This window comes from Pinus tabuliformis, chromosome 2_1, assembly GCF_031772625.1.
Source record: "Pinus tabuliformis cultivar Carrire ecotype Pingquan chromosome 2_1, CPIR1, whole genome shotgun sequence".
NCBI lineage: Eukaryota > Viridiplantae > Streptophyta > Pinopsida > Pinales > Pinaceae > Pinus > Pinus tabuliformis.
This window is the reverse complement of record NC_142299.1, coordinates 184,554,496-184,698,674: the sequence shown is the minus strand read 5'-3', so window position 1 is coordinate 184,698,674 and position 144,179 is coordinate 184,554,496. Positions and strand designations below refer to the sequence as shown.

Here is a 144,179-nt window from a genome sequence, read left to right as displayed (position 1 = left end):
TTTTACAACCTAGTATGAGGGGGATGTGTAAATATGTCAAGTCTCCAATAAAATAATAATGAAAATAAATATATGGAAATACTTGCTCCAATTTTTTATTATTATTTATTTTAATTAAATATTTGTAAAATAAATTTTGAAAAGAAAAATCATATCTTATATATATATTGAAATCTTAAAAGACATAAATTTTTCCATGTCAAAGTTGTAATATTTGAAAATATTAATTTGATGTAGTTTTATTATGAATTTTTTTATCATAGAAGATGGAGAAGTGACTAGGGTTTGAAACAGGGGGTGACAGAAGTGAGCTGGTAACCATGGAGGTACAAGGAGGAGGGAGCTCCACTCCCTCCTACAGTAACGTGGTCTCAAACAAAGGTAGAGGGACGAGTTGGAACAAACAAAAAAATTCCATGGAGAAAGAGACAAAAACTAGAGATACATAAGAGTCGGAAGGCAATGAACCCGATGAGGAGAAAGGGACCCATGAGGACGTTCAAGAAGAAGTGAAAGCAGGAGACAGAGGTCAGAGGTCAGAGAGCAAAACTACAATGGGACCCTACAAGCCCAAGTATAATATTAAACCACGGGTGGTCCTAAATGATCTGGCTCTACAGGAGCATAGAGATCACATGGCAACCTATGCGGTCATATGCAAGTTCATGGGCATTTGGCCCACGGAGAAAGCACTATACACTTGGATAAGAAGCACCTGGAAACCGAAAGGAGAAATAAATATACATCTGGGATCCAAGGGTTTCTTCACCGTGGTTTTCAAGAACCTGGAGGATAAAGACAAAATATTTGAAGGAGGACCTTACTTCTTTGCTGCTGCAGGCCTCTACATGCGACCTTGGATGATGAACTTTGTACCGGAGTGAGAAACGTTCACATTGGTTCCGGTATGGATTAGATTATATTCCTTACCTTTAGATTACTGGCTGCCGGAATCCTTAAAAGCTATAGGTAATAAACTAGGACATTTTATAAAGATATCAGAGGCAACTCTATGAGGTAAATACACATCCTTCGCATGTATATGTGTAGAAATGGACTTATCGGGAGCACTCTCGGATGAGGTCATCCTGGAAGTTTATGATGAGGAATGGGTTCAGGCAGTCGACTATGAACACATCCCATTCATATGCCTCAAATTTCATGAACATGGGCATCTCTTCAGAAAATGCCCACTCAACAAAAGAGAGGACAAACTGAAAGGAAACATTGGTAAAGACCCTGAAGGTTACACCAAAGTGACTAGCAAGGGGAAAGGAGGAGGAAAAAAGCACCATAAGAAACCCAGTGAGAACAAGTTACCAAGTCACAATAGTTTTGAGATTCTAGAAGAGGAGGGGGAAAAAATGAAAAGAGTAAGGATCTGGGGAACATTCCAACAGAGAGGGAAAGAGAGGATAGCATGGACATCATACAGGAAGATAAAGAAAGGAAGGAGGACCCTCTAAACAATACAGGATCTGGAGGAGACTAGGACATGACCCCAAGCGAAGGATGAATGAAGTACCAAGACCTACAAGAGATCCTTGATAGGGAGAACTTGAAACTAGAGCAATTTCTAAAACAGGGAACTAACAAAGGGATTGACTCTCTGCCACAAGAGAAGTTTGATAGAGTGCAACAACTTTACCTCGGAAGATACCAAACAAAGGTTGTAAGAGTCAAACGGAACTATTATAGCCAGGAGAATAAGGGGGTCAAACAGATGGACATTACACCAGGAAACTCCACCAAAAACCAAGGCAAGAAAAGAGGAAGAAGGAGACAGAATGATCTCCTATCAGAATGTGGAAAACTCCAAATTAATTTAGGTAAGATGAAAGATCTTACCGATTACTCTTTTATAAACACTTCATTATGAAGCTCACAAGCTGGAACATTAGGGGGCTAGGAAGCAAAAGAAAGCAAAGAAATCTCAATAATAGAATAAAAGAAGAAAAACCAAACATGGTTTTCATACAGGAAACCAAATGTTCAGTAGAAAAGATCAGGGACCTTCACTGTAAATGGCTCAATAACTATGAGTACCTTGAGGTCAAAGCAAACAACACAGCGGGGGGAATTCTTACCCTGTGGAATCCTCAAAAATTTGAGATCACAGATGCAAAAGCATCCAGAAATCACCTTTCAATGGTAATACAACCTTTGGGGGACAAATATTGTTACTTGACCACAAATGTCTATGGTCCTTAGCTGCTAGATGACAAACTAAAACTCCTCACCTCACTAGAGGAACTAAGAGAAAGACATCCAATCATCCCCTGGATTTTGGGAGGGGACTTCAATATGATCAGATCACTCTCGGAAAAAAAAGGGGGAAGCAGAATGTTGGGACAAGACTCACTTACATTCCAGAACTTCTTAGACAACATGAGACTAGTGAGCATGGAAACAATCAATGGCATCTTCACTTGGAATAACAGGAGAGGGGGAACTGCCCAGGTTGCATCGAAATTAGACCGATTCATAATCTCAGAGGATCTCCTTCTCTCTGGTCACTCTATGACTACCTGGATTCTTCCTTTCGGTGGCTCGGATCACTGGCTTGTACAATTGGAAGCTTCTTTTATTGGAACCCCAAGAAACAGACCTTTTAGGTTCGAAAATGCATGGCTCACTCATCCAAACTTCACCAATAATATTAGAAATTGGTGGGTGGAAGACATGCCCACTCAGGGCACAAAAATGTTCATCTTGCATCAGAGACTCAAACATATCAAACAAAGGCTCAAAGAGTGGAACAAAAATGAGTTTGGCAACATTTTTGAAGCCAAAAGAGAAGTGGAAAGAAGATTACAAGAAACTAATCAAATTCTCATCAAGGAAGGATTCACAGAGGAAAGGAAGATACTGGCGGACTCTCTACAGCATGAATGGGACAATAGATGTTAGCAGGAGGAAATCTTCTAGAAACAGAAATCTAGAGTAAAGTGGATTAAATAAGGGGAGAGAAATACCAGATTCTTCCATAAATCTACTATGAAACATAGGGCTCATAATAGAATCACAAAACTCCTAGATCCACAAGGGAAGGAGTTAAATACTCACAAGGAAATGGAATCAGTGATGGTTCAACACTTCAAAAGCATAGCAGAGGAAACCTTGGTAGATAGATCTCAATCCATTAAGAACTTTAGTAAGAATATTCAAAATTGGTGACCAGGGAAGATAACTATAATCTTAATAGGCCAGTAACGGAGGAAGAGGTCAACGAAATGATCAGAGAGATGCACAATGGGAAAGCTCCAGGCCTGGATGGTTTCAATGTAGAATTCTTCAAAAAATGCTAGGAAATAGTTAAATATGACATTCTTGATGTGGTGGAGGACTCGAGAAAATCAAGAAAGGTTCTCAAAGTGATTAATGAATCTTTCATAGAATTAATCCCTAAACAGGAAAAAGCCACGACACTAGAAAGATTTAGACCCATAGCTCTATGCAATGTGGTGTACAAAATCATTTCCAAAGTTATTGCTAACAGACTCAAACCTCTACTTCCATCGCTAGTATCAGAGGAGCAGACTGGATATGTGGAAGGCAGACAAATTCTCAATAACATCATCCAAGCGCATGAAGTGGTTCATTCCCTCAAGACCAATAAGCAAGCAGGTATGATAATATAGTTGGACATAGCAAAGGCCTATGATAAACTAAGCTGGCAATATATAAAGGAAATCCTTAAAGCTTATGGCTTTGACTTCAACTGGATAAAGTGGGTCATGGCACTAGCAACCATAGTAAGTTGCTCTATCCTTCTCAATGGCTCACCTTCTAGTACCTTTAGGCCTTCAAGAGGCCTTAGTCAAGGCGATCCTCTTTCTCCATTCCTCTTCATTCTCATGATGGAAGGATTAGGCAGAATGATCACTTCAGCCAAGAAGGAAGGAAGAATCAAGGGGCTAAAACTGACTTAGAATGGGGAAGCATTGACTCATCAACAATTTGTGGATGACACTATGCTGCAAGGCATACCCACTATCAAGGAAGCCAAAGCCTTCAAACAAATCCTGAATGATTTTGCAAATGTTGTTGGCACAGAGGTAAGCCTCTCAGAATCCAAAGTTTCCTTTTTCAATACGGACATTTCAATCTAAAGACATCTCTCCATAATTCTTGGTTTTCAATGAGAGAATCTTCCCTCTAAATATCTAGGTATGCCTCTCACTGACAAACTGCTGAGTAAGGAAGTATGGGAGTCAGTTACAAATATGCTGAAGGACAAAGTCAACAACTAGACTAATAGATCTCTGAATTTAGTGGGAAGACTAGTTCTTACAAAGGCTGTCCTACAAATCATTACAATTTACATGTTCTCCACCCTTCCAGTCCCTAAGGGAGTTTTATAGCAGATCAGGAACATTCAAAGGAACTTTCTTTGGGGCAGAGGGGAAGAGAAAAATAAATGGGCCCTGGTAGCGTGGGATAAGCTCTGCAAACCCAAAACCCATGGTGGTTTAGGTCTCCACGACCCGGACACCCTAAGCAAGGTCTTGGGGGCAAAACTTTGGTGGAGATGGCTAAAGGAATCCAACAATCCATGGACCAAGTTATGGAAAAAAAAGTACGCAACAAATTGGTAGGAAAAGGACCACATTTAGATGTCGGGGCACATCAGGGGTTCTCATATTTGGAACAAGGCTTGGGAGAACAGAACATTAGTTCAGAATCACAGTTTCTGGGAGATCAGAAATGGGAATCTGGCCTGGTTCTGGGAGGACAACTGGCAGCAGGAACAGAATCTATGCAGAGAAAGTCTAGACATCATCAAAAATGACACCCTTAATAAAGGCCTCAAAAGGGTAAGCGACTTTTGGGATCAGTCAAGAGAGGAAGGGAAATGGAGATTCCGAAAGGTACCAAATTACAGTGTAGAGACCCCTTTGAGAGCCCAAGCTAAAGTTCTTGAAGAGATCTTGGAAAAGAGACAGATTTTAACATCAACTTCGGATGATATTCTAAGACGGGGTAGAAATAATGAGGGCAATTTCAACCTCAAAGAAGCCAAAAGAATAATCACCAGATTCGACCATTAAAATCGTGACAAGACTTGGAAAAACCTTTGGATCAACCCTCACTGGATGAAAATCAAATGTTCATATGGCTAGTTCAACATAAAAAGATTCTGACCTAGGAAAATCTTAGAGGAAGAGGTTTTGTAGGACCTTCTAAATGCCAATTATGTGGTCTACAGGAGGAGACCATGGATCACCTTCTCAGCCTTTGTGAGTTCACCTCCTCCATCTAGAGTTGGGTAGCCTCTATCTTCAACCAAACAAACAAAAAGGAAAATGACATTACCGAAACTTTAAAGATTAGGCTCAACTCAAGGAATTGTGGCTCAGATTCTAAATCAGCTCAAAGAAACAATTAAGGTCTTTATGAAGAATCCTCCTAAGAAACCCCCTGTTCAAAGAGACATCCACATCCTTGAATAGTTGGGATTTCAGTCTTATGGTCCTCTAGTCTCCAATAAGAAAGCAAGGCACAGATCAGATAGCAAAGCCTTCTGGCAACCCCCACCCCCCCCCCCCCCTCATGGCTTCCTGAAACTCAACATAGATGGATATTCAAAAGGGAACCCAGGGGATGTTGGTTACGGAGGAGCCATAAGAGATGCAAAGCACAATATCCAAATCATTTTTCATAGTCATTTGGGGAGAGCTACCAACAATATTGCAAAACTCATGGCCATTGAGCAAGGCTTAGAAATCCTGACAGATTACAATTTACACAATACAATCATAGAGGCAGACTTGGAATTAATGATTAATTTGGTCAAAAGAATAAGCACTGGCTCAGCACCAGACAAAGTTTCAAGGCACTGGTGACTTTTGCAGGTGTTTCATCGAGTTCAATCTCACCTCAGAACACTTAGAACTCTGAGCTTTGTTCATGTGCGCAGAGAAGCCAACAGAGTGGCGGACAGGCTAGCCAATGAAGGAGTGATTTACACAAGAGAAAACAAGTGCCTCTTATGGGAGTCTGTTTAGACAAGTCAGCTTTGCTAGGACTGGAACACTCTGGCACATGAAGATAGGGAGCATTACCAAAACTCCAAGGGGAAACAGCGAGCAGAAATCTTAGATGATAGAAGTTCAGGGCTTAACTTACAGGAAGACTAAGTTTTGGATCTTGCAAAGGAACGGAAGGCAGAGGAATGGAAGACAGAGAAGAAAGAGCGCAAAACCAAAATGTGGCTCTAGAGCTTCACCTCAGGAAAGGGTGGTTTTGAGGCCATCACCAGAGTTATCGGAAGCCCGATTGTGCCAGAAGTGGTTTCACAGGAAAGCCTCCGATGCCACAAATGGTGTTACACGTGGCTCTAGGAAGGTAGAGAATACACCTTCATCATGCGGGTATCTCTTGCACATCTCTTCAACCTGATATCCTTTACAACCGTCAAATATGGTGGAAGCAGATCTAGGGCTAAGGAAGGTCGAGCTTGTTGGTGGTGGGACCGTGGAAGTTTTACTACAGTTTCCCGGGCTATCAGGCGTCCTCATAACCATAAGCAGATTTTCGAAAATACCTTCGATGCCACTGTTCATGCAACACGTGGCTCTAGACAAAATGTGAATACTGCATTCATCAGATGGGTATTTATCATGCAATTAGTCTGGCCGATATCCATCATTGTCGTTAGATCTGGTGGCAGTAGATCGAGGGCTGAGGTTGATCGGGCTAGTTGGTGGTGGAACCGTGATGGTTTTGCTATAGTTTCCTGGGTTATCAGGTGTTTGCTTAACCACGAGCAGATTTTTTGTAAAGCCTCCAATGCCATTGACCATGTGACACGTGGCTCTAGGCATAATGTGAATACTGCCTACATTGGGCAGGTAATCCTTGTGCATTTAGGCCGGTCGATATCCCTCATAGCCGTTGATCTCTACGGTCAGGGATCGACGACTCATATTTTTTGTGCATGTTTTATCTATATTTTCAAGGGAGCCACTCCTTAGCTTTGGTGATTGTAAGGTGTGGTGGGCCCGTAGATGTGTGAGTGAGCTTGTGGCATATGTCATCTTGTATATTATGTATCCTCTTTGTTGCTTTATTTGAATAGAAGGTCCGATTCTTGCTTGAGCAAAAAAAAAAAGAATTTTGTTATCATACCATGTAAAAAACATCATTAAACGTAATTAATATTAACGTTTAATATTAATATTATTATTATTATTATTATTATTAAATTTTATATAAATACTAATATATTATAATATTAATATTACTATTATTAGATCTAATAACTTTGGATTAATAATTTAAGGAAATGTTTGCAATTGAGCACTTGAGAGATCCAAAATTCAGATGGATCTAGGTTGTTGTATATATATCAAATCTCCCAAGGTTCAAATATTTCCTCAAATCTCTCACAGTTCAAACATTTCTTCAAATTTTGTACTTCAAAGAAAAATTTTCACCTTAAAAAAATTAATTTTCTAAATATTTAATAGATCTAAGATTAAGATGAACTTGTCTAATTCATAACCATTAAATCATTATTTGATTGTAGTTTGAGTAATATGATTTACAAAACACTTATAAAAAATGTTGAGTTAGAAAAGACATTAAAATTATATGAAAAATGAATATATATATATATATAAAGTCCACGTCCAAGAAATTACAAATTTATTTCATTTTGAGCAACATACCAATAAAATAAATATTTTAATTATAAGAAACTTTTACTTTTCAATAGTTTTATATAATATATACATAATTGGCACTAAAACATATTAATCAATATAGATATTTTACTAATTACATGTGTTCTATTATTTTGTTATTATTTATTATAGTTGACATTTAATTATATAAATCACACATCTTCCTCATATTGAGATATAGAATTTGCCTTCATGCAATAAAAATCTAAAAAAGTAAAAATTCTTTGATACATCTCTACATTTAATAGATTCATGGTTTATATATATATATATATATATATGGGGAAAGAATTACTCATCTAGTTCATTTTTAAGAAACTTTTATTTTTAGCAATTTTATATAATATATACATAGTTGTCATTGAACTAATACAACTTGAGTATGCTTGATGGTTAAAAACATGTGTTCTCACCAACCAAGTCAGAGATTAAAAGCTAGGGGGGTAGAGTATGTATACCTTCCTAGTAATCAAATCACTTGGGAAGTGAGTCTCTTGTCTCATACACCAATTTGGTGTATGGATTGGTCGTGACCTTAAAATTTAATTATATATATATATATATATGAAATTAATATTAAAATATATTTAACATATATATTTAACTAATTACAAGTTTTGGCACAATCCAAAGTAAAATTATGGGCGTTGGTGGTGGTGTATATATATATATATATATATATATATATATATATATATATATATATATATATATATATATATATAAGGATATAAGGTTGATATTAAAATATAGTTAACATAGTTATTTAACTAATTACACATCTTCACACAATGGAAAGTCAAATTATAGGTGTTGGTGGTATAGGTTGTCGCCCCTAGAGGTGCATTCTATAACCCAATATAAGGAGGATGTGTAAGGATGTCACATTTTCAATTTTTACTATTATTTATTTTAATTAAATATTTGTAAAATAAATATTTAAAAATAAAAATCATATCCTATAGATATATTAAAATCTTTAAAAACATAAATATTTCCACGTCAAAATTGTAGTATTTGAAATATTAATTTGTTGTAGTTTTGTTATAAATTTTGTTATCATGCCATTTAAAAACATCATTGAGTTTAATAATAATATTAAATGATTAATATTAATATTCATATTCATATTAAATTTAAATTTAATATATTATAATATTAATATTACTATTATTAGATTTAATAACTTTGGATTAAAAATTTAAGAAAATATTTGCCTCTTGGCGCATGAGAGATCCAAAGTTTTATATATATATATATATATATATATATATATCTATATATATATATATATATATATATATATATATATATATATATATATATATATATATATCTCAAAGTTAAAATATTTCTTCAAATAATCAGAAGGTACGTGGAGAAGGCTCATGGAGAGAGCTAGGGTTCTAAGGAAGAAACCCTCGATGGCGCCGACAACACAGAGGATTGCGTTCACGCTCCGCACAGGAATCTCTGCAGCGTGACAGAGCTGCAGGGGATCAGCGTAGGACGATGGGACCTCCTCAGGGGGGGGCGTCAGGGCCCTCCCCCTCACTGAATAGCCCAGAGCAAGCGGTCATCTTCGGATCAGTTGATCCGGATATTCTCAGTAAAGGGAAAAAGCAACAAGGTAATGACAACGATCCACAGGAAGAAAAAGAGACTCAGGGGAACAACTCGAAGGTTACCTCATCTACCTGCCGACCTGTAGCCAAAGAAAGGCCTCGAATAGAACTGCCAGGAGACAAAATCGATAGAAGGATAGAGTTCATGAAAGATCACGCCATCATTGGAAAATTCATAGGGTTTTGGCCAACTGAGAGAGCTTTAAACGGATGGATTGCGGCGAAGTGGAAACCCAAGGGAGATGTCACTCTCCAGCTTGGGCCGAAGGGCTTCTTTACCGCCATCTTTTTTTGCCTTGAAGACAAATACAGGATCCTAGGAGGGGGGCCGTATTTCTTCAACTCGGCAGGTCTTTACATAAGGGATTGGATGCCAAGATTCAACCCGGACAAGGAAGATCTCACTTGGGCACCAGTGTGGATCAGGCTGTACTCACTCCCCGATGAATACTGGGAGGAAGATTGTCTAAAACGCATAGGAAACGGAGTGGGAGAATACATCAGAGCGGCAGAAGAAACCAAATCCCGTAAGTATATCTCCTATGCAAGAATATGTGTCTTTATTCGTCTGAATGAAGCTTTACCTGAGTCAGTAACCCTAGCCCATCGCGACGAGGAATGGATCCAGCCTCTCGATTATGAGCACGTACCCTTCAGGTGCAGAAGATGTCATGCGTTGGGGCATCTTTTCAGGGATTGCCCTCTCAATGCCAAAGCCAATTCCTCTGATCCTTCTGATCCCCCATCTCATGATGGTTTCACCAAAGTCCCAACTCGGAAGCGCTCGCATAAAAAGCCTCAGAATGGGTCCAAACCCCAGCCTACCAAACCCCAAAACCCCGCATCCAAGAACAGCTTTGACATCCTAGGCGACTTCTCAGATGATCAGCCCCTAGACACTGAGAATATCCATGCACGCCCTTCCTCTTCCACCCATCCCCCTCCTTCCGGCCCCCCTCCCAAATCTCAGCCTCCCTTTATTATCCCGACCATCCTCAGTAGATCCCCGAAGGACGCAGAGGAGATTCCAAAGGAAATGGAGGTGGATGGAAAGACAGATCCCCTGCAGGACTCGGAGACTAATCAAGAGGAAAGCAGTCAAGTACACAAAATGGAGGAAGAGCCAGAAAGCATAGATCTACACGGTTTGGACATCATAGAGCTAGAACTGGCTTGCAAAAAAAAAGCATATGAATCCATCTCTGAGACCGATCTAGAAAAGTTGGAAGTGGTCATCTCCAGAGCCTACCACCAAAACCAACTAGGTATTCAACCTGGCAGTACGTGGGACAGCAGCATGGGTCCAAAGGATACCAAAAAAAGAGGGAGGGAGACAGATCTCCAGAGAACAATAGAGATTGGGAAAATCCTGGTGGATTCCGGGAGATATGCGAAGTTGACGAAGTACTACAGCCCTGCCCAAACTAGTTGAACCATGAAGCTTGTATCCTGGAATTTAAGAGGGCTTAATAGCCCTGGAAAACTCAGGATGTTAAAAAATATGATCAAGATGGAGAAACCGCAGATGTGTTTCCTCCAGGAAACCAAATGCAATAGCGCCACGCTGGGCCACATACTTTCAAAAGCCTGGCCAGGGTGCCGATCTGTTGCTGTAGACGCATCGGGAGCTTCAGGAGGGCTCGCCATAGCATGGAATACCCAAGCTGTAACTCTCGCAGATTTTCATGCTTCCCATCACCTCATACAGGCGACCTTTCATATTCTAGGTACCAACATACATGGTAACCTATCCAACGTCTATTTTCCGCAAGACACTGGAAGCAAAATCGCGCTCCTGGACACCATCGAAGCGCTAAGCACAAACAGGCTACATCCACTTTGGATCGTGGCAGGGGACTTCAACATGATAACCAAAATAGAGGATAAGATAGGAGGGAGAACCAGATTGGAACCAGAAGTAGATCGCTTCAAGGACTTTATCCAAAATGCCTCTCTCATAGATATGCCATTCTGTAACGGCACCTTCACCTGGAGTAATCGCAGAGGTGGCAAGCATCAGATTGCCTCCAAACTAGACCGCTTTCTAGTCTCGGACAATGCGGTGCATCTCGGAGGCGATCTTTCGGCGGCAATTTTGGCTCATACTGGTTCGGATCACTGGCCAATCGCTCTGCAGTGGCAAAGACCAGGGGATAGAACCAAAAGACCTTTCCGTTTTGAGGGATTTTGGCTCACACACCCAGCATTCAAGGACTTCGTCAGAACCATCTGGGCCTCTTTCATCCCACCAGAGGGATCGAAAATGTACCAGCTTCAACAGAAGCTGCGATTTCTAAAAAGTCACCTGAAAAGTTGGAATAGGGAGACCTTCGGGAATATATTCAAGGCGCAACAGGAGTTAAATCAGGAATTGGGGGATCTCCATCAGAAAATAATTAATGAAGGGCACACGGAGGCAACCCTGGATCAAGAACGGCATATACACAATCAGCTTGAAGAAAGGAGAAAGCAGGAGGAAATTTATTGGAGGCAAAAGTCAAGGGTCAGGTGGCTAAAAGAAGGGGAGCGCAACACCAAATTCTTCCATAGAACTACAGTGCAGAGAAGGATGCATAATAATATTCCATTCATCCAGAACCAAGAGGGGGCAAAAGTTGAGAAGCATGAGGAAATCGAAGAGATCCTCCTCAATCATTTTCAGCAGGTACATCAAGAGCAAGCAGTGGATCGGCAACAGGCGATTGGAAAGATAACCAACAATATACCCAAACTTGTCACAGAGGAACAAGACGAACTTCTCATGCGCCCCATTCTCATCCAAGAAGTAGATGAGGCAATGATGCAGCTCAAAGAAGGTAAATCCCCTGGACCAGATGGTTTCACAACCACGTTTTTTCATGCTTTCTGGGATTTGGTTAAAATGGAGGTCTGGTAGATTGTAGAGGAATCCAGGGCTTTGCGCTGGCTTCTCCCCTCCCTCAACTCCACTTTCATAACTCTCATCCCCAAAGAGAAGAACTCCATTACACCTGACAAATTCAGGCCCATATCTCTCTGTAATGTCATCTATAAAGTCATATCCAAAGTCATTGCTAATAGGTTGAAACCTCTATTACCCATGCTCATCTCTCCGGAGCAGTCGGGATATGTAGAAGGCAGACAGATAATGGATGGCATTCTCCTCACGCACGAAATCATTCACTCGCTCAAACAATCCAAGCAAGCCGGTATGTTACTCAAGTTGGATCTCTCCAAAGCTTTCGACAAGCTCAGCTGGTCTTATATACAACACATGTTGAAAGCTTTTGGTTTCTGTGCTACTTGGGTTCGATGGGTCATGAGCCTTATTAATTCCACTCATTTCTCCATCCTGGTTAATGGTATTCCCTCCCGCCCTTTCAAGCCCTCTCGAGGCATAAGACAGGGGGACCCCCTTTCCCCTTTCCTCTTTGTTCTTATGGTTGAAGGTCTTGGTAGACACATCAAGCGTGCCCTCCACTCTCAGCAGCTAAAAGGTATCTCTATCCACAACTCCCATGCCTCCTCTCATCAACAATTTGTTGATGACACCATGCTCTATGGATACCCCTCGGTTCAGGAAGCCTCCTGTTTAAAATCCCTGCTCAACGACTTCTCTGAAGCCTCTGGCACCCAGGTCAACTGCTCCAAGTCTCAAATTTTCTTCTTCCATACCCCTCTGCCGGTCAAATCTGCAGTTTCCCGCATCCTCGGCTTCCACTCAGCCTCTCTCCCCTCCACTTACCTTGGAGCTCCTCTCACTGCCTCTGCCATAAAGCAGCCTGCATGGCGCATTTTTATAGAAAAACTCGAATCTAAACTCAATCTGTGGACTCACCGTTCACTCAATCTAGCTAGTCGGGTGGTGCTCATTAAGTCCATCCTCCAAGCCATGCCTCTCTACCTTTTTTCTATCCTAGCTGCTCCAAAGTGGGTATTAAAAAGGTTGAGGAACCTGCAGCATGATTTTTTGTGGGGAAGCTCTGCCACTAACCGCAAATGGGCATTAGTGAAATGGGCCACTGTCTGCATGCCCAAGAACAAAGGAGGCATTGGACTCAGAGATCCTGAGTACAGCAACACCATCATGAACGCCAAGATCTGGTGGCAATGGGTGACTAATCCAGATAAGCTATGGGCCAAAATATGGACCGCCAAATACGCCAACAACAGGCCCCAAGTAGAGCTCATCAGATTTACACCTGTTGACAAGGGATCGCTAATCTAGAACGCCGCCAAGCAACATTGCCAGCTCATTCAACAGCACAGCTTTTGGGAAATAAGGAATGGTCATACTGCTAGATTCTGGAATGATGCTTGGAACCAACTGCCCAAACTCTCAAGTGTTCTTCCTCCAGCAATGGTTCCGAACAGGCAGGAGCAGCAGCAGGCAACAGTCCAGCAATTCTGGCTACAGGAGACGGAGAATGGGTTCAGAAAATGGCGACCGAGTAACCAGATAATCAGCAACATAAACATTCAGGAAGCAGCAGAACTTGAGAACGAGTTAAGAAAAAGGAGCATACGGAATGAGGATAGTGATGACATACTCAGATGGGGCTATCTACCTAAAGGATCCTATTCCACCTCCGAGGCCTACAATCTCATCGGTAACTTTCCCACTAGACCGGATCCTCTCTGGGGTAGAATTTGGGGCTTTAAAGCTTGGCCAAAAATCTCCCACTTCCTTTGGATGGTAGGACACAAAAAGATTCTCACCTGGGACAAGCTAAGGAGACACAACTTTCAAGGCCCTTCAATATGTCACAATTGCTTTCAAGAAGAGGAAACCTTGCAACATCTTCTGGACACCTGCTCACTAGCCAATCAGCTATGGGAAAAAGTCAGCTTGAGATGCCAAAAAAGGTGCAAAGGAGAGGGCGATATCATTGAATCCATCCGACAATGGTCGAAAAACCCCTATGACTGTGCGATCCTCAATCACCTATGGAATATCATCCCGGGCACAGTCTTATGGAACATTTGGAAGGAAAGGAACAGGCGCATATTTAAAAATCAGAGCTCTCCCATTGAGGAAATCTGGAGCAGACTGCATGGAAATCTCATAGAAACCATGCTTCTACGATCATGGACCAAAGAGGATCTCCCTACCACAGACAATGAGAAAAACATTCTCGACAATTGGAAGCTGCAACTGCCACAAGAGTATGCCATGCATCAGCCAGCGAAATGCAATACCAAGGAAAATAGATGCTGGACTGCCCCCCCCATCAACTCATACAAACTCAACTTTGATGGGGCTTCCAAAGGCAATCCTGGACCAGCAGGATTTGGAGGCATAATCCGAGATCATAAAGGCACTCCCCTGCAGATCTATTTCGGCAATATAGGGTGGGATACCAATAATTCCGCAGAGTTGGAGGGACTCTGGCAAGGGCTCTTAGTAGCCAGGAGACTCAATCTTCAACCCTTGATAGTGGAAGGCGATTCCCAGATCCTCATCAACATGGCCACGCGCATTCAGAATGGCTCTCAAGCCAGAAAAGTTGCTAACAGCTGGAGACTAGAAGCAAGGCTAAACAACATTGATCATGAGTTGCGCAATCATAGAGCCCTCTCCTTTCATCACACAAAAAGAGAAGGCAACAAGATTGCTGATCTCCTAGCTAATATTGGGGTATAAAACAACCAAACCCTCCTATCAGGTGATCTGGATATAATCCCAAGCAATCAGCCGACTCAGGACTGTGAAAGTCTCATCCAAAGAGACGCTGAAACCCCGGATGCGGGTGATGGTATGTCACACAGGGACGAGCCACATGCCCAGCATGTGCCGCCCCGTGCCAACGACCTAGAGTTATGAATCACCACTGCCGAGGTATATCATTCAGCTACCCGAGCGATGGGCATTCAATGCTGAGCAGAGTGAAGAGACGGGGAGGCAGGGAGCAGTTATGGAGGGCTCTGTTCGAGGGAATGTTGAGAGATATTACAGGGAAGTCGGATCATTGCAGATGCATCGGCTTGTTAAAGTCTGGGAGGTGCAGGCTCGGAAAATCTCTGGACGGGTGGGCGTTTTCCTCCCTCAAAACGCAGCCACTACAACCTGGTATTGTGAATTTGATGAATGGCTCAGAAAAGAATGGAACTCCAAGAGCAATAGGAGCGCATTTGAGGCGGAAATTGAGGTCTCTCGCTCGGGCAAAGTCTGCTCCGGGTTTACTACTTCTGTGCGTGGTCTTTGGGCAGTGGAGTTCCGCCCTGCATCATCTTGGGTACTGTTATCCTTTGGCGGTCACAGAGGGGACTTCGAACCCACGCGCTCATTCCTGGAACCAGCTGAAGAGGAAGTGGAATCTATGGCTCGATTGCGGGAGAGGCAACCGAGTAGAAGGGGACCAGGACGAGGTGCTTCTTCTCGCCCCCCTGCAGCAGATGTGCACCATCACTGCTGTTGCTGCTACTGTCACAGGAGAGCGAAGGCCACCCCAATTCAAGCCAACCAGTTCATGGAGGTCGGTAGCTCCAGTGGAGGGGAGCCTGTGCTTCCAGCATTTGGCTCAGTCATTTTCACCTTAGGCAGCTCGAAGGATAGTGCAGGCATCAGTGCACATATCTCAGTCCTCTTTACCAAGGTTCCTGAGGAGAATGAAGATGGAAAGCCACCAGTTTCGGCTGAGCTACCTCCAGAAGGCAATCGTGAGGAGAGTCCAGTGCTACAGCCATCAATTGAAGAAGGAACTTCAGGGAAAGAGCCCAAGCAAGCCCCTCCCCAACTTCCAGAGCAAGAACCTCGGGCCACTGCAAAGGATCCAATGGCAATGTGGGCAGGAGTCCCTGAAGGTCAAGGATGGTGCTACGTCATGGAGGAAGAGCCTGAGGATTGATCCCCAGAAGCGCGCTCCAGCCCTCTCTTCTCTCTCTCGGCTATGGTCTACCTCAAAGGTTTCTCTTGGCTACGTTACTGTGTCTGTTTATTTTCAGTTCTTAATTATGTCTTGTATTCTGCAGTCATGCGTCTGGGCGAGGATTCACGTGAAGTCTTTTGAATGAAGCCCCTGCGTGGGCCGTATCGCTACTGTCTAAGCTCAATTCTGTTTCATGTTTTGTTTCTTGTTCTGGTATAGCCGTGTCATCACTGTCTTTGTTTTGGTCTGTTTTTGGAAGTGTCTTGGTATATTCAGGAGGTGCTGCCCCTGCGAGGGAGCATTTTGGTGTCAAGCTAAGTCATCCAAGGTGCCACAGTTGGCCCTGGACAGCATGTCTCTCTGCATGTAAAGTTTACTTGTAAATATAATATAATAGAGTAGCTAGTTTTACCGAGAAAAAAAAAATTATTTCTTCAAATATTTCACTGTTCAAACATTTGAAGACATTTCTTCAAATTTTGTACTTCAAAAAAAAGTTTTCATCTTAAGAAATTTGATTCTCTAGATATTTAATAGATCTAAGATTAAGATGAATGTACCTAATTCATACAAACAAATACTTAATGAACCTTAAATAATTATTTGTTTGTAGTTTGAATAATATGATTTACAAAACAATTATAAAAAATTAAGCAAAGTCTTTCAGTAGAAATCACATAAGAGAAATTTTTGGCCGACGTGTTTTGAACCACCAAGTGTGGTTCATCATCAAGACTATATGAAGACGCAGACCATGGCAAAGGCTTAAATAGAGAGCAATGTAGAGACATAAATTCAAGTAACGACTAAATTTGAACAATAATATTTGAATTATGATATTAATTTATTAATATATTATAAGAAACTATTATTCAGTAAGGGCTATATTAAACGACTAATTTTTGAAAAAAATATTTAAATAATGATATTATTTAATTAAATTATTAAAAATATTAATAAGTAACGGCTATATTAAATGGCTAGTTTTTGAGAAATAATATTTAAATTAATTTATTAAAACCAAATATTACTAGTTTTCAAAAAATAATATTTAAATTGTGATATTAGTTTATTACTTTATTAAAAACAAATATTAATAAGTAACTTCTATATTAAACAACTAGTTTTTGACATATATATATATATCTATATATATATATATATATATATATATATATATATATATATATATATCTATATATATCAAAGTCAAACTTTAAAGGAGGAGAGTCAAAAATTATAAAAATGAGTCAAGACACTAATCGAGACAAGATCATTTGATAAATAATTAATATAAATAAAATAAACTAAATTAAAAATAATTGATGGAAAATTAAATAAAATAAAACAAAAATATACACAAGTCAAAAGAAATATATATATAAATAAATAAATAGAAATTGAAACATATATATATATATATATATATATATATATATATATATATATATCCAACGAAAAGTAATCAATAAATAATATGGGTCAACAATAAAATATGGGGCTTCGGCCCATTAAACAAATAACAAAAATATTAAAAGGAGTTAAGAACAAATAGGATGATAAAATACATAAAAAAAGGAATGATCAAGAAAATAAACTCTAATGAAGAATAGATCAACAACAAATATCATAAAAGGACACCAATATCTACATAGATAAACAAACAAACAAAAGAAATTGCAAAAACAAGCCTAAAACCTAGGAGGACAGGACAACGACCCAACTTTTACTAATATTCCAACCATCATCTCTATTCAAATTATTGGATCTTTTTTCAATTTCTAGGGCCTCCATCAATTTACAATGATGGAAATGACTAACCCTAGCAACGACTTGGGCTTCCTCAATGCAGATGTGATGCTTAGATTTATCTGCATGCTCCGCCAAAGCAGAGGAGCGGGTCCTACCATGCTTGATGTCAGCTGCATGCTCATGAATCCTATGATTAATCGAGTGATCAGTCTCACCATTGTAGGGAGTCCCACAAGAGCATGGGATAATGTAAACACCCTTCATATTTTGGGGGTCCACTATGTCTTTTACAGATCTAAGGGAGATTCGGATGGTATTTAAAGGCCTAAAGGTTGAAGCCACCTTATGCTTCCTTAGGATCATTGTAATCTTGTCAGTGGTCCCTTGGATAAAAGGAAGATGAACACCAAAAAATCAATCCTTGGTATTCTTAGCATTAGGACCTTTTTCAGCTTTGAGAAAAGAGTTAGTACATTGGTGTCTACTATACCCATTATTCAAGAAAACACTTACGAGATGTGCTTTCTCTTCATTGAGATGGCTCTCATCCAAAACTCTTAAAGCTCTAGTCGCTAAGGTGTTGAGAACACCAAGCTTTTGAGCTGGGAAATGATGAGAATTAGCATATTAATGTTGAGTTACCAAGAACATTAAAATTACATGAAATATGAAGAATTATATGTCTATATATATATATATATATATATATATATATATATATATATATATATATATATATTCCCTGAGAAAGAATTTTAAATCTATTTCATATTGAACAACACACCAATAAAACAAATATTTTAATTATAAGAAACTTTTATTTTTCAATAATTTCACATTATCTATGTATATATATATATATATATATATATATATATATATATATATATATTAATAAATATCAATATTTAACTAATTACATGTCTTCTTACAATCAAAAGTGAAATCATATATACACGTTTCCTTCATAATATCAATAATTAATAATACTTGTAATTAAAATTGATTATATATGTATATTTATTTTTGTTATTATTTATTATAGTTGACACTTAATTATATATTGAGTTGGAAGAAATTACACGTTTTCCTCTTATTGAGCTATATAATTTGTCTTGATGCTATATATATATATATCTATATCTATATATATATATATATATATATATATATAGGAAAGGAATTACACATCTAGTTCATCTTTGAGAAATTTTTATTTTTAACAACTATATATAATATATACATAGTTATTTTGAGCTAATATAACTTTATTGGATCTAATGTTTAAAAGCATGTTTTTCCTGCTAGGATGTCACATACCTAGGTAAATATGCCTAAGTAACAAAAGAAATAATGGAGAATTAAAAATATTTAAATTGATCAATAAAATCTTTACACTTCCTAATGGTGAAAACATTAAAAGCATTATTACGTAATTTGATTTCTTTTATAACATAACCATATTTTTTTTCCCTTTCGATTTTCCAACCATTGATATGACAGGTACTAATGGAGCTCATATTATTAATTTACAATTCATGATTATTACAGTCCTTTAGATCTCTGAGCATTTGACATTACATATTGGCGGTCATTCGAATGACTTAACGGTGGGCATTAAATACTATCTTAGATCCTAACTTTAAGGTATGGCTACTCTAGACTTGGCGGTAACACATTTCTGGAGTCTTCAAACTGTGGCACAGTTGGCCATCTTGGCCTCGACATGAGCTCCACATCTACGACAATATTGCAAGTGTTTCCATCAGATGATGGAGAAGGAAATCTCGTCATTCTATATTTCTCAGTTGCAATGTTTCCTTCGTATTTTCTTGCTTCCATCAAGGTTAATAGGATCCAAGCCAGAACTTTGAGTCTTTCGCACAGGTAGGGTTTTACAAAACCACTTTCCTCTTATTTTCATGTTTATTTGTTGTATCTGAATTCAAGGTTTGTGCCTATACAAGTTTTCCAATTCCCTGTCAGGCTCTCTTCTCCAGATAAGGCATTTTAAAAGACTATTAAATCCCAGGTATGGAGTTATGATTTTAATTTTTTAAGCTTGTGGCTTCCTCTATTAAGTCCCCGGTTCTAAATTTGCATATTTTCTCTTTCTTAGGTGACTTCTAGAGTGTTTCATTGCCCTCCCTTGCCTGGAATGGATGTTGGGGTTTGAAACTATTGTTTGGCTTTCCAAGCCTTGTGTATAACAACCATGCTTGGATGTCGGGTATAGTTCTTCGCCCACGCTGTGATTCACACCTAGGGTCTAGTATTAGAAGAGGGAATTTGTTATTTCATTTTGAATCTTGACTTGAAGCTAATAGCTCTGCCTCGCATTATTCTTAAGCTTGTTTCTTTTAATATTATATGTCTTTGTTGTAATAAACTATTCGCCGACATTGGGCTTGATCTATACCTTTAGAAGCTAATTATTTTGTTTATAAGCTTTTGGGTGGCCTCAAACTATTGACCTGGCCTGAATCATAGCTTTATTTGGGTGTTAGATCAAGATTCATTTGCGGCACAACCCAGAATAGTTAAGTTATATGAGAGAAATTCCCTGCCTTACTGTGGTGAAACCCTCGGTAAATAAATGGATTGTTGTTTCTTTACCACATGACTTCGGTTCTCTAGATTGTATCATTATTTTTGTACTCCTGTGTATTAACAATGTCGAGAGCTTAAAGGTTTAATTCATGTTTTATATTGGCTATTATTCAGATGTGTTTCAATTTTTGTATTTGCATAGATTTGCAATGGTTATCTCGTATATGTTTAATACTGTGATTAGAGTGGTTCTTGTATCTTCTCGGTGTTAGAGCTGTAATCTAGCTCCATCTAGAACGCATATTCATTCTTCTCTAATTCAGTTGCATTGAACATTTAAGTTGTAAGTTTTATAAGCTCTGTATATATTTTGATATATTTTTAGCAGTACTTAATCACATACTTTGGTTTTCTACTCTCTTTCCCTGAAGGGACTAATGCCTCAGTTTTTTTCCTTTACGAATATAAGTTAAATCTCCTATCAATTCCCTATTTAGAGGATTATATAATTGTTCTATAATTAATTCAATGAGTTTGTAAATATTTTCTTTATACAATATAGCAATAATAAATATTTCATTTACGAGAGCAAGTTGATCGTTCAATTCGGTATAATAAATCTTTCAACCATATAGTAGACCTACTATCTATAGAGCACAATGATATATTTATCTAAGTATTCACTAATTTCCTGTCCGTTTGATACCAAACCTTAGATTACTTGTTGTTTTCCTCCCAACTGTGAGACTAGCTATTCCAGCCTGAGTCTTCCCCCAAGCAGTTCCTCACATGCAGGATTTCTTCTTAAGACTAGTAGTCTTAACTTGCCATAACTATCTAGTCCTCACCAGACTTAGCTTCATGAGCCCATCTGACATTTCAGCATGGTATTCTCATTCCCAGTTCAATATTTTATTCTTTCTTGATTATAGGTACGCATACCCTCTTAATCTCTTCCTTGAGAATAAATCTCAAAGGAAGTAGTTAGGGATAGGTAACCGCCTATCGTAACTACCTGACATGTGAGAAATACATAATTGTCATTATTACGACATTTCACTTTCTGCATAGCTTAATGAAAATAAATAAATGTATAAACTTATAATAGTATTCGGTTTGTTTAAATGGAATAATTAAATATTTATAATTACTGGTGACATCACATATTCCCCCCCAACATTAAACATCATCCTGATGTTTCTCTACTGTAAATAGATTTTGAAATGTCTTTCTCATAACCTGTTAGTCTTCCTAGTGGTCTCCTATGGCCCAAAGTGTTGCCATTGCACTTTAACTTGGGTGATAACTCGTTCCCGAAGCATTACTTCTCTCTGATTGAGTATACCCAGGGGCTCGACAAAGAACTCACCTTCCGGTTCGACCTACACACAATAAAAAAAAAAAAAATAGTCAACCCTTTCATTTGGCAATTAGCCTTGCAATTTGATTATTATATACTATGTTCCTAAGGAATTCATCTACATGTATATCCTATCAATTGAGTATATGTTTAGGATCATATATGTATTTTTTTAACACAGAAACATGAAAAGCACTATGCACATGTATATGGCTAGGCAAAGCAAGCTGATAAGCCACTGGTCCAATTCGAGCCAAGATTTGGAAAGGACCGCAAAATTGGGGTGCTAATTTAGCACACCCTCCCCATTGCAGAGTAATCTTATTGGCTCGTACACGAACATAAACATGGTCTCTAACTTGAAATTCTCAAAAACTTCTCTTCTCATTAGAAAAATTCTTCTATCCGTCTAAGCGGTCTTTAAATTGGAGCGTAATTTTTTAACCATATCGTCCATTTCTTTTAACATGTCAGGGTCTAGCATTTAGGATCCTATATTGCTACTTCTTTAATCTGCTCTTTAAAAGTGGTATGCGCTTCACTGAAAGAGACTTCATAAATGCGGTTTACTTTCTGACTTAAGGCATCTGCGACTTGGTTCTCCTTCTCTTTCAAGTGCTTGATTTCAATGTGAAATTCACTCAGGAAGGCACCCCAATAGGCTTGCCTAGAATTCAGAGTGGGCTACTTAAAATAGTTGGTTAAACTATGATGATCAGTCATTAATAAGAATTTCTTACCCATCAAGTAATGTAGCCACATCTTTAATGCGTGAATTACTATCATTAACTTTAAATCATAGGCCGAATACTTTTGTTCATGCTCCTTAAGTTTCCAAGACTCATAGGAAATAACCCTACCCTCTTGCTTTAGTGCACCACCTACACCTTCCTTGCTGGCATTTGTGTAAACCACATAATCTTTATTCAGATCTGTAATGCTCAAAATGGGTGCAGTGGTAAGTAAATTTTTAAGCTAGTCAAAACTTCTTTGACAATCCGTGGTCTAATTAAAAGTTTTTCCTTTCTTTTGCAGAGAGGTAATGAAATATGCCACTCTGGAAAATCCTTCAACAGTTCGCCTATAGTATCCGTCCATACCCATAAATGATCTTACATTAGCCACATTCTTTGGTACTGGCCATTCCATTATAGTTTTTATTTTCTCCAGATCTACAAAAATTCCATCTCTGGTAATTACATGTCCTAGATACTAGATTTTCTCTTTAAAGAAATCACATTTGTTGTACTTGGCATACATCTGATGTTGCCTCAAGATTTGTAGGATAATACGTAGGTGCTCTTTATGTTCTTCTATATTCCGAGAGTAGATTAGTATATCATCAATAAAAATCAATACAAACTTATCCAAATATTGATGAAAAACATTATTCATGAGACACATGAAGGTCGTGGGAGAATTAGCTAGCTTGAAGGGTAATACAACGAACTCGTAATGCCCATAACGAGTTCTAAAGGTTGTTTTAGCTATATCTTCTTCCTTTATTCTAATCTAATGGTAACCTAAACGAAGGTCAATCTTTGAAAACACATTCGCTCCCTTCACTTGGTCAAACTATTCATCAATACAAGGCAGAGGGTATTTCTTCTTGAATGTCAATTTATTTAGCTGTTGATAATCCATGCACATTGGCAAGGTTTCATCCTTCTTCTTAACAAGAAGCATCAAAGCTCCCCAAGGTGGTACACTTGGGCAGATATATTTTTTATCAAGCAGTTCATGTAGCTACATTTTTAATTCTGTTAATTATGGTATGCTCACGCGATAAGGAGCTCGGGATATCGAGGCGGCTCCCAAGATCAAATCAATGGTAAAATCTATATCCCTTTTTGGAGGTAATCCCATAATATCTTTAGGGAATACATCCGGAAAATATTGTACCACAGGTATATTTTCTAAAGAAACAAATTCTTCCTTTGAATTAGTATATCCTACCTGTATTGCATAAATTTGACATCCTCTTCCAATACATTTCGCTAATTGAGAGGATGTTATTGGTCATAATTTTAGTGGTCTTAGTATACCCTGAATTTCCTGCCTTTTTCCTTTTTCATCCACGTAGTTTATAGTTTTGTCTTTACAGTTAATGAGGGACCAACGTTTATCCAACCAGTCCATACCTAATAGGACATTGTATGATCCTAAAGGAAAAACATTCAACTCTTCCATAATAGACTAACCTACTAGCTTTAGGGGGCAATTTCTAACGTTAGCCAACACCCTTCGCTTCGCTCCTGTGGCTAGTTATACTAACCAAGGGTTCTTAAACTTAAAATATTGTAAGTAGCATTGTTCTACAACTTTGGGACTAATATAACTCAAAGTAGCTCATGGATAAATCAAAATAGATATAGTTTGGTCGAATATCTTACCTTCAAATTCGACCATTATTGGTTGGTATTCTGCCTAATGATCCTTGACACTTATCCTACGGTTTATGCTTCTTAAATATGTGCAACTTGATCAGGTCCCTTACGGTACAGGCATTTTTTGACATAGTGTGGTGCTCTGCATCCCCAACATTGTATTGGAGGTCTAGTCTTTGTTTCCACTTCAGTTCTACCAAATTGCTCATTTGTCTTGGACTCACTTGGAAATTTGAATCTAGGCTAATTTCTATTCATATTTCTATTTTCTTGAACTTTATGGGGTCCTTTGTCGACAATAGTCTTATTCACTTTGCTGCTAAAGGTAAACTTAATCCCCTTTTTATCAATCCATCTTCTTCCTCCATCTCCATTTTGCCTGTTTTTCTGATAACAAAGACGATCCTTTCAATAACTTCATCCATGGTCTTCAAATTATTAAATGCGAGACGCTCTTTCATGAATAGCAGTAAACTACTGATCAATCTCTGCACTTTTTCTTTTTCTTCCTGTATGTAGGGAACATATTGTAGAAAGGATGTAAATTTCACTATGAACTTGTCCATAGTTAACTAACCCAATCAAAGGTCATGAAAATCTTTTTCCTTCTCATCATAAAATATTTCAGTTAAATATTTCTCCTTAAAATATTTTTTAAATTTTTCCCAAGTTATGCTCTGCTCATTTACTCCACGTACCGTTTTACCTCTTCTCACCATAAGGTGGATTTTCCTTGCAGCTAAAAGATGGTTAAGTAGACCTTTAGATTATGATCATATTCATACAACTAAAAATACTTATTCATATTGATAAGCCAGACTTTGACTGCCTCCTCCTGTTCATCATTAAAGAGGGGAGGTTTTATTTTCCGAAATTCTCCTTGAACTCTATTTTCTGTCATTTTTATGTTTTTTGATTTGATACATTGTCGAACTTTTCCTCTTGATTGTCTTTGCCACCTTCTGTTTCTAAATTCTTAGTTCAGAATTCTTGATCGCCAGTCATGTTCCCATGCTTAGGACTAGGAATTGGTTGTCATTGATTATGTCTATCAGACAAACTCTTCACGATATTTTCCTACTCTTGCATCAACCTTTCATTTTCTTCCCATAACCAGTCCATCTCATCCTTCAGTTCTTGTACAATTTCCAAAATGGAAGTGTTAGTATTGTGCGACTCTTCCCCCAACTGTACCCACACGTCGGGATTGGCTTATGGAAAATATGTTGGTCCTGTTCATGTCACGAGTCTGTGTGGTGTAATTATAGTCCTCCTCATGATGGATTCTTTTATTTCTCTCTCTTTTCACATCAAAAATGTTATTATTCATTCATTCTCCAAAGGTCTTAGTTTTGCAACCTGAGCGCTCTGATACCACATGTCACATACCCATGTAAATATGCCTAAGTAACAAAAGAAATAATGGAAAATTAAAAATATTTAAATTGATCAATAAAATCTTTACACTTCCTAATCGTGAAAACGTTAAAAACATTATTATGTAATTTGATTTCTTTTATAACATAACCATATGTTTTATCCCTTTCGATTTTCCAACCATTGATATGACAGGTACTAACGGAGCTCATATTATTAATTTACAATTCATGGTTATTACAGTCCTTTAAATCTTTGAGCATTTGACATTACATATTGACGATCATTCGAATGACTTAATGGTGGGCATTAAATACTATCTTAGATCCTAACGTTAAGGTATGGCTACCCTAGACTTGGCGGTAACATGTTTCTGGAGTGTGGCACAGCTGGCCATCTTGGCTGTGGTATGAGCTCCACATCTACGACAACCCTAGAAGTGTTCCCATCGGACAACAGAAAAGGAAATGTCATCATTCTATGTTTCTTAGCTGTAATGTTTCTGTGGAATTTTCTCACTTCCAGCAAGGTTAACCTACTCCAGGCCATAACTTCGAGTCTTTCACATAGGTGGGGTTTTAAAAAACCACTTTCCTCTGAGTTTCGTGTTTATATTTTGTATCTGAATTCAGGTTTTGTGCCTATACATGTTTGCTATTTCCCTGTCAAGTTGCAGAGATGTCATTTTAAATGACTGTTCATTCCCAGGTATGGAGTTATGTGTTTAATTATTTAAGCTTGTGGCTTCCTCTATTAAGTTTCCAGTTCTAAATTTGCATATTTTCTCTTGCCTAGGTGACTTTTGGAGGGTTTCATCGCCCTCCCTTGCTTGGAATAGATGTTGGGGTTCTAGACTGTTGTTTGGCTTGCCGAGCCTTGTGGAAAATAGCCATGCTTGGATGTCAGTATAATGCTTCACCCAAGTTGTGATTCACACCTAGAGTTTAGTATTAGAAGAGGGAATTTCTTATTTCATTTTGAATCTTTAGTTGGAACTAATATCTATGCCTTGCATTATTCTTAATCTTGTTTATTTTGATATTATATGTCTCTGTTATAATAAATTATTCGTCGGAATTGGGATTTTGAAGCTAATTATTTTGTTTATAAGTTTTTGGGTTGGCTTGAACTATCGACCCAGCCTAAATCTTGGTTTTACCTGGGTGTTAGATCATGATTCATTTGTTGCACTACCCAGAACTATAAATTTAAATAAGGGCAAGTCCCCACCTTATTGTGGCGAAACCCTCGGTGAATGAATGGAATGTTGTTTCTTTACCACATGACTTCAATTCTCCAGATAGTATCATTATTGTTCTACTCCTGTGTATTAATAACATTGAGAATTTAAAGGTTTAATTCATGTTTTAGATTGACTATCATTCGAATGTGTTGCAATTTTTGTATTTTCATAGAGTTACAATGGTTATATCGTATATGTATAATAATGTGATTAGAGTGGTTCTTGTCTCTTCTCGGTGTTAGAATTGTAATCTAGCTCGATGCAAGATGCATATTTATTCCTCGCTAATTCGGTTACATTGAACATTTAAGTTGTAAGTTTTATAAGCTCTGTACATATTTTGATCTGTCTTTAGCTGTACTTAATCCCATACTTTGGTTTTATACTCTCTTTCCTTGAAGGGACTAATTCCTTATGAATATAAGTTAAATCTCCTGTCAATTCCCTATTTAGAGGATTATATAATTGTTCTATAATTCGTTCAATGAGTTTGTAAACATTTTCTTTATACATAATATTAATAATAAATCTTTCATTTACGAGAGCAAGATGTTTGTTCAACTCGGTATAATAAATCTTTCAACCATATAGTAGACCTACTACCTATACAACACAAGGATATACTTATCTGAGTATTCGCTAATTTCCTATCATCTATCTGATACCAAACCTTAGATTACTTGTTGTTTTCCTCCCAACCGTGAGACCAACTATTCTAGCCCGAGTCTCCCCCCGAGCAGTTCCTCACACACATGATTTCTTCTTAAGACTAACAGTCTTAACTTGCCACAACTATTTGGTCCTAACCAGACTTAGCTTCATGAACCCATCTGACATTTCAGCATGCTCTTCTCATTCCCAGTTCAATATTTTCTTCTTTCTTGATCATAGGTACGCATACCCTCTTAACCTATTCATTGAGAATAAATATCCAAGGAAGTAGTTAGGGATAGGTAACCACCTATCCTAACTACCTAACCTGTGAGAAATGCATAATTGTCATTATTATGACATTTCACTTCCTGCATAGTTTAATGAAAATAAATAAATGTATAAACTTATAATACTATTCAGTTTGTTTAACTGCAATAATTAAATATTTACAATTATTGGGGACATCACATACTAGGTCATAAGTTCAAAACTAGAGGGATAGAGTATGTATGCCTTACTAGACGTAGAGGTTAGATCACTTGGAAGGTGGGTCCTTAGTCCCACAAGTAAGGGGGTCTCATACACCATTTTGGTGTTTGGCTTGGCTGTGACCTTAAAATTGGGTAATCTATATATCTATATATATATATATATATATATATATATATATATATATATATATATATATATATATCTATTACTTGTTGTTTTCCTCCCAACTGTGAGACCAGCTATTCCAGCCTGAGTCTTCCCCCGAGCAGTTCCTCACATGCAGGATTTCTTCTTAAGACTAGTAGTCTTAACTTGCCATAACTATCTGGTCCTCACCAGACTTAGCTTCATGAGCCCATCTGACATTTCAGCATGGTATTCTCATTCCCAGTTCAATATTTTCTTCTTTCTTGATTATAGGTACGCATACCCTCTTAATCTCTTCCTTGAGAATAAATCTCAAAGGAAGTAGTTAGGGATAGGTAACCGCCTATCGTAACTATCTGACATGTGAGAAATACATAATTGTCATTATTACGACATTTCACTTTCTGCATAGCTTAATGAAAATAAATAAATGTATAAACTTATAATAGTATTCAGTTTGTTTAAATGGAATAATTAAATATTTATAATTACTGGTGACATCACATATTCCCCCCCAATATTAAACATCATCCTGATGTTTCTCTACTGTAAATAGATTTTGAAATGTCTTCCTCATAACCTGTTAGTCTTCCTAGTGGTCTCCTCTGGCCCAAAGTGTTTCCATTGCACTTTAACTTTGGTGATAACTCGTTCCCGAAGCATTACTTCTCTCTGATTGAGTATACCCAGGGGCTTGACCAAGAACTCACCTTCCAGTTCGACCTACACACAGTAAAAAAAAAAATTAGTCAACCCTTTCATTTGGCAATTATCCTTGCAATTTGATTATTATATACTATGTTCCTAAGGAATTCATCTACATGTATATCCTATCAATTGAGTATATGTTTAGGATCATATATGTATTTTTTTAACACAGAAACATGAAAAGCACTATGCACATGTATATGGCTAGGCAAAGAAAGTTGATAAGCCACCGGTCCAATTCGAGCCAAGATTTGGAAAGGACCGCAAAATTGGGGTGCTAATTTAGCACACCCTCCCCATTGCAGGGTAATCTTATTGGCTCGTACACGAACATAAACATGGTCTCTAACTTGAAATTCTCAAAAACTTCTCTTCTCATTAGAAAAATTCTTCTATCCGTCTAAGCGGTCTTTAAATTGGAGCGTAATTTTTTAACCATATCGTCCATTTCTTTTAACATGTCAGGGTCTAGCATTTAGGATCCTATATTGCTACTTCTTTAATCTGCTCTTTAAAAGTGGTATGAACTTCACTGAAAGAGACTTCATAAATGTGGTTTACTTTCTGACTTAAGGCATCTGCGACTTGGTTCTCCTTCTCTTTCAAGTGCTTGATTTCAATGTGAAATTCACTCAGGAAGGCACCCCAACAGGCTTGCCTAGAATTCAGAGTGGGCTACTTAAAATAGTTGGTTAAACTATGATGATCAGTCATTAATAAGAATTTCTTACCCATCAAGTAATGTAGCCACATCTTTAATGCGTGAATTACTATCATTAACTTTAAATCATAGGCCGAATACTTTTGTTCATGCTCCTTAAGTTTCCAAGACTCATAGGAAATAACCCTACCCTCTTGCTTTAGTGCACCACCTACACCTTCCTTGCTGGCATTTGTGTAAACCACATAATCTTTATTCAGATCTGTAATGCTCAAAATGGGTGCGGTGGTAAGTAAATTTTTAAGCTAGTCAAAACTTCTTTGACAATTCGTGGTCTAATTAAAAGTTTTTCCTTTCTTTTGCAGAGAGGTAATGAAATATGCCACTCTGGAAAATCCTTCAACAGTTCGCCTATAGTATCCGTCCATACCCATAAATGATCTTACATTAGCCACATTCTTTGGTACTGGCCATTGCATTATAGTTTTTATTTTCTCCAAATCTACAAAAATTCCATCTCTGGTAATTACATGTCCTAGATACTAGATTTTCTCTTTAAAGAAATCACATTTGTTGTACTTGGCATACAGTTGATGTTGCCTCAAGATTTGTAGGATAATACGTAGGTGCTCTTTATGTTCTTCTATGTTCCGAGAGTAGATTAGTATATCATCAATAAAAATCAATACAAACTTATCCAAATAATGATGAAAAACATTATTCATGAGACACATGAAGGTCGTGGGAGCATTAGCTAGCTTGAAGGGTAATACAACGAACTCGTAATGCCCATAACAAGTTCTAAAGGATGTTTTAGCTATATCTTCTTCCTTTATTCTAATCTAATGGTAACCTAAACGAAGGTCAATCTTTGAAAACACATTCGCTCCCTTCACTTGGTCAAACTATTCATCAATACAAGGCAGAGGGTATTTCTTCTTGAATGTCAATTTATTTAGCTGTTCATAATCCATGCACATTGGCAAGGTTCCATCCTTCTTCTTAATGAGAAGCATCAAAGCTCCCCAAGGTGGTACACTTGGGCAGATATATTTTTTATCAAGCAGTTCATGTAGCTACATTTTTAATTCTGTTAATTATGGTATGCTCACGCGATAAGGAGCTCGGGATATCGAGGCGGCTCCCAAGATCAAATCAATGGTAAAATCTATATCCCTTTTTGGAGGTAATCCCATAATATCTTTAGGGAATACATCCGGAAAATATTGTACCACAGGTATATTTTCTAAAGAAACAAATTATTCCTTTGAATTAGTATATCCTACCTGTATTGCATAAATTTGACATCCTCTTCCAATACATTTTGCTAATTGAGAGGATGTTATTGGTCATAATTTTAGTGGTCTTAGTATACCCTGAATTTCCTGCCTTTTTCCTTTTTCATCCACGTAGTTTATAGTTTTCTCTTTATAGTTAATGAGGGACCAACGTTTCTCCAACCAGTCCATACCTAATAGGACATTGTATGATCCTAAAGGAAAAACATTCAACTCTTCCATAATAGACTGACCTACTAGCTTTAGGGGGCAATTGCTAACGTTAGCCAACACCCTTCGCTTCGCTCCTGTGGCTAGTTATACTAACCAAGGGTTCTTAAACTTAAAATATTGTAAGTAGCATTGTTCTACAACTTTGGGACTAATATAACTCAAAGTAGCTCATGGATCAATCAAAATAGATATAGTTTGGTCAAATATCTTACCTTCAAATTCGACCATTGTTGGTTGGTATTCTGCCTAATGATCCCTGACACTTATCCTACGGTTTATGCTTCTTAAATATGTGCAACTTGATCAGGTCCCTTACGGTACAGGCATTTTTTGACATAGTGTGGTGCTCTGCATCCCCAACATTGTATTGGAGGTCTAGTCATTGTTTCCACTTCAGTTCTACCCGATTGCTTATTTGTCTTGGACTCACTTGGAAATTTGAATCTAGGCTAATTTCTATTCATATTTCTATTTTCTTGAACTTTATGGGGTCCTTTGTCGACAATAGTCTTATTCACTTTGCTGCTAAAGGTAAACTTAATCCCCTTTTTATCAGTCCATCTTCTTCCTCCATCTCCATTTTGTCTGTTTTTCTGATAACAAAGATGATCCTTTCATATAACTTCATCCATGGTCTTCAAATTATTAAATGAGAGACGCTCTTTCATGAATAGCAGTAAACTACTGATCAATCTCTGCACTTTTTCTTTTTCTTCCTGTATGTAGGGAACATATTGTAGAAAGGATGTAAATTTCACTATGAACTTGTCCATAGTTAACTAACCCAATCAAAGGTCATGAAAATCTTTTTCCTTGTCATCGTAAAATATTTCAGTTAAATATTTCTCCTTAAAATATTTTTTAAATTTTTCCCCCAAGTTATGCTCTGCTCATTTACTCCATGTACCGTTTTTCCTCTTCTCACCATAAGGTGGATTTTCCTTGCAGCTAAAAGATGGTTAAGTAGACCTTTAGATTATGATCATATTCATACAACTAAAAATACTTATTCATATTGATAAGCCAGACTTTGACTGCCTCCTCCTGTTCATCATTAAAGAGGGGAGGTTTTATTTTCCGAAATTCTCCTTGAACTCTATTTTCTGTCATTTTTGTGTTTTTTGATTTGATACATTGTCGAACTCTTCCTCTTGATTGTCTTTGCCACCTTCTGTTTCTAAATTCTTAGTTCATAATTCTTGATCGCCAGTCATGTTCCCATGCTTAGGACTAGGAATTGGTTGTCATTGATTATGTCTATCAGACAAACTCTTCACTATATCTTCCTACTCTTGCATCAACCTTTCATTTTCTTCCCATAACCAGTCCATCTCATCCTTTAGTTCTTGTACAATTTCCAAAATGGAAGTGTTAGTATTGTGCGACTCTTCCCCCAACTGTACCCACACCTCGAGATTGGCTTATGGAAAATATGTTGGTCCTGTTCATGTCACGAGTCTGTGTGGTGTAAATACAGTCCTCCTCATGATGGATTCTTTTATTTCTCTCTCTTTTCACATCACAAATGTTATTATTCATTCATTCTCCAAAGGTCTTATTTTTGCAACCTGAGCGCTCTGATACCACATGTCACATACCCATGCAATATGCCTAAGTAACAAAAGAAATAATGGAAAATTAAAAATATTTAAATTGATCAATAAAATCTTTACACTTCCTAATCGTGAAAATGTTAAAAGCATTATTATGTAATTTTATTTCTTTTATAACATAACCATATGTTTTATCCCTTTTGATTTTCCAACCATTGATATGACAGGTACTAACGGAACTCATATTATTAATTTACAATTCATGGTTATTAAAGTCCTTTAAATCTTTGAGCATTTGAAATTACATATTGACGATCATTCGAATGACTTAATGGTGGGCATTAAATACTATCTTAGATCCTAACGTTAAGGTATGGCTACCCTAGACTTGGCGGTAACATGTTTCTGGAGTGTGGCACAGTTGGCCATCTTGGCTGTGGTATGAGCTCCACATCTACGACAACCCTAGAAGTGTTCCCATCGGACAACAGAAAAGGAAATGTCATCATTCTATGTTTCTTAGCTGTAATGTTTCTGTGGAATTTTCTCACTTCCAGCAAGGTTAACCTGCTCCAGGCCATAACTTCGAGTCTTTCACATAGGTGGGGTTTTAAAAAACCACTTTCCTCTGAGTTTCGTGTTTATCTTTTGTATCTGAATTCAGGTTTTGTGCCTATACATGTTTGCTATTTCCCTGTCAGGCTCTCTTCTGCAGAGATGTCATTTTAAATCACTGTTCATTCCCAAGTATGGAGTTATGTGTTTAATTATTTAAGCTTGTGGCTTCCTCTATTAAGTTTTTGGTTCTAAATTTGCATATTTTCTCTTGCCTAGGTGACTTTTGGAGGGTTTCATCGCCCTCCCTTGCTTGGAATAGATGTTGGGGTTCCAGAATGTTGTTTGGCTTGCCGAGCCTTGTGGAAAATAGCCATGCTTGGATGTCAGTATAATGCTTCACCCAAGTTGTGATTCACACCTAGAGTTTAGTATTAGAAGAGGGAATTTCTTATTTCATTTTGAATCTTTAGTTGGAACTAGTATCTCTGCCTTGCATTATTCTTAATCTTGTTTATTTTGATATTATATGTCTCTGTTATAATAAATTGTTCATCGGAATTGGGATTTTGAAGCTAATTATTTTGTTTATAAGTTTTTGGGTTGGCTTGAACTATCGACCCAGCCTGAATCTTGGTTTTACCTGGGTGTTAGATCATGATTCATTTGTTGCACTACCCAAAACTATAAATTTAAATGAGGGCAAGTCCCCACCTTATTGTGGCGAAACCCTCGGTGAATGAATGGAATGTTGTTTCTTTACCACATGACTTCAATTCTCCAGATAGTATCATTATTGTTCTACTCCTGTGTATTAATAACATTGAGAGTTTAAAGGTTTAATTCATGTTTTAGATTGACTATCATTCGAATGTGTTGCAATTTTTGTATTTGCATAGAGTTACAATGGTTATATCGTATATGTATAGTAATGTGATTAGAGTGGTTCTTGTCTCTTCTCGATGTTAGAATTGTAATCTAGCTCGATGCAGGATGCATATTTATTCCTCGCTAATTCGGTTACATTGAACATTTAAGTTGTAAGTTTTATAAGCTCTGTATATATTTTGATCTGTCTTTAGCTGTACTTAATCCCATACTTTGGTTTTATACTCTCTTTCCTTGAAGGGAATAATTCCTTATGAATATAAGTTAAATCTCCTGTCAATTCCCTATTTAGAGGATTATATAATTGTTCTATAATTCGTTCAATGAGTTTGTAAATATTTTCTTTATACATAATAGTAATAATAAATCTTTCATTTACGAGAGCAAGATGTTTGTTCAATTCGGTATAATAAATCTTTCAACCATATAGTAGACCTACTACCTATACAACACAAGGATATACTTATCTGAGTATTCTCTAATTTCCTATCATCTATCTGATACCAAACCTTAGATTACTTGTTGTTTTCCTCCCAACCGTGAGACCAACTATTCTAGCCCGAGTCTCCCCCCGAGTAGTTCCTCACACACATGATTTCTTCTTAAGACTAACAGTCTTAACTTGCCACAACTATTTGGTCCTAACCAGACTTAGCTTCATGAACCCATCTGACATTTCAGCACGCTATTCTCATTCCCAGTTCAATATTTTCTTCTTTCTTGATCTTAGGTACGCATACCCTCTTAACCTATTCATTGAGAATAAATCTCCAAGGAAGTAGTTAGGGAGAGGTAACCACCTATCCTAACTACTTGACCTGTGAGAAATGCATAATTGTCATTATTATGACATTTCACTTCCTGCATAGTTTAATGAAAATAAATAAATGTATAAACTTATAATACTATTCAGTTTGTTTAACTGCAATAATTAAATATTTACAATTATTGGGGACATCACATACGAGGTCATAAGTTCAAAACTAGAGGGATAGAGTATGTATGCCTTACTAGACGTAGAGGTTAGATCACTTGGAAGGTGGGTCCTTAGTCCCACAAGTAAGGGGGTCTCATACACCATTTTGGTGTTTGGCTTGGCTGTGACCTTAAAATTGGGTAATCTATATATATATATATATATATATATATATATATATATATATATATTAAAATATAGTTAGCATAGATATTTAACTAATTACACGTCTTTGGGGCTGAGAGGCACATTCTACAAGATAATAATAAAAAATAAATTAATGTCCACGTAAGCCCAAAATAAAAATGAAAATAAACATATTAATAAAAAAACTGCAATACAATTGAACACAAAGAATCTAAAATCTTGCTCCAATTTTTTATCATTGTTTATCTTAATTAAATATTTGTAAAATGAATTTTTGAAAGAGAAATCATACCCTATATATATATTAAAATATGAATATATAGAGACAAATATTTCCATAACAAATTTGTAATATTTGAAAATTTTAATTTGATGTAGTTTTATTATGAATTTTATTATCATGTCATGTAAAAAACATTATTAAATCTAATATTAATATTAAACCATTAATATTATTATTATTATTAAATTTTATATTAATATTAATATATCATAATATAAATAATATAAATATTACTATTATTAGATATAATAATTTTGGATTAATAATTTAAGGAAATGTTTGCGACTAGACGCACATGAATCTAGGTTAGTGTGTGTGTGTGTGTGTGTGTGTATAAATTTTCACCTTAAGAAACTTAATTATCTAAATATTTAATAGATCTAAAATTAAGATGAACCTACCTAATTCATATAAAAAAAATGCCTAATAACCATTAAATCATTATTTGATTGTAGTTTGAGTAATAATATTTACAAAACACTTATAAAAAATGTTGAATTACAAATTACATTAAAATTTCATGAAAAATGAATATATATATATATATATATATATATAATCGGTGAAGAAATTACAAATCTAATTCATTTTGAACAACACAGTAATAAGACAAATATTTTAATTATAAGAAATTTTATTTTTCAATAGTTTTATATAATATATACATGATTGGCATTAAAATATATCAATTAATATAGACATTTAACTAATTACATGTCTTCTAAAATTCAAATGTGAAATTATATATACACATTCTAATATCTATAATAAATAATACTTGTAATTGAGATTAATTAAATATGTATATTTATTTTTGTTATTATTTATTACAATTGATATTTAATTATTTATTGAGTTGGAAGAAATTGCACATCTTCCTCATATTAAGTTATAGAATTTGCCTTGATACTATATATATATATATATATATTAAGGGTGGTTCACAGACATTGGGCGAACATTGGGTGGTCACTACATCCACATGAAAAATCCAGGCAGATCAACCCGAAGGGACCTACCCGTCGGCCAAACAAGTAAGACATAACCCTAAGGGTGTCTAGGAGATTTCACCTCATGACCTCCCAACTGAAGAGGTACTCCTTAGGACTTCGATGATATCTCTCTCTCTCTCTCTCTCTCTCTCTCTCTCTCTCTCTCTCTCTCTATATATATATATATATATATATATATATATATATATATATATATATATATATATATATATATATATATAGATATAATGAATTACGCATCTATTTCATTTTGTTTTTAACAATTTTTTATAATATATCCATTGTTAACATTAAACTAATACAACTTGAGTGTGCCTAATGGTTAAAAGCATGTGTTTCCTCCTACCAAGTCATAAGTTCAAAACTAGAGGAGGGTCCACCCAAAACAAAAATGAAAATAACCATATAGACGAAAAAAAAACTACAATACAATTAAAAAATTTGATTCTTAAGATATTTAATAGATCTAAGATTAAGATAAAGCTACCTAATTTATATAAATAAATACTTAATAACCCTTAAATCATTATTTGGTTGTAGTTTGAGTAATATGATTTACAATGTATATATATGTGTGTAGTTTGAGTAATATGATTTACAAAACACTTATAAAAATTGTTGAATTAGAAAAGACATTAAAATTACAAGAAAAATGAAGAATTATATCTATTAACTCCATGGGTAAGGAATTATAAATCTATTTTATTTTAACATTCACACTCCACACCCAGGCACATCCACCTTTTTACTTTCAAATAATTTAATAATAATCCCCAAGCTTTGACACTTTTTTACTTTTAGATAATTTCCATATAATAATAATCCCAAAGGTTTGACCTCCCTACAGTTGCGTTGTTGTAGATGATCGAGACGAAGCATATTCTGAGGATATTTGGTTTGCAGTTAATCTCGACTGTCTATTAATTAAAAAATAAATAGTCAACAATCCTTCTCCAATTGATATATAATCACTTATTAGAGAATAAGCATATTCAGATACCAAATATGCATTAAAGAATTCCTTGTTTTATTTTAACAAAGTTTGGTAAACTACGTTAAATAGTAATCAACAATTACACGAAATGTTGTAATAGAAACACCCTAAGTCAGTAGCATATGAAAAAATAACATAGATGAAGAGTGATTCCTCTCCATAGAAGTAGATTTTTTGAGGGAACACCCACCTTTTTTTAGAGTGAATGTTTTCGTATCCTTCTAACGCAGCTATTCAGACTAGACATTCCCCATTGGTTCAGCTTCCAAAATAATATCATTGTAGTATTAATATTCCCCAAAACAATGAATTTTCATCTGTAAAGGCACCATCAAAGTCATAAACAAGATTGGGGATATCTTAACTTATTAAGATTTAAATGAAAAATTGATAAGGTGTTGTGAGAAACAATGAAGTGTGAAAACATAGGGGAAACATATTGAGTTACTTACTCAGAGATGCATATGGATCAAGTGGCTTGTAGTTGAAGCTGAAAAATTTGGGTCAAGTTGTTGAAGTTTGGATGTTGAGCAACAATATTCCAATCACTGTAATTCATCATGTAATTGAAGTTTGTGATAGGATTTTCACTCCCCAATACTCTTTGTAGTTTAGCTTGACATGCAAATGTATTCTAATTGGGCACATGTGGAAAGTGAAATGTACAAGAAGAGATGTATTGTTATTAGTGGGTTTTTATACAGTCAGACTCGTCAGATGTGGGGAATCTATTCTGTAGTTAATTGAAAGTGCATGAGCTTTGTATCTTGTCAATTGATTCAATTAAAAAAGAATAAAAAATTAAGAGGACTCTCCCAAAGTGGATAGGGTTGGTATACTCATCACAAGCTCTAGGAGAAGTAAGATTGTTGTGGTAACCACAAGAATGTGTAGGGAAAGAGACAATAGTGTCATCTTTGTGACACAACAATTGAGAGTCCTCTCAGCCATAAACTATGAATATGTACAAATCACATTGTAGGTAAATGAAACAAAACACAATTCACCACATTACACTGATTTCATAGGAACTCTAAATTCAAACTGATCCAACTTTCATTAATGAATTAATCTTGCCAACATTATTAATTACTAAGCCATAAAACATGAGATGGTCACTATTGAGTTCTGCTCAAATTGTCAACTACACATAAGGTAGGGTTTTCCTTTTTAAGGCATGTAGAGATAAAGTATGGGATTTTTACTGGCTACTATCATTTGGGACATTAGTTTGGAGTGCATTCAACATTTCCACTAAAATTCTATGAGAAACTTCATAAACTTCAACTGCAAATCACATGGGAATGAACCACCAAGTTCTTCAATTTGCAAATGCACATGGGAATGGGCCACCATGTTTGTCATCTTTGGTAAAATAGGGTTATGCTTGTGTGATCAATGAAGACACGTTGTAGATAGTCATGGTTAAGAATTCTTATCCTAGGCCAAAAGGAGTCTACAAACTCCACTTTGTGCCATAAAAACACATGAAAAAAGGATAAGCTAGCACACTCTACACATGGCACCGTAGTCCTAGAAAACATTCAATTCCATAATTTTCATGTATTTTGAAGTGGGAATAATACCATGACAGAGGAGGAATCCCTAAAAATATTCCTTCTCTTTGTTTCCTTCGAGTACCCCTTATAAAGGATGAGCGTTCAGATGGACAACATGATCTAATCTAGAGCGATAATCAATCCCATAACGAAAGCTTGGTTGTAGCCATGCCTCACTATCAGATTGAACACATCTCCTCCCAAGCTTATATATGATCTGACCTCCTTTGGCTTCATCTGCAAAACAACAAATATTTTCAGAACTTGGCATGACTGCAGTCTAATGAATTACTTTGAGCATACATATTTAATGTAACAATACTTATGGGAACATATGGACATCTGTGACTGTTACACAATATTTTGTCACCAACCCCTCATTCCCTGATCTCAGACACTACCGATCCATGTTATTGACATCTACTTTGTGTTATGTTGCAAAATATGTGTCAGTGTCTTCCTTGTCATATCAGGAAGAATACCTCAGTTCATTACTCCTAGACAAGACCGTTTTTAACCTCTGTTTTTCAGTTGTCACGGGTCATCAGTTATTCCACCTGCGAATATGGCCAAGATTGAACTAAGCCTAGCAGCATCATCACTTTGTCCTTGTGTTTCACTCACGACGAGCTACTTTGGTGAGTTTGTTTTAACAAATTGTGGATGGGCGGTCCTAGGGTTGGTTGTTGGATCGCATGAGTTCGCCTCTCTCCTTTGGGATGGTTGTTCCACCTTTTGTGCAACCTCCCGAAGAGATAAGCTCTTTCTCCCATCTCTTGTAGAGGCTCCTCCTCCTATAAATACCTCCTTCATGGCTGATATCAGCTAGTTCAGTTAGTCTTGGAGAGAGTTTGGCTAGAGTTTGGAAGTAGCTTCTAATGTAACTTAGCCTGGGATAGTTTTGTGTGGATTTGGCTTGATTGTATGAGTGTTCTAGCATCATAATTTTTCCTTTTGGGTAGGAGAGAGAGTTATTCATCCTCTTGGGAGACAATTCATGAGTGAATGCTTGCAGAGACATGTTGATAGGACCCTTCAAGGAGACCTACAATGTCAAGGCATGGTTGTAAGTTTTACTTCAGTTCATATTAATACAAATCAACGGTTTATTTCCTATATCTTATGTCAAAATTGCATATTGATAGCTTGAAGTTCCTTGACCCTTTAAGTGGATCATTTTTGTTGTATTCTATTATGTTTGTTTTTGTTCTCTGTATGTTGTTTTAGGTACAAAAGTGATTAGAAGAGAGTTGGAGCAACACAACGAGAACTTCATCAAACGAGGATTTGAAGGTAGGCCTTCATGACATTAACTATCTAAGGGAATTTGCTTTGATATTTTTCTTGTTGTGACTAGACCCACTCTAGGGCTAGAGGGGTTGCTTCTATCCGCAAAGGGAAATTACCTGCTTCACAAGTTGGTGACCATACTGGGGACTTTGTGTCTTTTGTCTCTTGATTTGATTTTTCTTTTATTGTTTATTGTCTCCTTTACTTTTTGGGTAGAATTATCAATATTGTGGGTTTTTTGACTACTCCTAGTAGTCTTCCATCTATCATAAGCGATAGGTCTAGCCTTTCCTTAGCTAAATTTTTAAATTTTTCCTTTAATTTGGGGTCGTCACCTTTTATTTTATAATAGTCATGACAATGGTCACATTTTCTCTATTTAATTAGTTGCGCTTTCTACTATTTGGTGCAATTAAATCGCCTCACAGTCGCGACGAGCTTTGAGTTACAGTCGACAATGTTTCCTGGTGTACTTTTGCGACGACGTTGCAAGTTTCTAGTTAAGGGGGTGTGACTTTTCATTGTCAATGCAGGTTGTCAGTTTAACACTCGCGAAGATTCCTGTAGGTTTTCATTTTGAAGTTCTGTTTGTTGATTGGCCAGTGTGTCCTATCCTTTTGAGCTTGTCTTCTGCCTATTTATTGTGTGTCAAATTGTTGTTTGCTGGAATATTTGACTCTTGGTTTCATTCCCTTGAGATTTCTCCTTTTGAATTGTGTGACATGTTCACCTTAGGGTTTCTTGAAGCATTAGCTTTTTCTTGGGTTGCTTGTTTGTTTGAACCTTTGAGCTATGTTAGAAGCGATTGCTTGCTTTGTTTGAGGCTTTTCCTTATTGACTATTCTTTCATCTTCTTGATTGGTATGTGACATTTGGTTATCAAAACTTTCAAGTCTTGTTTTTTCGGTTTCCTTCCATCACTTTGGCATAGATCACATTGCTTCCCGGTCAGTTAGAAACCTTTCAAGTTTTTGCGAAAAGAAACATATTATTTTTTTTAAGTCTTTGATTAGTTTCTGAGTGGAATGTTTCTCTTTACTTATTGAATGATTTCATTTGAAAATGACTTAAAACTAGCATTGTTTTTAATTTTTCATTTGGTTGCTTGTCATCTATTCGAAAAAACAAAATATCACATTCATTTTTCATTAGGAAATGAGAACAATCTTTTGCATTAGTAAATTCTTGACATTTAGAAGTTGAAAAGCAAAGGATGTATTTTTCATTTTCTTAATTAGATTGCTTGCAAGTTAGTGAAAGATAAAATCATTTCTCTTTCCTTTTGATTGGTTTGCTTGTGAAATAACGAAAAGTACCATTCTTGCATTTTCTTTCTTGTTGCTTTGATTGCTTTGAAATGAACCTCTCACTTTTCTTTAGTTAGTTGTTCATTGAAAAGAAATGGTTTCTTTACTCATTTAGTTGCATTCTAGGAGTTTTTGAAGATACATTCGATAGGGACTTGAAACTGAGATCTAATGTAAGGTAAACTGCTAAAATTTATCGAATTAGTATAAAAACTCATTCGGAACTTAACGCTCATATATCTAGAGGTCTAGGCTAGAGACGTGTTCTGATGTCTTTAAACCTAATGGCTGTTGTTTTCACTAAGGTTGGGTGATTCCTCCTTTTGTGATTCGATAAGTGCTAGTATGGACTTGTGCTCCCTATACCGTCGTGTATATGATGGGAGACCCCACTAGGTTGCAATCTTGTTATCCATAGGAAGTCGAGTCGGTTGCCTTGCAAACGTGATACACCAAACACAACATTAAGGGAGATTCCCTGCTCGTACTTCTTAGTTCGCTGGGAGGTATTATGTAGTTCACACTTGCCTGGTAATTTTTTTGCCTAGATTTCCAGAGCAGTCATTCAATCTTTTTTAACTCATTAAACTTAAAATATTGTGTGAGCACTTATCCTTTTGAGCTCGTTTCCAATCGAAAGTGATAGAGTCACCTTTTGTCCCTTTCTTGACTCTTAAAATATGAAAAGGCAAAGTTTTGTTTCAGTGTCTTAAAATTAACTGCCCATGAAATATTCATGGTTAAAGTTATCTTCCTTACTGATTTGTTAGGGTTGATTCCTATGAAAACATTTCCAGGTTCCATGGAAAGGAATCCTGGTCCTTTTCCTTCTTTTGGAAATGTTGGTGCTCCTTATATGGCAACGTTGTTCCTCCCTGGGTTAACCATTGTTTTACCTGTCTAGTTATTTTTTACCTCAGTGATCCCAAGTGTCCCAAATCCTACCCCTCCATTTCCTTCATTCAAATCATGTCACGATGATTCTAAGGTTGACCCCTCGCCTTCTTCCCCTATTTCTTCACCTTCCTCTTCTACTTCGCCTGGTGAAAGTTTCAAATCTAGTAACCAGGAGGCTAAGAAGAAGAAGAAGAAGACGAAGAAGAAGAAGTCAGATAAGAGAGAGACCAACCATGCAGCTATTACTCCAAATGTGCCCCCCGTCGAAAAACCTTTTGATCCTTCATGGAAGGTAAAATTCCCTTATAGGATGTGTAAGGGTGACCATCTCCTCTGAGACTGTCCTAGCATTCCTAGAGTCTTAGAGGTATGGTCACAAAATTTGGATCAACCATCCCCATTGACCTTTGGAGATCACGTTGATGCTACACCCTCGACTAATGATGGTTATGTGAAGGAGAGCATCTTCTTCACCTTTTTCCTCTTATGGATAAAGTTTCCAAAGTTTGGATAACCTTACAGATCCTTAACCCCAACTCCCTGTTGGTTATCAGAGGCTTTCTTCTAACCCTCTCCTGGTTGGTAAAGAGATTGACTTGGGTTCATCTCTTGCCTGTCCTTCTCTTCCTGAGCGAGACTCTTTTGTGTCTATTCTCGACCAACCATTGGTCGAAAAGAGTGTCGACTTGGCTCTGCCACCAGTTGCTCACTCTGTTCCGGAAGAGCGTAGTGATCTTACTACTCATGTTCTTCTTGTCTCCTCAGATTCTCATGAATCAAAGAGTTACCCTCCTGTCCCAGTTGTTGAGGAGAGTCCTTCTTCTATTCCTATAGAGCATCGGGGCAATCATATGACACCCCCACCATGTAGTTCTGTTGTCTCTTTCGATTAGGGTCCATCGACTCCTTTCTGCCCCCATCTTATGTGCCTTTCCAGATCACAGTACAAGCCTATAATATGGTAGTACCTGGCACTATATTAGATGAAGGTGCATCTGTTAGCATCATGTCTTCTACTACTTGGCAAGCTTTGGGCTCCCCATAGCTTGTGCCTGTCACCCAAAATTTGTTGGCTTTCAACGGAGGAACCAGTCAACCCTTAGGGATCCTTTCGAAGTTCCCTATTACTTTGGGAGGAAAGACCGTCTATATAGATGTGATGGTAGTCCAAGGTTCGTTAGATTTAAATATCCTCCTTCGATGTGACTATGTGTATGTCATGGGAGCTCTTGTTTCTTCACTTTTCTGTGTGGCTTGTTTTAGCCACGAAGGATGAATTGTGACTATTGATCAACTATCATTCATTTGTCACCAAGCGTTTCCTTTGCAACCATCGTCCCCTATCAACTCTTGTTTGCAAGAAGTACCTTCCCCGCCACAGGTCAATTATGTGGCTACCCTTTCCATCTCCGCATCTGCTGATGATCACACAGATGGTATAGTACATTATGTATTAGGGGCATTGGAACCTGATTTGTCTTTGGTACCAAATGACATGTATTCCTCCCGAAGCGTGGTCCTTCCATCTAGTGAAGACCTCTTGGGAGCCATGTTCTCATATGGTCCATGAACAGTTTTATGAGGATAGTTCTTGGTCTTGTGTCAACCTCATTAAAAAATGAAACAAGAGATGAGGATAGTTCCTTGTCTTGTGTCAACCTCATTAACAAATGAAACAAAGGGTGTGAGCATATTTTTTGTCTTATGTCAAGCTCGTTAAAAATTGAAGCAAGGGTCCGGAGTGTAGTTCCTTGTCTTATGTCAAGCTCGTTAAAAAATGAAACAAGGAGTCATGAGGATAGTTCTTTGTCTTGCGTCAAGCTCGTTAAAAAATGAAACAAGGGTCTTGAGGATAGTTCTTTTACTATGTCAACCTCATTAAAAAATGAAGCAACTCCCTTTTCAAATCGAGTCTTTGATTAAGATCTCGTAAAATCCCAGACGATTTTTTCCAAGATCTCGCAAGTGAACCTTAATTCCATTCACCTAGTTGAATGACATGAAACTTGGGGGGAATGTACCTCGATTAAGTCATTATGATGGGGACATGTGAACTTATAGAAAGCATAGTTTTCTCATTTCAAGCTTGTGTAAACATGAAACCGAATCCAAGCAAAGTTCTCCATGGTTCAAGCATGTGTAAAAATGAACTCATGCCCAATTCATGTCTCGTGATTGTCATTTTTATCAGCTAATTTCTGCTAGATGAGCCTTGGTTGTTTAATTCCATCACCACCATCTCTTTGGCCGATCATATGCTTTCACTTGGTTTTTTTTCCTTTCCTGAGGGACCGCAACGATGAGTGGTTTTATTAGCCAGCCTCTTGACCATTACATGTTTTGAGCAGTTCCACCATTTCCAAAAATAGTTGCTACCCTTTATACCACTCGTTCATCTAGAATGAGTCACCTTTAAGCTCTTTTCTGACTCGTAAGATAAGAAAATATTGCTAAGTAATTTTCCCTTTTTGACTCGTTAAAGAGAATAAAAATGGGGGGTCCGCTTTCAACTCTTTTTCGACCCTTTAAAAATGAAAAGATGGTTGAGCCCTTGTTGTTTCAAACTCGTTAACAGATGTGAAATGTCATGCGCCCAGTATAAGTTTACCCCTTTTTTAGGCCAGGAGGCACTATTTACGAAAAAATTACTCCTTGTCTGAAATGGTTAAGCGATTCTCTCAAGTAATGTTTTCTACCTTTTCGAGCTTGAGAGACACAAACGTACGAAAGGGACCATGTGGAGTTTTATTTTACGTGTCATTTTCAAAATCTCTAAACATGAAAAAGATACTGAGTTACACCTATGTCGGACTCATTAAACTATTAAACGAAATCGGATTCGTCACCATGACGAACACGAGTTTCTCCTTCCTAGGGCTCATTAAACTTACTAGGTTGGATTCATCCAAAGGATGAACATATAGTGCAAGCATATGTTGTTCCCCTTCAAGCTTGCGATAAAAAATAATTGGGGTAACTGCTAGGAATGGTGGGGGGAAATTTGGAAGTATTCCATCAGTTGTATTAATTATTACAGCAACTTGTCACTCTTGAACATCGACACTCTTTCTTCTTTGTGTCAGGTTGGCATATCCTCACTTTATCATTGGCCTTCTCGGTTTTGGGTTATCCATTTTTCTTCATTCCATCTGATCCTTACTGCATCATCATGACCTTTGATCCCTTGGTACCAAAATGCTTCCAAACTCAAGAGTCGTGTCACTGAAATGTTCAAGAGCTTAATCCTTCTGCAGTTTGTATCCTTACACACTTTCCTCAGATTCTCTATCTCATCCACATTCATCTTGTTCCTTTGTCTCGCGTCGATGATGTGGAAAACATTATGGCCCTCTTGCGACCGATCGCTTCCTGTCGACTTTAGCTCATTATCTGGGAAGTTGATCTAGAGACTCCTTTCTAGTACCTTGGAGCTTGCATGCTTTAATGACAAGTTCTTCGCATTCGATGATAGACTTTCATTATTGGCCTTCGATCGGGTGATTTCATGGGTGTTCGACTTCAGATCATTCTTCAAACTTCGTGGATTTTACTACCAGTACCTTGAGAACCATTGACATTACTGGTGGTCTCTCTCGAGCTTGTTAACGGTTTACATCATTGACCAATAATCAAGTGATTTTCTAGCATGCTCGACTTCAACACATCTATTCGCATATTAGAATTTGTACCTTTATCGGGTTTGGATTCAAGACCCTGGGCTCAGATTACACAAGTCCAGGTTGCACGGATTGATTCATGATTGTATATATGACTTTTTTTCGGATGGCTGCGACCATAACTGTGTGACCATACTTGAGTCTTTTATATGGTCCTTTTGATTGGATGGTTGCATCCATATCACAGATCTTTTATGTTTATCTTCTGGATCGTTGCGCCCATTCCTTATGCACACGTATTTCCTTTCACCATGTACTTATGTATCAGAGATATCAGTTGTACTTACGTTTGCAAGTTGTCGGCGATGGTGTTTTGTTTCAGCTATGGATTCGTAAATAATTTCACCCCTCCCACTCTCTCGGCCTTCATGCTTTAGGGGGCATCTGTTACACAATATTTTATGGCTGACCCTGTATTCCCAGATAACAATGTAAACTTTGAACGGGAACCCATACTGTTACCCGTTTTGTAGAGATAGCAAAAAAGTGACCCGATTTTGAAAAGGGGTGATGCAGAACACACGTGTTTTTTAGAGCTTAGTTTTTGGCACAATAATTTTTTTTATGTAGATTGCGTTTTATAATGGTACTGTTTTTTATGCTGATTTAAAAACGTGGTAATTCTACACTAGGCCCTTTTTTTAAAAAGCCTTTTTTTTTTTTTCTAATGTATGAAATGTAAATAATTATTTTGTAAATTTAATAATTTTTTAAGTGGTCTTTTTCTTCATATTTTCTTGTTTTTTTTTTTTTTTTTTTTTTTTTTTTTTTTGTAGTGAGGTTTTTATTGTTTCGCATATTTAAATAAGAAGGTCGATATTTTGAAATTTTGATATTCTACATATTTATACATCGTTAATTAATTTTTCAATCCACAAGAAATAATTGTTTCTAAAAAACAATATTTTTTAACAATGGACATAAAAATAGCCATTTTAAACATAAATATAATTAAAAACTACACGTTTTGATAATTTTTTGCTACAATTGACATGCGAAAATCATAATTTTTATCGAAAATTTTAACTAAAAATAGTTAAATAATAGTTTTTTTTTTATGAATTTCATGTCAAAAAAATAATAATAATCACTTTTTTTTCAAAAAATAACGATTAACTTAAAAATTAATGCGAAAATCACATATTACAAATATTGAACGCATAACAACCTTAATTGAGTGTATATTCTTCTCATAAAATGTCAAAGTCAAAACATTGCAAGTATAACTACTTAATAGTTACAAAAAATGAGCTTGATTTCTAAGCATAACTTAAATTTAATCAACAATGTCACGTAATCCAAAATCTTCGTCCTCTAGAATTTCATCATTGTCTTCTTCTACAATATTTTCTGCTTCCTTTTACTCATTTTCATCCTCTAATGGATCTTTGATGTCTGTGAATCTCCCAATGTATGTCTTTCCAAACATCCCATGTAATGGTGGTTGAGGTTCGTTTGCCTTTTTTGCCACACGTGGTTCACTAAAGTCCCCTTTCTTCAACCCAATTTCTTTCATTGCATCTGGAAGAAATTGAAGAGCATTAATTCTTTGCTGAATGAAATTGCACTGTAATGGATCTTTCTTAATTTCAATGCAATTTCTTCCTTTTTGAAGGCAGCATGCTAGTGTTGTACCTAATTATCAAGCACAAAAGAAATAATGAAGTAAATTAGTACAATGACATATTAATTAAAAAAATAACATATTGAAATTCAATTCTATATAATAAAACTTACCTGGGCCAGAAAATAAATCCAGAACCCAATCTCCTTCATTTGAACATATGTCTATAAGATAGTTAATCAATAATTGTGGTTTTTTATAAATGTTAACTATCTCTCCTTTTGCTTCTTTGTCTTCATATGTTAGTTTTCTCAAAACAGCATCATAAGTCAGTATTTGCCTATGACTCTTTATGTCTACCCGATTAAAAATCATAGACATATAGTTATCATCTTTTGCCCAACTATCAATATGAATGAATTCACAATCATTTATAAATACTTGATCGTCACGGTTAAGAAGACTTGACTTTTGCCTGTAACATGAAATAGTAAAAGTTCAATCAACTTGTACATAAATGAATTTTTCAACATTAATCAAATATACATTTTAAATGTCTTACCATGTAAGCTGCATCCATGAATTTGTTTTCCCTTTAAAGCTTGACAATATCATTGCCAATTGTGTGTCTGAATGAAATGTCACAATTCTCCATAATGGTGATGACGTGACTTCTACAAATCCCACAACAACTTTACTAAGAGTTTGATAAGTATAAGGGTCACTATCATAGTCAATGTTTGGAATATTGAAACCATGGGGAATATTTGCAATAACTAGGGCATACTCCCTTTTAGGTATGCGTTTAGCAATGTATTCACAGTCGCCTTGTATTACTTGATATTGAACAGTCCCTAGCCCATTCCAAATGAAATGAGTAAGAGTTGGATCAAGTTCAACATTCTTAACACGTTTCTTCCTCAATCTTTCGATCTTTATTTTTTCAATAAAGGTTTTGAAGCTAGTTGGCGCTCCATTATCTTTTTTGCTAAAGCAAGAGTAGTTCCTTCTATTTCATAAAATCAAGAAAAAATTTACAAAATATACAAGAGCCTTGAGCTCCAAGAGGTGACCGGGAAATAAGGGCATGAAGCCAAAATTCAGCTTCCCCCCGCAACCATAAACAGCAAAGTCATTCGATACATACAATTGTTCGAACCAATCGAAACAAAGGCCTGCTCACCGGTAAACAAACATCCAAGAAAGTCAAGAGAAAAGCCGCCAGGACACGTGGCCTCAGCAAAAATCCCCAATCGCTCTGACTGAACCCCCAACCCCACGCTAACGGACAACACCCCGAAGAAAATTACCGCTAAAACTGTGCGGAGAAACCACAGACCCCACCAAACCCACGGCCCCACCAACCTACATGATGAATCTAGAGCGTTGAAACACCATTCGCAATCGGACGGCTGAGTAGCAAATCACGTGCCCGAAGACGTCGATCTTTAAGGCGCGGGGAGGGTGGTTTTAAGGACCGGGCGCTCCTCCACATGTCAAGAAACATATGGTATCGCTGCCAATCAACCAAAAAATGCTCTCTACCAAAACGCGATGCAATAGCAGTGAAACCGCCTACCCCACCAAACCCCTGGGCTCTCCCAAACAGCTCGATGGATCCAGTCCGTTGATTTACCTTGCGCCTTCGGACGGCAAAGCAGAAAAGCGCATGCACGATGCAATCGACTTTTATGGTGTGGGGAAAGTGGTTTTTGTACCGGGCCCTCCACCACATGGCATGATTTTTATGGCATCGCTGCCAAAAATCAGAAACCACTCTTAACCTGAGAGCAGTGCAATCTATGCGAAACCGCCCAGAGGCAATATTGACTTCCAACACTGAAAAATTGGGATGATGCGGAAGTTTTTGAAGCTGCTTTCTACAGTCCGGGAGGCTCTTACGCCCGTCACTTAGAATGGTCCTGAACGTGGTCCACTTTACCTCTGACCTTGATTTACCTGTCATTGTGCACCTTTTTGTCCCACTTGGCGTAGCCCTCTGATCGCTGACCATAACTAACTGGGATCTGTCATTTTGCATCTGTGCTCTTCTTTGTCCTCCTCCGCCTGGTTATGGCAGAGTTTTTTCAGGTTACTCTGCACCATTGTATTCCACTTCCTTAAGATTGCATTGTCCTTGCTGCTAACACCTTGGTTGGCTAGAATGTCAGCCAATTTGTTGGCCTTTCTCCTCACATGAATAAATCTGAGAGTACGTAGTTCCTGTAGATGCACTTGAATTCTCTGAAGGACTCTAGTTAACCTCCAGTGTTTTGTGACCTTTTCCGGCCCTGTTCCATTACTGATTCTCTTGGCAGCGTTTATGACTAACTCTGAATCCGCTTCTATTATGACATTTTGGCAATTGCTCTGTATCAAGAATTTTAAGCATTGTTCTAATGCCATTAGCTCTGCCATGTTGTTAGTGGCTTTTCCTAAGTGCCCATGGAAGTGGGAGATAATGCTACCTGTATCATCCCTTAGAACTCCCCCAAAACTAGCATCTCCTGGGTTGCCTTTGGAAGCTCCATCAATGTTGTACTTTAAAAAACCTTCAGGGGGGGATGCCAGAATTCCTCCACCTTTTCTCTCATAGTTGTTATCCTGTCTAGACCTTGAGGAATAAGCCCCTGCAAGTCTAACAGCTGGAGGATTCTCAACTCTCCAGCTGAGGGAGGATTTTTGGGGAGATTCCTGACTGTGGTGCCCACTGTCTCCTTTAGTTGTTTTACTATCAGCTCCACCAGGCTAAGAGAGGCAGACTTTTCCTCTTTGAAAATTCTTTTGTTCCTTTCCTTCCACACATTCCAAATGATGAAACTCGGCAGTAGATTCCAGGCACAGTTGAGAATTTCATTATCTGAAAAATTATTCCTCTAGTTGTTTAGAGTGTTGGCAATACTTTCTTTGTCTCTATCAGACTGTTTGAAGATGTTGGTAAAAAATTCCCATATCCTGTCGGTGAAAACGCAGCTGTTGAGAAGATGCTCTATAGTCTCCTCCTGGGTCTCATAGAGTTGACATCTGGAGGGTCCCAGCATGCCCCTTTTTTTAAGGTTGTCCCAGGTTAAAAATTTTCTGTGGTGAACTAACCACATGAAAAGTTTGATTTTCATCCATCCTTTGTGCTTCCAAAGCTTCTGCCAGGTTTTATTAGGAGCTTGGGGTTCCATATCAAGGAGAAAACCTTTAGCTTCCTTGATATTAAAGTTTCCCTCTTTATTGTTACCCCATCTCAGATGGTCCTGCCCTTCCATTACTAAAATTATTCTCTGATCCAGCAGTCTCTTGAGGGATTCTGCTTTACTATTGAGGGTTCTGTCCTCTCTGCTCTCAATTTTTTTCCAGATTCTCCACTTTCCTGCATTATGAGAGTTCTCCCAAAAGTCTTTCACTTTTACTAATCCTTGATTGTCAGTCTCTTGCTTGAGGCCTAAAAATTCCTCCTTTAGTAGATTTGGTTCCTGTTGCCATTTGTCTTCCCAGAAAAGTGCCTGATCTCCCTCTCTGATTTCCCAGAAACTATTTTTTTGCACCACTTCTCTATTCTCCCAGGCCTTGTTCCATATGGGGGAGCCTTTCACTGTCCCTGTCATACGTATGATATCCAAATCCGGCCAGGCATTGGCATATTTTTCCTTCCAGATGCTTGCCCATTGGGCTTTAGGATCCTTAACCCACCTCCACCAGAGTTTGGCTCCTAGAGCCTTGTTGAGAATCTCTGGGTTGTCTAAACCTAGGCCTCCTTGGTTCTTGGGTTTGCAGACCTTTTCCCAAGAGACTAGAGCCCATTTTTTCCTAGTATCCTCTTTGCCCCACAGAAAGTCTCGTTGAATATTCCGAAATTGCTGCAAGACTCCTATAGGAGCTGGGAGGGCTGATAGCATGAAGATTGGAATAGCTTGGAGAACTGCTTTAGTAAGAACCAATCTACCAGCTAAATTTAAAGATATGTTTGTCCATTTCCTGACCTTGTCTTGCATTTTAGTTATTATTGGCTCCCATATACTCTTGTGTCAGGGTTTAGCTATGAGAGGAACTCCCAAATACTTGGAGGGAAGAGATTCTCTTTGAAAGCCTAAAATTCTGGAAACATTTCTCCGGATGGCAATATGAGTGTTAAAGAAAAATAATTTTGATTTGGTAAGGTTAACTTCCATACCTGTGGCTTTTGCGAAGTCATCGGAAATCTGTTTGTAAGCAAGTGCTTCTTTGACTGTGGGAATTCCCTGTAACATGGTATCATCTATAAACTGTTGATGAGTTAGAACTTTCCCATTCTCTGTAAGTTGGAGGCCTCAAATTCTTCTCGTTACTCTTGCATGCTTGATGGACCACCCTAGCCCTTCCATCATGAGGATGAAGAGAAATGGAGAGAGCTTATCTCCCTATCTTAGACCCCTGGAAGGGAGAAAAAGCTCAGAAGGAGAGCCATTCACTAAAATTGAAAAGATGGAAAAAGTTACCAGGGCCATGACCCATCTAACCCAATTATGATCAAAACCAAACGTTGTGAGCACTTTTTTGATGTATATCCAATTCACTTTGTCATAAGCTTTGGCTATATCTAGTTGCATGATCATTCCCGCTTTCTTGTTGCCTATTAACGAGTGAACCACCTCATGAGCTTGAATTATATTGTCTAGAATTTGTCTTCCTTCAACATACCCTGTTTGTTCCATGGAGATAAGCGTGGGTAGTAGGGGTTTGAGTCTATTGGCCACCACCTTGGAGATTATTTTGTAGACAACATTGCATAAGGCGATGGGCCTAAATTTCTTTGGTGTTTGAGCATTATCCTGTTTTGGAATAAGGGCAATAAAGGAAGTATTTAGAGCTTTAAAAATGGTTTGTTCTGCCTGGAGTCTTCTACTATCTCAACAATATCCCTTTTAACAATATTCTAGCAGGCTTTGACGAAATCCACATTAAATCCATCCGGGCCTGGTGCCTTGCCATTTTGCATTTCCTTGAGGACCTCACTGATCTCCTTTTCAGTTACAGGCCTGTTCAGGTTAACATTATCCTCTCTGGACACCAGTCTAGGTATTTGTTTAATTAAATCCTTGATGAAAGGTTCTCTTCCAGACAAGTTTTCCTTCGCAATGTTCCGAAAGTTCTTTACTAACACTACTTCAATCTCCTCATGGGCTTGATGAATTTGGCCATTCTCGTCCTTGATCGAAGAGATTTTGTTGTGAATTCTGTCTGCAATGGTGGATCTGTGGAAACATTTAGTATTGCATTCTCCTTCTTTTAGCCATAGAACCCTAGATTTTTGTTTCCAAAAAATCTCTTCTTGTTTGCACAGCCTTTCCCATTCTTGGTGGTATTTCTCTGCTTGATCATTTTTGTTTTTGTCAAAGACGTTCTTGATCAAAGCTTGATTGATCGCTAGGATTTTGATTTCCACAATTTTTTTACTTGTGAAAATGTTGCCAAACTCCTTCTGGTTCCATTCTTTTAGCTTCTACTTGATGTGTTTTAATCTTTTGTGTAGTCGGAACATAGATGATCCCTGAATCTGCAGGTCTTCCGACCACCATTTTTCAATGTTGCTGATGAAATCCGGGTGTGAAAGCCACATGTTTTCAAACCTAAACGGTTTGTTTCTTGGGGTGCCAATGCCCTTGATCTCTATTTGAATAGGCCAGTGATCTGAGCCTCCAAAAGGAAGAATATCAGCTATTATTTCCTTGTTTAGAAGTAGGAGCTCTTCAGAGATCATGAATCTGTCTAGCTTGGAAGCTACCTGGGAATCCCCTTCCCTTTTGTTGTTCCATGTGCACAGCCCATTGCTTGTCTCTATGTCCACCAGCTTCATGCTTTCTGAAAAATAATGGAAAGCTGTGGAATCTTTGTTTAGTGCTCTTGTCCCTCCTTTTTTCTCTGAGAGAGATCTAATCATGTTGAAATCTCCTCCTATAACCCACAGTACCCCTGCGAATCTGCTCCAAAGGTCCACTAAGGAATCAATAAACTTGATTTTGTCCTCTAACCTTTTAGGGCTATAAACATTCATTACCAAATATGTGTCCCTGTCTCCTACAGGTTGTATAACCACTAATAGATAATTTGTTGATGCCTCCGCGTCAATAAACCCTATTTTGTGGGGGTTCCAGAGGATGAGGATACCCCCTACCGTATTTTCTGCTTTGATTTCTATAAATTCATATCTGCTAAGCCATCTACTATGGATTTGTCTTATCTTTTGAACAGAGCATTTTGTTTCTTCGACAAAAATTATGTTTGGAGCTACCTGTTTCATTCTATTATTCAGCAATCTTTGTTTTCTTCTGCTTCCTAGACCTCTTACGTTCCAAGTTGTAAACTTCATAATTACATATTGGTAAAGAAGTAACTGGTTAGATCTTTCATCTTACCTGAGTCTATCATGAGCTTTCCACATTCCATTAAAAGCTCATTCTACTTTTTTCTGCCCCTTTTTTTCCTGGGTTTCTTGGAGCTAATTCTGGGGTTGATTTTACTACTTTTCTTCCATGATTACCTGGTCTTTCAACGCTGTTATTTTCTACCAAGCTCTTTGCCTGTGTTTTCCATAAGAATAACTGCTTTATTCGATTGCATTCTTCTTGTGGTAGAGATTCTACCCCACCCGTTGTTCCCTTACTCAAGAACCCTTCTAGATCTAGGTTTTCTCTGTCAAGAATCTCTTGTAACTCATTGTCTTCCAGTTCCATCTCACTCTGAGTCATTTCCTGATCCATATCCATCTCTGATTCACTCATCATTATCCCTTTCTGTTTTTCCTTTACCTGTTCCTGATCCTGTTCTTCTTCCTTTTCCTGCTTATCATATCCCTCCTTCGTTACTTGATTTTCACCTGTTGTATCTTCCTCCTCTTCAAGAACCTGGAACTGATTCAGCCTCCCTTTTTGGTCAACTTTTGGGTGTTGGTTTGGCCCTTTTTTTCCATTTTTTCCTTTGTGAGCTACCTTGTGAAATCCATATGTTTCTTTCATTGTATTAGGTTTGCTATTAATCTCTCCCTTGCTAAGAGGGCAGTCTCTAAGAAGGTGTCCGTGCTCATGAAACTTTCAGCATCTAAATGGAATATGCTCGTAGTCGACAGTCTGCACCCATTCCTCATCATGAACCTCCAGTGTGACCTCGTCCGGAAGTGCTCCTGATAGGTCCATTTCTACATAGATCCTGGCAAAGGAGGTGTATTTACCCCTTCTTGTAGCTTCAGAAGTTTTGACATACCTCCCTAGTTTATTGCCTATGGCTGTTAGTGATTCTATTTACCAGTAATCCAGAGGTAACAAATAGAGTATTACCCAAACCGGGACCGAGGTAAAGGTTTCCTGCCCTAGCACGAAGTTCATCATCCACGGCCGCATGTAGAGCCCTGCTGCTGCAAAGAAGTAGGGCCCACCTTCAAACACTCTGTCTTTGTCCTCAATGTTCGCAAACACCACTATGAAAAACCCTTGGATCCTAGATAGAGATTGATGCTTCCCTTAGGCTTCCAGTGGTATTTGATCCATGTTTGTAAAGCTTTTTCAGTGGCCCATAGTCCCATGAATTTGCATATGATTGCATAAGTCTGCATGTGCTCCCTGTGGGCCTGTAGCTCTGGATTATTTAAGATTACTCTGGGAGTGATTTTAGCTTTAGGTTTGCATGGTCCCTTTTGTTTCCTGTCTTTTGTTCCCTATTTTTTGTCATTTTCCTCCTTGTCTTTTGTGCCTTCATTCTCCTTGTTTTTGTTACCTTCTGTGTCCTCTTCCCTATTTTTTCCTCCTTCCATCTTGCTACCTCTGCCTGATTCCGGGGGAGTCTTTCCCTTGTTAGCCACTACCTCTCTGAAGGAGGGAGTGGAGCTCCCTCCTCGACCACTGTCCATGGAGAAAAATGCATGCAGGAACCCTCAACCCTGTTTTTCTGATCTTTCGCTCTTCCTGCCCTCGCCAGTTCGAAACCCAAGCTTCTACTCCAGTTGGTGCTCCATTATCATCCTTCTTCATCTTTTATAAAATAAACAAATATATGTGTAGGTTATAAATTAAAAATAGTACACAGATGAATAAAAATGAATGTGTAAATCAAGATACCTTTTTAAATGCAAGATAAAAAGCTTTTAATGTTGACGTAGAACTTGAATATGGATAGTTGTGTACAACATCATCCCAACTATCTTCATTCAACAATCTAACCATTAATGTTCTTGAATTTTCATGTAAACTTTGTGACTGCATAGATAAAGTAACAAAAAGTAAATATAATGATATGTATAACAAATAATACCAAGAACAACATGTTTTATTTAAAAGAAAATTATAATCTAGAAATAAATAAAAATAATTCAACAAACTTACTTTTGCAATTCCTCAGACATTTCCTCCAATGATAATTCCCCTGACTTCACACGAGATAATATTTTTTTGATAATTTTTTCATCTTTCACTCCTTGCATTGCTCTCCAAGGTGTGATAGTCATATCTTCTTGAAGCTTCTTCAATTCAGGACCTGATTTACTGCCGCCACATATCAATGGCTTAGACTTTTGACCTTCTGGTTTTTAATGCCAATGTTTTCCCACATGCTAAAAATGTCATCAATCAACTTCCAAACATCTCCAGTTCTAAATGCCAATTGGAAAATGTTATCAACACCTCTGAATATATCACTAGGAAGGTTTCGTTTTCCACCTTTTGAATTGGGTTTCTCTTCAATTTGATAGCCTATTTCCATGCAACATTCCCTTTGGAAATCTACAGTAACATTTGTCCTATCCCCACCACATTTTTTTTGAAATTCACTATGAATAAATCTAACCCTTTGGATGAAAGTCATAGACATCCTATATTCATTATCTGAATTATGATCCCATGCCACTAACTTTGCTTTTGTGTCCGATAAACCAGCACAAATGATACATTTCATTGTTTCAAAACGTGGGTTATTGGGATATTCCTCCATCAATTGTCTTTGAGCTTCTACAAAATGGTTCCCCCCAAGAACATAATAATTGTATTCAAAACATTTTGACTTATCAAATGCTTCTTTGTTGGGAACTTGAACTGGATCAACAAGAACCACATAATTAACCACATGAGCATATGGATTGTACCTCATCAATGTCTTCAAGTTGTGAACATGGAGATGGTGTGGCTTTTTGACTTGATATTGACATTGTCCTTCACTTGCCTTATAGGTTTGTCTGACATTAAGCTGAAATGTACGACCACCATCAATTAAGTTTTTCTTTGTCAAATTCTATCGAATGGCATTTTGTTTTGTTTTGATAATGCCATCCTTTAAATCAGCTCCTGGTGTAATGATTTCTATGCTTTCTTTTGAAGTTTCACTAGGTTATTGACTACTGGTAATGACTACTTCAAAATCTTCAACTTTACTTTTCTTTGTCATAACATTCTCAACATATTTATTCTTGGGCATTGTTACTTTTGGTCTTTTACAGCTCTTCTTAGTTCCAATGTCATCTTCAGTAATGGCAACATATGCTTCATTTTCAGTTTCAACTTCATTGCCCTCAAAAGTAACTTGTCTAGCCCTTGTTAGATTTATCCACTAGAGGCCTTTTTTTCTGATCCTTTGGATGTAGTTTTGTAGCATCATAAATTACTACATTTTGCTTATTTTCCATATCTTCTTCTGACACTGAGTAAAAACTGCTAACAACTTTCATGATATCATGCTCTATGAAATGAATGCCTCCCAACCTAATTTGAAGAACTTTCAACAAAATTCTGCCAAAAAAATATCATATGTCAACAAAAACAAAATTAAAAAAATATAGCGAGACACTTTCAAGAAAGAAAAATACAAATATAAATAACAATACTTACGATGTTTTGTTTCACCTCATTTACGATTCGTTTACACAACTTTCGAGATACCTCTCTCGTGTCATTCAATGAATATGTTAGTCGATATTTAATCCTTTCATGTGACTTGGGAGCTTTTGTAAGTATGTAAACAACTTCAGTGTCCGGTACTGAACACATATCTATGACTCTTCCCATCAGCTCAAAAATTCCATTTTCATTCGGTATATCAATATAGATATATATTCACATTTTGGCTTTCTCTTTCTTTCACATACCAGATTCTTTATGGGAATTTCACCTCTTTTGAATTCTTCCAGTCTAAAATCGTCTTCTTATCATTTGAGGCACTTGAAAGATTTGTAGCCACGAGCTCAGGTGGAGTTTGTTCACCAATGTTTTTTGAAGATGCACCTTTAAGAGTCTTTGGTCTAGACATATTCACAGAAATATTCTTTGATGCCATTTTCCTGAAATATAGAAACACGTAAATTAGTAAATAACGAAAACATATTAACTTAAATGCACAATGAAAATATATCATAAATTTTTAATTTGTATAATCAGATAATTGAAATTAAAAAAATATTAACACTAAGAAATGGCAAAATCCCACCAACACCACCTCGTCCATTCTTGGAGTGGCGTGCGATTTCCCCACCCCCTAACCCCCACGCCGCACCTTACCCCTCTTCCCCCCACTACCGACCCACGCCACTCCACGCCACCCCACTTTTACCCTTCTTCCACCCCTCCCCCCTACCCCCGCGCCACCCCACCCCCCAACAACTTCCCTCCCCATGCCCCAACCCCCTACAGCCTACCCCCCACACCCCCCCCTCCCCCTCTCCCCACCACCCCCTAACCCCCACGCCACTCCACCCCCTTCCCCTCCACCCCCCAACACCCTACAGCCTACCCCCACTTCCCCCCCCAACCGAGCCACCCCACCCCGCAATCAGACAACCATGCCAGTCCACCCTTACCCCCCTTCCACCCATTCCCCCTACCCCCCTTGGCCCTCTCCCCCCCCCCCAACCAAGCCACCCCTCCCCTCAATCGAAAGGCTACCCCATCCCACCTTTACCCCCCTTCCACCCCTTCTCGCCACCCCCAACCCCCCCTCAGCCCTCCCTCCTACCTGCCTCCGCCACCCCCCAACCCCCCTCTCTCCCCCTCTCCCTCAGCCCTCCCTCCTATCCACCCCTCCCCTAACACCTACCCCTACCCCTTCTCCCTCAGCCCTCCCTCCTACCTCCCTAACCGTCCCTCCCACCCCACTCTCCCTCAGCCCTCCCTACCACCCCCCTCTCCCCCTCTCCCTCGAACCTCCCTCCTACCTCCCTTCCCTACCCCCCCCCCACCCTTCCCATCACCCCCACCCCCCTACCCAACCCTGCCACCCTACCCCCCCACCCGGCCCCCCTACTCCACCCCCCTATCGCCCTACCCAGCCCTCGACCCCCCCACTCCACCCCCTACCCGGCCCCCACCTGCACCCCCTCCCTTCCCCCATACCCTACCCGGCTCCCCCACTTCACCCCCCCTACCCGACCTCCCATCCCCACACTATTACCCCCTTGCCCTACCCGAGCCCCCCTCGCTACCCACCTACCCAGCCACCCCACTGCACCCCCTTATCCCTCTCGACACACCCACCCTACCCCCCGGCCCCCCAACTCACCACCCTACCCCCCCATCCTTCCCCCCTACCCGGCCCCTACCCACCCCCATTCCCTTCCCCCTCCCCCCTCGGCCCCCCCACACTACCCACTACCTAGCCCGCAACCCCCCCCCCCTTCCCCCTCCCCCCTGGCTCGCCCACCCTACCCCCTACTCGACCCCCCTCCCTTCTCCCTTTTCCACCCTTCCCCCTCCCCCCTCTGCTCGCCTATCCAACCCCCTCCCTTCCCCCTCCCCCCTCAGCCTCTACCTGCCCCACCTCCCTTCCCCTCCCCCCTGCCCCCCCCCCCCCACCCGGCCCCCACCTGCCCCTCCTCCCTTCCCCCTCCCCCACCTGCCCCTCCTCCCTTCCCCCTCCCCCACCCGCCCTTCGTCCCCCGCCTCCCACCCTCTGCCCCATTGGACGACCACCTCGGGTGGCCCACCGATGGGGTGGAGGGTGGGAGGTGGGGAACAGAGGGCGGGGAGGGCGGGTGGGGGAGGGGGAAGGGAGGAGGGGCAGGTGGGGGCCGGGTGGGGGGGCGGGTGGGGGAGAGGCACGGTGGGGGGCTGAGGGGGGAGGGGCAAGGGAGGAGGGGCAGGTAGGAGGGTCGGGTAGGAGGGTAGGGTGTGTGGGCCGTGGGTGGGGGGGATAAGGGGGGAGGGGGAAAGGAGGGGAGTTGGGTTGGGGGGGGTTTGGGAAGTGAGGGGGGAGGGGAGGGGGGGTAGGGGAGTGGGCGGGGGGGGGCGGGGCGACGGGGGAGGGGGAGGGGGAGGGGGAAGGGGGGTAGGGGGGTAGGGTGGGAGGGCCGAGGGGGGAGGGGGAAGGGAGAGGGGATAGGTAGGGGGCTATGGTGGGGAGGCTGAGGGGGGTAGGGGTGCGATGGGGGGTAGGGGTGTAGGGGGGACGAGTAGGGGGGTAGGGGTGAGGGGGCCGTTGTGGGTAGGGGGATAGGGAGGTGGGGTGGGAAGTGAGGGGGGGGGGGTAAGGGGGGTGGAGTGGGATGGGGGAGGTGAGGTCATGGGGGTTGGGGGGGCATAGGAAGGTGGGGTGGGATGGGGGTTGAGGGGTGGGAGGTGAGGGGAAAAAGGTGGGGGGGGGTAGGCGTGGGGTTGGGGGGCGGCTGTGGGGGGGAAAGGGGGTAGGGGGAGGACGTGGGGGGAAGGCTTGGAGCGGCAAGGTGAGGGTGAGGTGGTCGAGGGGACAGGGTGGGTGAGTTTGGGTAGGGGGCTAGTAGGGTGTGCAGAGGGAGTGGGTGGCCGGCCGATTGTAGGATGGGGGTGCCCCGGGCCCACCATGCTCACAGTGGAAATATTGGTTAATTTGGCTGACAAAAAATCTTAAGTTTAAAAAAAAAAATCTACTTCGTTAAACTAATTTAATATGATAATTTTCAAGGAAAAAAATTTAACTAATCTTTCAATTGCGAGAATTCTTCGTTGAATATGTTGTTGATACCAATGTAGCTGCTCCACAAATTTGCTCCAAGTCTTTCAATGAACCTTGGAAAACCTTGATGTAATGTGAGTAATAGTGATAATGGAATATATAGGTGAAATTACGGAGATGTTTTACCGTACAGTGAATGCGGGATTAATCAGTTTTAATAAATTTTAACATGTTAATTTTTTTATGGCGATGAAGGAAAATATGATAAAGCGAATATTATGGAATTGTTTTACAGTGGGGTGAATGTGGGATTAATTTGTTTCAGAATGTATTATAAAAATTAAAAAAAACATTCAATTGTTTAGTAAATATTATATACTTTGACTATTAAAATAATTTAGGTAGAAGTTGTAGTTTACAATTTTAACTTTAATGATTTATTTCATAAAAAAATTTAGTTTACATTTTTCATTAAATTGTAGAATAAAATAATGAAGAGAAATAAATCTCACAAACTTTTAGGAGGGAAATATTTTCGCGAAATTTTTTGGGAGGAAAATTTTTGGAGGGAAATATTTTCGCGAAATTTTTTGGGGGGGGGGATTTTTGGAAGGAAAATTTCATTCTCTAAGCTATATAATATCTTTCAGAGACTCTCCATTTGTATCATTCAACATCTTCTATTTGAAAGGGATGGATTGTCCTGATAGTGAAGTTTCGATTTATACAGCATCAACATCTTCATCGCGTAACAACTCTATTCATATGGATGAATATAGCAGGAATTCTTCCACTATGAATAGAAATTCAATTCTTCCACTTAGTCCTGATCCTAAGGACTATGAGAGCAGCATTGATGAAAGAGGGGATGGAGAATTTCAAATAAATAAAGAGTCACAGATTCCACTTAGTCTGAATTCGAAGGGCTATGAAAGCAATAGTGATGATGAGCTTGATGACAAATTTCAAAAGAATGGAGTCTCACAGTGTCCACTTAGTCTTAATTCTAAGGACTATGAAATCAACAGTGATGAAGAGCATGATGGTGAAGTTCAAAATAATGGAGTGTCACGGTGTCCACTTAGTCCTAATTCTAAGGACTATGAGAGCAACAATGTTGAAGAGCATGATGACGAATTTCAAAAGAATGGACTGTCACAGTGTCAACTTAGTCCTATTTCTAAGGACTATGAGAGCAGCAGTGATGAAGAGTGTGATAACGAATTTGAAAAGAATGGAGTGTCAAAGTGTCCACTTAGTCCTAATTCTAAGGACTATGAGAGCAGTAGTGATGAAGTGCATGATGATGAATTTCAAAAGTATGGAGTGTCATGGTGTCCAGTTAGTCCTAATTCTAAGGACTATGAGAGCAGCTTTGATGAAGAGCGGGATGATGAATTTGAAAAGTATGGAGAGCCACGGTGTCCAGTTAGTCCTAATTCTAAGGACTACGAGAGCAGCTTTGATGAAGAGCGGGATGATGAATTTCAAAAGTATGGAGTGCCACGGTGTCCAGTTAGTCCTAATTCTAAGGACTATGACAGCAGCAGTGATGAAGAGCAGGATGATGAATTTCAAAAGAATGGAGTATCACGGTGTCCACTTAGTCCTAATTCTAAGGACTATGAGAGCAACAATGATGAAGAGCGTGATGATGAATTTCAAAAGAATGGAGTGTCACAATGTCCTCTTAGTCCTAATTCTAAGGATTATGAGAGCAGCAGTGATGAAGGACAGGATGATACACTTAGTCCTAATTCTAATGAGTATAAAGGTAGCAATGATGAAGGACAGGATGATGCACTTAGTCCTAATTCTATGGATTGTGAGAGTAGCACTGAAAATGCACATGAGGAAGAATATCCAATAAACATCGAGTCAAATTTTCCATTGAGTCCGAATTCTAAGGACTATGATAGTAGCACTGAAGAAAGGGAAGATGAAGAATATCCTCCAAGTCAATATTTGAAAAGCACAGTTGATCATAGTGTGGATTACATTCCTCTTAATGATGATGAAAATCCTTATACAAATGATGATCCAATGATGGAGATGTTGCCAAGAAATATTGTATCGAGGAGTAGGAGTAGACCTTTTCGTATCAATGCAATATGTTCTAGTTATACAAGGTGTAAAGAAGAATATCTGATGAGAATAAGTTCTATCAGCGCACTCATTTCAAGTGAATGTTGCCAAAAAGATTGCTTGAAACATATGGATTTCAAATTTGCATTAGAGAGCAGGAAGAGATATTTGTCAATGAATAAAAGCATGCAAAATTCATATTTAGTTGGGTGCATGCAATTTACATTGTCAGGTTATGATTATCATATTAAGACTTTATTTATCTGTAGAAAAGCTTTCAAAATGTTTCATTCGATTGGGAATTTTTGTCTCTCGAGAATTCAAGAAAATTTAGAAAAGGATCCCACATTTTATTCTGAAGTACATCATAAAAGTCAGTTTGGGTCATTATCAAATACTGCAATGTCATGGATGAAAGATTTCTTTTCAAAGCATGGAGAGTGTATGCCAAATAGAGAGACAATACAGATTCCAGATAATTTTTCAAGACGAGAAATCTACAACTTATACAAAGAATATGCAGAAGATGCTGAGGGACATGGCCGGTTTATTACATATCAATATTTTGTGAAGGTATGGAAGAAAGAATTCAACAATGTCTGTATTCCTAAGAATACAAGGATGGGGATTTGCAATACATGTGCTTATCTTAAATAAAAAAGATACAAATGTGAAGGGTCAAAAAGAGGTAGGCATTCATAACTTTAACTTTTAAAATTGTATATTCATCAAGTATGAAAAAATATTTCTTAATGGCTTTCTTTTATGTTGTGTACATTCAATTGTCAAAGAACTTCAGGAGCATCATGAACAACAAAAAAATGAAAGGAAAATGTTGTAAAAGCATAGAAAGAAGTGTTATGATAATCTGAATAAATATTTGGGTTTGATAATTGATGGTATGGACCAGAAGAAAACATTTTTACCACATTTTGTTCACACACCCAAAAATTTACAGGAGGAAAATTTTATTCAGTATCACTTGGTCGGTTGTATGGTATTCAATGGGAAAATGTTGCCAAAGGTGTACTTGATAGCTCCAAATATTCATAATGATGCAAATCTGACCATAACCATAATTCATGATGTGCTTTCTCATTGGACTGGTAATCTTCCTGAAGTTTTGTATCTACAATTGGACAACACTTGCCGTGAAAACAAAAATCAAGCTGTTTTTGGATATCTAAACATGCTTGTTGAATTGAGAATTTTTCGTAAGGTAAAGGTTGGTTTCCTTCTTTTTGGGCACACTTATGACCGTATTGATCAGATGTTCAGTCATTTTTCAGTCACATTGAGGAGGAAGGAAGTTGGGAGCTTGCCATCATTAATTGAATGTATTAAGAAATCATACATGCCAAAGCCTACTTTTGATGTGTTGGAAGAAACTGTTGACATGCGAAGGTTTATTATGGGATCATATGGTGAGGGGAAATGCATTGAACAACTTAATGACATTAGCTTCCAACAACAATTTCGTATCAAAAAAATTGATGGGAAAACACTAATATGGGGCAAGAAGTATTCAACTACTATAGAATGGGCATCGTCATCAGGTTTGCAATTTTTGAAGTTCATTCCAGATCATCCAATATTTTCATCAAAAATATTGTTATTACAATTAGTTGGTGAAGTTCATAATGCACGCAAACAAAATAGAGATATAAATTATTCTGATTGCCTAGAAGAAATTAAAAAATGTATTAGATATACATATGAGTACTTTGACATTGTGGTCTGAGCGACGCCGCTACGATGCAGGAAAAGGATGGGGGTGCGACAGCAATTAGCCCCCAAAGGAAATTGAATGCAGGGCTTCCGAAAACAATCACTTAGACATGGAGTTGGCTTCGCGGCGGGCCAAAAAACAAAATCCTCGTGGCGGATCGGCTCCCGGTGGTAGGTCGACCTTCATACAGGTCACGGACGCATCCATAGTCCCAGGTTTTATTCTCCCATGTGTCGTCAGAACCCATCAAACTTCGACATGGCGTGGGGGATACAGCCCGTCTCCGACCAGATCTGCAAACCTACCTTGTTTCGGTTACGCTTAAAGACAACGAGGAAACGCCCAGGTTGGGAATGGCCACTCAAACAAAGGCTGAACAGAACGACGCACCTCCCAGTCGGCCAGATCCAGCAAAGCTAGGGTTCCACAAGAGCGATCCACTTCGCAGGGACGCAGATCTGGCTCAGCAAGGGCTCCACAAGACCGATCTAATCCACACAGATGCAGATCTGATTCAGATTTTCATCAAATTGATTGAGGGCAAACACTACTGCATGCGGCTCAGCAAGGCAATGAGCATCCATGAGCTAAAAAAGGAAATACAGGGTCGCCATGGAACCCCAGCATGACTACAAAACCTCATATACTCAGGGTACAGTATGCAGGACAACAAAACCCTCCAGCACTATGGCATCGCCAACGACTCAACCATTATCCTAACTCTCCGACTGCGTGGCGGAAGCTCTGGAACCAGCTCTAAAAACACAGGTTCCTTTCGGGATGCAGTAAAAGGAAAGGAAAAAATGAAAAATAAAGCAGCACCACCATCAGAGTTGCCAGGACCCTACATTGTTGAACAAAAGCCAGAATCACCAACTCTACAAGTATCTATGCTAGAGGTAACTAGCCTACACACTGATTTATCTAATACTGCAGTTATTTGTAGATTCAACGGCTTCTGGCCAAAATCAGATGCCCTGCATCAATGGATCTTCTCAACATGGACACCTAACTGTGAAATTTATCTATGCCCCAAGGGGTTTTTCATAGTTAGATTTAATACAGAACAGGAAAGAGACAGCATTATCAATCAGGGGCCTTGGTTCTGGGGCAGTGCTGGCCTCTTCACCACCCCCTGGTTCTCGGATTTCGATGCTAATACAATGATAGTCTCAACAATGCCTGTATGGGTAAGGCTACATGGGCTCCCACTACACTTCTGGCATCAAAAAGTGTTAATCGCCATTGGGAATTCTCTAGGGAAATTCCTAAAAACGGATGAAGACAGAGCTATCAGGGGAATATTTACATTTGCCAGAATATGTGTAGAAGTGGACTTGAGTCAGGGGCTACCTGACCACATCACGCTGAACTTCAATAATACTCAATGGATACAGCAGCTTGACTACGAGAACACAGCGTTCCGGTGCAGGAGCTGCATGCAGACAGGGCACCTTCAATATGACTGCCCATTTGCTCGAAAGGACCCCAGGAAAACTAAGAAACAACAAAAAAAACCCAAAGGCTGGCAGCACACCGACCCATTGGAAGAAGAGGACATAAATGTGGAGCCCACAGAGAACCAGACGGAACCAGAGTCTCAAATGGGACAGAAACAAACACAGGAAGTGATTACCCCATCTACTCATACGGGGCCGATCATTTCAGATCTGCATCAAGAGTTACAAATGGAAGTAAGTGGCATCAAGCGAACCCATGGCTCAGAGGGCTCGGAATCAGACAAAGAACTACAATTGATCCCAATGGAAAACCAGCTAGCTATTATTACACCCACAGCTGACTCTGGAGGATGGCGTCGGGTGGAGAAGAAGAAGGGAAGAAAAGTTTAGGCTTGCTGGAACATATTATTTTTCTATTATTCTATCTCTGTTGGTTCCTGTCAATACAGGAATAGTCATCTGCTATTTAGTGTTATTTCTCTGTTTGCTGCCTGTCATTACAGGATCAGCCATCTGCATATGCCTATGGCATCTACAAAATGTAATTTTATCAATATGAATAAAATTACGACTTTTTTCTACGGGAAAAAAGAGTACTTTGACATTGTTGATTTCATTTGGTGGGATTCATTTTTCAATAATCAAAGTGATATCATTTCAACAAAAACAAATGAAGATATACCTTTGAAAAATCCATTTATTTGGCCACAAAATGTGTCGAATGCACATGAGGAAATAAACATTGTTGAACAGCAACAATCTCAAGGTATTATTAATTCTTTGCATGCAGAGGAAAGAGAGATGTATATTGGTTCCAGAAGATCTCGTGCACAATGTGAATCCATGGAAGACCTTTACAGGGGTTCAGTATAGGATATTAAGGAGGTTTGCATGATCGCAGTGCTAGCAGATGGAGATCCCAATGGCTATCCATTCTGGGTTGCTAAAGTTATAAAGGTCTTTACAAAAAATGAGGATGTTACAAGTGTTGAAGTACATTGGTATGCCACAAATACATACCCATTCAATGGTGTGTATAGGCCAGAGATGGTAGTTGACAAAAAAAATGGCGGAAAGAGAAAAAGAAAGGGTACAAATATAAATTGTCGGTGCACAGATATATTGAAATTGGAGGATGTTGACATACTTGTTTATGACTTCAATTTAACAAAGAGAGGAACTCTTTGCTTCAAGATGACAGAGATTCTGAAAAGGTTGTTACTAGAAGGAACAGTGTTGAGATGGGAGTCTGTTGAAACCAGTCATAGATCTAGAAGAATTTTGAAACCTGAAATGGTGGGCATGCATGTGGACTCAGATGGGGCACTAGTAGATGAAAGAGAAGAATATGGAACATCTTCGTCAACATCCAGTCACTCATCTGAATATGTGAATTCTGATGGTGTGCAAGAAAATATGAGTGATTTTGAATAATTTTTTAAGATAGTTTATCTAATTGATGTATGCATCATATCTTGAAATAAAATTTTTGATTTCCATATGGTGTTAAATGAGAAGTTCTGAGTCATTTTTATGTTGTTGGATCATTTTACTAGCATTTTTTTTAAATTTTGAAGATTGACCCTAAAAAAAAGCATCGTTCCAGTATAATCACTTTTTCGTTTTCAAGCTGTATTTTGCACGAAAATTTTGTTTTCACTGCCATTTGTAAAACATGTTCAAAATTGTCCCTAAAAAAAAAAACCATTGTTCCAGTATACACACTTTTCATTTTTAGCACTGTTTTTAATGTTTTTTGGACGTTTTTTGGCCAGAGTTCCTGTTTTGAGTTTATAGTTCCCATTTCAAAGTTTACATTGTTAGATCCCAGACATTGTCGGTCTGTGTTATTGACATCTGCTTTGTGTCATGTTGCAAAATATGTGTCAGTGTCTTCCTTGTCATATCAGGAAGAATACCTCAATTCATTACTCTTGGAGCAGACCCTTTTTAACCTCTGTTTTTGGGTTGTCACGGGTCATCAGTTATTCCACCCGCGAAGATGGCCGAGATTAAACTAAGCCTAGAGATGTTGTCACTCTATCCCTACGTCTCATTGGCGATGAGCTGCTTTTGGCGAGTTTGTTTTAACAAATTATCAATTGACAATCCTAGGGTTGGTTGTTGGATCAGATGAGCTCGCCTCTCTCCTTTGGGATGGTTGTTCCACCTTTTGTGCAACCTCCCAAAGGGATAAGCTCTTTCTCCCATCTCTTATGGAGGCTCCTCCTCCTATAAATACCTCCTTCATTACTGAGATCAGCTAGTTCAGTTAGTCTTGGAGAGAGTTTGGCTAGAATTTGGAAGTAGCTTCTAATGTAACTTAGCCTAGGATAGTTTTGTGTGGATTTGGCTTAATTGTATGAGTGTTCTAGCATCATAATTTTGCCTTTTGGGTAGGAGAGAGAGTTATTCATCCTCTTGGGAGACAATTCATGAGTGAATGCTTGCGAAGACATGTTGACAGGACCCTTCAAGGAGACCTACAATGTCAAGGCATGGTTGTAAGTTTTACTTCAGTTCATATTAATAAAAATCAACAGTTTATTTCCTATATCTTATGTCAAAATTGCATATTGATAGCTTGAAGTTCCTTGACCCTTTAAGTGGATCATTTTTGTTTTATTCTATTATGTTTGTTATTGTTCTTTGTATGTTGTTTCAGGTACAAAATTGATTAGAAGAGAGTTGGAGAAACACAACGAGAACTTCATCAAGCGATTTTCTAGTATGCTCGACTTCAGCACATCTATTCGCATATTAGAATTTTTACCTTGATCAGGTTGGGATTCAAGACCCTGGGCTCAGATTACACAAGTCGAAGTTGCACGGATTGGTTCATAATTGTCCACATGACTCTTTTTTGGATGACTGCGACCATACCTGTGTGACCATGCCTGAGTCTTTTATATGGTCCTTTTGATTAGATGGCTATGTCCATACCACTGATCATTTATGTTTATCTTCTGGATGGCTATGCCCATGCCTTATGCACACATATTTCCTTTCACTATGTACTTATGTATCAGAGATATAAGTTGTACTTGCATTTGCAGGTTGTCCGTGATGGTGTTTTGTTTCAGTTATGGATTCGTAAAGCATTTCACCCCTCCCACTCTCTCAGCCTTCATGCTTTAGGGGGCATCTGTTACACAGTATTTTGTCACCGACCCCACATTCCCTGATCCCAGACACTGTCAGTCCGTGTTATTGACATCTGCTTTGTGTCATGTTGCAAAATATGTGTCAGTGTCTTCCTTGTCATATCAGGAAGAACACCTTAGTTCATTACTCCTGGAGCATACCCTTTTTAACCTCTATTTTTTGGTCGTCGTGGGTCATCAATTATTCCACCTATGAAGATGGCCAAGATTTAACTAAGGCTAGCGACGTTGTAGCTCTGTCCCTATGTTTCACTAGAGATGAGCTACTTTTGGCAAGTTTGTTTTAACAAATTATCGATGGGAAGTCCTAGGGTTGGTTCTTGGATCAAATGAGCTCGTCTCTCTTCTTTGGGATGGTAGTTCCACCTTTTGTGCAACCTCCCAAAGGGATAAGCTCTTTCTCCCATCTCTTGTGGAGGCTCCTCCTCCTATAAATACTTCCTTCATGGCTGGGATCAGCTAGTTCAGTTAGTCTTGGAGAGAGTTTGGCTAGAGTTTGGAAGTAGCTTCTATTGTAACTTAGCCTGGGATAGTTTTGTGTGGATTTAGCTTGATTATATGAGTGTTCTAGCATCATAATTTTTCCTTTTGGGTAGGAGAGAGAGTTATTCATCCTCTTGGGAGACAATTCATGAGTGAATTCTTGGGGAGACATGATGACAGGACCCTTCAAGGAGACCTACAATGTCAAGGCATGGTTGTAAGTTTTACTTCAGTTCCTATTAATACAAATCAACAGTTTAATTCCTATATCTTATGTCAAAATTGCATATTGATAGCTTGAAGTTCGTTGACCATTTAAGTGGATAAGTTTTGTTGCATTCTATTATGTTTTTTGTTGTTCTCTGTATGTTGGTTCAGGTACAAAAGTGATTACAAGAGTGCTGGAGAAACACAATGAGAACTTCATCAATTGATTTTCTAGTATGCTCAACTTCAGCACATCTATTTGCATATTAGAATTTGTACCTTGATTGGGTTGGGATTCAAGACCGTGGGCTCAGATTACACAAGTCCAAGTTGCATGGATTGGTTCATGATTGTATACATGACTCTTTTGATTGGATGGTTGCGACCATACCTAAGTCTTTTATATGGTCCTTTTGATTGGATGGTTGTGTCCATACCAAAAATCATTTATGTTTATCTTCTAGATGGTTGCGCCCATGCCTTATGCACACGTATTTCATTTCACTATGTACTTATGTATAAGAGATATAAGTTGTACTTGCGTTTGCAAGTTGTCCGTGATGGTGTTTTGTTTCAGTTATGGATTCGTAAAGCATTTCACCCCTCCCACTCTCTCGGCCTTCATGCTTTAGGGGGAATTTATTACACAATATTTTTTCACTGACCCTGCATTCCCTGATCCCGGACACTGCCGGTCTCTGTTATTGACATATGCTTTGTGTCATGTTGCAAAATATGTGTCAGTGTCTTCCTTGTCATATTAGGAAGAATACCTCAATTCATTTCTCCTAGAGCAGACCATTTTTAACCTCTGTTTTTGGGTCGTCATGGGTCATCAGTTATTCTATCTGCAAAGATGGCCAAGATTGAACTAATCCTAATGACGTCGTCACTCTGTCCTTGTGTTTCACTCACGATGAGCTACTTTTGGCAAGTTTGTTTTAACAAATTGTCGATGGGCAGTCCTAGGGTTGGTTGTTGGATCAGATGAGCTCACCTCTCTCCTTTGGGATGGTTGTTCCACCTTTTGTGCAACCTCCCAAAGGGATAAGCTCTTTCTCCCATCTCTTGTGGAGGCTCCTCCTCCTATAAATACCTCCTTCATGGCTGAGATTAGCCAGTTCAGTTAGTCTTGAACAGAGTTTAGCTAGAGTTTGGAAGTAGCTTCTAATGTAACTTAGCCTGGGATAGTTTTGTGTGGATTTGGGTTGATTTTATGAGTGCTCTAGCATCATAATTTTGCCTTTTAGGTAGGAGAGAGAGTTATTCATCCTCTTGGGAGACAATTCATGAGTGAATGCTTACAGAGACATGCTGATAGGACCCTTCAAGGAGACCTACAATGTCAAGGCATGGTTGTAAGTTTTACTTCAGCTCATTTTAATACAAATCCACGATTTACTTCCTATATCTTATGTCAAAATTTCATATTGATAGCTTGAAGTTCTGTGAACCTTTAAGTGGATCAGTTTTGTTGTATTCTATTATGTTTGATTTTGTTCTCTGTATGTTGTTTCAAGTAAAAAAAGTGATTAGAAGAGAGTTGAAGCAACACAACGAGAACTTCATCAAATGAGGATTTGAAGGCAAGTCTTCATGACTAACCATCTAAGGGAATTTTCTTTGATATTGTTCTTATTGTGACTAGACCCACTCTAGGGCTAGAGGGGTTGCCTCTGTCTGTAGAGGGAACTTACCTGCTTCACAACAACAACCTCGTAAGAGTTTTTCACAAGGTTGAAGAACCGCTTGGCATAACATCCTTCGACATGGTAATTTGGAGCTAGCCATTATCATGAGAATGGAAGCATTGTAGTTCTAGTGGCTGAACTAACGTCCACATTGAACCCAATCCTACACCAACACCGAAACTCGAATTGGTCTTTGACAATATGACAACTTTGATATCATTAGCTCTGTTGTTGAAAACTTTCTTAAGTCTATTGGAATCCAACAACCTGCTTACATTTCTATAAGAAGAAGTAAACAACACATAGCAAGGTGTTACAATATTTGCAAAATATGATACTGCATTATCTTCTCTCCCAAAGAAAATGCTCACCAATTTGACAGTTGATGAGAAGAAAGAATTGTTGGATGTTGATCCACGTATATAGTGGTGGCCACCATCCTATTCCACTTGGACACCCATCATTGTTTCTTTTAGTTTTTCAGTTTCCTTAATTATAGCACAAATCACTAATTTTGGTAGTTTTTCGGGTCCTAAACTTTGGGAAAATATGAGGTGGAAAATATGAATTTTCAACTCAAAATTTGTTGTTATCAGTTGTAGTCATGGGATAGATCTTTTTAAAAATGTATTGTGTGCATCAAACGAAGATCGTATGCCAAAGTTACGACCCTGGGAAGTTGATGTACTAATTTACCCCAACGGTGCCCATAGTTTGGCGTTTCATCTCCTAGGGTTAGGTTTTTCGATGTTTTGGGTTTTCCATTGTTTCTCAATGACAAATAGTCCTCCAAGCCTCATTGTAACAAAGTTTAGAGGCATGTAGTCTACACATCTCTTCTCATAGATAGGCTACCATCACCCAAGCTAGTTTATTTCCATTCTTTATGTAGGCATATTTCAATTCTTTGATATTAATGAAATGAGGTTTTATTTCTGATGCATCTCTTGTTTGTGGTTATATCTGTAATTTTTTGCGTTCCTGTTTGAATTCGGATCAATGGTCTATTGCATTTCCAAGTTCTACACATTGACAATTTCCAGGACCTTAACAACCATGCCAACACAAGGGTGACTGCCAGCAATGGGGGGAAATACAATTTGAATATCACTAGATATGGTGGGTTTGTGACCACACCAATCATTAGCATTGTGCATGTTATAGATTCCCTAGCACTTTACATAAGACTGATTTGCAAGAGTTGTAAGAGAATAATCCAAAAACTGCTCCTTTAGTGAATTTTTAAAGAACCTTCTGCATTTATGATTCATAAATCATGTAAGTCATGCAGAAAAGCTACCTACCTCTTCCTCCACAACCAATGTTTGTGCGTATACCAAGAGCTGGGTAAGACTATGTATTTTAACATGTTCTTAAAATAACTTGTTTATATTCACTTATGATAATATAATTTTTAAGTAAATCGTTTATATTCACCTATACATTGTTGTTTAGATTTGGAAATAATGAATATTTTCATACCTTTGGGTCAGAACTAATGGATATCGGTTTTGAAGTGCTTGCACAATCAACCCTAAAATGATACAATAATTAATATTAGACCTTAACCTCGAAAAAGGTAGTTCCTTATTCTTAGATTATAAATGGATTTGAGTTTTCACTCATTTACATTTGATTAGTGAGGGTATTAGTTTTATTGGAAATCACTTGGAGGATTTCAGAAAGTAGAAAAAATAAGGCCTATTTCTAGCAAGATGATAGTTATGTATGTGAAACTTACCCAATAAATAAATTTATTTTGTGCATGCAACTATCTTGACCATCAAGATCACACCAAAGAGGTAATCATCTTGTGAAGTCTCTAATATGTCAAAGCTACCGCTTTCTTGGAAAAACAGGCTTTTGTAGAAATTGAATCCAAGAGATAAAATGGATTGTACCATTTTCAACTTCCAAGTTAGTAGTATATGAATACCATTGATCATATTCATAGCATTGTCCATCATGGAGGAGGGGAACTCTATGAACCAGTAAAGCCTAAATTCAGACAAGGAGGAATAAGTTGTATATGAATAGTTCAAAATCATATATGGGATGTTTCTCTCCATTCTCCATGAGCCAATTATTTCTCTGAAATGGGATATATAAGTGATTTTCTTCTTCCTCCCCATAAGTCGGAGGCGTTACACCATAGGGATACTTCGAAAAATCTGGAGTACATATGGGATACACCACTAAAACCTCTTCTCGAAATCTCTTCCAAACGGTTGGGGTCATTGCGGGGCTTCCCCCTTTGTTGGTGAGGAACTAGTTCGTTCCGTGGTTTGGGAATTGTGTTGATCCTAGGTACTGCATCAAGACATGGGGAAATATGAAAAAGTGAGGAAGATTAGTCATAACCAGAATAATTTTGTGGAATAAGTGGATTTATTTGGTTCTATTTATTCCATTTGCTATATCTATCCAAAAATAGACTCTCATACAAGTAGTCAAGGTATAGGGATAAATAAGATATAACGCTTTGGGTGGTCGGTTTTTTGTTTACCAATGGAAAGCATGGGAGATTGTATCGAGATATGATGTATATGATATTACGCTTGATGTAAGGGCTTGACATTAAGCCCACATACATTTTCATATTGCCTTAGGTGTCCGTCCCGCTAGGGAGCCTACCATGCTTGGCCTTTCACCTGACTGTGGACTCTCAGGGTAGTTGGCAAATTCCAGTGTAGATATTGAGCCATCACAGTAGATAGGGCCTTAGCTACTATGGTACTGCTTATTCCGAGTTAGACGCACTAAACCACCCGATCAACTAGTCTTTGTACACATGAGGAGAGGGTGCTAACGACATTCCAAATCTCATATACAGTGTCAGATGTGTTTCCATAATTGCATTTGGCAGTCCCGACCCTGTAGGTTAGCATTCCATCCCCTTTGTATGCCAACAAAGGATTGCAATATATTTGACCTAGCAGTTGGAGTCCATAACATTTTGATGGGTCAGCCTTATCATCCTAGATGGCTATAAACCACTTTATTCTAGCCTCTATCTGCGTTCCTTCAATACTTTCTCATGGAATTTAGCCCCCATAGGGGGGATTCTAAACCTGATTCTTACAGGCTCTCTCAGGTTCCCTTAAATACATTCTAATGGAATGTAGCTCCAAGGATTGCAATATATCTGACTGGGGAGTGTTCCAAACTAGATTCTAAAATGACTCTTTCAGGTACCAGTAGGATACTCTTACATCCCCAAAGGATAAGATGCCCTTAGACTCTTCAAAACAACCCGGTATTGTGCATGACATGATAAATTCACTTTCGGGGCCACTCCTGAACCAATACCTTACTCAATATCTAGGAGTATCTAGAGTCACATAAAATCCTGGTACCTTACTCAATATGTAAGAGTATCTAGAGCACATAACATCCAAGATCTTGCAAATTCCAAACCTGATTCTTACAAGCTCTCTCAAGTTCCCTTAAATACTTTCTCATGGAATGTATCTTCAAGGCTAAGTTCCCTTAGTTACTTTCTTGTGGAATGTAGCTCCAAGGATTGCAATATATCTGATTGGGGAGTGTTCGAAATTGGATTCTAAAACATCTCTTTTAGGTACCTATAGGATACTCTTACATCCCCAAAGGATAAGATTCCCTTAGACTCTTCAAACAACCATGTACCTTACTCAATATCTAGGAGTATCTAGAGTCACATAACATCCAAGGTCTTGCAATTTAGATTGAACAAGGATGTGTAATTTTTTTTTCTTCTTAAGTTAAAGTTGACCCATGTCAAAAGAGGAGACAAACAAATGTCAAATGGAGATGAAAAAGGTAGACAATGTGTAATTCTTTTTTTTCTTAAGTTAAAGTTGACCCCTGTCAAAACATCAGACAAACAAATGACAAATGGAGATGAAAAAGGTAGAAAATGTGTAATTATTTTTTTCCTTAAGTATAAGTTGAGTCATGTCAAAACATCAGAAAAATAAATGTCAAATGGAGATGAAAAAGGTAGACAATGCCTAGCCCGACCAATTTCAAAAAAAGACACCTTTGGTGTAAATATAATTAACTTAAATTAAAAAATTAACAATAAAATTAATTAAAAAAATTATAAGTATAAATAAAAACAAAATGATTTATGCATTTTAATATAGTTTACTTAAATCTAAGAAAAAAATAACAATAAAATTAATTAAAAAAATAAATAGATATAAATAAAAACAACAAAAATGCTTTATGCGTATGATTTAAGTATTTTTTAAAGAAATTTTATCAGTATATTTATATTATATTTAGGAGTAATGCATAGTATTTTTCATTATTGGATTTGTTGTGGATTATAATACAAATTATTATTTAATTTGGTTTTTTTTTAAGGCGGAAAGATTGAAGCAAAGACTCATTTTAGTGACAAGTTCTAAATTGGAAAATTAGGGACCAAATGAGTTATTTTGACACGTCAAACAATATTTTTTGGGATTTACATTAGGTTCACCACTGAATGACAATGAAGCCACTTATCAACAATGCAACTTCCAAACACCAAATTGAAATTAATTATATTACAAGTAAGTAAAGTTTGAACTGCCTTTTCAGAAAACCAACGGACACTTCTGCAGAGCATAGAAACTGTGATAGATTGACCCTAACAATTGAAATATTTAATAACATGTAAATAGTATTCTTGGCATCAGTTAAAATTTACACTGAAGATTACAATGCATTATTAAATACATAGCAGAAGATATGTACAATTTTTTCATGCAACTTTTTCATGATGTGTCTGGTGTGCGTGGCATTATCAGTTCAAGATTTGACTCTCAATATGTCCTCTTTCCTCTGAGAGGCATATGAATTTTAAAAAAAAAATAATGATGATGATAATGATGATGATGATGATGATGGTTAACATCCACTGAGACCAAACTTTGGTCTATCGGACCTAAAGAAATGAATTATTTAGTTTGATTTAAGATTTTATTCCTATGCTCAAAAAGCTTGGAGAGAAACCTCTCAAGCTCACTATAATTTTGACATCGTAAAAGGATAGGAAGGTCAATATTGAAACAAATATTATGAAACTGAGATCTAATGTGGTTGTACATGGGGCACTCTAAGAGGAAGTGAAATCCTCGCTTAACTAACCTTTTCCATCTTTCTATTGTCATTATCATATTGGGGAGGTTGATTCCCACCCTTGTAATAATGGTTATGAACATAACGTAGAACAGGAGGGGTTAGCGACGCTATAATGAAATTGAGCACCCTAAATGGAAGGTACAAAATAAACTCTAGCAAATCCATGGAAAATGAATCAGCTGGGAGTACACCTCATGATAAAGTGGACAGGAAAAACCCAGGAAACAATGCAATAGTTAAAAACCTTCCCTCCTTGGCAGCTTTGAGTGTGTAATTTGCAACATCCTTTGCATTCTCTACCCTATTTTGCTTGTATAAGTTGAATATCTTCACCAGTGTAAACATCCCTTCCTCTATTTTAGCTGTATGAAAAATACAATACACATCATCACTGATGAAATCCCAACTGAAATGGAAGTATATACATTTAATATGCACCAACTCACCTTGAATAGTAGACTGAGAAAACTAGTAGTCTGTTGATTTAATGCCAAGGAACTTAAGAAATTCAACCTCCTTTTACGAAAACTACTAATATTGGGAAGCCACTTCACCTTTGCACCTACCAATAACCTCCCTACTTTCCATATTGAAAATTTGGTACCTAGCGTCCATACTTTCCAGATCCAAAATTTCCTTACAAACTTTCAAAGTTATTGAATCAAAGGAAATGGAAATAAAGATATAAAAAAATGGGTGCAATATTTTATACCTCACATTGCTTCCACTCCCGGTCACTCCCGGTCGACTATATATAGGTTGTCGTGGCACCATAAGCACTGTTACAGGTTGTCGTGGGCCCATCAACACTATTATAGAAAGGCAATGAGGACAACCTATAAAAGTTGTCGAAGGACTGAAAGGAATACCTTGTAGTCCTGACATATAAACAATAAGGTCATCTAGGTAAAACCATTCCACATGACCCAGACCCAACAGATTATAAACTTCATTACACATCCAATGCAAAACCCAACGAGTCCACCAGACAAACTCAACACAAACACAAGCATAACCATAGCCCATGAAAAGAGGACCCCTAGACAAAAATGCAGACCTTTGCAATATATCAATGAATAGAGAAAACGATAAACAACTGAGAAAATTCAAGTGACTCCAAGCTTGACCATGAATGAACCCAGAATTAAGAGCCCAACTATTCATAAAATGTCGAAATAATCCCATGAAAAGGAAGTTAAAGTGAAACATAAAGACTCTCAAATTAAAACTCACCCAGAGAAGAAGCCGATTAAAAGGGGTGAACAATGAATGACATACCAAAACTTGGACCGTCTAAACCTAGGCCAGAACATAGATAATGATTGTATGTAATCACAGAAAGACAACACACAATTTACAACACTCTCCATATAGACCACAAAAAATTAGTCCCCCACCTAACCTGAAATACACTGACAACAGGGTCAAAAGGAAAATGAAAATTTGTGCACAAGCCTGAGCCTGCAAGTGAGTATAGAGAGGAAGCTCGTTACAACCATTTTTATAACATCACTTGAATTCCCAAATAAGAATTCAAGAAAATAATTCTTGAATACGTCTTCCACGGTCTACCCAGGTTCACTCTGTGAACATCCAGATTCGAATTGAAATACCACATGTATTTGTTAGTCCCATCTACGATGCTCAGTGCTGGAAGACCAACCCTGTTGACTTAGCAGGCTCCTGTTGACAGTGTTATACCAGCCAACATTCAGGGGATCTCCCCAGTATGAAGTCCCAACTAGACCTCACACCATTTGGTGTAGGAGTCCCATCCAGTATGATGGCTTGGTTTCCATTATCTTAGATATTTTCCTTAGCTCTTGTTGTTCAACACATGAGAGTGTTATTCTTGTAACTTCAAGAAAGCAAGGCGATTGTGCTTGGTGAGTGCTTAATGTAACTCTGTGTCTAGGTTCTCTTACAGTAAAAAGGGGAGGAGTAAAGTGAGCCTCTTGATGAGAGGGAATAGTCCCAACCTAGGAATAAACACACGCTAACAACAACAAGGGTTTGTCCAGCATCCAGCTGAATAGTCCATAGTGGATGCGGTAGTCCTGAAAACCAAAGTTCAAGGGAAAACACATACACTGTCTAGCAGAGTAGTATACATGGGGGTGATGGTAGTTAAAACCAATACAAAATAAAGATGGTTTGTCTAATGTTCGGTGGAGTAGTCCACACGAACATGATAACATTGATAAACAACACAAAACATCTTCAAAAATATGAGTACTAAAATAATCAAAGTAGTTAAACTATCATAGTACAGGTTAAGAAAACATGTGTTACAAATGTTTAAAGAATAGTTTTACAAATGGTTACAAAACATGCGTGAAAATGTGCTGGCCTGAGACCAATCATTGAATTAAGTAAAAGATCCAAGACGCATCTATACACCATACATCACTAGTCCTAATAGTGGGACATTAGAGCCATTGCTCACTCCTCAAAGAACATACTACAAACTCACAAGGCTATGAGGGAGGAGCCAAGGTGAAAATTCCTTTGCTCATACAATGAGGGGGTATCTATAGCCAAGGGGGAATAACTGACCCTTGTGACTCTTTGACTTCCCTCATGACTTTTTGACTTCCTATGACTTTTCAACTTTACATGACTCTTCAACTTCATATGTGAGTCTCTTGGACTTCCATTTTACATTACATTGATTACAACAAGTATGGACCATAATAGTGATGTGGCCGAGACAACTCATGACACAAATCGACATGACACTGTTGACATGTATTGGCTGACTATGGTCTCTATGTCGAGCTACTGTGTTACTGAGTGATGGTATGCTCTCGGTGTAACATGTCTTCACCTCTGCATGGAAAAGTGTGTGGGGTCTTCGATGGTCTTGGTCTTTGCTTGATGGTGTATGTGTATTTCTTCATTTCACTCGCTACTCGATGTGCTTCATGCATTCATTAAACTGCGATGAAGTCTTCTAGCATGCGCCTCTTCTTCATCCCATTCGTCATTGCACTATGTTTCATGAACGTACCTGTTCTTGCAATCACTCATGATGAGATGACACCAAATCCAAAAATCTCCTAGTCTAACATGGTGCATTATTTTCCGTTTTAGTGAAAATGACCAGGAGAGGGGAAAGGCACTGAAACTATGTAGAGCCAGCTCAGGCTGGGATGTGAGGCTCCGGAGAATTGTTGGGAAAAACTGTGTAGATGTCATTGGGAGGTGGATTTGCACAATCTAGGAAAACAATGACAATTGTAGGGAAAAACCTAGCTGGGAGCTAGAATTGCATAGCTTATGGGAGGAAGGCTAGGCAAGGTGTCATGGAACTACTCGGCCAATCTACCCAATTTTCAAGGGGAGAGCTGGGAAATTCATCTAGCTGGGATCTGTGAAATTTCTCTGGGGAAGGCAGTGCGAGAAGCAGGAGGCACTGGCAGAAAAATATGTGCCGTTTTCCAGAGGAGGACAAGATCAGGCTGTAGGAGTTGCTGGCCAAAATTGCACAATCCTGGGAGACAGTCTAGGCTTGGACATAACTACACAATTCTGTGCTTGATTGTAGAGTAGGATAGAAGGGCAGGTGATAGGCATACCTACGCAATTTTCTAAGTGAGAGCAAAGCAAGCCAGCAGGGAAGCCTTCCTGTCATATATGCGCAATTTCTAGGTTGATTATAGAGTGGGCCAGAAGGGCGGGTGACAAACAACTCTACATAATTTCTGGGTTGATAATAGAGAAGGCCAGCAGGTAATCCTTCCTATTAGATTGCGCCATTTCTCGAGACAATGTAGTGACAAGAAGTGCAAGGGAGTCAAGTTGGACAAGTTTTGCGCAGTTTTTGATATCATTGCAGCCCCCGGTCACAGCTCAAGTCATTTTTTCTGGTTAATGAGTGGGAGGCTTGATGGGAGATCTTATGAGAAGTGCAGACTAGATTGGATTCTGGGATAACTTCTGCGCAGTTCTTGTAGATATTCATCTAGCTCATTTCACAGTACAGGCTACTCGGAGGACAACCTCAACCTCTGCACAGTTATGGGCAGTGGTACAAGGTCACTAAGATCGGGGTCTGGCTGAGGAGGGTTGTCTAGTCGACATATTTTCAAGAGAAATGACTAAGTGTGAAGTCAAGTGTACTTCTGTATACATGTCATTGTGATGACACACTTAGCACGACTCGAAGATAAGACACCTCAAACCAACAAGACAAACATGTGCTCAATGAGACTGAATCAAGGGTTAATAGTGACAAGTGCAACAATTGAGATATGTCTTCGAATGACCATGATCACACTTGCACGATAATGTTTATAGCTTTGTGTGCGAGATCGAATGATGTCGACAGAGCAAAAAAAAATCATACACACAAATACAAACCTTCAAAAATTCCAGAACAAAGGCACAAGCTTGACATAGCGATCAACATGCCAAAAGATGACCGATGGTCGATCAAGAAAAAAGGGTGTAGTAACTCAACAAGAGCTCATGGGATGAGCCCAAGTGTTTGCAAACATCAAGGGGAAAAACCAAAGAAGGATTTGAAATTTGGATGCAGGCCAATATTTTGGAGGGTGTTGCAGCCGCTACAACACTTGGCGATACAATGGTCGAATACCAGCTTCTCTGTTTTGGTTCATTTGTAGAATAGGGCCTCAGCCTTTTCAGGAAGTATTGATTCTTTGTGCTGGTTACATTGGCTTCCCCACTTAACCCATGGACAGACATGGTTCACCTTTTACTGAGTCAGTCAAACACAACAAAATTTTCAGCTAGATCACAGTGTTTCAAAATTGGAAAGGGTAGTCTGGTTCATGAGCTTAATATTTGTAGAGTATAAGTTTTCTTCTCTATTGTTTCACCGCTTCCAGCAGCCTTGGACAGTACCCTAGTGGAGTCACGTAGGAACACAAGAATTTCTCCACTTCCAGCGAGCTTGGTTAGTGCCACGGTGGAGTTTCTTGCTTCACCTCTCTACGCAGGAAGTCTTTCTCTTTTTTCACCTTTGTTTTTTTTGAAAGAGGACTTTGCATAGGCACTTATTTATTTTTTGGGGCGAAAGAGGGATCATGAATTATTGAGAGCAGAAGAGGTTTTTCCTTCAAAGAATCATGTAAGACCTTTTATTTAGGTTTGCTTGTTTAGATTTTTCCCCTTCTCCACTTCTACTAGTTTGGCTAAGCTTGAACACACAGAGCAGAAGACTGAGTACATGCATGGGGTTTCCTAGTTTGGAAACAGGTTCATGGTTTGACCAGAGCTTCCCTTATAGATAGATCATATTTTCCATCAAGGCTTCATTGGCCAAAAGTTAAACCAAGCTCAAAGAAGATGGACATAGGACTGGCCAAGTGTTGCAGTGTTTCAGGGAAAACTAGTGTCGATTTGAACTGCTAGTCCCACTAAGATGGGTAGCTATCTTAGAAATAAACAATCCAAGCAATTCGAGATTTCCTTTAGGTTTAATAGATAAGAGGGAAGAAAAGAGGACAACCTAGATCTTCCGCTTTGATCCTTGCTTGAATTCTCTTTCCCATGATAGAATTTGCCACTCTTCTCCTACTTGTCCCGCTTCAAAGAGTACCTGTAGAGTCAAGTAACAAAAAACCATCAAATCATCTCTATCTAAAACATCATAAACAATGCAGGATCAGAAACACATTGACCATACAATTGCATTCATAAACAATAATATTCACAAATACACGATTATATGGAGGAAAAGTCAAAGAACTTTATTAATAGTAGAAGAGAGGATTACAACCCAGCTATCTGATCCAGCATCACCCTTCCAGCATAGAAGCCCTCTTCACCTCATGAAAAGCAAGATCACCCAACAATACAATGTCTTTTCTCACAGATAAACCAACAACACTTCCTTACAAAATACAAAATTCCAGCCTCCAGATATCTCAGATGAGTGATCCATTTATAGATGTCTTGCAAGGGTGTGAGTCAGCTCTAGGTTTTTGATTAGTGTCATTCCTTCTTGGTTCCACTTGGAGATTTCATTGACCTCTTACTCATCCTGGGGCGAACTCAGAGAGGCAAGTGTCACAGGAGAAGTTTCTGGAAGATTCCATGATCATCCACTTAGCAAACTGTCTCTTCCATTTGTCTATTCTCGCTCATCACACACTACCAAAGGCCATTTCACTATGCATCACACCTGGCTAGTGTGACAGCTAGTATGCATCACACCTTGACCATGGAGTAGTTAGTATGGTCTAGTTTTTGCCAGTTCTGAGTAGTTTTTCAGGTGGAACTTCTGGGAAATGATGTAATCAGTTGACCATGATCCTTTAGGGTGTGAAACAACACTTTTAGGGACTAAAGAGCCCTTGGATTATGGACATATGAGTTTGGGGTTGCATTTCCCAAATATGTCTATAACAGTTTCCCCCTAAAGCATGAGGTTGTAAATCTTCTGATGTTGGGTGAAATGCTTTATCATGAGGATCCGAGGTCTTCGAACTAGAAGGTGACTTGTATAAGATACAATAAAATACATCATCATCATATTATTTTCATGATCTAGCTGAGGCGGGCATTCCCATGCTCAGCTTCATAAATTCATTTTCATGTACATAGGACAGAGTTATTCTTCATATGAAGAGTCATCTTCTTTTGCTTAGATGACTAGCTATAGTATAATACTCCTTATGTGCAAGCATCCTAGTGCAAGGCATCTTCCTGTCTAGAAGAGCCAGTCATACTATAGGCCTGATACCCCACTATAGTGGCACTATCCCCATTGGATGATTTGGTGGATGAAGGAGTGGACCTCCTTCCTAAATACGCTCGGCATCGAAGATTATATTCTATCATTATTTCTACCATATGTGTTTCATTCGCGTCTCGTACGCATGTATCGTACGGAGGAACAACGTACTAATGGGAACGGGATGGGATTTCGCTAGGAAGGCTGTGTAGATTCTGTGCACATTTGATGTGTTTATGTTCCTGAATATATCGTAGCTCGAATGGATGAAACTAGATCCAGGGTCTTCAAACTCGTTCAATCTTCGCCTGATGGTACAAGTCAATCCATGTGAATGGATGTTCTGAAGTTGAACATGGGAAGACATCGCCTAATTATCAGCCAATAATGTAAGTTGTTAACAAGTGTGAGAGGAATCACCGATAATGATAATGACCCTCAAGGTACTACAATACAATTCACGTGGTGTGAATATATGAGCCGATGTCGAACACCACGCAAAATCTTTCGATCAAAGGTCATTGATGTAAACCTGTCGCCGGAAGTGAGAAACTTGCCATTAAGGCATGCAAGCTTCAAAGTATTGAAAGGGTTGTTTCTAAGTCAACTTCTTGGATAATGAGCTGATGTCGACAAGAAGTGACCTGTCGTAGGAGGGCCTTGATGTATCCCACATCTACGACGTGAAACGAAGAAAATGATTTTTTGGAGGTGAAAACAATATGATGATACAAGGTTTAGGAATGGCGGTCATGAAAAATGAAGGGTGAAGGTATTATAGTGGATGAAGCGTTTGCTGGATGGTGAATTCTCTAAATGACTTCTCTTGAACATGTTGGTGACACTGATATGGATTGGTAGTGTTAAGCCCATGGATGGTACGGAGGACTAATGGTGATATGGTGAACGGAATAACCCAACCTGACTCAATCATGGTGATGGAGTGAAAGTGTCATGTTCAAGAGTGACCTGCTACCAATAAAATTCTTCAAGTTTTTTTCCCTTTTGCCCCAGTCATTTTTGAACAATACCTCTTTATTTTTGTCAACGTTGAGGAGGATAACATATGCTTGGTCTATAATTTTCCCTTCGGGCAAACCTGTCACTGTGTTTTTACCGAGCCTAGCATCAGTGAGACTCGTTCTTGTCTGGGTGGACAAGTTTGTTGCTATTGTTTTAACGAGTTTAACAACAAAGATAACTCAGTCCTTTTCTTGTTTAGAGAGTTTGAAAAGGGATGAAAAGGAAACTCCAACAGTCCTTTTTTGTAGCATAATCCCTTAATTCTGAAAAAGTATAAAATAATATGAAAGGGATGACTTTTTGATCGCTTTAACGAGCCAAAAAAGACAAGTGCTCGATCTTTTTGTTTGATAATCCCTTAGGTCCAAAAAGATTAAAATGTACAGGAGGGATGGCGTTTCCTTTTACTTTAACGAGCTGGAAAGGCCAATGGCTTGACAATCTTTTTATATTTAACGAGTCTAAAAAAAATTTAAAAGCGACTCGTTTTTTAGGAACAAGTGGTGTTTTGGGTAACAATTGGTTCCAGGTAAGCTTGGAACTTCTCAAAACATGGCAGTCTGAAGAGGGTGGCTAATAGGACCACTCATCACAGTTGTTCCTCAAAAGGGTAAAAAATCAAGTGGAAGCATAGGATCGGCCAAAAGAATGGAGGTGATGGTAGGAACACAACCAAGGTTCAAAAGGCTAATAGCAAGGCAATCACAAAGGTTATTTACCGAGGGTGGATTCATTTTTTAATGAGCTTGAACCGGGAGAAACTATGCTCACAGGGGATTTTATTTTCTAATGAGCTTGAACCTTGCCGAAACATTGCTCATAGGTGGGTATTTTTTTTAACGAGCTTGAACCTTGTGGAAACATTGCTCATACCAGTTGTTTAAAGATGTCTCTCAATGGCAGGTTTATTTTTTATTGAGCTTGAACTCTATGATAACATGTGCTCATTTTCCTTTTTATGTAAGCTAGGAATGACCAAACTATAAATCTAAAAAGCTAAAAAAAAATGAAATTGGTCTTTTTTGCTTGCATAAAAAGGTTTGCACGCCCCCAGCATAAAAAAAAAAAAACGTCTTCAGTAACCATATGGAAACTTACTATGGTTAAGCAGGATGATTTTCTGTCAATACATAGACAAAACACTTCCTGCACTTTGTTTGCCAAATAGACAAAGGTGAAATGTCACCCGAACCGACCATATAACTTACAAGGAAACTTATCTCTACATCTGTGTTTGTCCACAAAATAGACAAGGGTGCATGCCCCCTAAGCTTCGTTACATTCACCGGACTACTCATGGTAATTAGGTGGATGGAATGAAGGTTGAAGAGTCATACTTGACTCAAAGATACCATTTAGGGATGATCTTTGACTTGGAGCTGTGTTTAAACCAAGAAATGAAAGCTGGTCAATAAGCTGGACAACTTTGCCTTCATGCGGGAAACACATCACTTGAAAGAGTGTGGAAACAATAGCTTCCATGCTATAAACATAGTCACGTCCAAGGAATAGTTTATACTTTAATGGCCCTTGGACCACCATCACATTCAAGTGAACGATTTTCCTTCTCAAAGTTATTGGCAACTTAGGAAGGATCCCTAACGGTCGACTGGTTCCTTTGTTAAAACCTGATAAATTTTGCGTACTAGGTGTAAGCGATGGTGAACCAAGCGCTTTCCAAGCAGTTGAGGAAAGGATACTCACTGAAGCCCCTTCATTTATGATAGTGCCAGACACGATCATTTTGTAAATTTGTAGTATGATCCGAAATGGTACATTAGATGAAAGGCGGGGTCTTGCTAGTTGATTCCAATCGAAGGAAATGACTAGACTGCTTGGAGGGGGTACCGGATAAGCGATTGAATGAACCCCTTGAACTGGGGAATTTTCCTCTTGTTGTAAAGGAACAGGCAGATTTCCCCCAAGTTCATCAGACTCTAAAGTAACAAAAATAATTTGAATAGTATCGTTCTCACTTTCTCAGCCACTTGGTTACTAGCATCGCTATCTTCACCAAGTGAAGAGGAAGAAGGGGAGGGAGACAGGTTTCCACTATGGCCACTTCCGCTAGATTACTTGGAGGCGGGAGGGAAAAAGTACCCATTAAGGAAGGGTCTTTTAGGAGACCTACTCTGACATTTTGAAGTGATTGAGAACTTCCATGGATCAATGGAATGCTTCCAGTAGCTTGTGAACTGTTGGGGAAAAAGGTTAGTTGGTAATTGATTGTAATTTTACCTTGGAAGGGAAATGTAATCTTTCTAAAATATGTTGACACAATGGCAGCCATAGCATAAATCCAGGGCCTTCCTAGTAAGATATTGTAGTCAAGGTTTCCATCAATGACCTCGACTTCAATTTCTACTGTCTTGCCCCCCAGTTCAACTTGCAAGTTACTTAATATCCCATACGGCGTGTATGTTCTTCCATCAAATGATTTTAATGTCGTTGATGATCATGACAAGGGTGGTGAGCCTAAATTTTTCCAGCAACTCATTGACATAATACAGGTAGATGCCCCCTCATCAATGATTGTTCGATGAACAGTTTTATTGAGGGCTTTTACCTGTATGAGGAAAGCAAGTTGGGTCGGTAACTGAGGTTCATATCCTTTATGGTTGAAGGCCACAAGATTGGAATCCGTTGGGTCAATCCCACCTATTGCTGATAACAAAGCCTACTTTTGGGAGGGGCAATTTTGCAGTACTTCAAGCGTCGACATAGCGGATGGCGATTGAGCCAAATCCTCCACTATATTATAATTCTGTGTTGCTTGAGCACGAGGATTAAATGTTGATTTATGTACTACTCCCTTTGGCGGCTTTATAGTCAGTTCAAGAATGATGGGTGGAACAACTTTAGGCAAAGTTGTTGTCAAACTACTGGGTTGATCTGTAGCCTTGTTGTTTGACGACTATGGATTCCCATAATCTTTATTCCTTGTCAATATCAAAGCATCATTTTGCTATTTCGAGATGGATAGCATAAGCACTTGGGATGGGGAAGCATGATCGATAGCAACCAGGTTTGTTTCTGGGCTCGGAAACGGATTAGTCAACACCACTGGGGTATTTGAAGTTTTTAAAAATTTCATAACCTCAGCTTTATGTGGACAATCTTTCGTGAAATGCTTGTCGTCGCATATGTAACATGGATAACGAGGTTTCTTTTGCCCAACAGGGTTTTCAGAAGATTTTTCAGGAGGTGAATTTTCCTGTTTCTTCTTATTATTTTTCCCTTTCTTCTTGCCCCCTGGTTGCTTTGGATTTTTTCCCTTGTCAGATGACATGACATTAATCTCTGAGGCAAGAGGTTCTTCATTTTCTTTTTGACTAGAAACTGCAAGGGCTTTTTTAGATGGAGCCTTTACGGTTTTCGTGCTTATGGTGCCGATCACACCATCACCGGCATGAGAGTCCATATTTGATTTAGGAGGGGGAGGAATGGAAAATTTTGGTCTAGGAGCGTCAGAAATTTTTTCGTAGAGCGTGACAAACTAAGTATAGATAAAGTCTAAATATTGTGCACGATCAATGACTTGATCTTCAGTGACAACTCCTCCCTTAGCCACATCCTCTGTAATGGAGGGCAATAATGACTTAATAAACCATTCAGCTAAAAGCTGATCAGGAACATACGTCTTTCCCATCTGACGATGATGCCACCGCTCATGAATATGATTAGATATGCGAGTGGCTATTATCTGTTTAAAATTTATAGGAGTTCTGTCCATGTTTCGTACCTTATGGGTAACTGAAAATGTGCTAAAAAGGTAGTGGCAAGGGTGCTAAAGTTATCAAACGAAGCTCTAGGCAATTCAATATACCATTTTGCTGCCGAACTAGTGAGCGTTCTCTGAAAAAGTCGAAGCCTAATCGAATCATCATTTAGGGTGTTAGATGAGCACCACAAATAAAAGGTCATTACATGATTCGATGGATCTTCACCTGGATTTCCATTAAATTTAGGAATATCGGAGGGAAGTTTATGAGGAATCGCTGGCCACCAAGGGGTGTAAGCAATTGGATCATTCGTCAGCCGGCTCAAATCTGGTAATTCTAGAGTTGCCACAAAAGGCAACTGTTGATTCAGGTTAGGCGAAGCATACCCAGGATAAGATGGAATCGCCTAAGCATTATGTCTTTACATACCAGCATAATGTATCTGATGTTGGTAACTTTGATAAGGTTGTTGGACATAACCATTATAGTATGGTTGTTGATCACCATTTTGGAAATGTGGTTTCCCGTTACTTACAAATCCTTGTTGCTCAGGTCCTTGGTAAGATTTCTGGAATTTCGGTTGTTGATATTTTACCAGCCATGGTTGTTGGACCATTTGCTATTGTCCAATATCGGATGACTGACCAAGATGCGGAGTGATGGTACCTGTTTGAGCCTGAGTCGTTCTAGGTAAGGAGGCACTAAGTTGAGGTTGTGATTGAATCACGGAGGTGAGAGGCTGTTGTATTGCAACCTGAGAGACTTGAGATTGACACACAACAAGTAGTGCTTGTACTTGCGATACAGTCACAATAGTAGGTGTAGTGGGAATATTCGACACAGGTTGGACTAGTTGCATTGAATATACAACCCTTGGTTGTTGAGGCAGTATTGGTACCCAACTGCTGGATGTAATTCCAATTTGACCCTTATTTTGTTGTAAACTCTCATATGGTTGCTCCCCAAGAGGGAACAATGAAAAGGCATACTGCCCCCCATATGGTGGCAATCCAGTGCTTAAAGGATAGATCGGTCTTTGAAGACTGGACTGCCCAAATTGATACTGACATACAGGATCAATTTGTTGAGTTTCAACATAAGAAATACTAGATGAGAATCCAGATGAAGAAATAGGAATAGACCATGTCGTCAAAATAGTCCCTGAGTGGACTCCAGCTAGTGGTTGATAACTAGTCAGGACAGATGGTATACCAGCAAACATTGTAGGAATGGTAGCAGGAAGCTCTGCCGTAGTTGTGTCAGATGACACAGTCCTAGATGTTGATGGTTGCTCAGACATATTTAGTCTATCCAAAAGATTTCCTAGCGATTCGACAGGAACTTGCGATGAAGGATGATTAAAAGAACTAACTTCAGGAATAGAAGGATATAAGTGGATCCCAGTTCCAAAATGCAATGGAGTACTGGATGGAAGATCCTCTACTATCTCCTCTATGGCAATCAATCCAGGTGGAAGAGGTAGACCATCAGGTCCATAAAATATTTCTAGAGCCGAAGAAGGTATAGCTTCTGCAGTAACAGATACTAGAGGGGTGACACCTTTTGAATTCTGGAACTCAACTTCCAGATGTTCAGGTAAGTGAACTTCAGTCCCTGGTTCAACTCTAGATGGAGCTATCTCAGGTATAAAAGTGTCTACCATTACACTAGGATCAGTTCTAATGTCCTCTTGTAACCGCGAAGCTTCTTCTGTAAAGGTAGATGTACCAAAAATGATCGGAGTAACTGTAGTATCTGATGATGTTGAAATACAAGTTTCAAATAAGTCAGGTGAATTGGACTCAGTTAAATGAGACCGTTTTTCCCAAAATGGTTTTGTCTCCAAAGTCAAAGATGGTTGACTCACTAGTCTTCGCGAACGATGGGTTTTTGATTGACTTTCTTCCATGATTGCGGATTACTTGATCAACTCAAAATTAAAGGGGAAAAAATTATTCCAATTCACATAAATTTTAAGACACTTTGACGCAACTTTGCTTTTTCAATTTTAAAGAGTCGAGAAAAAGCTAAAGGTGACTCTAGTCGCCTTTGATTTTTAATGAACCTGAAGTGACAAGTGCTTAGATGGACCTTTTCTTTTAAGGAGTCAAAAAGGAACGAAAGTGACTACTCTGGAAATCTAGACAGAGGGATTACCAAACCAATCGCAAAAATGCAAAATACACCTTGGTGATAAATGATAGAGAAATTACCAAGGACTTATGTACGGCAGTCAATCTTCTCGAATGTTGTGTTCAGTGCATTGCAATCGATAGGGCGGCAGACACGGCTTCCTAAGGATAAAAGGTATCACCCTATTATGGTCTCCCAATATATACTCGATGGTACGGGGAGCACAAGTCTATACTAGCACTTGTCATATCAAAGAGGAGGAATCACCCAACCTTCGATGAAAATGATAGTTACCAGGTTTTACGACACCGGAACACGTCTCTAGCCTAGACTTCTAGATGTGTTGCATTAGGTTCCAAAGCGTTTTTATGTTCATTGAGATTTATTTTAGAGTTGATCTTGCTTATAAGTTTTTCTATCAAGGTTTACCGCGTGATGTAGATGTAAAATTCCTAAATATGCAATCTAAAATGATAAACAGTCGTTTATTTTCTTTTAGCAATGAAAATCCTAGCTACAAAGAAAAGAAGGTTATGATTTTTTTTCTTTTAGCAGAGAGCATAGAGCACACACTAAATGCACTTTCCTAAATCATATTCCGCATGCAGTAAAAATTCAAATGCACATGCATGTATTTGTTTTTCGTTTTGTTAATGTGAGAATGCTCAAAAAGAAAACTAAGTACAGATCTGAACTATTTTCTTCAAAGCGACATTTTGACAATTTCTTTTCAAAAAGAAAGGAAGACTAAGACAACACTTTTTGATTTTGAATTGAAAACTACTTTCGACACTTAAAATACTAATAACTCAAATCAAGTACAATGAAAAAAGTACAATCAACTATCTAGAAGTGGAAGACTTTCTGACACTCTTCCTTTGATTCAAAATGACAATTACGACACTTGCATCAAAAACGACAGTTCGATTAAGCTACTCTTGACAAAGGAAGACTGTAAATGATTTACAAATACAAAAAAACATTTAAAATTCCTAACTAATGGAGGTTAAAATATGTGAAGGAAGAAGGTTTCAACAATGAGATACTAATCATGAACAGCAAAACTACTGAATAAAGCTGAAAATCAAGAGGAAAAACCAACTTTCAAAGAGAGAAACAGTATCACTCAATCATCGCACCTGCAACACAGGGAAATAGGGATGCATCTCACCTGCAACACGCGGGAGGTGCAATGCATATGGGATGTCCAGTTACAGATAGTGCGATGGACCAGGGAGCGAAACTAAGTTTGGGTTTTGCTCAAAATTTGCAACTAAGTTGAGTGATCTAGGCTGAGTTATGATGGACAGTAAAAACAAAGTATAGGGGTATGATCTTATGAGGTTATTGAGCTACCACGAGGGCACTTAGAATGCTTTTAAGTCAGATGTTCAGTTCATAAACTAACCTGGAGATTGACTGAAGCAACATTCATCTACTTTGCAATTGCATAGCAAAGGCGGTTCAAAGGCTAGCTGGCTAACTTCAGGCTCCGTCTGTAGTTTATAAAGCAAACAATAAACAAACAAAACAAACTATTCAATCCCCAGTGGAGTCACCATTTTTTTCAGGGAAAACTAGTGTCGATTTGAACTGCTAGTCCCACTAAGATGGGTAGCTATCTTAGAAACAAACAATCAAAGAAATTCAAGATTTCCTTTAGGTGTAATAGATAAGAGGAAAGAAAAGATGACCAACCTGGATCTTCTACTTTGATCCTTGCTTGATTTCTCTTTCCCTTGATAGAATTTTCCACTCTTCTCCTACTTGCCCCACTTCAAAGAGTACCTTTAGAGTCAAAGTAATAGAAAACCATCAAAGTATCTTTGTCTAAAAGATCATAAACAATGCAGGATCAGAAACACATTGACCATACAATTGCATTCATAAACAATAAGATTCACAAATACACGATTATATGGAGGAAAACTCAAAGAACTTTATTAATAGTAGAAGAGAGGATTACAACCCAGTTGTCTGATCCAGCATCATCCTCCCAGCATAGAAGCCCTCTTCACCTCATGAAAAGCAAGATCACCCAACAATACAATGTCTTTTCTCACAGATAAACCAACAACACTTCCTTACAAAATACAAAATTCTAGCCTCCAGATCTCTCAGATGAGGGATCCATTTATAAATGTCTTGCAAGGGTGTGAGTTAGCTCTAGGTTTTTGATTAGTGTCATTCCTTCTTGGTTCCACTTGGAGATTTCATTGATCTCTTACTCATCCCTGGGCAAATTCAGAGAGGCAAGTGTCATAGGAGAAGTTTCAGGAAGATTCCATGATCATCCACTTAGCAAATTGTCTCTTCCATTTGTCTATTATCACTCATCGCACCCTACAGAAGTCCATTTCAATATGCATCGCACCTGGCTAGTGTGGCAACCAGTATGCATTGCACCTTGACCATGGAGCAGTTAGTATGGTCCAGTTTTGGCCAGTTCTTAGTAGTTTTTTAGGTGGAACTTCTGGGAAATGATGTAATCAGTTGACCATGATCCTTTAGGGTGTGAAACAACACTTTTAGGGACTAAAGAGCCCTTGGTTTATGGACATATGAGTTTGGGGTTGCAGTGCCCAAATATGTCTATAACATGCAGTGTCACAAGACTCTTTAAATTCAACCACATACTTATTTGAAAGCTAGAACACGATATAGGAAAACACTTATTTACAAAAAAAAAAATACAAGATAACCAAAAAAATCAAAGCAAAACAAAGCAAAAACAATAAAGTAAAGCAACAAATCAACAATAAGCATGCTATGTACATAGGCGGGGCGCAACCCCATATTGTTGAAAATAACACGTTAAATCTTGGCCATTGATAGGAACGTTATCAATCCTTCCATCAAGTGATTGCAAGTGATACGTGTGTTGGCCAAGTTTTTCATGAACCGTGTACAGACCAATCCAGAAGGACTGGAACTTTGTATGTTTGCCTTTGTCTTCATGGGGTTTAACCCACTTCAAGAATAAGTCACCCACGTTGAAGCTAGTGTTCCCTGCAGACTTTCGATCGAACCATCTCCTGATATGGTTCTGGTGGAGTGAAATTTTTTCTTATGTTTTCATCCATTCTTCCTATAACTTGTGTAATGTGTCCACCCTACGCTGAATCAATAGACACAACTTACCTCAGGATTCTTGGGATAAATAGAGAGCAGGCAAGTAGATATTGGGTGGAAGGATGACTTCTTTTTCATATAGAAGGAAGTATGGAAATGTTTTCAGAGAGGGCTTGGGTATAATGCGATAATCCCAAAGTGCATTCACCAGAGAAGAATTCTAGTTTCGTTGCTAAGAGTAAATGGTACTTTTTATGATGTGAATGAGATTCTTGTTTGTAGATTCGGTAAGACCATTTCCCTATGGGTAGTAGTTAGTTGAATGTTTAAGCACAATACCATATTGCAATGAAAAATCATACAGTTTCAATGAAGATAAGTAAGTTTCATTATCAAAAACAAGTGATACTGGAATGCCAAACCTCGAGATGATGTTCTACTGAAGGAAGCTTATGACGTCCTCGTCGTTCACATGTTTGAGCAGAACTAATTTTGTCCACCTTGTGAAGTAATCTCTAGTATGTAGAATGTAACGATGTTGCTTTTATGAATGTGGGAATATTTCCCCAATGATGTCTAAGCCCTACTTTTGGAATGGTTTGTCCGCTGCAACAGGTTGCAGCAGGGTTGCTAGCCTTTGAGTTCTATCAGCGCATTGCTAACAAGCTGGGAACTTGCGGGCATAAGTGCGTGCATATTTAAACAATGTGGGCCAGTAGAAACTGGATCTCATGACTTTTTGCATAGTTTTGTTACTCGTGAAGTGACATCCAGCTGGTCCATCATGCATGTCACATAATACTATCTTTGAATTTTGTGCCTCCAGGCACCTGAGAAAAATGCCATTGTTGTGCTTTCTCTAAAGCAATCCATGCACCAACTGGTAAGATTAGGCTTTGAGGGGAAGTACCCTCTTCTGTCGCATGGAAATGTGAGAGGGAATGGTGTTATTCTCAAGGTACTGGCACACTTCTTCATACCAAGAGTTGTCGCGTGAAGTGGGTGGTGTTCGCTCTATATTGTACATGTCGATTTCTTGCTCCCAACCAACGAGCTCTTCTTCTTCCTCTTGTGTGTGTACTTATTTTGTTGCAAGTTTGAAGAGACTGTGACCCTTGATAGTGTGAACTAGCTTGATATCAAGATCATACTCTCATATTCTTGTCATCCATTTCGCATGTCTTTTACCCAACTCTTGTTGAACAAACAACACTCTGACTGTTGGGTGTGGCACAAAGACTATGCGATGATTTTTCAGTAGGTAGAGTCTAAAATGTTTCACCACCTTGTATACAACATGTGCTCGTTTATCCATGGCGGGATAGTTAAGCTCGGGTCCCTACATGCCTGCACTCATGAAGGAGATGGGACATTCATTTTTCAGCTCATCCTTCTGTGTGAGCATTGCAGTGAGTGAATTGTCAGTCGTGAATGTATAAAGCAAGAAATCTTTGTTGAAATATGGCATGTATCGTGTAGGTGCATCTGCTATTTCCTACTTGATACAGGCGAATGCATCCTTTTCATTCTTCCCCCAACTATAGACTACATCCTTCTTCATCATGTCTTGGATAGGTTTGACAATCTACACATAATTTGAGATGAAATTCCAGAGGAAGTTGATCTTCCCCAAGAAGGATTGCATAGCTTTCTTATTGACTGGGTGAGGAATCTTCCTGATATTTTGAACTGAGTCTAGATCAAGCTTGATCCCACTCTTGGCGATGATATTCTCAAGGAGGTTCCCCTCAAATAATGCAAATAAGCTCTTCTTGGGATTCAAGGATATCCCTTACTTTCGACATTGCTCAAAGATATTATTAAGATGGCGTAGGTGATCTGACCATTTTCTAGGAAAGATTGTCACGCTGTCAAGGTATACCACCATGCTTTTTCTGATGAGCCCATGGAAGGTGATTTCCATAGTGCTCTGAAAAGTTGCACATGCATTTACTAGCCCAAATGGAATTATTCGGTAAGCGAACATACCCCACTTGGCACGAAATGTAATCTTAATTCTGTCAGGTTCTGCTACCAGAACCTATTCGTATCTCGAAAATACATCAAGGAGAGAGAACATTTGAGCTTTAGATACTGTCTGCAAGATGTGCTCCATAGACAACACAGGTAGTTGTCTTTGTTTGAGGCCCTATTAATATCTCGGAAATCTACGCATAGGTGGATTTCCTTGGACTTCTTCCTTACAGGAACTATGCTTAAAACCCAAGTAGAATGACGAACCTTGTATATGATCAGAGCATCCAACAACTTAGTCAATTATTTTTGTATGGGGGGTTCAAGTGACGAATGGACTTTTTTGAGTTTCTACTGAAATGACTTGACCCCTTCTTTGATAGGAGTGATGTGTTGGATTATTCGCATGTAATATTTTTTCAAGTCATCATGTGTCCACGTGAATACATCATGGTACTTTCTGAACAGGTGGACAAAGGCTTGTCACTCCTCTCGTGTGCAAAACATAATGAGATTTATGAACATCGAATCTCTTTCTATTCCCAGGTTAATCAGTTCGTGCAATACTGTAGAATTTTGGGTTTTGGTGTTCCTAGGCCCTTTGAAATGGTTGTGCAAGTCATAGAGTTTCTCAAGTGAAACCACACCCTTGGGGATGGGGTTGTCTTTGTTGTCATCAGTTGTGTCTTGCAGAGATTGCTCGTGCACATCTTCATCTATCGCTGCATCTTTGAAGATGTCAACATTGGCCATGAAATGTAGTATTTGTTCATCATCATCAAAAACATGAAAATTAGTTATGTTGTCAGGGATATATGGCTTATACAAAATTTCAACAATAAATCTATCCCTAAGCAGTGTCATCCTAGCAGCTGCATTTTCCATCACATCTACAATTTCATTGCACATTCTTGGTACATATATGATAGTAAAAGCTCAGAAATTGGAAATAAGATGCCATACCACTTGCAGGTAACCTTGAAGATGAGGTGAGACATAGTGTATGGTGTTATGTATCTGCCATACCACAATCTCTGAATCACCTACCACTTTTAGCATAGCCACGTTGAGGTTGGGGGCTTTGTGCAAACCTGAGATGAGTGCTTCATATTCAACAATGTTGTTTGTGCACTCGAACTCCAAGCGACTTGAGACTAAATGTTTTATTCTCCTTAGGTCAATCAAAACACACCCGACTCTAGGGCCATCCTGTGTTTTGGATCCATCAAAATACAAGGTCAATAAGTCATTTGTACAGGGACCGCTTGCCACACTAGTACTGCCAACACTAATGCTACTAATGTTACAAAGTATTGTACAAGTTTCAATATCACCAACTAGGCAAGGAAGGAGACCTAATCATGTATCTAGTGGGGTGGGGCTCATATGTGCAAGATAACATCCCAAATGCATTTCTAGAAAGAAATTTCCGAACAGAAGTTCTGCAAAAGACAATGGTTCATTCTGACCATTCAAGGGAGTAACATTGTGTTTCATGTATCTCTCAGACAATGCTCAAATATGGTTGTTTCTGCCCTAGTACGGAAGCCATAAGTGCGACTAGTCTATAGCAAAATATCCTTGCAACTTGTTATACTAGTCTCTGCTGAGCAATAATCCATATGCTTTCGAGATGTCCACGATCACAATGTTGATGCACTAGTGGACTTTTCCATCGAACGATAACTGGATGATCATATCTAAGAGTTCACAAATGGCTAGTACACATGTTTGTTTGAGTTGGATGATCTGCGCAACTATACTACTCCATTGCACATTGATCTATTTAGCAATGGAGAGTGGCATGACATTGATTGATGTGCCAAAGTCAACCAAATAGTTGTGGACATTTATTTGAATATTTCGAATGATAACAAAAATGGTGGGCAGAGTGAGTTTGTTTCTTCCATGCAAAGCATGTTGAGTACAGATGCGAGTGGTCCGGGTGAGTTTGTTTCTTCCGGGTGACTTACTTGGTCCCTTTTTGGAAGAGGAAACATTGTCTATGGAGGTTTTCCCCAGTGCATGCAAAAGAATATCCTGCTAACCCGTGAGTTTGGTAAGCTTGTACATAGAGATGTTCACACGAGTCTTCTTCATGTCTTCAACAATATTGTAATCCAAAGCGAGAAGACTCACTGAGTTGTTTGGGGGAATACTTGTGTTTGTACTATCTAGTGGAGTGTTTTGAAGTGTGCTTCTCATGGATGTATCTTTCATTGTAGCTATCTTCCCAGACTTGCTTTTTGTTTTCTGTGTTGAGGATACCAGTGGGTCAACTTTTCTGATCATTTTCTTGAATTTCTCTTTCGGCACCTCAATCACAGTAAAATCCCCTTGACTTCTCAAGTTGTATTGATTGTTCTGTTTTGGGGGCTCCTTCCTTGTGGTTGTTTACTTCTAGGCAACATTTAGACACTAATACATGTTAACCACATGCCTAGAACTTGGAGCTTCATCAGATGCAACATCCTATTCATCATCTTCATCTTCCAGCTGAACCTGCTCACTCTTGTTAAAATGATCATTCATTCTTGAAGCCATGGAGCCCATAACTCAGTTCCAATTTGCACAGGTCTTCTCTGAATGTCGTGCTTGGTGGAACTCACTGACATTATCCTTCACAATCAAGTCCATTTGGAACACAATGTTTGAACTCTGTGCAAATTTAGCCGAGTGACTACTACTGCTACTTGATGCCACATTCTTCTTGCACGCAAAACCGGAATGTTTGCTACTCACTATTGTCTCAGTTTTCTGTTGCTTGAGTTCTACTACTTCAGTTGTCAAGGATTTGAGGAGATGAGTAAGGGTCTCAATTTCACTTGTTTCCTTTTCCTTTACCCTACTCACAATAGTCTAGGTCCTCTTTCCCACATCTTTGGAGTCCTTAGCTAGTTCATCATCTACAATGACTTCAATCACATGGAGGTCTTTCTCCACATCAATTGCTTCTTGGAAATTTTTGAAAAGTGTTGGTTTCGCAAATCAATTGACGAACTGCGTAGTGCTGGTCGGTAATGCAGACATGTAGTAGTACTCTATGATGGAGTCATGAGGTTTAATGTCTGCAGTGAACTTGTTCAAGATACGGTTAAACCTCTGGTTAAAGTATTTCACTTTCTCTTTCGGCAACATCTTAAGACTACCAAATTATTTCAACAGCATGGTGGGGGTTTTGTCATCAACAAATTTCTCAAGGAAGAATCTCTTGAACATCCCCCAGTTCTGAATGGAGTTGACAGGAAGGTTGTGGTACCATATAGCTACTCTGCCATCCAAGATACATGGAAATAGTCTACATGCAACATCATTGTAACATACCTTGAGTTTCTGCAGATGTAGGTATAACGTGTCTAGATGGTCTTCTGCCTTCACTGCTCTGTTAGGGTCATACTTAGTTAACAACTTCTCTACATGTTTTGGCATCTTATGCAAGGCACCCTAGAGTGCCAATGGGCCCTGTATCATCCATTCCATATTTTGGTTAGCCATATTTTCTTATTCTTCATACTCCTCCTCTTCTTCTAAATCAGACGGTTCAACCTCTGAATTTATTGGTACGTCTCCATCTCCTCCACTACCTTCCCCTCTGCTACCTCTGCCAGAACCTGATCCCAACGGTGTGTTGTTAACTTATTCTTCTTGTAGGAAAGCAAGAGGTTCCTATTCGTTCTCAATAGCTTCTACCAACTCTTCAAGAGTGGCGAGGATTACTTCTTCAACAGATGAGACTAACACTCTTGTGGGTGTAGTATTTTGCTTCCTCCATGAAGAGGGAAGATTGTGTACTCCTGGGATCAGTCCAACAACTCTAGAAAATTGATAGGTGATGGGACATACAGAGCGAAGGTGATGATATGAAATTTCTTGTTCAGGTATGGGAGGTGAGGAGTAACCAAATTTATATTTGCACATGGGAGAGAGGGAGTTTGTGTTACTTCCTTGACCAGATGATGGATACATAGGTTTGAGAGAACATTCAACCATAAACAACTGGCGGCCCTCCTTCTAGTGACAGAAATGTTGACGATGTTGCACCCACCAACATTCAAGGGATCTCCCAAGGATGAAGTCCCAACTAGACCTCACATCGTTTGGTGTAGGAGTCCCATCTGGTATGATGGACAAGTTACCATTATCTTAGATATTTGCCTTAGCTATTGTTGTTTAGAACATGAGAGTGTTATGCTTGTAACTTCAAGAAAGTGAGCTGAGTGTGCCTTGTGAGTGCTTAATGTAACTATGTGTCTGGGTTCTCTTACTTTCAAAAGGGGGGGAGTAAAGTGAACCCCTTGATGAGAGGGAATAGTCCCACCTCAAGAAGAAACACATGCTAACAACAAAAAAGGGATGTCCAACATCCAACAGAATATTCCATAGCGGATGCAGTAGTCGTGAAAACCAAAGTGAAAGGGAGAACATGTACATCGTCAAGTGGAGTATTCCACATGGGGGTGACAGACGTTAAAACCAAGGCAACACAAAGATGGTCAGTCTAATTCCCGGAGGAGTAGTCCACACGGATGGGATAAAAGTGATAAACAATACAACACATCTTCAAAACTGAGTAAAATAACTGAAGTAGTTTAACTATCTTAGTACATGTTAAGAAAACATGCATTACAAACGTCTAAAGAATAGTCTTACAAATGGATACAAAACATGTATGAAAATGTGTTGGCCTAAGACAGGCTTCTGAATTAAGAAAAATATCCAAGACACATATGTACACCATACATCCCTAGTCCCAGTAGTGGGACATTGGAGCCACTACTCACTCCTCAAATAACATACTACAAACTCTCAAGGCTATGTAGGAGGAGCCAAGATGAAAATTCCTTTGCTCATACAATGAGGGGGTATATATAGTCAAGGGGGAATAACTAAACCTTGTGACTCTTTGACTTCCCTCATGGCTATTTGAATTCCTATGACTTTTCGACTTTACATGTCTCTTCAACTTCATATGTCGATCTCTTAGACTTCCATTTTACATTATGTTGATTATAACAAGTATGGCCCATAGTAGTGATGTGGCCGAGACAACTCACTACACAACTCGACATGACATTGCTTATATGTAATGGTTGACTGTGGTGTCCATGTTGAGTTGTTGTGCTGTTGAGTGATGTTATGCTCTCGTTGTAACATGTCTTCGCCTCCACATGGAAAAGGGCGCTGGGTCTTCAATGGTCTTGGTCTTTTCTTGATGGTGCACATGTATGTGTTCCTTTCGCTCGCTACTCAATGTGCTTTGTGTGTTCATTCAACTGTGAGAAAGTCTTCTAGCATGCACCTCTTCTTCATCCCATTTGTCGCCATGCCATGTTTCATCAACACTTGTTCTTGCAATCATTCATGACGAGACAAAATCAAATTAAAAAAGCTAATAATCTAACATGATGCATTGTTTTCTGTTTCGGTGCAGGTGACCAGGAGAGGGACAAGTAACTAAAACTACGCAGAGCATAGCTCAAGCTGGGATGTGAGGTTCTAGAGCATTTTCGAGAAAAACTGCATAGATGTCACTAGGAGGTGGATTTGCACAACCTGGGACAACAATGACAGTTGCGAGGAAAAACCTAACTAGGAGTCAGAATTGTGTAGTTTTCGGGAGGAAGGCGAGGCAGGGTGTCGGGGAACTATTGGGCCAATATGCGCAAGTTGCAAGGGGAGCACTGGACAGTTCATCCATCTGGGATCTACGTGGTTTCTCTGGGGAAGATAGTATGGGCAATAGGAGGCAGTGGCAGAACAACTACATAGTTTTCCAGAGGAGGACATGATTGGGTTGTAGGAGTTGCTGGTCAAAATTGCACAATTCAGGGAGACAGACCCAGCCCAGACATAACTGCGTAATCTCTGGGATGATTGTAGAGTGGGACAAAAGGGTAGGTGATAGGCAAACTTGCGCAATTTTATGAGTGAGAGCAGAGTAGGCCAGCAGGGATGCGTGACTGTCAAATCTATGCAATTTCTAGGCTGATTGTAGAGCGGGGCAGAAGGGAAGGTGATAGACAACTCTACGCAATTTTTGTGCTGATGACAGAGTAGGTGAGCAAGGAAGCCTTCCTATCAGATCTGCGCAATTTCCCGGGACAATGCAGTGATAGGAAGCAGAGGTCTATCCCACATGTCTACGCAATTTCTGTAGGCAGTGCAAGACAGTTAGGCTCGACAAGTTCTGCATAGTTTTGGAGATTAGTGCAGCCCTAGGTCATAACTCAAGTCATTTTTTCCAGTTGACGAACGGGAGGCTTGATGGGAGATCCTATGGGAAGCACATACTGGATCAGGTTCTGGGACAACTTTTGTGCAATTCTGGGAGATAGTCAACTGGCTTATTTCTGAAATTGTGCAGTACAGGATGTTCGGAGGATAGCCTCAAGGTTTGCATAGTTATGGGCAGTAGTGCAAGGTCACTGTGATTGGGTTACAGTTGAAGGAGGGTTGTCCAGTCGATAGATTTTCAAGAGAAATGACTAGGTGTGAAAGAAAGTGTACTTGTGTGCACATGACATTGTGATGAAACACTTAGCACGACTTGAAAAAAGACACCTCAAACCAACAAGACAAACATGTGCTCAATCAAACTAACTCAAGCGTTAAGAGCAAAAAGTGCAACACTTGAGATATGTCTTTGAATGACCATGACGACACTTACATGGTAGTGTTTATAACTTTGTGTGCGAGAACAGCCGATGTTGATAGAGCGAAAAAAACTCATACACATAAAGATAAACTTTCAAAAATGCCAGAAAAAACTTGCAAGCATGACATAGAGATCAACATGTCGAAAGAAGACCAATGGTCGATCAAGAAAAAATGGTGTAATAACTCGACAAGATCTCATGGGATGAGCTCGAATTTTTACAACCATCAAGGGGAAAAACCAAGGAAGGCTCCGAAATTTGGATGCAAGCCAAAATTTGGATCCATACAGCCCTACGCTGTTATTGGATCCATCTCTCAACACTTCAAGTTAAACTGACAGGGGCGCACAAGAATTGAACATGTGTCTTATATTCTATAGTTTCTGTAGCAATAATGGAGCGTTTGTGTGCAGAGAATGCCATGGATGCTCTTGAAAGCGCAGTTGTAGAACGCAATAAAATCACAGGTGTAGAAGGCAATTGGGTTCCCTAGCACTATCGTCAAGCCCAGGGAGTCTGTGGGTGAGAGCGAGAGAATTTCCTACACTGGCTCTAGCTCTAGGGTAGCAAATGTTTCATTCTCAACCGGATGATGCACTAGTTAATAGGGCATTTTTATAACTGCATTGGCAACAAAATTCTTCTAACTACCTTTTCTTGTGGATCATCTAACAGATGAATATTTTTTAATCGTCTAGCATCTTATCCAACAGCACAAGGTTATGACAGGTAGCCTAAAGGAGAGTTCTTTTCAAAGAGAAATGCCTTACAACATAAATATTAATTAATTACTATAATAAATATTAATTCTCTAGTAGTGAGTTAATGATTGACTTATGTCTTTACAAATTATTCATCATTAATATCATTTTATTTTCCTTCAACATTTGAGATACCATCATTAACTTATTATATAGTGTTTAATAATTATCATGACTTTATTTCATTGACATCTTCAACATTTATGATATTTTTTCAATTGTCAAATAAATTGACAATGATCATTAACTTTTATAATGTTTAATATTCGTCATCCCCTTACAAACCAATTGCTTTACTTCATTATCCTTCATGATATTCTTTAAATTGTGGAATAATTGTTTTATTCAACATCAAATATTTTAATTATAAGAAATTTTTATTTTTCAATAGTGTTATATAATATATACATAATTGGCATTAAAGTATATTAATTAATATAGATATTTAACTAATTACATGTCTTCTTACAATCAAAAGTGAAATTATATATACAGGTCTCCTTCATTCTGAGTTGTAATATCAATAATTAATAATACTTGTAATTAAAAATAATTAAATATGTGTATTATTTTTTGATATCAATTATTATAGTTGACATTTAATTATATAATGAGTCGGAAGAAATTACACATCTTCCTCATACTGAGATATAGAATTGCCTTAATGCAATAAATAAATAAATAAATAAAAATGCTTTGATCTTTATCCACATTTAATAGATCCATGGTTGATCTCTCTCTCTCTCTCTCTCTCTCTCTCTATATATATATATATATATATATAGAGAGAGAGAGAGAGAGAGAGAGAGAGAGAGAGAGAGAGAGAGAAGCAATTAGGCATCTAGTTCATTGTTAGGAACTCTTTATTTTTAATAATTTTATATAATATACACATAGTTGACATTGAATTAATGCAACATGAGTGGGCCTAATGGTTAAAGGCATGTGTTTCCTCCTACCAGGTCATAGGTTAAAAACTAGAGAGGGGTAGAGTATGTATGCCTTTGTAGACTTAGTAGTTAAATCAATTGGGAGGTGGGTCCCTTGACTCATATACCAATTTGGTGTTTGGATTTAATGTGACCTTAAAATTATATTATATGAGAATTTTATTTCCAAAATTAATCCCACTGAGGGTTGGTCTACTGAAATTAAAGGTAGCATCGGTGTTAAGAAAGGATGTCCCATATCCCCTACACTTTTTTGCATTTGCATTGACAAGCTTGAGGAATTCTTAGAAGTTGTTGGTTATGAAGGACCCAAGATTGCTGGTATAGTCATTACTCTTCTTCTTTATGTTGATCATATCGTTCTTCTTTCCAGGAGTCCCAACAATCTTGACGAGCAGCTTCAAACCCTCCATGATTATTGTATCAAGATGGGTATGAGTGTTAATAATGATAAGACTAAAGTTATGATTATTAAATCCAAGAATATCAATTATGACAATTTCATCTATGATAAAAATTACTTAGAGAATGTTTCTTCTTACAAATATTTAGGTATTGACATTCACCATCAGCTCAATTGGAACTATAGCATTGAGAAAATGATTTTAGGAGGTTGGAAATCTTACTATGAGCTTGAAAATAATTGTAAGACCACTGATATTTGGGTTTGGAGGAAGAAAAAGTTCCTCTTCGAGACTCTTGTCACCCCTGTTATTTTATATGGATGTGACATTTGAGGTGTTAGTCTATCTAGAGATTCTTGGAGGAAGATTGAAATGATCCAAAAGAAATTCATAACCTAGAACCTCGAGATTAAACATAATACTTCTACCTTATTCTCTTGATTGAGGCTAGCCTTCCCCCCAGTGAATGCATGACTATGTTTAGGTATCTCATGTTTAAGAAGAATTTGTACAACATGGATGCCAAGAGGCTCCCAAAAATTGCTTCTCACTCTAGTCAAAACCACCTCCGGCTCAAGCTAGGGTCACATAAGGATGCCAAGTCCTCGCTCGAGCATTGGCAGATAAGGGAGGAAATCCTCTTGGGGAACAAGGATAATATTAAAAACATCATTACTTCAAAATTTAAGAATATGTTGTGGAGTGATAAGGAGTTAGAGGGGAAAAGAAATTGAAGATACTATAAGGAGGTGGCTTGATGACCAGAATTACCTTTCTATATTAATCAGTGTAGGAAGTGAATGAATATTTCAAGGATCATAACTAATTCTCATGATCTCTGCAATGAAACTGGGCATTGGTCTATTCCCAAGATTCCTTGGGATGGAAGAATATGCCACCTTTGTGATACTAAGAGGAATATTGGGAGAAAGAATATGCCTCCTTTGCGATACTAAGAGAGTCGAAGAAGAAAACACTTTCTCTTGGATTATCCGACCCTTACTCACATTCATTCTCATTTCCATAACATTTTCCCCACTACCAACCTCCTTGAATCGTTGAGTCAGGAAAACTACAGTGATCTCGAAACCCTTCTTTCTCGCTTTTTGATCACAGAAATAAAATCTTAAATAATCTCAATTAAGTGCTTCTTTCTTAAGGTTCAATAGACCATATTGGTCTTAGTGGATGTTAATCACCAATCATCATCATCATAATCAACATAGATATTTAACTAATTACACGTTTTCGCACAATAGAAAGTGAAATTATAGGTGTTGGTGGTATAGGTTCTTGCCTCGAGAGGCGTGTTCTACAAAAAATAATGTCTCCCCAAAACAAAATTGAAAATAACCATATAGATAAAAAATTATAATACAATTTAACACAAAGAATCCAAAATATTGCTCCAATTTTTTTAATATTTATTTTAATTAAATATTTGTAAAATGAATCTTTAAAAGAAAATATCATATCCATTGGAAATATTAAAATCTTTAAACATATAAATATTTCAATGTTAAAGTTGTAATATTTGACAATATTAATTTGATGTAGTTTTATTATAAATTTTCTTATCATGCTATATAAAAAACATCATTAAGTTTAATATTAATTTTAAACGATTAATATTACTATTAATATTATTAGATTTAATAATTTTGGATTAATAATTTAAGGGAATGTTTGCAACTCATCAGCAATATATGTGTGTGTGTGTGTGTGTCAAGGTTCAAATATTTCTTAAAATCACTCAGAGTTCAAACATTTCTTCAAATTTTGTATTTCAAAAGAAAGTTTACACCTTACGAATTTGATTCTCTAAATATTTAAGAAATCTAGGATTAAGATGATGCTACCTAATTCATATAAACAAATATTTAATAAACCTTAAATCATTATTTGGTTGTAGTTTGAGTAATATAATTTACAAAACACTTATTAAAAATGTTAATGTTGAGTTACAAAGAACATTAAAATTACATGAAAAATGAAGAATTATATATATATATATATATATATATATATTCCATGGGAAGGAATTACAAGTCTATTTCATTTTAAACAACACACCAATAAAATATATATTTTAATTATAAGAAATTTTTATTTTTCAATAATTTTATATAATTAATATATATATATATATATATATATATATATATATATATATATATATATATATATATATATATATATATGTATATAATTAGCATTAAAATATATTAATTAATATACATATTACATATCTTCTTACAGTGAAAAGTGAAATTATATATACACACCTCCTTCATTCTGACTTGTAATATCAATAAGTAGTAATACTTCTGATTAAAATGAATAAAATATGTATATTATTTTTGTTATTATTTATTATAGTTGACATTTAATAATATATTGAGTTGGAAGAAATTGCACATCTTCCTCATATTGAGCTATAGAATGTGCCTTGATGCAATACAAATCTAAATAAATAAAGATGCATTGATCCATCTCCACATTTCCTAGATCCATATATATGTAAACTCCATAGGGAAGAAATCACACAACTAGTTCATTCAAAGACATTTTTATTTTCAACAATTTTATATAATAATACATAGTTGGCATTGAACTAATACAACTTAAGTGGGTTTAATGGTTAACGACACTTTCTCATAAGTTCAAAAGTGGAGAGGGCTAGAGTATGCATGCCTTAGTAAACTTAATAGTCAAATCACTATAGATAAGAAAACTAACACACTAATAAAATAAACAAACATTTTAATTATAAGAAAAAAATTCAATAATTTTATATAATATATACATAGTTGACATTAAAATATATTAATTAATATAAATATTTAATTAATTACATGTGTTCTCACCATCAAAAATGAAATTATATATACACGTATCTTTCATTCTAAATAGTCATATCAATAATTAATATACTTGTAATTAAAATTAATTAAAAATATATATTTATTTTTGTTATTATTAAAATTAATTAAAAATATATATTTATTTTTGTTATTATTTATTATAATTGAGATTTAATTATATATTCCCTAAATTATTAGGGAAAGGTGGCTACTATTGGCAGAACTTTGAGGTCTGCAAGTGGCCCTTAACCAACAGATAACATCTAACCGAGATTCATGGCTTTCACATCTAATCTCGAAAGAGACTTTACTGACATGAAACAATCGAGCGTAATAATTTAATGAGCTTTGCAATATATTTTAAGTCAATATTCGTTTATACTCTCAAATGATAAAGACAATTTAAAGTGGTCGGTTGGAAGCAATGGTCTAAGGTGCTCATCAAGGAATATATAAATAAGTAAGGCCAGTAACAAAGCTAACCGACACTTTCTTTTAAAAGACGTTTAATAGGGAAATCAACAACAAAATCAATCCAAAAGCAATAATAGTATATTAAAAATATTCTCTTCATTTAGATTAAATAAATAATTATTTAAAAGTAAACAAATATTATAAAAAAAAAATTGTAAGAATATCAATAAATTTAAATAAAATTAACTTTATAGGACAATTTTTTTAATAAAACCATAAATTTATTATCTTTTAATTTATTATATTTTTTTAAGTTAAATAAAAAGATTAATATATATATATAAGTGGTAAATATTTATTAACAATAATACTTATTTTTATAATACATGTTACATTATCAATATTTAAAAAAATATAAAAAATCACTAAATTATATATTTTTTTACATTATTATAATTATTAGTTTATATATATATATATATAATATATATATATATATATATAAAAGTTAAATATATATAGTTTGAAAAAGTCATGTAAGAAGATTTTAAACCATGGATCTTCATCCCCACTTTATCCTGGGGATACTTGTAAATATGCCTTGTTACAATACTATGGGCCAATACCATGGCTTACCAATACTACTTGCTCAAAAAATCATAAATTATTCGATATGACACTTGTTCATATCACATGCTTTCTAATTAATTAGTTTGATTAAAAGGGCAAAAAGAATATAACTACTTTTGATATACATCTCAATATTTAATTTATGGCTACTTCTAAGGATATTCTAAAATATTCCATGGAAGTTAAATTCTTAGCATCCACTTAATAATTATGGATAGTTAAATTAAAATTATGAAAGCTTTATCCCAAAATAAATACATTTATGACACACACACAATTCAACAAATTAATATAATAATTATTTTATATTAATTAATATTTGTATATATTACTATTTAAATATTTAGTTTCTTAAACAACAATTAATATAATAATTTAATTCGACATCAATTGATGATTAACATCCACTAAGATGAATATCATCTATCAAACCTTTTTTTTTTCAGAGGAAAAAATGTTGAAAATTCTATTGGAAAGAGAAAAATAAGTGCATATATCATCCATAAATGCCCAAATCATATGCCAAAACTAAATACCAAAGTTCTGAAAAAATATTTAGGGATCAAAAATCATATTTGTCCACCATCGAGCCTATATGTTCTACCAAATTCTAAAGAGATCTGTCCAAATTTTAGAGAGATTATTGCCCTATTAAAAAACAAAAAACCAAAATGTGACAGCTAAAAAAGTCTCCTTGAACTTAAAGAGTGATCAACGAGGAGCAATCTCACCCTCATTCAGCACCTCACCATCAACTCTAAGACTATAGATAAAAGAAGTAGGATTTGCCAACAAACCTTTCCTTAATTGCCCGCCTGCCACGTTGTTTAGTTCCATGTACACATTTTGAAAGGAGATGCCAGAAAAAGAGTGTTTTAATATCTCAATATGAGCCAACCAATTGACCAAGTTGGGAGGCGAAAAAATGGATTTCCTGTAATCCCATTAATAATAGTCCTGGAATATCCATAGACATAAATATGGTCCAGACGGTGATTCCTAGCCAAATATAACAACCCCCAAAGGGCCAAAGTCTCTGCTTTAGAATTTGTGCCCTCCCTGCCAAATTAGAACAAATGAAAATGAACCTGTGGATTGATCAACAACACAACCTCACATCCACATCTACTAGATTGTGATGCACATCAAGAAAGCGACCTGGAAAATCCACCTGAAAGGAATTCCTCCTCAACCTGAACATCATGTCAACATTGGTTACCCACTCCCAGTCATTGTTGGTACAAATATTGCCAAGATTCATGTGACTACCTTCAAATATCATAGAATTCCTAGCACACCAGATCTCCCAAGTGATGAACAATGGAATGGATTTGTGCTTCCCTTGCATATGGAACCACCATTGATAACAATATTTAAGTGAGGAGAAAGCCTAGATAGATGGTAGCTAGAGAAAATCTAGGACCCTCATCCACACTACTATAACAAAAGGACATTTTTTAAAAATGTGTAGGACATTCTCCTGAGACTCCCTGTAGAAAGCACACCATCCCGGGCCAAGAATGCCCCTTTTAGAAATATTGTCCCAAGTTAGAATGTGATTTTTCCACACCAACCAAACAAAAAAAAGTATTTTTAGAGGCACATTCTAACTCCATACCCTCCTATACTATCACTAATTTGTGAAACCATGTGTCTTGCAGGAAATATATTTGTAAATTTATGTGTCATTCCAAACTAAATCATCCACTCACCCCTTCCTAACAAGACTTTCCAACTGAAGATCAACGATGAAATGATTCTAATAATCATCGTTTGTACCAGATAGTTCAATCTCCATAGCGTCCATCGACAACGGGTAAGGAGAAGTGTCAATCTTGTGCTTATAGTATTGGCCAAGAAAGAGAAAACCTTTCGCATGTAAGGCATCAATTACATAAAGAGGTAGATATTGGTTATATCAAACACCTTGTATAAAATTGATCCTAATCAGAATTTTTCCACCCCTTCTGAAGGACCATTGCAAATTATAAAAAAAACTACCTTATAACCTTTATGAAACTATTCCATATATGATATCCCTTCTTTGTACCATTTCCACAACTCCTATACCATTCCAAGAGAGACATGTGCTTCATGTATTTTTCAGAAATAATATCCTGCCATATACCCTTACCAAAACATTCTCTTAACATACTTTTAGTTAAAAACGCCCATCCAAACACTCTCAAATCTTGTAAGCCCCATCCACTCAACTCCTTTCCTTTTGTAATGACATCTAAATGAGCCAGATGGAACTTAGGATCCCACTTGGCCCCTAACCATAGGAAATGTTCCATGATAGCCTTGATTTGCTAGATAATTTTCAGAGGGAGCATGAAAAAGTGCATCTAATACACCGATATCTGTTGATGGAAAAATTGTATGAGACTATATATTCTTGTTGTGAAGTAAAATTATGAGTGCAGACAAAAACCATTCCTCTAGCCCGATAATGGGTCTAGCCACAACCGATACATTCTATGGAATATTTCATTAGGTTAGAACCAATTAATAGGGCCTACCTCTTACTATGCTTGTCTTGTTTGGTGATGACCTTGCTTGCTCGCTCCAGCTATCTCTCGTTTCCTTCTTCGAACACCTGAAACAAGTAAACAACAACAAACAACAACCGTGATAATAGACAAATTGTAATTCAACCTACTTAACAAGTCAAGAAACATTAAGCCATGAACATGTAAGATGACACATCATGTAGGAAATCAATCAATAGTTTCATATATATTGAATCAAGAAGAGATTTCAACCATTGTCTTGATGTTGCCGTTATCCTCTGACAAAACCAGGTTCCCATACACTTCCATTAGCATTCCATGATGGCCTCAACAATGATAGTTTTAAGGCTCTTCCCTTTAGGCTTCACACTAAACCAAATTCACACTTCTCCCTCACACAACTAGAGAGCTACAACTATGAATAGCTTGTTGTTTACTCCAAACTTAATTAGCACTAGCACACCAATATTAACACTTAACACTAGCTTGTGCTTGGGAAAAATGGAGGTTTATATAGCATGAATGGATGGGAGATGGTTCCTCTTCTCATGGGAGAAGGTATTATCTCTTGAGGTAGTTCCATCCTTATAGGGGAAAGGAGGCCAAACTGAAATCCTCAACCCTATCTAGCCAAGCCATTTACCAAACCTCTGTTACGAAGCTTCTAGAGGTAAAAGCTTCTGTTCCTTATTTAAAAAACTTTCCATAAGAGGATCGACGTGACTGGAACAAAGCTCAGTCGCTCCAATTGGTGCTAGTGATAGTGTTAATCCCTGCGTATCAGCGCGAGGAGGACAAAGGTCATTAGCGTCGGTCCTGTAAACTGGGAAAAACATAAGATTTTGGGAAAATGGTGCAAAAGGGAATTGTTCTGCTCATGAACAGGGACATAATGGGAGTTTCTTCATGAAGGAAAAGCATGTAGGGTTCACTGTAGAGGTCCTCCAAGATCAACGAATGGGGAGTACAGGGACAGTGAGAAAATGCTATGTAACAGATGCCCCCTAAAGCATGAATGCCGAACTAGAGTGACAGATGAAAAGATTTATGAATCAGTGTGGGGAACCAGAGTCTGTCATTGGAAAACCTGTAAGCAAGTACATATACATATACATAACTGAAAACTCTGTCCAACGATACATGAATCATGGTATGGACGCAGCCACCCAGAGAATGATCATGTAAATGGATCCAGGTATGGGCGCAACCATCCTATAAAGAGGATCATATCGAAGCCAAAGTATGGTCGCAGCCATCTAATAATGAGAAGGATCACATATGATAACTCATGGTATGGTCACAAACATCCATTTGAGGGAGACATGTATATCAACATAATCATGTTACAGCACTTTGAAACCTGAACTTTTGTAATCTAAGCCCATGGTCTTGTGCTCCAACACGATCTGGTCAAAGTACAGATTCTAACATGTGAATAGATGTGTTGATGTCGAACATGCTAGAAAGTCACTTGATTACCATTCAATGATGTAAACTGTTAGGAATCGCGAGAGAAACCACCAATAATGACAATGGTCCCTAAGGTACTATTAGTACAATCCACAGAATGTGAATAGGGTAACTGAAGTCTAACACCCGTGAAATCACTCAATCGAAAGCCGATGATGTGAACTTGTCGTCAAGTACGAAGAACTTTCCATTAGGGCATGCAATCTCTAAGGTACTGGAAGTGATTTTCTCGGTCAGCTTTGTGGATAATGAGTTGAAGTCGTCAGGAAGTGACCATGTCGAAGCAGGTTCATAATGTATCCCACATCATCAAAATGAGACAAAGCGATGCAAAATTATTTTGGATGATACAGAGAATTAGAGGTAAGTGTAATTGCAGAAGGAAAACTCTTGAACATGTCAGCGACACAATTGGAAGTCTGGTAGCTTTTGGATCCATAGGATCTATGGTCATGACGATGTGGCAGAGATCCAATGGAAGGCAAAAATGAATGGCCCAACCCAGGAAGGTCAATGATACAAAGGAGGATATCCCAACCTGACATGAAGCAGAAAGTGTCATGTTCAAGAGTGAGCTTCCGACACAACTGATTAGATTTCCAAATTTCCCCTCACCATTCCTGACAGGTACCCCAATTATTTTTTAATCACAAGATTGAAGGGGATATCATATGCTTGCACTGTAATTTCATCCTTCAGACGAATCCGACCGAGTAAGTTTAATGAGCCCTAGGAAGGAGAAGCTCATGTTTTTCATGGTGAGGAATCCGATGTCGTTTAATATTTTAACGAGTCCAAAAAAGGTGTAACTCAATATATTTTTCATGTTTAAAGAGTTTGAAAAAGACACAGAAAAGAAAACTCCACATGGTCCCTTTTCGTACATTTGTGTCTCTCGAGCCCGAAAAGGTAGAAAACAATACTTGAGAGAACCGCTTGACCATTTCAATCAAGGAGTACCTTTTTTGTAAATAGTGCATCCCAACCCAAAAAAGGGGTAAACGTATACTGGGTGCATGACATTTTGCATCCATTAACGAGTTCAAAACAAAAAGGGCTCGGCTATCTTTTTGTTTTTAAAGGGTCAGGAAATAGCTTGAAAGCAAACCCCCCATTTTTTCTCTTTTACGAGTCAAAAAGGAAAAATACTCAACAATCTTTTCATTTGAGTTTTATGAGTCGAGAAAAGAGCTGAAATGTGAATCATCCTAGAGGAACGAGTGGTATAAAGGGTAGTAACTGGTTCCGACAATGGAGGCACTGCTCAAAACATGTAATGGTCAAGAGGCTGGCTAATAAAACCACTCACCATTGCGGTCACTCAGGAAAGGAAAAACAACCAAGTGAAAGCATATGATCAGCCAAAGAGATGGTGGCGATGGAATGAAACAACCAAGGCTCATCTAGTAGAAATCAGCTGATAAAAACAGCAATCATGAGATGTAAATTGGGCATGGGTTTATTTTTACACAAGCTTGAACCATGGGGAACTCTACTTGAATTCGGTTTCATGTTTACACAAGTTTGAAATGAAAAACTATTCTTACTATAAGTTTGCATGCCCCTAGCATAATGACTCAATCGAGGTACATGCCTCGCAAGCTTCATTTCAATCAACTAGGTGAATGGAATGAAGGTTCACTTTCGAAATCCAGGAAAGACTCGACTGGGATTTTACGAGATCTTAATCAAAGACTCGATTTGGAAAAGGGAATTGCTTCATTTTTTAATGAGGTTGACATAGTAAAAGAACTAACCTCGAGACCCTTGTTTAATTTTTTAACGAGATTGACACAAGACAAAGAACTATGCTCACACCCTTTGTTTCGTTTTTTAGCGAGGTTGACACAAGACCAGGAACTATCCTCATGACAAATAATCATGGATCGTATGAGATCATGGCTCCCAAGAGGTCTTCACTAGATGGAAGAACCACACTCTGGGAGGAATACGTGTCATTTGGTACCAAAGACAGATCGAGTTCCAATGCCCCCAGTACATAATGTACAATACCATCTGTGTGATCATCACCAGATGTGGAGACAGAATGGGTGGCCACATAATTTACCTGTGGTGGGGAAGGTACTACATGAAAACAAGAGCCGATAGGGGATGATTGTTGTAAAGGAGGCGCCTAGTGACCAATATATGACAATTGATCAATGGTCATTATTCTCCCCTCATGCAGAAAAAATACCACATGGAAAAGTGAAGAAATAAGAGCTCCCATGACATAAACATAGTCGCATCCAAGGAGAATATTGAAATATAAGGGACCTTGGACTGCCTCCACATCTATATAGATGGTCTTTCCTCCCAAAGTAATAGGGAACTTCGGAAAGACCCCCAAGGGTGGATTGGTTCCTTTGTTGAAAGCCAATAGATTTTGAGTGACAAGAAAAAGCAGTGGGGAGCCCAAAGCTTGCCAAGTAGTAGAAGACATGATGCTAACAGATGCGCCTTCATCTAATATAGTTCCATGTACTACCATATTATAGGCTTGTATTGTAATCGGGAAAGGCACATAAGATGGGAGGCGGAAAGAAGTCAAGTGACTCCAATCAAAAGAAACAACAGAACTACTTGGTTGGGGCATCATATGATTGCCCCCATGCCCTACAGGAATAGGAGAAGGACTCTTTTGAACAACCGGGACAGGAGGGTCACTCTTCAATTCATGAGAATTTGAGGAGACAAGAAGAACATGAGAAGTATGATCACCACTCTCTTCTATAACAGAGTGAACGATTGAAGGTGGAGCCAAGTCGACACTTTTTCCGACCAATGGTTGGTTGGGAATAGACATAAGAGAGTCATGCTGAGGAAGAGTAGGATGGGCAAGAGATGAATCCATGTCAATCTCTTTACACACTAGGAGAGGGTTAGAAGAAAGCCTCTAATAACCAATAAGAAGTTAGGGTTGAGGAGCTATAAGGTTTTCCAAAACTTTGGAAGCTTTATCCATAAGAGAACAAAGGTGAAGAAGATGCTTTCCTTCACATAACCTATAGGGGAATCTAATATTCCCTTTCGTCTTACCATCACTAACCAAGGGTGCAGCATCGACATGATCCCTAGAGGTCAATGGGGATGGTCTATTAAGGTCTTGAGACCATACCTCTAGGACTCTGGGAATTCCAGGAGAGTCTCGAAGGAGATGGTCACCCTTATACAGCCTGTAAGGGAATTTTACCTTCCACAAAGGATCAAAAGGTTTGTCTATAGGAGGTGCATTTGGAGTAATAGTCGCACGGTTGGCCTCTCGCTTATTGGACTTCTTATTCTTCGTCTTCTTCTTCTTCTTCTTAGCCTCCTGGTTACTGGATTTCAAACTTTCACCATGCGAAGTAGAAGAGGAGGGTGAAGAAATGGGGGAAGAAGGTGAGGGGTCAACCTTAGAATTATCATGACGTGATTCGAACAAAGGAGATGGGGGGGCAGGAATTGGGACACTCGGGAACACCGAGGTCGAAAACAACCAAACAGGTAAACTAATGGTTAACCTAGGAAGGGACAACGTCATCATATAAGGATCACCAGCGTTTCCAAAAGAAGGAAAAGGACTAGGATTCCCATCCGAGGGAAATCCTTGACTGGTAGATTCTGGGAATGTTTCCATTAGAATCGACCCTAAAGAATTACTAAGGAAGATAAATTTTAGAAGGAATATTTCGTGAGAAGTTAATTTTAAAACACTGAAACAAAACTTTGCCTTTTCATGTTTTAAGAGTCGCGAAAACGACAAAATATGACTCTAGTCGCTTTCGGAGTTAACGAGCTCGAAAGGACAAGTGCTCGATGATCTTTTCAAATTTAAAGAGCCAGTAAAGATAAAAAATGACTACTCAGGGTATTCTAGGCATAAAGGATTACCAGGTAACCATGAACTGCAGAATACCTCCCGGTGAACCGAGAAGTACGGGCAGACAATCTCCCCGAATGTTGTGTTTGTTGTATGACGTTTATAAGGTGGCAGACTCGGGTTCCAACGGATAAAGGATTACAGACCTAGTGGGTTATCCCTTTAAATACACGATGGTACGGGGAGCACAAGTCCTTACTAGCGCTGTCTAGTGCTGAAGCGAACGACAACTGCTAGGTTTAAAGTTGTCGGAACACATCTCTAGCCTAGACCACTAAATGTGAGTGTTAAGTTTCAATGATTCCATAGGTTAATTCAATATATTTTAACGATTGATCTTGAATTAGGTTCTAATTACAAGGCCCTATCACTGTCATCTGAAAAAACTCCTACATGCAGCTATATGAAAAAAGAGATCTTTGTCTTTGATGAAAGTTAACACTAATTGAGAGATAGGGAACACAAAATTAATACAACAATCGAAGAATGAAATCGTTCTCTAATAAATCTCCTAAATGCACTTAATCTTCCCTTAATAACAAAAGAAATTTCATTTCATTTCCAATGCTTATGGTGATGCAATTCTAGATTCTCAATGACGCTACTAATACAATATTTTCACGTAAGTAAACTAGAATGATGTTCTTCTTTTCATAAAATGCAAAATGAATCTTTCACATAAAGCACTTTAATGAAAATTTTCACAATTCCAAACAAACAAGCATCAATCAAATCCAAAGCATGATAAATGAAACTAAAAACAACTTCTTCCCTGAATCGAACCAACCAAACACATAAATGCTTCAATTGAGAAACCAAGCAATGTAATCTATGCTTGGAAAGAGAAAAGAGACACTCGAAATAAGAGAACAAACGAGACTCTTTCACTCATTCAATTGAAAATGAAGTAATGAAGATGTGAGTCTAAAGAAGGGAGTCTAAGAGTCAAGACACATTGGCACGGGAATGTGAAAAATTCAGATTTTTTTCTTAACTCAGACACTGGGAGAAACTACCTAACATACCACTCGTGCCGATAGGCATGATTGGCACAACTGACCAGTACTACAACTAGCATTGATGGTCTGATCGGTGCGACTGCCTAACTGAAAACTAGTGTTGATTGAGGGATTCAAAGAAAAAATAAAAATGAACTTCACACAGGGCTAGACTTAACACATTAGAGGGTGCGCTAAACCAAGCAAGCACACAAACCAAGCTAAATTAAGCTTCCTAGTCAGGGAGAACACAACCTAAATAAGCTACAAGGTAAAAATCAAGAGAGAAAAACACATTGGTCGAGATCTGGGGTGAACCCTAATCTTCACCTACAGGCATCAGCGCGACTGCATAACTAACAACAAGTGCCAGAAGGGGGTCGATGCGACTTTTTCTCAGCATATTGCACTGATCGGTGTGACTATCAGTGAATTAAGCACGCTGAGCGAGGTTGCTAAGAAAAAAAAAAAAAATCAAAGGCTGAGAGCAGACTTGCTACTGTGAATTTCAGAGTGAGACAAGTAGACAAAGCAAAATAGACAGAACTAAAGGGAAATGGAAAAACTACAAAAGTTCACACAAAACCATGAAATTCGAACCAAACAAATAGAAGGATTGGCTCACCAGTGGAGTCACCAATTTGTGGTGAAGTAAAATTATGAGTGTGGACACAAACAATTCCTCTAGCCCAATAATGGGTCTAGCCACAACCAATACATTTTATGGAAGATTTCGTTAGGTTAGAACCAATTAAGAGGGCCTACCTCTTAGCACGCTTATCCTATTTGGTGATGACCTTGCTTTCTTGGTCCATCTATCTCTCGTTTCCTTCTTCGAACAACTGAAACAAGTAAACAACAACAAACAACAACCGTGATAATAGACAAATTGTAATTCAACCTACTTAACAAGTTAAGAAACATTAAGCCATGAACATGTAAGATGACACATCATGTAGGAAATCAATTGATAGTTGCATATATATTGAATCAAGAATAGATTACAACCATTGTCTTGATGTTTTCGTTCTCCTCCGACAGAACCAGGTTCCCATACACTTCCATTAGCATTCCATGATCGCATCAACAAAGATAGTTTTAAGGCTCTTCCCTTTAGCCTTCACACTAAACCAAATTCACACTTCTCCCTCACACAAATCTAGAGCTACAACTATGAATAGCTTGTTGTTTACTCCAAAATTAATTAGCACTAGCACACCAATATTAACACTTAACACTAGCTTGTGCTTGGGAAAAATGGAGGTTTATATAGCATGAATGGATGGGAGATGGTTCCTCTTCTCATGGGAGAAGGTCTTATCTATTGAGGTAGTTCCATCCTTATAGGGGAAAGGATCCCAAATTGACATCCTCGACCCTATTCGGCCAAACCATTTACCAGACTTTCGTTACGAAGCTTCTAGAGATCGAAGCTTCAGCTCCTTATTTAAAAAAATTTCCATAAGAGGATCGGCGCGACTGGAACAAAGCTTAGTCGCTCCGGTTGGTGCTAGGTATAGTGTTAATCCCTATGTATCGATGCAAGGAGGACAAAGGTCATTAGCGTCGGTATTGTAAACTGGGAAAAACAAAAGATTTTGGGGAAATGTTGCAAAAGGGAATTGTTCTGCTCATGAATATGGACACAATGGGAATTTCTTCATGAAGGGAAGGCATGTAGGTTTCATTGTAGAATTCCTCTAGGATCAAGGAACGGGGAGTATAGGGACAGTGACAAAATTTTGTGTAACAATTCCTCCTAGCGATAGGCAACAATGTCACCATAAATATAGGTGCTTATAAAACTTATCAAGTAACCATTTCCAATCCCTAGTCCTATATTTATTTGGATTCAGTGTGAAACCCAAGTATGAGTAACCATGTTCAATGCTCAAGACAACCATCCCAAAAATCCTAGCAATGTCAGATATCTCATCTTCAATACCTAAGGAATGGATCAATAATCATTTATTATCATTTGGACTTAAGACCGATGCGACACCATATCTAGAGAAAATGGAATGCAATACATTCCATTGTGCCTGAGAGACCTGTCCAAAAGTAAGAACGTCACAAAAAAAGAATAAATGAGAGATAAACACTCTATGGGATACCTGCAAGCCACAAAAGGTGCCTCCCATATGAGCATCTCCAATTTTCTTGCTCAGACCGCTCATGACCCGAATGAATAATAATGGGGATAAAGAGCACCCCTGGCTTCAACATTCGCTAGCCCAAAGAATGTTTAGTGGGGCACCATTAATCTAGACAAACAAATTCACATATGATACACATGCCATGATCTAGGAAACATTATCCACAGAAAGCCCAATTTTAGTAAGAATCATTCTCAGAAAGGACCAATCAACATTGTCATATGCCTTGTGAAGATCCAATTTCATAACTAGTTCATATTTCTTCTTTGTATGGATGTTATGTATGCACTCCTGAACAATTGCAACAACATCCTAGATCTATCATTTAGAGATAAAGTTTAACTATTACAAAGAGATATGTTCAGAAAGAGTGTCCTTCAACCTAAAGGCAACGATAATTGAAATCAACTCATATGAAATGTTGCAAAGGGAAATTAGCCGAAAATATATGAATTAAGTTGGGTGAGATGAATTTCCGATGAGAGAGATGAGAGTGGATTTAATCACCCTAGAGACCTGACCAGAAATGTGCAACTCTTCAACCATATTCAAAATATCCCTACCCATAATATCAAAGAATTTTAAAAAGAGCTCTACAGTCCACCCATCGGGACCAGGACACTTGTCCTTTGTGAAAGATCTAAGGACCCTAAAAATCTCGTCAATTGCAATAGGTATTCCCAATGCATCATTTTATTCCACTGTGAACATAATAGGGAAAGCCTCAATACCTTAGAGTTTTTCATTGATATCCACCCCTATACAAGCTAAGAACAAGCTCCCAAAAAAATGGGTAACTTCTCTCTAAATTTCTTAAGTACTATAAAATCTGCCTCCTAAAACAAACTCCATTTCCCAGATAGAATTCATATTCCTCCTTTGGGTAGGAAAATTTTGGAAAAAAAGGGTATTCTGATCCCCATCCATGATCCAAATTTCTTGGCTCTTTAAACACCAGGTGGCCTCCTGCAATTTTAAAATATGCCTTGTTTAAATTCCAACTCCTGCAGGTGAGCCATTTGCAAAGGGGATAGAGCCACATGATCCATATGTAAACCAATACTTTCCATCTCTACATCAATCCACTCCAATTCCCCCTGCACCTTAAGTTTTTTTGTCACTCCCACTCTCAAACTTCACATTTTAACCTTCTTAACTTATCTGAAATCAGGATCATCATCGAGGCTACACCTAAACAATCCATAGTCACCCAGGAATCATGAACCAATTTATTAACATCCTCCTCTTTGAGTCAAGTCCTATTCAATTTAAAAGGGAGACCTCTACAAATCTTCTCCCCTCTCCTTTGCAGAATAATTGGCGAATGATTCATTTTTTTTTTCTTTTGTGAGACCCATGACCTTACATTCCCTAGTAGCTCCAAAATATTCTCATGAATAAAAAATATATTTAACCTTTTCATAATATTATTAAAACCAACTCTACCATTACTCCATGTAGGGACCATGGGAAATAGTTGAACATATATTAAGTGTTTTTCCCCAAAGAGATCCCAAAGGTGATTGCCTAAAGGGTTGGTACGACATTCTGTACCCCAACATTCTTCTCTCAAGAGAACGTCATGACTAAAAATAAGAAGTTTATATTCCGGTATAGTATTTACAGAGTTTAAATTCCTCCTACATTTTTTCTTTAAATGTTCCTCATGCTTCTTCAGTTCAATGTCATTGGAAGTGGTACAAAATATCTCTGCCATCCAATCTATAAACATTTTCAAAATATCAACATGTGAATCAAGCCAAGATTCACCTTTTGAGGTCTGCAAATATTTTTTTGGTTCATCCACGCTTACATCTATATGCATAGCTTCTATATATGTTTTACACATGTCAACTTGTTTGTTATTGCATTGAGTAAATATCAATGTGCTTAATGCGTTGAATGGTTGTAAGGCTATATGGGATAATAGGTAATATCGTTTATATGTAGGAGTGATTTGTTTTGGTTGAGTGTTAATATAATTTCTAATATCTAAAAGCGTAAACTATCAGGATTTCTCACACGATGTTGGTCTTGCTTATGTGCTATCTATTAAGATGAAAATCTAAATTTCATCTGATGGACACCTAATCCGGTAACAGTTATGGTGTGGAAGTTGAACAGTTAAAGGAAGTCAAAGAGACCTTGGAAGATGAATCCAAGAGTCACTCTAATGTATTATAAATGTATATCATGTGAATAATATAATGGGTTCATGTTTTATCCTTCATATCCTCAATCTTCTCCATGTGTGTTTAACATGGTATCGAAGCTCCCTCACACATGGTCGATGTGTTGTAAAATAAGTCTAATAGCAGAGAGATTCAACCACTCTATTGGAAATGCCATGGGAGGAGGATGCGTCGAGTATTCAAATCCAACGCTCCATTCAACTAACTCAAGTTCTGACAACATAAGAGCTCTTGTGGTTATGATTCGACCTCTGTTACCAATTTCTAGAGAGAAATAAACACTTCGAGTTTGATCCACATTGACCAAGGCTCTAGAGTGCAAGGGAGTTGTCATAAATGGTGCTTGAATTTGTATTTTTGCTATGAATTTATTTATCTACGGACACGAATGGTGTGATTCAATTCATAGCATGTTATTCGATTTATGGTGTATACGAATGGTGCGATTCAGTTCATAGTATGTACATTCGTTTCATAGTATGTGATTCATTGAGCGTTGAAATTAATGGTCACGGGGCATAATAAAAGGTCTCCATGCATTGATTAATTATTGGAATCAAACGTTGAAGGTATGTTGATCCTAAAGCTGTTGAGAAGTTGTTAAAAATGCATTGAAGGTTATGCAACGTTTGCTTTGAGGCTTGTTTCATTGACATATGTCGTGAACCATTGTTGAGAGGTTCGTTCTAGATACGATGGCTCAACGTTAAGAGGAAATCAGGTTGCGAAGGAATATGAGTAGTCGTCCATGAATGAAAGTAAGTTTTTGGTGCATATGTTTTGAATCTCCTTTTGGCATCATTGTTGACTGCAAACCTAGGATCTGGACAACAAATGAAAATTTAACATCTTTACCATCTAGAACCAGAGTAACTTCTCTAGCAGTTTAATTTTCCCGCTTCACCTATTGACAATTGGTTAGTTCCAAAATCCCTTTTAATACTTCCTTTTGCTACTGAAGTTGATGAGAGCTTTCTCTTTTCTCAAGTTGAATAGATGATATAGAAGGTTCCAAAGAAGCAGTTGTAGGTATTTTACCTGGGGAACTCTTTCCTTTTCGTTCCCTCTTCCCATTTTTCTTTATATCTTTTGCCTCAAAAAATTCCTTGTCATCTATAGTAGTAACGTCAACAGAGAATGAAACTACAAGTGTCATAAATAGTCCATGAGACTTCTCAATATTGAAAATGATATAATCTTTAGTTTGTTGGCCTGTTTCTACTAAAACTTCTTCTACTAGCAGATCATGCAAGTGACTCCTCTTGGATTTGGTGGAAGAAACAATTTCCAAATTTCCAGAACTAGAGCGTATAACACTGGCAATAGATTTCACATCCTGAACCAACCACAAGTCCAATCCAAGGACCTGATCCCGTACTTGGCATATTAGTTGCAATCAGAAAAATAACAACTTCGAAAGCAATTTTCTCTATTTCTGATTTCTTTTTTTCTATTCTTCCATATGTATTTCCAACATGTATTTTGGTTTTAGGCATGGTGCGAGCTTCTAGGCTTGATGGGCTATAGAGGATGCCACAAAAATTCTAGCTAGAGACTCAATATCACCTAAATTCTCTACACTTTATATAAAAGTAGTCCTTTGTGAAGAGAAGACTTTTGTATTGAATTCCTTTAAGAATTATTACACATTGGTTGATGTTGTTGCATTTGCTGTGAAATGGATCGAATGGATAATATATTAGAATTATTGAATACTTTAATACATGCCAATGTTGATGGGATGATAAACATTAGCAAGAACACTCTCTGTGATATTAAAACCTATCTACAGTATACACAGGAGAAGGTAAATTTTTTGGAGCTTGAATCTCAACTTGAGCAAGAAAAATTACAACAGTTGAGTCAGCATTATGAACTTTTTTTGTTTAGAACATTGAGATAGACTCCCATTAGAAGAAAACCAATAATGTTGATTAAGTACCCAATGAAGGAGCAGATTTGCAGAGAGAATCAGAAATTCAACATACACTTCCCAAGCCCATCATCAGACCTTGGGAAGAGCTTGTCAATGACATAAACATAAATGGTCTTGGATATGACAAGGATGTGTCCTTTCATATTCTAGATTACTCAAAGACCATCCAGTTTCAAAGTGTTAGATTTCTTCATGACAGTTCACCTTCAGTTGTTTCAGGTTCTGCTCGTCTTCCACAATAGCCACAATAGTTTGTTAAATGCCAACATTGTGACAGAGTTATCCATATGAAAGATCACTATTTTGATCTTAATCCATGTGAGAACTATCATAAAACCACTCATTTTTCAAAGAGATGCTTTATAAACAAACCTCCTTCAAGAACAAAGATTCACCTTGGATGGATCGCTTCTTAGCAATGGGCTTCACATTTCACTAGTTTCAATCCCACTTCTTCACCCCTGTGAGCATCACCCGATGCAATGAGTGCTAAGTGAACTATTCAAAAATCATGAGAAATTAGTCAGTTACGACTACCTCTCATGGAAATGGTCATACGTTTGAATGACTTACTTAACGCAGTTGAATCCCAAAAATGATATCTAATATAATGCACTGCGTAAATCCCCCATACTTAAATTCAAAAAGAGTCAAGGGATCTCTTCTTGAATGGTTCATGAGGCACAATACTTGCTAAGGTTTTGCAAATGGGGTAGCAAGCTAAGTGGGCTTGATTGTAGGGAAAAACTCCACAGTTAAGCGCGCTTGAGCCAGAGGAGTTCTGGGATGGGTGACCTCCTGGGAAGTCCTGGTTACCGGGTGCAAGCCCCGGAAGTGATGATTGATGCTATGTGATTCGTTTTCCACATTTCACTAGTTTCAATCCCACTTCTTCACCCCTGTGAGCATCACCCGATGCAATGAGTGCTAAGTGAACTATTCAAAAATCATGAGAAATTAGTCAGTTACGACTACCTCTCATGGAAATGGTCATACGGTTGAATGACTTACTTAACGCAGTTGAATCCCAAAAATGATATCTAATATAATGCACTGCGTAAATCCCCCATACTTAAATTCAAAAAGAGTCAAGGGATCTCTTCTTGAATGGTTCATGAGGCACAATACTTGCTAAGGTTTTGCAAATGGGGTAGCAAGCTAAGTGGGCTTGATTGTAGGGAAAAACTCCACAGTTAAGCGCGCTTGAGCCAGAGGAGTTCTGGGATGGGTGACCTCCTGGGAAGTCCTGGTTACCGGGTGCAAGCCCCGGAAGTGATGATTGATGCTATGTGATTCGTTTTCCACATTTCACTAGTTTCAATCCCACTTCTTCACCCCTGTGAGCATCACCCGATGCAATGAGTGCTAAGTGAACTATTCAAAAATCATGAGAAATTAGTCAGTTACGACTACCTCTCATGGAAATGGTCATACGTTTGAATGACTTACTTAACGCAGTTGAATCCCAAAAATGATATCTAATATAATGCACTGCGTAAATCCCCCATACTTAAATTCAAAAAGAGTCAAGGGATCTCTTCTTGAATGGTTCATGAGGCACAATACTTGCTAAGGTTTTGCAAATGGGGTAGCAAGCTAAGTGGGCTTGATTGTAGGGAAAAACTCCACAGTTAAGCGCGCTTGAGCCAGAGGAGTTCTGGGATGGGTGACCTCCTGGGAAGTCCTGGTTACCGGGTGCAAGCCCCGGAAGTGATGATTGATGCTATGTGATTCGTTTTCCACATTTCACTAGTTTCAATCCCACTTCTTCACCCCTGTGAGCATCACCCGATGCAATGAGTGCTAAGTGAACTATTCAAAAATCATGAGAAATTAGTCAGTTACGACTACCTCTCATGGAAATGGTCATACGTTTGAATGACTTACTTAACGCAGTTGAATCCCAAAAATGATATCTAATATAATGCACTGCGTAAATCCCCCATACTTAAATTCAAAAAGAGTCAAGGGATCTCTTCTTGAATGGTTCATGAGGCACAATACTTGCTAAGGTTTTGCAAATGGGGTAGCAAGCTAAGTGGGCTTGATTGTAGGGAAAAACTCCACAGTTAAGCGCGCTTGAGCCAGAGGAGTTCTGGGATGGGTGACCTCCTGGGAAGTCCTGGTTACCGGGTGCAAGCCCCGGAAGTGATGATTGATGCTATGTGATTCGTTTTCCACATTTCACTAGTTTCAATCCCACTTCTTCACCCCTGTGAGCATCACCCGATGCAATGAGTGCTAAGTGAACTATTCAAAAATCATGAGAAATTAGTCAGTTACGACTACCTCTCATGGAAATGGTCATACGTTTGAATGACTTACTTAACGCAGTTGAATCCCAAAAATGATATCTAATATAATGCACTGCGTAAATCCCCCATACTTAAATTCAAAAAGAGTCAAGGGATCTCTTCTTGAATGGTTCATGAGGCACAATACTTGCTAAGGTTTTGCAAATGGGGTAGCAAGCTAAGTGGGCTTGATTGTAGGGAAAAACTCCACAGTTAAGCGCGCTTGAGCCAGAGGAGTTCTGGGATGGGTGACCTCCTGGGAAGTCCTGGTTACCGGGTGCAAGCCCCGGAAGTGATGATTGATGCTATGTGATTCGTTTTCCACATTTCACTAGTTTCAATCCCACTTCTTCACCCCTGTGAGCATCACCCGATGCAATGAGTGCTAAGTGAACTATTCAAAAATCATGAGAAATTAGTCAGTTACGACTACCTCTCATGGAAATGGTCATACGTTTGAATGACTTACTTAACGCAGTTGAATCCCAAAAATGATATCTAATATAATGCACTGCGTAAATCCCCCATACTTAAATTCAAAAAGAGTCAAGGGATCTCTTCTTGAATGGTTCATGAGGCACAATACTTGCTAAGGTTTTGCAAATGGGGTAGCAAGCTAAGTGGGCTTGATTGTAGGGAAAAACTCCACAGTTAAGCGCGCTTGAGCCAGAGGAGTTCTGGGATGGGTGACCTCCTGGGAAGTCCTGGTTACCGGGTGCAAGCCCCGGAAGTGATGATTGATGCTATGTGATTCGTTTTCCACATTTCACTAGTTTCAATCCCACTTCTTCACCCCTGTGAGCATCACCCGATGCAATGAGTGCTAAGTGAACTATTCAAAAATCATGAGAAATTAGTCAGTTACGACTACCTCTCATGGAAATGGTCATACGTTTGAATGACTTACTTAACGCAGTTGAATCCCAAAAATGATATCTAATATAATGCACTGCGTAAATCCCCCATACTTAAACAAGGAAGATATTTCAGTCATATGTCATAATTTCTTCTAGAGTATTGACAATTCTTGCAGTTGAGTTTTATCCATCATCTCACCTTGTATCTAACAGGGGGGGAAGTGATGGTCATCTATAATCTTCAAAGCCACATCAAGCAAGCCTAAGACACAACTTGAATCTGCTGCCTAATTCATAGTTGTAGCCAAAGACATAGAAGTTCAAGCAAGCCTGAGCCACAACCTAAACCTGTTGCCTGAGCCTACAACTAGAGACAACCATACCAAGATTCAGAGTTTTAGACAAATATAGAGATGCCCCTAAAAATGCCTTTGGTTGGCAGCCTTCCTTAAACCACCGCAAATTACAGACCTCCCTTTTCCAGGTTGAAGGTCTCCCTCTCCAAAGAATTAGGGAGTTCTTCCTCTAATAGAATACTTCAACTTCTTACCAGTTATGGAAGAGTTCCAGGAATTTCATTAAGCATTCCAGAGTTGGTGGTCATCCTTAAACAACTGCAAGTTGTAGACCTCCCTTTTCCAGGTTGAAGGTCTCCCTCTCCAGAGCATTAGGGACACTTCCTATAGTAAAATATGCCAGCTTCTTGCTAGATTTGGAAGTGTTTCAAGAACTGCACTAAGTGTTCCAGTGTTGGTGGTCATCCTTAAACCACCACCTTATGCCAACATTTCAGAGAGAACATTCAGCCTAGTGCTGCCATGCATTTTTTCAAATTTTATATTACAACTCTTTTCCTGGACTCATACATACCCCTTCAAATTAAGGTGGGGAATGTTGGACACCTAATCCACTAAGGGTTATGGTGTGGAGGTTGTACAATCAAAGGAAGTCCAAGAGACCTTAGAAGATGAATCTAAGAGTCACTCCAATGTATTATAAATGTATATCATGTGAATAATATAATAGATTCAAGTTTTATCCTTCATATCTTCATTCTTCTCCATGTGTGTTTAATATCATGTGTAGTATGCAATACTAAAATGATGGTCAAGGGTTTTTCAGTGGGAGTTCAATGTCATTGGTCATAGACAGTCCTAGCATACTGCGGAAACCTGGTTCCAATATGCACACATTAACATCTTGGGATTCCATGCTATGACATCTAATTCTGTTTGTATAGGTCACATATCTTAACGACGAGTGAGCCTGTTGGTCTGATGGATGTACTCAACACATTGCATCTTTTTCAAATATTTTAGTTAAAATGGCACAATCTCACCTAAACACTTTTACACTTAACACACTTCATGCATATATGAGATATTCCGCATATGTGTAACTTTTGTATATGTCCATATACAAAACTTATGCATACAAGAAATATATGCACATATATAGAAGTTGCGCATATACGAAGTATGTGCAACTTCCGTATATACACATATATGGAAGTTGTGCATATATGATAGTTGGGCTTACATAGAAGATGTGCATATACAGAAGATCTCAAGAGAAGCATTCAGAAATATCAGAAAACTCAAGCATATATATCTTTCCAACTATGAAAAAGTTGAAGTTTGACCCTCGTAACTGGCCCATCAAAAGTCCCTAGAAACACTGAAATTGACAGGCACAAATTTCAAAGAATTTCCAAGTGTGATTGAACTCCCCAATGATTTAGAAGTTTATTGGATAGGAAACCCTTTATTAGAGACGATGATGCCTTTGTTGGGTATCTTAATGAACTTTACGGAGTTTCATCTCGAGTATCAATAAGAAGTGAAGTGTTTGTTGTCTTAGCTTGAACGGTCGAGTTAGTTGTCTTGGTTGAAAGTGGCTAGATGTCCCATAATCCAAACATTAGAGGTATTATTTGATGACGTTGTATACCCCAACCTTCAATATTTCATATTAGTGGAGTGTATTAATGTGGTGGAGGTTGGAATGTTACCAATTACACTCACCTGTGTGCAATTGAGTAGTTGTTATAATCTGGGAAGTATAGTAGGCTTTTATGGTCTTGCAATGCTTGAAGAATTACACATTAAAAAGTGTAACAAATATTAGGAGTTGTCAACTGTTAAAAAAATGGTGTCCTTGAATCATTTGAGTGCAATCAATTGTGTGAAGTCGAGAAGCATACGATATTTGGTGCACCTAACAAAGCTTTGAAAGCTACCTATTTGGGGGTGCCCTTAGTTGGACAAGTTGGAGGGAGTTGAATATTGCACATGTTTACTATCTTTTTATCTCAAGGGGTGTCATAAATTGCAGTTGGGTGAGAGAGTAGTAGAGAGGCTACACCATAAATGTACATTTTGTTTGACTTGGAGGAACCAAATCAAAATCGAAATTCAAGTTTTTAGTTTGCAATTTAAAATAAGAGAGACTTAAATATAATCAGGCATGCTTGTAATATTACTATAAATGGTATTTTAAGAGGGAAAGAAATGGAGCCCATTTTAGTACAAAAATATTGTATAGCGAAGTTTCTTTTGTACTTTTTTAAAAATTTATATCTTAAAAAAAAAATATTATAATTTTATGATTATGTTTCCATTATATGTCCAACACAACTAATGACAAATGTTGGATCAAATGGATTCCCTTCGACATGGGAAAAGGTGCCTTCAGGAGTGACTAGATCATATCAAATGCAGAGTAGAACACACGGAGGCTCATTTGCATGAGGTCTTCCATGAGAAACATGAAAATGGTCTAACGAACCAAACTCTAGACAACAATGCGGGCTGATAATGGGAGTAGATTGTATTCAGATTCTAGATCTCTTTTGGGCAAGTTGGGTAATCAAGATGCATAATATAAATTTTCTTATTTTTTAGCCAAATGTGTTTTATCTCTACCACCTGTCCAACACATCTATTAAAAATAAGACTGATAACATATTTTTGAAAAACTTCAATAATATAACATTTTCTAAATTAATAAATATTTTCAATTTAAAAATAAAAATATATTTTTAGAATATTAATACTTAAAACAACAATTAACAACTTTCGTCCATAGTTTACACTTCATTTATCTCGTAATACCAACATCAGAGAAAATAAAGTGATCCAGGCACCATATTTTAAACATATCGATGGGTTTGTTTAATACAAAAGACCTTGTACTTTGCTCTAGTTAGTGGTTTCATCTTTATGAAACACATTAATTTTTTTAATGTATGAAACATGGTGTTGTCACTCTTGAATCAATGAATTCTTCATTTTTAATGTCCTTTGTAACTCAACATTGTAAATCATATTACTCAAATTACAACTAAATAATGTTTCAAAGGGTTAAGTATTTTTTATATGAATCAGGGAGATTCATTTTAATTTTAGATTTATAAATTATTTAGAGAATTATTTTTTAAAGTATAAATATTTTTTTTTAAATATAAAATTTGAAGAAATATTTGAATCTTAAGAGATTTGCTTTAATAGATGAGTTTACACCTTTTAAATAATTTTTCAAATTTTGTATTTCAAAAGAAATTTGCATTTTAAAAAATTTGATTCTCTAAATATTTAATCGATCTAAGATTAAGATAAATTTATCTAATTCATATAAGAAAATACTTAATAACCCTTCAATCATTATTTGGTTGTAGTTTAAGTAATATGATTTACAAAACACTTATAAAAAATCTTGAATTATAAAGGACATTTAAATTATATGAAATTTTGAATATATATATATAAACTCCATGGCAAGGAATTACAAATCTATTTCATTTTGAGCAACATACCAATAAAACAAGTATTTTAATTATAAGAGAATTTTTTTTTTAATATTTTTATAAAATATATACATAATTGACATTAAAATATATTAATTAATATAGATATTTAACTAATTACATGTCTTTTTATACCAAAAAGTGAAATTATATATACAACTCTCTTTCATTCTGAATTGAAATATCAATAATTAATAATACTTGTAATTTAAATTAATTAAGTATGTATATTTATTTTTGTTATTTTTTATTATAGTTGACATTTAATTATATATTGAGTTGGAAGAAATTACACATCTTCTTCATATTGAGCTATTAAATTTTTTTTAAAGTGAAATTATATATACACCTATCTTTCATTGACTGAAATATCAATAATTAATAATAATTGTAATTTAAATTAATTATGTATATTTATTTTTGCTATTATTTATTATAGTTGACATTTAATTATATTGAGTTGGAAGAAATTACATCTTCATATTGAGCTATAAAATTTTCCTTGATAAAATACAAATCTAAATAAATAAAAAAGTCTTGATCCATCTTTAGATTTAATAGACCCATGGTTTATATATATATATATATATATAAACTCTATATGGAAGGAATTATGCAGTTCATTTTTAAGAAATTTTTATTTTTAACAAGTTTATATAATATATACATAGTTGACATTCAATTAGTACAGTGTGAGTTGGCCCAATGGTTAAGAGCATGTGTTTCTTCCTACAAGGTCATAGGTTCAAAACTAGAGGGGTAGAGTATGTATGCCTTTGTAGACTTAATAGTAAAATCAGTTGGGAGGTGGGTCCCTTGTCCCACAATGCAATTCAACACCAAAAAAATCCAAAAATATTGCTCCAATTCTATATATATATATATATATATATATATATATATATATATATATATATATCCCAAGGTTCAAATATTTCTTCAAATCTCTCACCATTTAAACAATTTTCCAAATTTTGTATTTCAAAACAAAGTTTGCACCTCAAAATATTCAATCCTCTAAATATTTAATAGATCTAAGATTAAGACAAACCTACTTAATTCATATAAACAAATACTTAATAACCCTTAAATCATTATTTGGTTGTAGTTTGATTAATATGATTTACAAAGCACTTATAAAAAATGCTGAATTAAAAAGGACATTAGAATTACATTAAAAATGAAAAATTATATCTATATCTATATATATATATATAGGAAGAAAATACATATTTCATTTTGACCAATAAAACAAATATTTTAATTATACGAAACTTTTATTTTTCAATCGTTTCATATAATATATACATAATTAACATTAAAACATATTAAGATATAGATATCTAACTAATTACATCTCTTCTTACAATCAAAATTGAAATTATATATACATGTCTATACATGTCTTCTTCATTCTGAGTTGTAATATCAATAATTAATTATACTTGTAAATAAAATTAATTAAGCATGTATACGTATTTTTGTTATTATTTATTATAGTTGACATTTAATTATATATTGAGTTGGAAGAAACTATACATCTTCCTCATATTGATCTCTATAATTTGCCTTGATGCAATAAAAATCTAAATAAATAAAAATGCTTTAGTCCATATCCACATTTATTAGATCCATGGTTTATACAAACTCCTTAGGAAAGGACTTATGCATCTAGTTCATTTATAAGATTTCTTTTTTTACAATTTTATATAATATATACATAGTTGACATTGAACTAATACAACATTAATACAATTGAGTGGGCCTAATGATTAAAAGCATGTGTTTCCTCCTAAGAGGTCATAGGTTCAAAACTAGAGGGGAGTATTTTATGTATGTCTTTGTAGACTTAGTAGTCAAATCACTTGGGAGGAGGGTCTCTTATCCCACAAATAAGGGGGTCTCATTCATCAATTTGGCATCCCAGTATGTATATATATATATATATATATATATATATATATATATATATATATATAGTTAACATAGATATTTAACTAATTATACATCTTCGACACCGAGAGACAGATTCTAGAACCCAGTATCAGGGAATATGTGAGGGTCCCTTGTCCCACCAATTTTGTGTCTAGCTTGGCAGTGACCTTAAAATTGGATATATATATATATATATATATATATATATGTTTTTGACACGAGAAGCACATTCTACAATCTAGTATGAAGCGATGTGTAAGTATGCCACGTCTCCACTAAAATAATAATGGAAATAAAAAAATATGTCCTCCAAAGCAAAAATGAAAATAATCATATAGATAAAAAACTATAATACGATTCAACATAAACAATGAAAATTCTTGCTCCAAAATTTTTATTATTATTTATTTTAATTAAATATTTGTAAAATGAACTTCTAAAAGAAAAATCATATCTTATAGATAAATTAAAATCTTTAAAGACATAAATATTTCCATATCAAAATTGTAATATTTGAAAATATTAATTTAATGCAGTTTCATTATGAATTTTGTTACCATAACATGTAACAAACATCATTAAATGTAATTAATATTAAACTTTTAAGATTAATATTAATATTATTATTACATTAATATTAATATTAATATAATATAATATAATATAATATTAATATTAATATTATTAGATTTAATAACTTTGCATTAATAATTTAAGGAAATCTTTGGAAATGAGCTTATGAGAGATCCGAGTTAGATGGATCTAGATTGGTGTATATATATATCAATTTTTTCAAGGTTCAAATATTTCTTCAAATCTTTCTCAGAAGTGTGCATCTTAAGAAATTTGATTTTCTAGATATTTAATAGATCTAAGATTAAGATGAACCTACCTAATTCATACAAACAAATACTAATAAACCTTAAATGATTATTTGGTTGTAGTTTGAATAATATGATTTACAAAACACTTATAAAAAATGTTAATATTGAATTACCAAAGACATTAAAATTATATAAAAATGAAGAATATAGATATATATATTCCATGAGAAAGAATTATAAATCTATTTCATATTTAACTATACACCAACAAAAAAAAATATTTTAATTATAAGAAACTTTTATTTTTCAACAATTTTATATAATATATGCATAATTGGCATAAAAGTATAGTGATTAATATCATTATTTAACTAATTATTGCCAAAATATATTAATTAATATCAATATTGAACTAATTACATGTCTTCTTACAATCAAAAGTGAAATTATATATACATGTCTCCTTCATAATATTAATAATTAATAATACTTGTAATTAAAATTAATTATATATTTATATTTATTTGGGCTTTTATTTATTAGAGTTACATTTAATTATATATTGAGTTTAATTTGCCTTGAAATAATAAAAATCTAAATAAAAAAATGGTTTGATCCATCTCCACATTTAATGGATACATGCTATATATATATATATATATATATACACACACTTCATAGGAAAGGAACTACACATCTAGTTCATTTTTCCGAAAGTTTTATTTTTAACAATTTTGTATAATATACATATAGTTATTTTGAGGTAATACAACTTGAGGGGGTCTAATGTTTAAAAGCATGTTTTTCCTCCTAAAAAGTCATAGGTTCAAAACTAGAGGGGGTAGAGTATGTATGTCTTACTAGACTTAGTGGGTAGATCACTTGGGAGGTAGGTTCCTTGTCCCACAAATAAGGGGGTCTCACACACCAATTTGGTGTCTGGCTTGGCCGTGACCTTAAAATTGAGTTTTATATATATATATATATATATATATATATATATATATATATATATATATATATATATATATAGATAGATATATATATATATATAATTGATATTAAAACATAGTTAACATAGATATTTAACTAATTACATGGCTTAGACACACACTCTACAAGATAATAGTAAAAATAAAAAAATTAATGTCTCCCTAAGCCCAAAATAAAAATAAAAATAAATATATGAATAAAAAAAACTACAATACAATTCAACACAAGAATCTAAAATCTTGCTCCAATTTTTTTATTATTATTTCTTTTAATTAAATATTTCTAAAATAATTTTTTAAAAGAGAAATTATATCCTATAGATATATTAAAATATTTAGACACATAAATATTTCCATGTCAAATTTGTAATATTTGACAATATTAATTTGATGTAGTTTTATTATGAATTTTGTTATGATGCCATGTAAAAAACATCATTAAATATAATATAATATTAAACCATTAAGATTTTTAATAGATCTAATACTACATCCAAAATTTGATTCTCTATATATTTAATAGATCTAAAATTAAGATGAAGCTACCTAATTTATATAAACAAATACTTAATAACCCTTAAATCATTATTTCGTTGTAAAATGATTTACAAAACACTTATAATTTATTGTTTTTTTAGTTAAGACTACCTAAGTACCCACGGGGGATTTGAACCGGTGACCTATCGCATGGAGTGCCTTAACAACGCACCCATTCACCGTCAATCCAAAGCCCCATGGGCACACTTATAAAAAATATTGAGTTACAAAAGACATTAAAATTACATGAAAAAAGAAGAATTATATATATATATATATATATATATATATATATATATATAGATATATATATATATATAAACTTCATGGGAACGAATTACAAATCTATTCCATTTTGAACAACACAACAATAAAACAAATATTTTAAAATTACATCAAAAATGAAGAATTATATATATATATAAACTTCATGGGAAGGAATTACAAATCTATTTTATTTTGAACAAAATACCAATAAAACATATATTTTAATTAGAAGAAATTTTTATTTTTCAATAATTTTATATAATATATACATAATTGGTATTAAAATATAGTAATTAATATAGATATTACATGTCTTCTTATAGTTAAAAGTGAAATTATATATACACATCCCTCTCATTCTGAGTTGTAATATCAATAATTAATAATACTTGTAATTAAAATTAATTAAATATGTATATTTATTTTTGTTATTATTTATTATAGTTGACCTTTAATTATATATTGAGTTGGAATAAATTACACATCTTCCTTATATTGAGCTATAGTATTTGCCTTGATGCAATTAAAATCTAAATAAATAAAAATGCATTGATTCATCTCCACACACACACACAGATCTATATGATGATGATGATGATGGTTAATGTCCACTGAGACCAAACTTTGGTGTACCGGACCTAAAGAAACGAATTATTTAGTTTGATTTAAGATTTTATTCCTATGCTCAAAAATCTTGGAGAGAAACCTCCCGAGCTCACTGTAATTTTAACAACGTAAAAGTCTAGGAAGGTCAGTATTGCAACAAATATTTTGAAATTAAGATCTAACGTGGTTGTACGTGAGGCACTCTAATAGGAAGTGATTTTCATCCTCGATGTTCGTATTCTCACAAAGATGGCAGAACCTTTCCATCCATGGTGTTTTAGGAACTGCGCAATGACCCGTTTCACTATGGAGCTCATGAGAGATTGTTCTCATCTTGGTTATATTATTTTTCTTCTTTGAGCTAGTTAAAACAGAGAGATACTTTTGATCTTCTAGGGTGGGGTTGATAACCTCCTTATAATATCTTAATTTTATTTTAGCTGCTAAATATTTCTCACACCACATTTTTTCTTTGAACTTAGAAGCAACAATATTTTAATGTTATTAATGTTTTGCAATGAAACATTCTCATCGATCTCCCAATGGTTTAACCAGGCCCTAGTGTCTTTATACCAACCTCGTTTGAGCCTCAAGTGGTTTTGGCTGGAATTTAAAGCTAGCTTAGGAAGTCTATGGTCTCCTATGTTATTGAGTTTGTGCTTGTACAACAGAAGCCTAGTCATAGCTAGGTTCTCAATAGGGGAAAGACCGACCTCTATAAGGAGAATAGGATAGGGTGTGTTGCTTTTAATTTTAAGAATATACATTATAAAACACTTATGGATTTGCTCAATCTTTCTCCAGGATTCTCTAGAGATGCTACAACCCCAAACCTCACATCCATATAAGATAACCGGAGTGACTAAAGTTTCAAAGAGGAACTTCTTTCTGTCCCACATTACGAGGTTTGTCGTTTTATAATTATTTTCAAGACCACAATAATCTTTCCATCCCCCATTAATCCTTTTCTCAATGCTATAGTTCCAGTTGAGCTTGTGATGAATATCAATTCCTAGGTACTTCTGGGAAGACACTTCCTCCAAGTTACTATTGTCATACATAAAATTAGCGTAAGTGTCCTTCTTGGATTTGATAATCATACCCATGATAGAGCAGAAACCTTTAGGAAGTATAAGTTGCTTATCAAGATCAGATGGGCACCTTGCGAGAAGAACAATATCGTCAACGTAGAGAAGAAGGATGATGATTATCCCAGCTAAGACTATGCCAGCACATCCTGCTTCCTCTAAACAACCTTCTAGCTTGTCACTGTAAATGCCAAATAGGGCAGGGGAGAGGGGGCAACCTTGTTTAACTCCGATATTACACTTAATATCTTTCGACCACCCCTCATTGCTCTTTAACTTGGTAATTACATTCTCATATAACCTTATAGCAGCAGCTCTCAACTTAGAAGGAACCTTTAGCTCTTCTAATATGTTCCAAAGGTTGTTTCTAGGAACCTTATCGAAATCCTTTCTAAAGTCCACAAAGCAACAAAAGAGATTGGATTTATCTTTGTGGCATTCCTCCACAATGATCCTAAGCATAACGAGGTGGTCTGTTGTTGAGTGCTTCTTTCTAAAACCCACTTGGACTTTAGCCCGCTTACCTTCACTTTCAAGCCATATGCTTAACTTCCTTTCCAGAATAATACCATATAACTTGGCCAGGAGAGGGTTGATCATAATTGTCCGATAATTAGAGGGGTTATTTGAATCTGCACTTTTAAAAATAGAGATAATGAGGCTTTGAGTCCATGGTTTAGGGAACCCTTGCTTGACCGCTTGATTGAAAAGCTTGTGAATGTGGGGGATGAGGATAGGACCTCCAATTTTTAAGATTTTTGTTGGGTAACCATCAATGTCCTTAGCTTTCCCATTAGCCAAGTGATTAACCCCAAAATCAATGTCTTCTAATGAGAAAACTTATTTCGTTGTGAGTAGGGTTTCAAAGTTATCCATGACATTTGCAGATTCATAAAGCTTTTTAAGGTAGGAATTCCAGTCGTGTAAAGCAATTTATTATTATCTTTAGTTTTCCTAGTTAGAATCTGCCTCTAGAATTTCTTAGGAGCTACCTTAGAGAGGTGTAAGAGATTCTCTTGTCTTTTATGAATATACTGCCTTTTTTTCCTTTTAGTTAGGGCTTTGTATATTTTTATCTTGCCAATTTTAAGAGATTCATCAACAACTTCCTTAATTGCTCTCCTCGTACTTTTACAATCTTTGTCATACCATGGGTTGGTTTTGCTATTTCTTTTATTACTTGAAACTTCAATTGAGAACTTGTTAATAGAATATGAGAGGGTTGTAGTAAAATTATGATAGAGATCTTCTATGTTGTCTATACTAGATAAAGGAAGCAAATTAGTTTTTAATTCATTTAGAAAGAGATCTTTTTTTATTTCTATCAAAGATTAACTTCTTTTGGCTATAAGGATTATCTTCTATGGGATCTCTATGCATGACAAAATTGAGAGTTATAAGGCCTATGGTCAGAGTCAGGCTCGTGGTCGTTTAAGATGTCAAATTTGTTATTTCGTTGTATACATATCCATGGGAAAGAAATTACACGTGTATTTCATTTTTAAGACATTTTAATTTTCAACAATTTTATATAATATATACATAATTGACATTTAACTAATACAATTTGAATGGACTTAATGGTCAAAAACATGTATTTCCTCTAATGAGGTCATAGGTTGAAAGCTAGAGAGGCGTAGAATATGTTCGCTGTAGTCAAATATAAAATGTTACTCCAATCTTTTTTTTAATATTTCTTTTAATTAAAAAATTGTAAAATGAATCTTTAAAAATTAAATCATATTCTATGTATATATTAAAATCATTAAAGACATAAATATTTTTAGGCCAAAGTTATAATATTTGAAAATATTAATTGAATGTTGATTTATTATGAATTTTTTTATCATGCAATGTAAAAAAACATCATGAAGTCTAATATAAATATTAAACGATTATTATTATTATTATTCTTAAATTTAATATTATTATATTACAATATTAATATTAGTATTAATAGATTTAATGACTTTGGATTAATAATTTAAGGAAATGTTTGCAACTGGGCCCATTTCATTTAATTAAATATTCGTAAAATGAATCTTTAAAAGATAAATCATATCTTATAGATTTATTAAAATGGTTAAAGACATAAATATTTCTACGTCAAAGTTGTAATATTTGAAAATATTAATTGGATGTAATATTTTTATAAATGTTGTTATCATGCCATGTAAAAAACATCAATAAGTCTATTATTATTATTAATAAATTTAATAATAAATTTAGGTTAATAATTTAAAGAAATGTTTGCAACTTGACCCATGAGAAATCTAGAATTATATCTATCTATCTATCTATCTATATATATATATATATATATATATATATTCTCTCAAAATTCAAATCTTTCTTCGAATCTTTCTTAATTCAACCATTTCTCAAATTTTGTACTTAAAAAAAATTATAACTAAAAACTTTAATTCTCTACTTTTTTACTCAAAAGAATTTATAACTTAAAAACATTAATTTTCTCATTAAGATGAACCTGCTAATTCATATAAATAAATACTTAATAACTAATAATTAGATAAATATTTAATAGCTAATAGTTAGAGTAATATGATTTACAAAACACACATAGAAAAGGGTGAGTTACAAAAGACATTAAAATTACCAGAAAAATGAAGAATTATATATATAAACTCCATGTATAAATCTATTTCATTTTGAGATTCGCACTGCACACCCCAGCACCTCGACCTTTTTACTTTCAAATGATTTCCATATAATAATAATCCCAAAGCTTCGAGGCTTCTAAATAATTTCCATATAATAATCCCAAAGCTTTGACCTCCCTACGATGGTCATCTAAGACGAAGCATATTCCGAGGATATTCGGTTTGTGGATTATCATCTAACACGAAGCATCTTCTGAGGATATTCGGTTTGTAGTTAACCCTGGCTGTCCATTAATTAAAAAATAAAAAGTCAACAATCTTTCTCCACCTAAGGCTGATATATAATCGCTTATTAGAGAATAAGCTTATTACACCAAATATGTATCTAAGAACTCCCTGTTTGATTTTAACAAACCCTCGCAAACTGCATGGTAAATATTAATTAATTACTATTAATTAATTAATTATAATAATATATTAATTAATATAGTAAATATTAATTATTTTATAATAAATTGTAATAAGTAAATGATTGATTTATGTTTTTACGAGTTATTCATCATTAATATCATTTTATTCTTATTCAACTTATGAGATATTATCATTAATTTATTATATAGTGTTTAATAATTATCATGACTTTATTTAATTGACATCTTCAACATTTATAATATTTTTTCACCTGACGACTATCAGTAACTTGTATAATGTTTAATATTCGTACTTCATTAACTTTTATGATATTCTTTAAATGGTTGAATACAATTGTTTTATTTACATTAAATATTTTAATTAAAGAATTTTTTATTTTCAATAGTTTTATATAATATATACATGATTGGTATTAAAATATATTAATTAATATATATATTTAACTAATTATATGTCTTTTTACAATCAAAAGTGAAACTATATATAAAAGTCTTAGTTGTAATATCAATAATTAATTATAATTGTAATTAAAATTAATTAAATATGTATTAGATTTTTGTTTTTATTTATTATATTTGACATTTAGTTATATAACAAGTTGGACAAAATTACATATCTTTCTCATATTGAGATATAGAATTGCCTTAATGCAATAAAAATCTAAATAAATAAAAATTATTTGATCCATATCCACATTTAATAGATTCATGGTTGGTATCTCTCTATATTTGTAAGAAGTCTTTATTTTTAACAGTTTGATGATGATGGTGGTGGTAGTGGTGGTGGTTAATGTCCACTGAGACAAAAGTTTGGTCTATCCGACCTAAAGAAATGAATTATTTAGTTTGATTTAAGATTTTATTCCTATGCTCAAAAAGCTTGGAGAGAAGCCTCCCGAGCTCACTGTAATTTTGACAACATAAAAGGCTAGGAAGGTCAGTGTTGCAACAAAGATTTTGAAACTAAGATCTAATGTGGTTGTACACGGGGCACTCTAAGAGGAAGTGATTTTCATCTTCGATGTTCATATTCTCACAGAGATGACAGAACCTTTCTATTCATGGTGTTTTAGGATCTGCCCAACGACCTGTTTCACTATTGAGCTCATGAGAGTTCGTTCTAATCTTGGCTATATTAATTTTCTTCTTTGAGCTAGTTAAAACAGAGAGATACTTTTGATCTTCTAGGGTGGGGTTGATGACCTCGTTATAATATCTTAATTTTATTTTAGCTGCTAAATATTTCTCACACCACATTTTTTCTTTGAACTTAGAAGGAACAATATTTTTAATGTTATTAATGTTTTGCAATGTAACATTCTCGTCGATCTCCCAATGGTTTAACCAAGCCCTGGTATCTTTATACCAACTCGTTTGAGCCTTAGGTGGTTCTGGCTAGAATCTAAAGCTAGCTTAGGAAGCCTATGGTCTCCTATGTTATTGACTTTGTGCTTGTACAACAGAAGCCTAGTCATAACTAGGCTCTCGATAAGGGAAAGACCCACTTTTATAAGGAGAATAGGATAGGGTGTGTTGATTTTAATTTTGAGGTTATACGTTATAAAGTGCTTCCGGATTTACTGAAACTTTCTCCAGGATTCTCTAGAGATGCTATAACCCCAAACCTCACATCCATATAAGATAACCAGAGTGACTAAAGTTTCAAAGAGGGACTTCTTTCTATCCCACATTACGAGGTTTTCCATTTTACAATTATTTTCAAGACCAAAATAAGCTTTCCATCCCCCATTAATCCTTTTCTCAATGCTATAGTTCCAGTTGAGCTTGTGATGAATATCAATTCCTAGGTACTTGTAGGAAGACACTTCCTCCAAGTTACTATTGTCATACATAAAATTAGCGTTAGTTTCCTTCTTGGATTTGATAATCATAACTTTTGTTTTGTTAGTGTTAACAATCATATACACATAGTTGACATTGAACTAATACAACTTGAGTGGGCCTAATGGTTAAAATCATGTGTTTTCTCCTACCAAATCATAGGGTAAAAACTAGAGAGGGGTAGAGTATGTATGCCTTTGTAGACTTAGTAGTTAAATCAATTGAGAGGTGGGTTTCTTGTCTCATATACCAATTTGGTGCCGCTTAGTCGTGACCTTAAATTTGGATTATATATATATATATATATATATATATATATATATATATATATATATATATATATATATATATATATATATATATATTGCTGAAGCAAGAGTCGTACCTTCTATTTAATTGAATTAGAAAAACAAATTACATACATTACAACAATCCCAAAGGATTTGAGGGCCATAGAATTAACTATCCGCTCAGAGCCTTGGGCACCGAGCCAAAGGCTTAAAAACTGGGCCAAGGGCCCACAAACATAACTACAAGACCTTCAAAATACAAACAAAAGACACATGGAAGATATCTATATATATATATATATATATATATATATAGCCCCAAGGGTTATCTCAACTGGTTGAGTCCCCGTTGTTAAGTACCTCACTCATCGGGAGGTCACAGGGTCAATTCTCCTCGACGCCCTTGGGGTTAGGCCCTGCTAGTGCATTCAAAGGAATGGAACAAATTTCTGACACATCTCAAGTGGATTCAATTCCCAACAATCCACGAAATAAATTGTACATAAAAAAATTATATTCATATTGTTATGTCTCCCCTAATTTTGATATTCATGCATCTGTGTATTTTTCATATATTTTACTTTTGGAGTAGTGTGTGTCATATTGATTGACCTATGTGGATGTTGGGACAAGGTCAAAAAGAGCATACTCTAAAGTGAAAGTGCATGCCAAAAATGAAAAACAGGTTCCTCTACAAAGTAATAATGTGAATGTCCTTGTTGGCCATTTCTATGGTCTATGAATTATTTTAGGCTGGTTTCATAGCCTACTTGATATTGGCAGCATTTTTGTGGAAGGCCTCATTGCTACTATACATCTACTACATTGTGGTTGTTTACTTTTTCTTGTTCTATCAAAGGTTGGTTTCGATGTGTAGTAAGACCACATGCTAGGAAGAACTCCCGATGATGGAGATGTCCCTGGGAGTTGACTTTGATGAGATGTAAGGGGGAAATGAATTGCTCCATCATATGCAGCAGTTTGGGCAATAGGTGAACTTGAAGAAATCCCATAGTGAGATGTTGCACCTCCAAAACTGCTATATGAGTGACTTCCATATCCAGAGGATCTATATGGACCAAGACTGTAACTGCCCGCACCTAGTGATGCTCGACCAGAAGTTGTTCCTTGGAGAAGAAGTTGGCAGCCCAAGTCCAACTGTGTTGAAGAGTTTAATGAACTATAAGGAAGGTTTGTTGCAGTAGGGTCTCTAGACAAACTTGGCAGTGCTGCATCACTTAATCCATATGGATTTAGACCGGTAACTGGTATTGATGTTGGGTTCATAGTATTCCGATGACCAATAAGTTGTGGGTTGACTGGCCCATGACCCAATCCACCATATTGTGAAATGTGATTTACATCACCTTTATCCTTCAAATCAAGAACAACTTGGCCCTGGTTTGCTGCAAATTTCTTCTTTTTTCCTTCAAATGCTAATTTACAAAAAATTTGATGCCCATCTATTGATTTAACAGGATCTTCTAGGGCTCGATTTCTTGCTTCAATTGTTTTGTAAAGAATAAGGGAGTATTCTTTGTACTTACTAGATTTTCTATCAAAACCACTAGGGCCTTCTTCAATGTCTCCATAATGAGAGAAAAAATTAGTCATTCTAGTAGGTTTCATGTCTTTAGGAACATTACCCAGTAGCTGGTTGAAAGGGATTACCTGGTTGTATGGGTTGTACAGGTACCATGGGTGGAAGAAGGTGTTGTTTGACTTGAAAGGGATTAACTGGTTGTAGGGGTTGTTGAAGGAGTTGGTTCAACTGTCATTGATGCTTCCCAACAACAACCATATTACAGACAACCATTCTACCATCAATCATCTTGATGGGTTATTCCAATGCACTCAAGGCACAATCAACATGTTTATATGTGATAAATCCATATCCCTTGTTCTTACCAGTGGTCTTGTTAGTGACAATAACTGCATCTACAATTTCTCCATGCTCGACAAAGACTGATTTGAATGACTCTAAGGTAGTTTCATACCCAATCCCTCTAACAAAGAGCTTCTTTCTCTTCTTCCCTTAGTTTGTTTTATCTTATTGCATGCTCTGCATTCTGAGTGTGTGCATCATAAGCTCCCACTTTAGTGTCTTTTTGTGGTTTGTTCCTTGTCAGGGCACATTTATTCTCCACCCCCTCCTTTTGTGCTATTGTATCTGGTGTATCTCTTTAGAGGTCCCATTAGTTGGGGTGACATTCTATCTAGTACTCAACCTATGTGGGGCCCCTCCCAATTCCCTGAATTTTTAACTCTTTCCTAGTCACTGCTCCAGTTTTATCAAGTCCCTAACCTTTCCCCATGCCTCATCAACTGGCGCGAGTGAATGAGCACACCTGAGGGATAAAAGTTTGAATCTACGATTCTTAATGCCTTGAAGGGAAGTATCATCTCCAATAAGAACCAGATGTTGTAACTCTATATTTTTAATTACTCATTTGGTGATTCAAAATCCTGATTTTAATTTTAAAAAAATGAATTACAAGCGAGTAACAAAAATAATCAATCCCCAAGGGCATTAATAAATTGGTTTTTAGTTGAAGCTACTGAATTCCAAAAATAATCTCTTATAAGTTATGAAATCAGTTTTGAAAGTCCATTTTTGAGAAAAGCATAATTTTTTTGTTTCTACAATCAAATTGTATGATAATGTTGGAGAGAATCAATGTCTTGATATCATAATCAATTAACTTCTTGCATTAATTGTCCTTGCTAACCATCGTTCTCTATGCAAACACCCTAACAATGGGTTGAAGCTTTGGAAGTGGTGGGTGTTGTAGATCATTCCATCCATATTCAATCAAGGTTGTGTGTTGGTATTATTAAGCCCTTAAGAGCCTA

At 37.2% G+C, this 144,179-nt stretch overlaps 1 protein-coding gene and 1 pseudogene across 1 annotated transcript; one reads left to right on the top strand and one right to left on the bottom strand.

Moving 5' to 3' along the window:
- Window positions 1-10,823: 10,823 nt before the first annotated feature.
- On the top strand, window positions 10,824-12,209 carry LOC149199342 (uncharacterized). The gene is made up of 2 exons (XM_089400545.1): window positions 10,824-11,729; window positions 11,910-12,209. Exons 1-2 carry the CDS (start codon window positions 10,824-10,826, stop codon window positions 12,207-12,209), a joined length of 1,206 nt encoding a protein of 401 aa, XP_089256671.1.
- Window positions 12,210-65,072: 52,863 nt separating this feature from the next.
- Window positions 65,073-143,025, bottom strand: LOC149199341 (uncharacterized; annotated as a pseudogene).
- Window positions 143,026-144,179: the final 1,154 nt, after the last annotated feature.

Excerpts from the sequence above, each read along its gene's own strand:
- LOC149199342 (XM_089400545.1), top strand. The coding sequence starts at position 10,824 with ATGGAGAAACCGCAGATGTGTTTCCTCCAGGAAACCAAATGCAATAGC. Across the intron at positions 11,730-11,909 it reads TTAATGAAGGGCACACGGAG|AACCAAGAGGGGGCAAAAGT; the intron begins GCAACCCTGGAT and ends CCATTCATCCAG.